Below are 115,170 nucleotides of genomic sequence, written 5' to 3'. Positions count from 1 at the left end.
GTTTTAAACTTAGTCCCCCAACTGGACAAACCACTTGGATTTGAGCTCGTTTGTCCAGCCCCCGAAGTTTAGTTTTCTGTCAACCCCCCATTCCTTACCAGAGTCATCATTTGTACTGGACTTACAAGAATTGGAAGGTGACTCTTTCTTCTTTCCTGATGGAGATTGAAATTCTTTACGTAGAGGATCCCTATTTAACAAGGCGCAGTTAAGGAAAGCTTTTCACCGAGCTACCTGTTCAGTTTTATGTGTTATTGAAGGCGGTAATTCGTTTGTCTGAGCTTTATTAGTCCCCCAACTGGACCAACCACTTGGTTTTGAGCCTGTTTGTCCGGCCCCCGAAGTTTAGTTTTATGTCAACCCCCCATTCCTTACCAGAGTCATCATTTTTATTAGACTTCCAGGAATTAGAATGCGACTCTTTCTTCTTTCCTGATAGATATTGAAATTATTTACGTAGAGTAAAATGCCTTTGACGAGGCCCAGTTACGGGAAGCTTTTCACCAACCTACCTCCTCTGTTTTATGTGTTATTGAAGGCGGTAGTTCGTTTCACCGAGTTTAGTTTTCTGTCAACCCCACATTTCTTACCAGAGTCATCATTTGTACTAGACTTACAAGAATTGGAAGGTGACTCTTTTTTTTTTTCCTGATGGAGATTGAAATTCTTTACGTAGAGGATCCCTATTTAACGAGGCGCAGTTAAGGAAAGTTTTTCACTGAGCTACCTGTTCTGTTTTATGTGTTTTAATTATTCACATAATTGATCCGCACATTAATCCATTCATTAATCCAGAACATTCATTAACTCATTGCAATTCAATAAAGAAAGTCATGAACTAATAACTATAAATTACTATAAATGTAGTTATGTCATAAACTTCAGGTTCATAAACACAAATACTTGAAATAGATCCATACGTAAGATGAACAACAACATTGTCTTACACTCCAGTAACGAACATACGACACAACGTACATACAAACATATATGAAAGATAACAGTGTTTGATTTCTTATTTCTCATCTGACATGTAGTAGTCAGAGAGATATATTTCATTGTTTAAGACATTATTTCGCTCAATCACTGTCAAATCTCTGTTGCTTGCTTCTGCCATTTCGGTGGCTAGCTGAAGCATGAAATGTCGACATCTCCGCATCAACATTCTGTTGTTCTCCTTCTTAATTCTGCTAACTGCTTTTTCATAGTCACTCACATTTCGTCTAGCCATGGTCAATGAACGACGATGAGGTACCGGTGCCCCAAAGTTACGTAGATCATCATACAATCCTTCTTGCTCCGTTACCCTGAACGCCCATTCTGCTCGGATACCAGCATAATAATCCTTCGGACTCGAGTACTTTTCGCTCTTGTAGTCATAAGTAAATGGAGGTAGCAGCCACACTTTCGGATTTCTTTGCCGGCGTGAACTTTCTGCATCTCTTGAAGACATTGTTGATAAAATAAAAAATTTAATAATAATAGTAATTGTAGATATATTACTATTGTTATGACTTCAACAAACATCATACTGCGGTATTTATAGACATCATAGTGGGGGTTAACTAGAGATGATCTAGTGACGATAATGCGTGCTAGGGCACTATGGACAAAGTTATACACGTGATATTATTTTATGTTATTCATTTCATGTAATTTTGAGTACCCGTGACTTTGTGTACCTGTGATGTAGTCACGGACGTGGTTGTCAGATAAAATCATAATTGTAGGACAGAGAATCACAATGCAATCCCTTCATATTCGAGCAGAGTTGTCAAATAAAACAAAATGCAGTGAGTTGTCACATCGCCACATGAAACTATTTTGCCATGCTTACTTTTGTAATACAGTAAGTAGTCACTTGGAATAGACGATTTCAGTACGTATAGGTGTTTTAAAAAAAATTTAATTGAAATCAGAAAATGAAACAACGGCTTTAATTTTCTTTGTTTTAAAGTAATATTGTTCATAAACAACTATGAAACAAAATACAAGTAAGTACATAACCGTCCAACTCACTTCGACGTACAAAACTATCGTTGTTTTTTTTCCAAAATAATAAAATGGTCACCTCATATGTAAACACGATTGGAACTTTGCAACTTATATTTTATCTTATTTTCACTTAATGAACTTCACAGTCATCCCATTTTCATTGTTATTACACAATCGTCCATCATGTTTTTTTCACAAACATAATAGCATTTTCTGCTTCTTTTCACAGTCGTTTTAATGTGACTTAGATGAATTCTGAAATGTGAGGAAAAAACAAAGCATGTAAGTTGCGCTGCAGAAAGTCACATGCATCACGTAATGTGAGGAAGCATGGCAAAGTCAGAAAGTCACATGCATTACTGCATCACTGCATAAAGTGACATACATCACTGCATCACTGCACAAAGTCACATGCATCACCGTATCACTGCACAAAGTCAGATGCACCACTGCATCGCTGCACAAAGTCACATACCTAGCTACTGTGCCCATTGGAATTATGCAATTCATACAAATTTTGAGGGGGTGTCAGAACAAAATAATAATAAATTAATAACCATTACAATACACGTAAAAAGTAAAAAAAATTGTTAAAAAATAACAAATTAAGAAATACATAAAAGTAAAAAATATTGTAGAAAAAGTGGTTTGAACAATGGGTAGAAATATATATTGTAGAAAAATATTGTAATGTGAGGAAAAAATAGACTTATTTTGATCATCCCAAACAACCTCTTAATTTTCAACTTCCATTTGAAAGAAGGTAAAGTTACATTTTTACAGTAGCCAAGCTGACACCATCTGCGGCACAACAGCCGATGCTACAGGCCTTTGATTCGTTCATGTAACAACCCTCATACTGTTTACCGATTAATGGCTGACTGATTACCGATAAACATTGATTACCGTTAAACTGAACTGATTATGACTGATAATTGGACCGGTTAAAGTACTGAGCTGACTGACTGAAAACTGGAACTGAATTGACTGAGTGTGTATATTAAATTGTATTCTATCTGTTTGATTGATTATCTGCTCCGTTTGTGTTTTATGTTTAAACTGCTAATTGAAGGCCTTATCGGCGGCCGAATCCGGAATTGATTGAAGTTTTATGATCATTATAATTTGTGTGATTTTATGGTGTAATTATCTGAAAACTGATTAGGTATGATTAAATTAGATTAAACATTGATCAATTGCAAACCTTGACTTATTTACCAAACTTGCCACTAAGTGGGCCACTATCTCACACATTGAGCCTTACACTTGATCATAACATAATTCCCTCAACCCTTTTCTTGAGCCTTGCCGACCTAGAGAGTAGAGAGGAAGAGAAATTGGTTTTTCACCTTGAATTGCTTGGAAACTTGAAGAATTGCTTGGTAATTGAAGTGTAGATTGCTAAATTGAACCTCTAGACTTGCATTCAAGGAACCTAGGTAAGGATTTCATCTTCTCATTCTTGTGTTTGAGCTAAGTCTTGCATGGTCCATGATATATTGTAGAGCTAAGCCATGTTTTGGTTCATACATGTTGACATAGAGCATAATTCATGCATGCATGTTTGAATTGTTGGATTTTGAGTTGAGTTCATGGCAAATTGTTGCATGCATGTCCATGTTTTGAGTGTAGGCCATGATTTCATCATGTTTTGGAAATAATTGGCTCTTTAGAGCATCAAATTGAAGCTTTAAATTGGTTTGAATTCATGCTTGTTTGCATGTTCATCTTGTTCTTGAAATTGAGTTTGAACTAAACACCCTTGGGCTTTGATTCCTCAAATTGAGCTTTGAACCATGTTATTCTATGTGTTTATAAAGGTTTTCCAGAAAAATGGGCCCAAGAGGATTGGTTTTGATGCATTTGAACTTGGTTTTGAGCTTGGAGGTGCAATCTGGAATTTCCAGATTCTGCACTTCCGCTCGAGCGGGGGAAGTGACGCTCGAGCGTGGAATCCGAGCATCTAGTATCTCTGCGCTGTTTTACAGTCCGCTCGAGCGGAGGATTAGGCGCTCAAGCGGAATCATGTGTCTCAAGCTCGAGCAGGCGTCGAGCGTCCGTCGAGCAGAGATTCCACCCATCCAGCACTTTTGACTGTTTTTGCAGAACGCTCGAGCGGGTACCTTTGTCTGCATGTCCGCTCGAGCGGAGTGACCTACGCTCGAGCGTGACCCCTGTTTTCTGAAAAATTCAAAAATGCTTTTAAAAGTATATCTTTGCATCCTCATCCCATTCTAGGCATTCTTAGGCCTAGTTTAAGGCATATTGTTGAGGAGATAGATGTAGAACACACCGAGGCATTAGGGATTAAATTATGATATTTCCTAACTGTGTAGCTTAGTGTGTGTTCAACCTGTGAACTGTGTAGGGTTGGCGACTGGGGAGACACGCTCTAGCACACTGTAGCCCGAACACTGTGAGTAACAATTGTGTAAAGATATGTTCAACTGAGAATGTTTTCTGACTGTTTAACAAAACTGCTTTCTGAAGTACTTATTGTTAATTGTTGAATGTATGTCCTATATTCTGAAATGTATTGTGGCATCCTTAGCAACTGTTGTATACTGTTACTGCTACTGTTACAGAAATCTCTGTCGGTTCCCTCGCGGAACCATTACTGTTTACTGACTGATGGTCATCATTACTGTTCGGTCTTTAAGACCTACTGTTTACTGCTATGCTAATGGATGTACCACATATGACTGAATAACTGTTCTGACTGAAAGACTGAAGTATTATTTAATGAACTGCTTTCATTACTGTGAGGACATTTTATTCTTAACCTCTTTACGCATTATGTTATTCACTGGGCTTTAGCTCACTGTTTATATATATATGTAGGTGCTCAGCCACCAGATCGGAGCTAGGAGCACGGGTTAGACTCCAGTTTTGTCAAGCCAGCCTTTGTGCCTCACTGCGAGGTTCCGAGTTGCCATGCTATGGCTTTGGGGTGTTTTGTTTTTCCCCCGTCTGTCCCCACACTGTTGGACTACTGCATAGACTGTCAGCTGCTAACTGTACTGTTACCAAGGGATTAGGTCCCTGTACTGTGTGACTGTAGATTTTGTATAGATTGTACTGCTTGTATATGTGAATGCATGAAAAATCTTTTTGGCATACAGACTGTCACAGCTTAATGGACATTATTTATTTACTGTACTGGCTTCCGCCAGGCCCTGTACTCTGTATTACTGTATTACTGTTCTGCAGGCCTTCGGTAATCTCGGATTACTGACCGGTTACGGTGCTAAACCCGTAGGGCCGGGATTGGGTCGTGACAGTTCATGACTTGACAAAAGTCGAGTCCTGCCAGCCGAATGCACTGTATAAGGTCAGTGGCATGCATGTGATCCAACAGGAAATGCCCATAACTTGGTTGAGACAAAATATTATAATAAATTAAAATATTTTAGTACTTAAAATTATAAGTATATTTCAATGCAATATTGTAGTCAAAATTCAGGTTGTGCTCAGTTATATTTGTCAATTACATTTTTACCCAATTTTACGGCCGTGGTGTTTGTTTTGCATTTTTAAATTATAATTTCACATTTATTTTTTCAAAAAAATTTCTCTAATTCAGACGTTTAGTCGGTTGATTAGCTTGCTTGTTTTTATTTTTCAGAAAATATTTTCCAGAAAATTCTACTTTCTTAATTTTCGTGTTTTTCTTTTATTGAATTTTTTTAATATGTTAAGCAATTTTTTTTTACTTTTTAGACACACCTAACATAAATACACTTAAAAGTAAAAAATTTCTAAACAAAATCTTTTAAAAATTCACTAAATACCAAAAATATTAAAAAAAATACAAGCATTCAGTACATTTTTTGTATTTTCATGTATTTATTAATTTCTTCAAATATTTTTTCACAAATTTGTTACTTTTTGTTTTCAAATAACAATAAATTATGCAATTCATAAAAGTCGAAGTGACAACTCCTATCAAGTTGATGCATAGTTATTCATGTCATCAAAGTTGACGTGACAACTCTGATGCATAGTTGTCATAGTTGTTTACAATAATTTCATACATACAGCTACCATGTGTATATATGGTATAAATATCGCATCATACCATAACAAAAGTTTTACAGCTATTTCGAGCGATATCATCATGAGATATACCGTGGTTGATCTATATTCAGCAATGGGTCGCTATTGGGTTACGGATGGAGATGAATTTCAATACCCATTAAATCCAAATTTGCGTTACTCACGTGGCACCGTCAATACCATGAGAGCTGAGTGGGAATTTTGCATAACTCGAGCAAACGTTCTCTTTGAGTTATGTCGTGAAGTTAATATTAAATTTCCTCGCCGGTTAGCCATGCATATGCCAACTGACACTCCACAGTTGTTGCAAAGGGCATTGCATCGTATCCGCGACGAAGTTAATCGCATGACCCAACGTTTGCAAAGGTCCTCACTAATGAAGACCGCAAATGAGCGTGCCGAAGATGGGTTAATGGATGATGCACACCAGTACTACGCGTGGAGCATGGATGTTATGTATGAATCTGATATTGAGATGTCAGATGATGATGATAATGAATGAAATTGTTTGGATGAATGACCAAACCATTTATGTTGTAATGAATTTGTAATGCTTATCCACGACTTATCAATGAAGGGAGATATTTCAATTGTTTTTAGGCTTGAACAAACACATTTTTTAGGCATGAACAAACATATTTTTTATTTTATGTTTTTATGGGTTGTTTAAACATTTTGTCCAAACCAAACGCGTTTGTAATTTATATTTTTCTAAAAATAAACAAAAATCAGTTTTTAATTTTTTTGTAAACATAAACCAAAAACGTAAACGTTACCAAACGCTACCTTATTTATTTTTATTTTAGGGTTTAGGATTTATAATTTAATTCTTCAAATTTATTTAAACTTCAATTTTATAAATGGTTGTCACAATTTGTAAAATTGAGGAAAAATCGTAAATTACTATAAATAATGCACAGACTACAGATAATGAGAGAGAGGTAGAGATGTGAAAGAGATTTGTGTGATTCATCAATATAAGTAAGAATAAAAAATTGTGAAATTATAATTGCGAATAAATAAGTATGACACATTTACATTAGCTGTACAAGTTTGATTTACAAAAACTATAACAATTACCAAAAAAAAAGAAAAACTATACAGTCCATATCACAACCGCTAATGCCCTAACCTGCCCCCAGTACCACAACCCCGACCGTGGACCTCCCTCATCGGTCTCCTGCGGTAGACTCTCTGAATATCTGGCACTCCCTCCCTTGCATGTGGCCCTCCACTGACTGCCTGTGGCGCCTGTGTGTGTGACCCCCCCTCTCATGCATCTGCTGCCCCTGATCCTGTCTGTGCCTGCTGATCGAATACTGCTGTGAGCTGTGAAACTCCCTCATCTGGTGCAACTGTGTCACGATCTGCAGTTGGACCTCGACCTCTGCCTCTGCCCGCACCCCGACCTCGGCCGTGACGTCCCCCATGACCATAACCTCGGCCTCTCCCTCGCGCTATGGGGGAGGGCTCAATATCGCCCTCATCATCAACGTGGGAGATGTCAGTGAGAACTGCATCATGTGTACTCATGGGCGAGGTCGAAATAGTCCCCAGAAAAGCAGGTGGTAACTGGGTGGGTGGGGTAACAACATCATGCATGAATCGGGACGCGGTCGAAGTACTCCCCAAAAAAGCAGGTGGAAACTGGGTGGGTGGGGTAACAACATCATGCATGAACCGGGGCGCGGTCGAAGTACTCCCCAGAAAAGCAGGTGGTAACTGGGTGGGTAGGGTAACAACATCATGCATGAACCGGGGCGGTGTCCAATCAGGGTCAGGGTCAGGGTCAGCATGCTGGGTAAGATGTACGTGTGGGGAATCTGGAGAAATGTATAGGGTATCATGCGGTGGGGTGACTGAAGTCCAATAACCTGTTGTGGCTGGCGCTGAAGTGGAAGGCACTGACGTGGATGGGATTGATGTGTTTGGAGCAGCTGCTGCACTGTGTACACCGTAGTCCCCAAAATGCAGATGATTTACCCGATGGGCATGCTAGATCCCCTCATACAATAACTCTCGGATCTCTGCAAGGGCCTGCAGACCAAGCTGTCCATCACGTCTGAAAAGGGCGTCATCAGCCAAGTGATATGACCTCCTAACTCGAACCACCTAAACAAAAAATCAGATATATTAGGCTATAGTTGACTGAAAATAATCAATTATGATATTAACAATTATCTGACACATACTATGATACTCACCAATGCCTCAAGAGAAGGCCCAACTCCCTGATATCCAGCCTCAGACAGGTGGCTCGGATTACCGACAAGTAGGTGTGTATGTTGTCGATACCACAACATGTAAGGGTCGGGAGAGGGGAGGACCTCATCGCTCCACTCAGCCTGTACAATAGTGTCGCGACGGGCATCCCACAACTATATGTATCGCATATGATGCACACTCCAGTCAGTGCTGGCTCGGCCACGTCTATCAGTCGCATGCAACCGCCACTCGGTGTCACACCGATCCGGCACGCACTGGACCCGACCAAACTGTCGGAGGACACGATCAGGGAGATGCCACTCAACCACGTCAAAACAAATGAGTGGCACTCTCGCCATCCATATCTCCTCACCTAGTCGGCAATAGTCTAGGAGCGTATCGAGGACCTCAGCATAAGGCTGCCAGATAAACTACAATAACAACAAGTCTATTAAAAATCGCTCATGAACATATATACTACATATGACAATTAAAATTTAGGTATTTAAATTTGATACCTCGCCGTCTATCATCCGGTCAAGCTGGTCTCTATACACGACGACTACGTGGGTCGATACGACCTCGTGGCCCATGTCAACCCTCCACTGGCTACCTCGAGGTTTAGCCGGCAACTGCATGTCTCCCTCGCCGATGGGAACCTCACCAGGAGCAACCAGTTGCCGCCTAGACGGCGCAATGCGAATCAATCTCTCCCACGCCCAAATCTGCAATAGTTTGAACGCAATTACAATACTAATATATGACATACAATATGAATTGACATGTAATAAAATTCTTACTAACCTGTAGCAAGACAAGGGGTCCTCCAATCTGATTCGCACCCACTTGAGCTACTCGACATAGCATCCTATACAAGCATGCCAAAGTCGCGGCGCCCCAACTGTACTGGCCGATCACGTCAATGTCTCTCAATAGTGGCAAGTACATCACCTTGAGCAGGTTCTGTGACTTATCAGGGAGAAGTACCCCCCCAATAAGCCACAGAATATATGCTCGGGCATGCTGATGTACTAACTCATCTGGAGCATGATCTGGAAGATGGCCCTGAAACTGCTCGGACAGCCACCTCACCCTCACTCTACCTGCCTGTAAGTCTGCAGGTGTAGGTGCTACTCCCAATAACTCAGCACATAGGGCTATCCACTGCTCCCTCGTCAATGATGGGTCAGGTCCAGTAACTGCTCGCCCATCAATCCGTAGACCGTATAGGACAGATACGTCCTGCAATGTGACGGTGGCATCACCGGTCGGAAATAAAATGTATGAGTCTCTGTGCGCCACCTCTCGACGAGAGCAGTAATGAGTGGGTGGTCTAGTCTGATATGGCCTATACGATATACACCATAGAATCCCGCGCGTAGTAGACACTGCAAGACTCTATGGTCCAATGGATGCTCCCACAGGCCGGAATCTCCCTGCCGGCATGCTACCACGGTGCTTGCCTGGTCCTGCATAACAGAATGAGTAGTTTAAATTATAGCATTATCACGTAATATAAAACAAAATACAGGGTATTTTCATTGTAAACGTAAAGTCCAACAAACGTTATTGCATATCGGGTCCTCCCATATACTGTCAGTCCGATGTGGATGACTCAAAAGTGGGACCTCATCAGGTAGATGTGCCATGAAGCCTGTACAGTTGAAAAACAAATACATTTTTAAAAACTGTATTGGTGAGCATGTAATTTAACTATAACAATTAAACTCAAATTATTCTGTACATGACGACTTGAAAAAGTATCAAATTTGTGTGGTCGATTATTTTAAAAGTATCAATTTGTGTGCCATTAATATGGAAGCAATTCACTAAAATCTAAAGTTTGCATATTATGTGCCATTAAATATGATAAGCAATTCAACAGAACCCATCGGTATGTACGCTATAACTAATATAGAAATCTTTTACAAAATCATTTTACGGTCTCAGTTACATAAGCTTAATAATGACCAGCAACATGTGGATAGTTTTCGTACATAAATAATTGCGAAAAACAAGAATGAGAATTTTTTTTTCCAAACCTTCATTATTGATTTTGGCATATTTGACAAAACTTCATTACATTTATGGCATATTTGACAAAACTTCATTACATTTATGGCATATTTGACAAAACTTCATTATTGCTTTTGTAATGTTTTTTTTTCCAATAAAGTATCAAATTTGTAAATTACGTACATGTAATTCAGAAATTGTAAATGTACAAAATGCTTGCATCAGTCAAACTATTAAAATCTTCAAATGGTAGAAGAACTATGTGATTTTAACTAAAATTCTGTAATAGACATTTTCAATCAAGCAGAGAATAAAAAACATAGGCCTATGTGGTATAGTTAAATGTTTTTGCATTGTCATTTAGTTTAATTTATTTATTTAGTATGTTAGTTGTAAATTTTGTCAAGGAAATCAAACAATTACAATATATAAAGAATTACAAAATAGAAATGATCTATTACAAATAAAAAATGATCTATTTAAATGTACGACCTCGTTTACAAATAATGAATTACAAAAGAAAAGAAAATGATCTATTACAAATAAAGAATTAAAAAATGATCTATTACAATATGTAAGTATTACGTAGTCTTCATCGACCAACTCGCGCTGGACATGTTCGCCTGTCATGACCTGTCTGCTGGCACTCACTGCAACGAGTGGTCAAACGCCTATCTGATATGTCCATCTCATTCGAAATACGAGACATAGATGCACGACCCCGTTTTACTTCTCGCAGATGCAGTACATTAGGCATTAAGGTCCACTGTGGATCAGGCCAATAATCTTGATGCGGTATTGGATTGAATTTAGTTTCCCAAACCCTCATGTATACAGGAAGCCTATATACTAGATCAATGTACTCGAATGGATTGTCACCGCATTCAGACATTACAGCGAGCATATGAGAACATGGATAGTGTCGTATCTCATATTTCCCACAACTGCATGTGGGTTGATTCATCCGCACAATTTGTGTATTGCGACCTCGTCCATGGCGAAAAGATGTTTGCACCTCAAACACGCGGCGTGGCCTATTAGAAAATTGTAATAGAAATTAATCAAGTTCATGTTTTTAGGTGTACTTAACTTGACAACATAATAACAACAATTTAGTTTATATTACAAACTAACCTGTCATATGATATCATCCTGAAAGTATTTGCCCTTGCGATGCCATCCTCAATAGTTTTTTGCATCTCTCTAGGGTATTGAAACTCATTTCGTACATCTATTTCAGCTTGGGCTCCTATCTCGTCAAAATATTTTACGAGCCGCTGAAATGTAAATTCAACCATAGCTGAGATAGGTAAGTTCCTTGCACCTTTCAAGACGCTATTGAAGCACTCTGCATCATTGCTGGTCAATACCCCCCACCGATGTCCATCGTCATACGAAAGGGCCCACTCCTCAAGATTCATCTTGTAAACCCAATTGATGGCTTCTTGGTCAATAGCCTGTATTTGTTGTAAGTAACCATTACACTTCCGCCGTTGATGAGCACTCCCTGCTTTCCATAGAAGTTGTTTGAGCTCCTTTTTTTTGAACTTAGTGTTAAAGTTACTACAAACATGTCGAAGGCAGTGCCGATGATATCCAACAAATTGGAGCGAGAGATTCAGCCAATGCCGCCTCACAGCAGCTAAAATACTCTTAGCTCGATCGGATATCAAAGTCACTCCCTGTCGATCCATGACAATATGTTCCTTGATATTTGTAATGAAGAACGACCAAGACTCCAAACTCTCCCTATCGACAACAGCGAATGCAAGCGGTAATATTTTTCCATTGGCAGTGACAATCGTTGCTACAAGTAACACACTAGTGTATTTCCCGTATAAGAATGTACCATCTATGGTTATAACAGGCCTACAATGTCTGAATCCATCGATGACGGGTTTGAAAGACCAGAAAACAAAGTGGAAGACGGGCATAATGGTTGTATTTTCGGTATATCTATGCTTCCATTGCACAATGGTGCCAGGATTAGATGTTTGTAATGCATACATGAATTTAGGCAACATCCTATATGATTCATCCCAATCCCCGAATACCATTCTAATTGCCTTTGCCCTTGCATGCCACGCCTTCTTGTATGATATACTATAGTTCATGGTCTTTTTTATATCTTCGATGACATTCTTAATGGGCATATCAGGTTCATTCTGCATACGACAATACCTATGCGTTAGATTATTTTTGTGTGAACACTTTAAACAAACAAATACATATATAAATGTAAACATTTATTTTGTATACTCACCGCAACTTGTCCCAAAAGATGAGAAGCAATATAACTGGAGCTAATATTTGTGTGGTCCCTGTTCATTCGTGGGTATAAACAATGGTGAGGACCCCTGTACTGCATTATTTCAAAAAGACTATGTATCCTACTAAGAGATGCACGCAACCACCATCTACAATCGTGCTTGCAAGCACACACCCAAACGTCTCGCTTGGAGGTTTCGACTTTATACTCTCGATTATTTGTTGCATGGTACGATTTCACAGCATGTACGAGTTGCTTCTTATCAACGAAAACCATCCCTTTGTCCAACTTTGGATTTTCAGCATTCCAGATTCGGTTACGGGAAACGGCATCGCGGTTACTAATGTCAAAATCACCACCCATGTGAATGTTGTCATAGAAAGAGATTTCAGGTCTATGTGGAATGGGGGCATTCTGAATATCAACGGGAGCGTCGGCATCATCTTCATCATCATCATCATCTGATCCGCCCAATACATTTTCTTCATCACACATTTCATTCTCATCATTGTCTAGGGCGACATCAGGACCGTACATGTCACTGTCAGCAAACTGCATAGAATTAACCGTTTCAGCCATATTACCAGCAACTTCAACTGGAGTGGTATGATGGCTGTAGGTGGGCACATCTTCAGTGTTATTGTGAAATTCAGTCTCGTATCTACCACGTGAACTTGATTCCCCACCATGGCCATGAAATGTCTGTTGTGTGTAGCCAACTGCATAACATTCATTTGATTCATACATAGGAGACTAAAACGCTGTCGTGTCAATCCCATGTGTCAGCAATGTAGTGAACAGATGAGGATCCATCTGTGTTATATTCGGAAGATTGTGTACAATCTCTTTCTCAATGTACACTTCCAAACAATTAGGTGGTTGGAAACTTCCACCGATACTTATTATGGTGTTCAACGCCTTATCGTCATTTATCGGTAATATTTTGTATTTGCGGGTTGCTTGCCACTGGCGATAAGGATATCTACATTTGAAGATCAATCGGACTGTTTCCCCGTAACTTGCCACCTTGGGCATAAACATCTCCTCCAAATTGCCAAGTGTGGTGCCAAGTTGCACCCCATATATCCCTTTCGGCTCAACATCATATGACACACCTTCATCGGGATCCCGAATTATATTTCCCTCCAGTACAAGATAATTGGAACAGTTGCCATATACTTGCTTCAATGAAACAATAAACATTAAAATATCAACAATATACATATATCGAATTCTACTTCTAAAACAAACATTAAAAGAAGAACAATAAATTTTCAAGAAGTCACATTTATATCATAAGTGACATTTTCCTATCAAAATCAACCCTCTCATTTTTTGTCAATTTATATTTTCCAGGGTTGAAGGAACTGTAGAGGTGAAACATTAATTCAATTTATATTTTGTCAACTGTATATTTGTGTCTCAATTTGATTATTACTGTTTATTTTCTCATTTTTCTCACTTATTTTTATTCGTATAAAACAACAGCTGAGATTTCATCTCTACGTGGAGTTTTCATTTACTTCCTATGTGAAGACTCCTATCTTCTCTACGTGAATGTTCTTTGTTGTCATTGCTCTCTTGTCTTAATTTAAAAAAAACATCACAACAAGTATACTTCTTGTGTTAATTCTTTTGAATTAGTGGCGAAAAATAAATTTTGAATCACATTGCAGCAGTAACTTCATATGATCCCTCCCTTAATATGATCAATTTGTAAAAGGCATTCACTGAAAATAAATAAATAAATAAATAATAATGACTCTACACAACCGTTAATTTAGGCAATGATTTAATCGTACGCATGTAAACGGGACCAATTTTAAAAACACGTATTTTGTTTTCTTTTCATAAATCTTGATCTATTTTTTAGTATTTTTATAAGGTAGACAGATATATCACACATTTAAAAAACACTTCATTGTATAAAGAATTTTTCTTATGCAGTGAGACTGGACAAAATTGGACAAATCATACAAACATCTTAAATCATAGTGTAAGTTTTGTAGATAATTAAATATTTCTTCCATTGAGTTGAAAGAATGCGATTGATTTGGACAATATAAAATACAGGTTGCAAACATTGTTATTAATTTTTTAAAACTGGTGATCCAATTCTTCTGATTCATGGACAATAAAAGTTAATTTGATTTGCTCAAACTTGTGCCTAGGGACCTTAATGACAAAGTTATTTCCTATGCGAACTAGTAACCCTCGTCCACTTTGTAGAGATCATAGAGGCTTTCTTATAAAATTAAAACAAAAAGCTCATTTTGGATCGTTCTGAAAAATAAGAAAAAAAAATTAATTTATTTACTCCTTTTTTTTTTCTGAAACATACAAAAACAAAAAATAATTAGAGAGATAATTTATAATGGCCAAAAATTAGAGAGAATTAAATTGAAGTTGGTGGTTAAATGTATGGACTAAATTTTGGATAGTTAACCATGTGAATCTATCGGGCCATCCGTACCAATTATTTGGTATTACGAAACACAGGCTTACCCATCAAAGTGCTATTTTTTTTTTCTTCTTACCCACGAAATTGCTATGGACTATTAATTAAAATAGTTTAAGACTCTTTTCATGCATATATTATAACTAGTCTAATAATGACTTGTAATTATATAAATAAAAATAAAATTATTAAAACATAATGTTTAGATTTTCCTTTTCAATGGTTGTGGACAGTCACAAATCGGAAGTGGCGATAAGTCACTTCGTTCAATACCCATTAGAGAGAATTAAATTGAAGTTGGTGGTTAAATGTATGGACTAAATTTGGAATAGTTATCCATGTGAATCTATCGGGCCATCCGTACCAATTATTTGGTATTACGAAACACATGCTTACCCATCAAAGTGCCATTTTTTTTTTTTCCTTCTTACCTACTGTAACAAGCCCGCGGGGGACCTCGCTACAGCTCGGACTCGATTTGTAGTCACTGTTCTAAATCTGAACCAAAGAGTCCAAATCCGGCAAATCGTTTTGAGAAAACAGATTTTTGAAAGAAGTGCCAAACATGGACTGCTTTGCCAGATACAGAGTCGCCACCTAAATATTTTATTTTGGAAAATTTAGGAAACCCTGACTCGGTGCCAAAGGCCACGTGTCCGTCATCACCAAAGTTGCCTCGGCTCGGGAACTTGGGTACGATTGGGGAAGGTCACTTTGTGAGCACCCCCGCTCGCCCGATCAAAGATCGGCCTCTACTAACCATGATATCTATTTTTGAAAACATTATGTGTTCTTATTCCGGTTATTAGCCTAGGTTACTATGTGATGCGCACAGCATACAAGTATAGACTGGATCGCCTGAATTGGAACAAAACATTTCATGTTTATTTTTGAAAGGTGGTTTGCTACTCGCAAGTAGGCTAAAAATGCAGATTTTGCCACCCTTGGGTGGGCTTAGAAAAGATGGTTTTGCCACTATCTAGTGGGCTTAAAACAAATAGTTGATGATTTATTCCAATTCAAGTAACCCAACCTTCACCCACAGGCATTCAGGCAGTTATATCATATAAGCACATAGCCTCATGGTAAGCATGCTATTCATGGCAGTCACTCACACGCATGCAAGGATGCTAAAGCATAAAGCTTGCCGAGTACTCCAAGCCAAAACAGAAACTCATTAGAAATCATGCATGAATCCTAAGTATACAGAAATGCCTAATGCAACACATGCAAAATGCAACTATAGCAGGCTCGGCTATTCTAAACATGGCATATGGAATGCTACAATTAACATGTATTCAATTTGGAATTGAAATACAAATGCAGTTAGTATGATGCGCCGAGCCCGGTGCATGCAAAACAGATGAATGATGCAAACATGCTGTCATACTGTATGCTAATTGAAATATGCCCTAATCTAACCATCATAAGCGGATAAATAAAAGGGAGAAAGACGTGGGGTTGGAAGACATACAACACACACACGCACACTTATTACAGTTGTGCCCTCGCGCAGAGGGTCCGAATAAATAATACAGTCCCAAATAAAAGAATATTACAGTCCAAATATTATAGTCCAAATAATATACAAATTCCTAATTAATTAACAAATCAACTAAGAAAATAAATAAAACTGGCATGCAAGCCAGGGACTGCCTTGCTTCTGATGGATGATGCATGTCCGGGTTGTCTTGCGCGGAAATCCACCGGGATGCCCCAATTAGCCTCTGTTTAGCAATTATTCTTGAAACGCGTGCCAAGTCCCGAAAAGTTGCTGATTCTTCATTTTGCTGCAACAGAGAGCAGGAAAGGGACATAGCAATGTATTTTCACAAATATATGCATGCCTCGATCCTCGTGCCACCAATCACGCATACCGAGGCATGATGGCCGAGAAGTCGAATTGCACAACTCAATATAGAATGAATGCACATGAAAACACAACAAGACCTAACTCCATCATGGATGATCCGGAGTGTCGGTGACTGAGGAATTGAGACACATTTCGTCACTCGGAGTACGAAATGCACCTCGTTTCCCGTGCCCGGGCTAACTCCTATTCTGAACACGATGCAATATGCATGACATGCATGAAATGCAACTAAGATACAATCCTAACATACACAATGCTATGGAATGACATGCCTCGAAATGCGTGCACACGGGCACGCAAACTGAGAAAATACATGAATGTGATCTAAGATACAACCTAGTATGCACTATGCTGTGAAAATGAGATGCCTCGAGATGCGTGCACACGGGCACGCAAACCGAGAAAATGACATACGCAATGTAAATGACATGGAAATATGATATGGGCTTACACTAACATGAGAGAGCCTCAGCCACACTCACATAAGAGGCCGATGGATGAAAATGAAGTGCCTCGAAATGCGTGCACACGGGTACGCAAACCGAGGCAATGGCATACGCAATGCAATGGCATGGAAATGGCATATAGAATGCAACATGGACTTATACTAACATGAGAGAGCCGCAGCCACACTCACATAAGAGGCCGATGGATGAAAATGAAGTGCCTCAAAATGCGTGCACACGGGCACGCAAACCGAGGCAATGGCATACGCAATGTAATGGCATGGAAATGGCATATACAATGCAACATGGACTTATACTAACATGAGAGAGCCTCAGCCACACTCACATAAGAGGCTGATGGATGAAAATGAAGTGCCTCGAAATGCGTGCACACGGGCACGCAAACCGAGACAATGGCATACGCAATGCAATGGCATGGAAATGGCATATAGAATGCAACATGGACTTATACTAACATGAGAGAGCCTCAGCCACACTCACATAAGAGGCCGATGGATGAAAATGAAGTGCCTCGAAATGCATGCACACGGGCACGCAAACTGAGGCAATGGCATACGTAATGCAATAGCATGGAAAATGATATGCAAACATGCTAATGGAATTTCAGCACTGAAATGTGGGGGAAAACAGTCCCGAAATGAGGCGAAAACACACCCGATGCATGGAATCTCTCCCGAAATGCAAAATTAGGCACATAGAATGAACTACAGCTATACAAAGCATGCATAATTGGTACATGGAATGAAAAGACAGAAGCAAGGCAGCCCCAAAATAAGCATTTTACCAGTACAAATCATGGCCAAACAGCAAGCAAAGATAGGGCAACAATGGCATGCAAAAATAGGGTCCAAGAGAGGGCAATGAAACAAGTGGTATATACAAAGCCCAAACTGAAAAACTCCCTTCTACAACACTGAAGAGGGACCAAAAATATGCACATTTACAGTTTATGGCAGCCCCAAAATCAGTATACAAACATGCTAGAAATGTAATGCAAAATGAGGCTCAAAAGTGGCTATAACCCAAAGTATGCAAAATATTTAACAAACAGCCAAAGACCCTTGATGAAACATGAATAATGGGCCAAAATAAGACTATTTTTAGTACTGTAAAAAGACTAAAAACCGAAGCACAATAGGCTGCCAAGACATGCAAGAAAAGGGGACCAAGGAGGGATACAACATGAAGTAGCATATGGAGGTCCCAAACCATGAAAGGCCCTTAATAAAACATGAAGAATGGACCAAAATAATACTATTTTTAGTACTGTAAAAAGACTAAAAACCGAAGCACAATAGGCTGCCAAGACATGCAAAAATGGGGACCAAAAGAGAATATAAAGGCAAGTATAGCATGGAGGTCCCAAACAGTGTTGAGCCCTTCTTCAATGTTGAAGAGGGGCTCAAAATAAGCATGTTTTTAGTTCTGTAAAACGCCCAAAAATGGAAGCATAATGGGCTGCCAAAGCATGCAAGAAAATAGCATTTAAGGAAGATATTGAAGCAAGTGCAAGATGGGGGGCTCAAACAGGGTTGAGCCCTTAAGAAAAAGTGAAAAAGAGCTCAAAAGAAGGCCACTTTCAGTTATGGCCGGAGCTCAAAGCAAAAAGCATATATGGCTAAGAAATGTTGCAAAAATAAGCTCAAAAAGGGGGAAATGGTAACTCACCCTTGTAGACCACTCTTTGGTTTCTTCTTGGACCAAGTTGCAGCACCTTTTGCCTCTGAGAAACCCTCCTTGATGCTGGAAATGGAGTGGTGGTGATGGTGTTAGGTGGTAGTGAAGAAAAGGGGATGAAACTTGGGTGTTTTAGGGTAGAAAATGAGAGAAGGAGAGGGGATATAATGCAAGAGGCTCAAAGGATTTTTTTCTAACCCCTAATACAAATGCTTGCAGCTGGTTATAAGGAAAAAAAAGAGGGTGTAAAGGTGGGGAAAAGGTGGGGGAAAAGGAGGTAAGTTTTCCCCCAAAAAATATCCCCCGGATTGAGATATTTTCTGGGGGATACAGCTATACAACTGTAAAGTGTGTGTTGCAAGGAACATGGCCGGCCACCTTTTGGAGCTGCAAGTGACCGGCCGGCCACCCCCCCTAGCCGGCCGGCTAGGGGTCAAAAAGGTTAAATTGAGTTAGTGGCCGGCCACCACAAAAAGATGGCCTCCCAGGTCCCTTCATCACAACCCTGTGGTTCGAATTTGGAAATTCTAAAACAGGAGAGAGAACAAGCCACTTCTAGGGGGGGTCAAAAGGGTTAGGTGACATTAGTGGCCGGCCACCAACTTTTAGGATCCTCCCAAGTGTGTACATCACAAATATGTGGTTCAAAGTTCAAGAAAGTGGCCCAAGGGTGTTCAACATTGGCTCGGAAGGAGGGGTTCAAAAGGGTCAAGCAACAATAGTGGCCGACCACCAACTTTTAGGGTCCTCCCATGTGTGTACATCACAAATATGTGGTTCAAAGTTCAAGAAAAAGGGCCCAGGTTGTTCAACATCAGCTTGGAAGTGAGAAAAACGGGCGTCGGAGGGCGCCAGAAGAGCAAAAACTGGTTGTTGAAACAATTGCTAGCCTCCCACCCTTCTACGGCCTTCCCGGTGATAAAACAGAGGTACCTGCCAAAAATGAACAAAAACCGATGCAAAACGAATGCTCGGGGACCAAAACACGCAGTTCGGGGTCCCGAAAACGGGCTGTTAAGCACCGAAAGTGGCATTCGGCCACGAAGTGGGTTTCTCAGACCCCAGTGTCCCTTGAAAGGGAGTAAAAAGGAAGTATGCCAAAAATCAGAACAAACGGAGATGGTTAGGCGGTCCCGAACCGAGGCACACGGCCAACGGTCCCGAAAACCAAGAACCGGACTCCGAAATGGGCAAAATGGCCTGCGGCCACAAAATGTAGCCCACGGTCACTGAGAGATGGTCTACGGGACCTCTCCCTCCCCTCGGGAAAAGAAACAGAGAAAATCGAGTCTGGTTCGCAAACCGAGGCAAGGCACAGAAGAGGGTTCGGAAGTCCGGAGGCAGGGCTCACGGCCGCGACTCTGAAACTTCTGAACGAGCACATTATGCAACATCACCAAGCGCTCAATCGGTGACGTCTGAGTCTTAAGGTCGGTCAAAAATGGGGTGTCTACACCTACGAAATTGCTATGGACTATTAATTAAAATAGTTTAAGACTCTTTTGATGCATATATTATAACTAGTCTAATAATGACTTCTAATTATATAAATAATAATAAAAATTATTAAAACATAATGTTTAGATTTTCTTTTTCAATGGTGGTGGACAGTCACAAAGCGGAAGTGGCGATAAGTCACTTCATTCAATACCCATTAGAGAGAATTAAAGTGAAGTTGGTGGTTAAATGTATGGACTAAATTTTGAATAGTTATCCATGTGAATCTATCGGGCCATCCGTACCAATTATTTAGTATTACGAAACACAGGCTTACCCATCAAAGTGCCATTTTTTTTTTTCCTTCTTACCTACGAAATTGCTATGGACTATTAATTAAAATAGTTTAAGACTCTATTGATGCATATATTATAACTAGTCTAATAATGACTTCTAATTATATAAATAAAAATAAAAATTATTAAAACATAATGTTTAGATTTTCCTTTTTAATGGTGGTGGACAGTCACAAAGCGGAAGTAGCGATAAGTCACTTCGTTCAATACCCATTTCAAAAACTTTTTCAAATTTTCTTAAGTTTTCAAAGGAAATTTTAATTTGTACTATAATGCTATTATATGTATTACAAATTCAGCTCATTAACTTTTTTAATCATATTCTCGGTGCCTGACCCCAAATATAGTGAAATAAACCAAACGAAATTAAACCAAATTTTTTTTATTTAAATAAAATAGAGTCAAAATTAAATATTTTGAGACAACATGATATTTTCATTTATTATTTTCAAGTCAATAAAAATATTTTTTTTGAATAAATTTTTTGAATAAAATAGAGTCAAAATTAAATATTTCAGAGAACATGATCTTTTATTTGAGAGAACATGATCTTTTCATTTATTATTTTGAAGTAAATACAAATTTTTTTTAATAAAATATATTCAAAATTAAATATTTTTTGTTTAATAATTACATTTAGTAGAAATTAGACATTTTGATTCAAAAAATATAGACATTAACAATTTCTGAAGCATAATTTGATTAAAAAAATATAGACATTTTGATTCACAAGCATAATTTCAAAATTCCAATTTCTGATTTCAAATTTCAAAATATAGACATTTTGTAATTCCAATTCAACAATTCTCAATTACATGAATTTCGTAATATGACATTAACAATTATGAATTATATGAATTTCAAATTTTTAAATTTTATTCTTAATTAAACAAAATTACTTTTAAAACCCTAATTTCCTTTTAATTCCTCTTAACAAGCAAAAAAAAAAAAAAAAACTCACAAGCATAATTTGAAAATTCCAATTTTTGATTTCAAATTTCAAAATATAGACATTTCATAATTTCAATTCAACAATTCTCAATTACATGAATTTCATAATATGACATTAACAAATATCAATTATATGAATTTCGGATTTTTTAATCACGATTCTTAATTAAAAAAAATAACTTTTAAAACCCTAATGTCAAACCCTAATTTCCTTTTAATTCCTCTTAACAAGCAAAAAAAAAAAAAAAACAATTTCCAATTCAACAAATTTAAGTTGGTTTATTCAAAATTCAAAATATAGACATTTTGATTTACAAACATAATTTCAAAATCCTAATTTCTGATTTTAAATTTCAAAATATAAACATTTCATAATTTCAATTCTCCATTCTCAATTCTCAATTATATGAATTTCATAATATGACATTAACATATTTATGATTTATGAATTTATGAATTTCATAATTCCAATTTTCAATTCTCAATTCTCATATTTATGATTTATTTAAAAAATTCAAAAAATTCAAAAAATTCCAAACCTGATTTATGATTCAAAAGCATAAAAATTCACAAGCATTAGAACCCTTAATAATGTGAAGCCTAAAATGTCATCCTAAAAGGACGTGTGAACAATCTGATATCGAGCAACAATTATCATTAGAACCCTAATTTCATAACCACACTGATAAAGCGTAAAAAATCCAAACCCAAATATTCAATTCACAAGCAACATCCAAAAATTCAAAAGCATAAAAAATTTCACAAATTCAAAAGCATTCACATTTCTGATTACTGATTTCCAAACCCTGATTTCTGATTTCAAAAAATTCCAAACCCTAATTTCATAACCACACTGATAAAACTCTAGCACATTTAATAATTCACATATAAAACCCTAACATTCACAGCAAATTAAAACACATTCACATTTTTACAAACACAAAAAATAAATACATAAAATTAGGGTTAACTGTCATACCACGGAGAGAGAGAGAGAGCAGAGAGCAGAGATCAGGGTGAGAGCAGAGAGCTGAGGGAGAGCGATGATGAGACGAAGCAGAGCGAGATCGAGTGAGTCTGAGAGCATAGGGAGATGGAGAGTAAGAGATGAAGAGTGAGAGATGGAGAGTCTGTAGATCGAGTAGAGACGAAAACCTAAGTGTGAAAAACATGAATGCAAATGACGGGGTTCGTCTTTTATAGCAGTGTGAAAAACGCTTTTTCAATTAGCGTTTTCATTTAGCTACAGTGAAGTCGCCATTAGAAATAGCGTTTTATTCACAAAGGTGATGCACAGTGAAGTCGCTATTCTGAATAGCGTTTTCTCAAGAATGAAGCGCTATTTGAAATAGCATTTTATAATTTAAAACCGCTATTCGGAACAGCGTTTTCTTAATTAAAATTGCGATTCACAATAGCACCTTAACTATTCATCAAATTTTGGCCTCCAAACAGTTAAAGCGCGATTTGTAATAGCGCTTTAGCTTAGTTTGGGAATTCCGTCAAAACTAGGCCTAGTTTGGGAAATAGGAGGCAAAAGAGGCTTAGTTTGGGAAAAGTCTCGGAAAAAACTATATAGGACAGGACGGGAGATGCAAAGTAGGATGGAGGAAAATGATCATCCTTACTCAAACTATTACCTTGTTATTGTTAACTTTTTATGTTAGGATTCTGTTAGTGACTTACACAATATCAAAACATGTGTAAAACACATGACATATTTATTGGTTTTTAAGGGCAATAATGCCCTTATTTGGTAATTCTATTTGCACCTTGTCATTAATAACAGATAAAAGTATTTTAAATAAGGAAGACAAGGTGTAAATGAGATCATCAGATAAAAGTATTATTATCCTAAAAAAATTAATAACATGGATTATCGTTCTTAAAAAAGTGTGTCATGTGCTTCACAAATAACCTAATTCCATTTAAATTTGTAACAAAATCTTAACAAAAAGTGTTAAGTGTAATAAGATAATACTTCGAAGTAATTAATGGTTAAATTTTAAAATTTGGAAAGGCAAAGTTCAAATGAATAATAATTTAACGGGATTTATTATTGTTTACCCTTTACTAAGGTAAATTACACTGCTAGTCCCTTTAATTTATTAGAGAAATTATTCAACCTGAGATTATTGGAGAGGGCAACCCATATAATTAAAATATGCAATCCTGCAATATTCCCTAATTAAGGCTTCCAATTCCACTTCCAATAACGTGGGTAAGACCCACGTGAAGCAGCTTTACACTACTCTCTCTCATCTTTAGCCTCCCTAATTCCACGTCATAAGGATGAAATTTGGTGGATTAAATTAAAGGGATGAATCATTTTTCTAAAACATGTAATTGTAAATCTATTTTTTTATGGATGGATAACTGAAATAATTAGGGGCCTCTATCTTTGTATAAGAGATTTTTTTTTTTTTTTCGGTCTCCCACGGTATCTCCAGGTTTTTTGGACCTGGGACTAATCCGCCGAGGAAGCTGCCGGGCGCAAATGTGGGGTCCTCTCCCAAGAGGGTTTGCTGCATCCACAAAGGCTCGAACTCGAGACCTTTGCTTAAGCGACCCAAGTCCCTTTCCACTTGGACCAACCCCCATTGGTTGTATAGAGATATAGTGAACGGATTTTGCACCTTTTGGACAGGGCTCTTGAAGCTAAATAGCCTACTATAAATGTTCTAAGAATTTGGATATGGCCTAAAAGAAAGCCTAGAATATTGTAATATATATAACTAGTACCCCAAATTCCTTGATGTTGGATTGGGTATAAATAAACTGGACTCTTAATGTTAGTGGCTCGTGTTATGCTAGTTTGACTTGGCAACTCATTAGATATATATTGTTGTTCCATGGAAGCTGGCAAGGCAACCAAATACAAGCTATATGAAAGATCCAGGGGCAATTATTAAATGATGAATTTCATCTGTGCTTTGAGTGCAATTTTTTCAACTTGAATTTGGAAGTGAATTTAAGCAACAACCAAATTACTAGACCACCCTTATTTGCCCTAACCTAAAGAGTCATTCCTCTGAAGTTTTCTCATAGGTGTGTGTTGTTAAAATTCCAAGATTGTATATATATTTACTCTAAAATAAGGGTTTACAAACAAACCCAATCATATGATATGGAAAACATTGCAAAATTACTACCATGTTTCAGATTGTTCTAGGATTTCCTAAAGCCTTTCAAAATTCTCTAAAACTGTATAAAGTCTTCTAGATTATCCTAACTTTCTAAAGTCTTCTAGAACTTTCAAATTTTATATTATGGTTCACAGTCTTCTAGGGTGTTCTAAAGCCTTTCAAAATTCTTTAGAACTTTTTAAATTGTTTTAGATTCTTCTAGATTCATCAAATACAAAAAATAAAAATAAAATAAAAATTCAATACATTTTCGTATTTTATTGTATTCAAATTTTTTTAAAAAAATATTTGTACAAATTTTATACTTTTTAAGTATATCGAGACTAAGTGGATCTAAAAAGTAAAAAAATAATAATAATTAAAATATTTAAAAAATTACTAAAAATATAAAATATATGATTTAAAAATTCAAAAAACTACTTTTAAAAACTCCAAACCAAATAGATTAAGGAAATTACACTCATTGAAATTTTAAAGAAAAAACAATTAATCTTAGGGCTAATTGGTGATAAATCCAATATAAGGAGGGTATAAAACATTAAGTCCAAGTGATATTTTTTTGTTGATGATAGGTCCACGCTTTGTGTAATAGTTTGGTGAGAAGTTCTGAAGAATATTTTGTTTCCAATTTTACCCCTTGACTTTTTTTTATCTATTTGACTTTTCGTTGACTATCTGTTGAAATTATTTATATCTGTTAAAATTCCTATCTGTTCAAATTTTTTATTTGTTGAAATTTTTATCTGTTCAAATTTTTTATCTATTGAAAAAATTCTTATTTGTTGAAATTTTTTTATCTGTTCATTTTTTATCTATTCAAACAACCGATCATCGCCGAAGAAACCTTTCACTTTCGGATTCAGATCTGGTTAACTGCTCATCAGAAACCTTCTTTTAAGACTTGGTATTCTCATTTTGAAAAGCTCAGATTAATAAACAATGGATCCAAAACCCTAGAAATTTTAAATAAAAAAGATAGAAGAGAAAAAAGATGCAGACACACATACACACGCACACACACACACACACACACATATATATATATATGTTCAATTTCTGATCTACTGAACAACAAATTGAACAGATGCAAACATGCTAATCTGTTGATCAATGAATAATCTCTCTCTCTCTCTCTCTCTCTCTCTCTCTCTCTCTCTCTCTCTCGCTCGCTCGCTCTCTCTTGATTCTTTCACAAACATGCTTCAACCTTTCCACAACAATTCAAACTCATCAAATCCTCTTCCGAACGATCTATTTCTCAACTTCTAACCACAAGTCTCTCTCTCTCTCTCTACATATATATATACATATGTATGTTTGTATAAAGACGTGAAATTTTGGCTTTAATAATAATCTTGTAGAGTTCTTGAATCATAACTATATGGTTTGATGAATGGTTGTATCTGACATACGCTAATGACATGATTTCCCAGTCTGCTATTTCATATGCTCAATAGAACATAATGACTGCTTGTTCCTTCCACATAAATCTAGAAGAATTGAGAAGATTATAGAACATCCTAAAAGAATTAACATTGAAGAAGCTTCGAGAATTTTAAATCTATAAGGTTCTGAAAGGTTCTAGAGCATTCTAGAAAAGTATAGAAAACTCCACTATGTACTAAAATAATTTAAAGAATTCTAGAACATAGTGAAAATATGAGTGTATTCTAATAATATTTTAGAAAGCTAATGATGTTATTGGATCAAGTTGATCCAAGCCATCTATTGAGGGGTGAAAGACCATATAAAAGGTGAAACGCCTTATTTGAGGTAGAAAAGATATAAATGAGACAAGAGTTCGTATTATTTGTAATGAGAGTCAAATATTGTTAAGGTTTTGTATTCATGTCTGTCCATGTGCTTTTTTATTTATATTTATTTGAGTATGAGTTGGTTGGTAATATAATAAAAGAGTTTCTTGGTGTATGTTTAATTTCTTCTACACCATATACTCAACAATTTCATGTAAATTGAAAATGAATTCATCATACCGACGATATCGAAGGAAACAATAGGACTATAGTTATAAAGAGCAATTTTCTTCATATCTCTCACAATTAAAGTTTGAGGATTATATAGTATTCAAGAATAAATTCCACACATTTGGATATTGGGTTTGTGAAAACCTCTGAGCCACCATTGTACGAAGGTGCAGTACATCATTCGTTATTCGATTCATCACCATCATTCATTATTCGATTCATCACCATCACCACCACTAGATTGGGAGATACATTGATAGTTCATTCAATCTTAAAAGATGATTCATGACTCATAGAATTATATGTTATTTGCATTATAGTCAACAGATTATCGTTGAATTGATTCACCTCATGAATACTCTTTAGAAAATTTATCATAGCAGACAATTCAATGAAAAGTTTTTTTTATCCCTATAATTATATTAATAATAAACAAAAAAAAAATGGTCCTAAAAACCCTACCAGGTTGAAACGTGTTAAAAAAAATATTTGTCTTATTGTAGGATTTTTTTAATAAAAATTGCAATATTATTATTATTATTATTATTATTATTATTATTATTATTATTATTATTATTATTATATCTCGTCTGAGATTAAAGTCACAATCTCTATAGACTACAACTAGTAGTTTGTCTCACAATCTGTATCATTTCCCTCCCAATGTAGCATTGAAGTAAGTTGCTCAAATAATCTTCTCATCATGCAATTTGTGGATATGACTTTGTGCAGATGGTTTTGTATGGAAATATGGTTATGTAGTAGGACAAGATAGCCCCAACATCTTGTTATTGTATACACAATTGTATTCAATAAAATGAGTCTCTCTCTCTCATTCTCTCTCTTTTTCAATGAATTTCAATGTGGGGGAAATCTCTTTCTAGGCACATCGGAAATAAATGTGGTAGGAAATCTCAAAACATGAAAATTTTGTGGCATGATTATATGGTTGAGAGAACTTTGGGATAGAGGATCTTGTGCCGATGTATGTTACTTTGTCCATGTTTCAATGCACTCCCACCAACATAATGTGGGAATTTCAAAACAAGAAAATCTTAAGGTACAATCGTTCAGTTGAAAGCGTATTAGAGGTAGAGGATTCCGTGCTAATTTTTGTTACTAGTGTTTGTGTCTAACCATTTACTCTATGTATAAATAGAAGGAAGTAGAAAGTTCACAAATACAATATGATTTATTTTTTATTTAGAAAGTTATAAAGCAGTTACGTGAAAATAAAAGTAAACAAAATATAGATAAAAATAAAATAAAAACTATGAGACTCTAAAGGGTCAAATAAATAACCTAATAAGAACAACAAACAACAAAATACAAAGCTGCCAAAAAAATAGTTACGATCTAAAGAAAACCACCAATCTCCTCATAAATGCAATTTGAATAAGCAAAATCTGCATCAAACCTGCCGTCACCATCGACGTCGTCCATGTCACTGTTGCCTAGCTTTGCCACCACTACTACCGCCGTACTTTGGTCACCACCATAAGTCAAAGTTGGAAAGGAAGAACAATGGTTAATTGTACAACAGGTTGGATCTAAGAGCATACTATCATCTGTACACAATTTTATTCAATAAAATGAACATGATTTTTGCAATCTAATGCTCTCTCTCTCTTTGGACAATTTTCAGGCAGGTTTCGATTTTCTCTTTATTTAAGTTCCTACATTATGAGCCATATAAAAAATAAATTTACAAATAAATAAAATATATAAACAAATAAATAAAAATATGTATAAATCAAAATGGAGCCCGCAGGGATAATCGTGATATATATATATATATATACTAGGAAGAAAAAATCACGTGCAAGGCATGGGTCGAATGATGAAATGAAAGATTATATGAAAAAATATAATATAATTATATTGTCTAAGTTGATCATTTGTGTACTCTCTTTTACGAGAGGTAGAGGAGACTTAACTTTCTATCAAGGCTAAGCTCAAAAAATTAAATCAAACATTTTATATATTTCTATACATAATAAGTTTTTCAATTTAAAATTTGTTTTTTTATTTTTTTTATGCAATATTAATATTAGTAATAATTAAAATCTTTTGCATTCAAGTATCTTAATATATTACTTCCTGGTGATATTATAGTTAATCCATTACTTTTTAAGTACTACAGCTATTTCATTCTCCTTTTTGGATATAGTTGATCCTATATTTGATTTCATCCATTTTAATTTTAAAAAATTCTTTACATAAATGCTGCAAGTGTTGTCAATTATAAACAATATAAACATTTGTACCTTAATGTAGTCCTTTATATAATTCGATATGTTAATTGGAGTATTTTTCTCTGTTTGTAAAACTTAATTTAAAACTTTTAATTATGAAAACAAATTATTAAAATGAACAATCTATCTGAAAAGTATTATATTTTAGAATACAATCAAGGTTAAGAGAAAAACATAAATGCCTAAAAGTATTTGATCCCTATCTGTAAAAAGTGTTTGAATTTAATATCTAAAAATAACTTTGTTAATAAACGCTGGTAAAATTGATAATAAATGTAAAATTTACTTGAAAAATTAAAATTTCAACTCCAAAAATATGTGATATGTGTCATTTAAGTCGAAACTCAATTTAAAAAAATTACTGTCTCTAAATATGTGACATTTGTCACTTTGATATCCAAAATTACACATTTACTTTAACCTTTGACGGCATCTAGTAATGGAATTTAGTTGGAGACCAAATTGAAATAATTTTTATACATTAGAAATAAAATTAACACAATTTAAACTTTGAGAATTAAATTAATTATATATACATATATATTAGGGACCCATTTTATACAATTTAAATATTAAGGGTCAAAATTATACAAAACTCATATCTAAGAATAACAATATAATTAATTTAATCCATAATTTATTAAACCGACGGAATTAAAGAACCCCACAACCCACTGCAAAGGACAAAACCACAACAATTTGATGCTACAATTCTAGAACAATTACCGATTGAACCGGTTAAAAGGTAAGTGTGAAGTAAATTCCAATAAAGGGCCTCACATTTGTAAGAAAACGAAACAGACAAAGGGGACATTTTGGGTAGGAACATGCCAAAATACAAGCCATTACCTGTAAAGCAATTCTTATATAGATAGATATATATTTTTTGCTAGTGGCCAAAAGCCAAACATAAGGCAAAGAAACAGAAATTACAGAGGAGAACCACCCATATCAGCTAAGACAGCAGAGGAAACACATGAGGGAACTTGTTCCATACAAACTATCTCACCAATCGCATTCAAAGCAAACCGAGCCAACTTGATTGCCTTCTCTACCAATATGAGAGCAACTCCAACTCAAAAAGCAAGACAATTGCTCCCATAGCTAACAAGTCTTCTATACATGACTGAATGACAGTGATGATCCGAAGGGAGTCTACTTCCAGATGAATTCTTGAAAGGCCCAGTTCTGCAGCAAAAACCACCACTATTCTTGCAGCCAAAACTTCCATGTGATCAATATCCAAGTAGTCAAATAGATGTTGGACATAAGAGGCAATGACTTCCCCTTTATAATCCTTCACTGCTACGCCAATACCAGTTGAACCATCCTTAAACGTTGCCCCATCAAAGTCTAATTTGTATACACTGTCAATTGCATGGAGGTGACCGTCTACTCTTCCTTTTACTCCTTGGAGAAACATTAACACAATTGAAAGTCGACATATATTTCGCAAGATACCTGTACGGGGGTGAAATATCCTCCATTCTCCGTACTCCTTGAACTCAAGCTTCACGTAACGTCATTTGACCTGAAAACAGAAAAATGGTGAGTTGCTCGACGGTGTGCTGCAGAATAAACCCTCCAATGGTCAAGTCACCACACTTGGAGAAAAAGAAGAAGAAGAAGAAGAAGAAAAAGAATGGGAATAGAGCACTTTAGAGAGAGAGAGAGAGAGAGAGTTATGAATTCCTTCAGGTTACTTACATCTAATGTTCCCGCATTCCTCTTTTTCTTGGCTGGCCATGCAGCCTCAGAGATTGTGGGTGCATTACCTCTGCTGTCCTTCCCTGGACAGGCGGCTGTGCTTCCCTCTACCTTTCTTACACATGTAGAGACCAAAACCTCCAAACAGTGTTTTTCGAACTGCCAAACGATATTGACGCATACTAGGAGTGGATTTTCCCTTCATCGTATCATTGGTCCAAGTGGCTCACACAATCAGGCTATCAAGACTAACCTATCACTTAGGGAGAAACACTACGATAACTGGGACGGCCGAACTATACTAAATCGGTTCATCTGAACTGACCGGTCGTGAGACGCTACCTTACAAAACATCTCGGTCTCGCCCCACTACCTTACAAAACATTTCGGCCTATATTCAATCTGGACTGTCCGCAGCTCGGCTCAACGTATCACTGCGATTCTGTCACGACCCAAACCTGCCCCTATGGATTTAGCACCGTAACCGGCCAGTAATCCGAGATTACCGAAGGCCTGCTTAACAGTCAAACAGAAATACAGAGTACAGGGGCTGGCGGAAGCCAAAACAGTAATTAAAAGATGTCCAATGAGTTGTGACAATCTGCATGCAAAAGATTTTTCATACATATCCACATAAACAGTACATATACATTCATATACAATCATACAGGTTAGGGACCAAGTCCCTACCATAACAGTACAGTAACAGTGTTACGACCCAAACCCGCCCCTATGGGTTTAGCACTGTAACCGGCCAGTAATCCGTGGATTACCAAAGGCCTCTGAACAGATTAACAAATAATAAGGGGCTTGGGAAGCAATAATACAAAATAGACAAGATCCAATGAGCTGTGATGACGTACATGGGACAGAACATTTTAAAACTTATAAATATATATATAAACATGCCAGTCCAGATACACAGTATTTACAAAATATTTACAGAAGTGAACTTCCCAAGATCTGACTGTACAGTGCTTACACAAAGACTAGCATGAAATACAAAAACAGCCTTGGCGTTAGACTCGATCGGAACCTCCTCGGGAGGCACATCGGTTGGCTGACAAAAACGGTACAGAGGGCCGTAAACTCTGGCCCTGGTCACATGCCGGCTCACCTACATATATAATATAAACTGTGAGCGAAAGCCCAGTGAATAATAACAGAGTAAAGGGGTTATATGAATGATGTCCATCACAAGTTAGAATCCAGTATTTAATTCAGAGCATAATCAAATTTCAAAACAGAAACAGATTCATATACATTTGCATATTCAGATTGTGCATAAGATCATACGTGGTACACCCATTAGCTATCAGAACAGATTAGTCCAGGGACCCACATACATAATTGGTACCAACGACCACAAAGGTCCATAACTTGCGTGCAAGTAGCCATGGTATTGTTACCTCCATGCAAGGGCCACGTGCAGATTGGCCGCGGTATTGTTACCCCTGGGCGAGGGCCACATGCAGATTGGTCGCGGTATTGTTACCCCCGAGCGAGGGCCACGTGAACTAAGGGTACCACAATTACTTTTCAGAAAATAGGACATTCATTCATAATTCTTAAGATAGCATTTCAGAAAAACAGATCATACAATACCAGTCAGAAAATACTTAAGTTGAACATAACTTTACAGAGTTATTACTCACAGTGAGCTTGGAGACAGACAGACAGAGCAGATCGATCAGACAGGGCGTGGCACGTGGCCTACACGACACATAACAGATACACACTTGAAACACACGTTCTAATAGTACAAAACTTATTTCGTTGGCTCTTAGTGTGTTTCTAATCTCTTATCCTCATTACAAAGTCTAAAACATGGCCTATGAATGCCTAGGATGGAATGAGGATGCAAAGATACGCTTTAAAACACTTTTCAAAATTTGGCTGAAACAGGGGTCCCGCTCGAGCGTGGCCTTCTACGCTCGAGCGGAAATGCAGACAAAAGGAATCCGCTCGAGCGTGGATTACTCCGCTCGAGCGGACTTCAAGCTACAATAAAAGTGCTGGATGTATGAAATTCACGCTCGATGGACGCTCAATACCCGCTCGAGCGTGAGACACAAGTCCTCGCTCGAGCGTGCATTACCCCGCTCGAGCGGATTATAAACACATGCAAAGCACTAGATACACAAAATTCCCGCTCGAGCGTACTTCATGAACCTAGTATGTACGCTCGAGCATGGAGTTACCCGCTCAAGCGTGAGTCCAAAATCTGGAATTTTCAGATTCGAACCTCAAGCTCAAAACTCAACTACAATGCATCAAATTCGATCCTTTTGGGCTAATTTTCTGGAAAACACTTGTAAACTCATAATATGACATGTTTCAAAGATTAATTTGAGAAATCAAAGCCCAAAGGTAGTTCAATTAAACACAATTTTCAAATAAACTTCAAGAACATGATGGATATGTAACATGCATGAATCCAATCAACCTCAAGGCTTCGAATTCATGCTCTTAAGAGCCAATTCTTTCAAAAACAAGATGAAATCATGGACTTCAACCAAAATGTAAACATGCATGTAAGAATTTCCATGAAAACAACTTTAAACTTCAAGATATGCACATGCATGCATGATTTAGCTCTAAATTCAACATTTTCAACCAAAACTTGACTCTAAACTCTAGTTCACCATGAACCATGCAGGAAGTAAATCAAAATCACAATGGAGAAGATGAATTCTCTACATCCTTTCTTCAATTCTTCAAATTTCCTAGCCAAATTCTTGATGAACTCAAATTCTCCCTCTCTCTCTCTCTCGAATTGGTCCTGTGGATGGAGAAGAGTGATGAAAACAAACACCTAATTCAAGTCTAAACAATGGTTTAGATAGTGGCCCACCAAGTGATATTTTGGTAATTTACTCAAACAAGTATAAATTAACATGATTTAATCTAATTTAATCGCTCCAAACTGAATTCTAATTAAACCTACCATAAAATTCTATAAATCCTAACTAGCACATAAATCAAGTCGATTTCTGATTCGGACGCCGATAAGGCTTTCAATTCACAATTAAAAGTCAAGGACATGAACAGATCATTTGATCACAAACAGATAGAAACACATAAATAATGCAATACACATGTAAATAAATCCCAAATCCTTTTTAAATTACTATTAAGCATAATTAATCATGAATTAGCATTAATCGGAGGTCGGGGTCATTACAAACAGTCCATACAGTCGATACAAACAGATACAGAAAGGGAAAAACTAAAACATCCCAAAAAGCCCTTGCTTGAAGGACTTGGAACCTCGCAGTGAGGCACGATGGTTGGCTTGACAAAACAAGAGCTAAACCTACGCTCCTAATTCCGGTCCGGTGCCTGAACACCTACATATATATATAAACAGTAAGCTAAAGCCCAGTGAATAACATATGCGTAAAGAGGTTAAGAATGAATGTCCTTTCAGTATTGAAAACAGTCGTTTATCAGTATACCAGTCATTCAATTTGTGGCTCATAATTCATGCCATAACAGTCATTCAGAAACTATAATAGTCATATGTGGTACACCCAATAGCAAAACAGTACAGTAGGTCTTAACAGACCGAACAGTCAATGATGGCCATCATATCAGTAAACAGTAATGGTTCCAAACATGAGAACCGACAGAGATCTCTGTAACAGTAGCAGTAACAGTTCAGTAACAGTAGATTGCTATGGATGCCACGAATACAGTTCACAAATAGGACAAACATTCATTCAGTAAACAGTGTCATTTCATAAAGCAGTAAAGTCATTTGTTTAGAAAATAATCTCAATTGAACATATCTTTACAACATTGTTACTCACAGAGTTCTGGGCTACAGATAAGCTAGTACGCGTCCTCGGATGCCAACCCTACACAGTTACAGAGTGAACACACACTAAGCTACACAGTTGGGAAATAATAACTTAATCCCTATCTTGACTCAGTGTGGTTCTACATCAATATCCTCATTAAGATGCCTTAAACTAGGCCTAAGAATGCCTAGAATGGAATGAGGATACAAAGATGTACTTTAAAAATATTTTCAGAATTTTCAGAAAACAGAGATCTCGCTCGAGCGTGGGTTTCTCCGCTCGAGCGGACATGCAAACAAAAGGCTCCGCTCGAGCTTAAACTTTCCCGCTTGAGCGGACTGCAAAAGTACTGGATGTGTGAAAATCACGCTCGATGGGCGCCCGACACCCGCTCGAGCGTTTGACACAAGTCCTCATTCGAGCGTGCAAAACCCCGCTCGAGCGGACTGTAAACACAACAAAAGTGCTGGATACGCGAATTTTCCGCTCGATCGCCACTTACCCCGCTCGAGCGGGAGTCCAAAATCTGGAATTTCCAGATTTGAACCTCAAGCTCAAAATCAAGTTTCAATATACCAAATTTGATCATTTGGGGCTAATTTTCTGGAAAACACTTTAAAACTCATAGTATAACATGATTCAAAGCTCAATTTGTAAAATCAAGGCCCAAAGGTGAGTCAATTAAACCCAATTTCAAACCAAACTTCAAGAACATACTTCAAATGTAACATGCATGTGTTCAATCAAATTCAAAGCTTCAATTACTTGCTCAAATGAGCTCAATTGCCTAAAAAACAAGATGAATTCATGGACTAAGCTCAAGATATGAACATGCATGTGGAATTTCATGAAGAACAATCTCAAAATGCAAGACCATGCACATACATGCATGGATTAAGCTCCAATTCAACATTATTAGACTAAATCAAGACTCAATTCTTCCATAAATCAAGAACCATGCAAGAACTAACTTGAATACATTAATGAGAGGTTGAATATCCTACCTTGGGTTCTCAATTACAAGTCTAGAAGCTCCATTTGCCAATTATTTTCCAAAATCCCTAAGTCTCCAAGCAAATCAAGATGAAACCAAGTTTTTCTCCTAGCTCTCTCTCTCTCTCTAGTCGGTTTGGTGCAAGCAAATAGCTGAAGAAGTGTTGATTCTAAGTCTCAAAATATGATATGGAGTGGGCCACTAAGTGGCAAGGTTGTAAATAAGGCCAACTCTTGTAATTTATCAATATTTAATCTAATTTAATCATACCAAATCACATTTCAATTAAATATATCATAAAATCATATAAATCTTAATTAGCACAAAACATCAATCAATTTTAGATTCGGTCGCCGATAAGGCCTTCAATTTGCAGTTTAAAGCATAAAACATGAACAGATAATTTAACAGTCAACAGATAGAATTGCATTCAAACTAGCACAATCAATCAATCAGTTTAATAATTCAGTCAGTCAGTCAATTAACATGCTTAATCATAGATTAGCACTAATCAGCAGTGTTATCAGTAAGCAGTGGTGGGGGTTGTCACAGGTTCTAACCGAATATCAGGCTGAATCATAGCTCGATCGAGCACTTGCATGCCTTCACATTCTAGTCGACGATCTTTTCGGCCCAACGTAATGGGTCGGGGAGCCGCGTTGGTTCAACTCGGTCTAACACAAGGCATGGCCCTCGCGAGGCCCAACACGATACCCGTGCTACCATAGCTCGACCCTACTGTTCGGCGCAAGTCCCCCTTCCAATATCCCACAGCAAATTGAGCAACATCTTCCACATTCTTCTTGCGCCCACCAAAAATGTTACTATTGCAATTAGACCAAATGCTCTCCAAGCCACCACAGTGCATAATTGGAAGGCTGCCTCAGACATAGTTAGCCAGATTGTCATCAACTAGTCAAGGACATCTCCTTTATTTTTTAACCCAACCCAGTCTTTAAAACCCGCCCAAAACCATACATTTGCCGCAAACACACAATCTTGATGTAATTTGCATGGTAGCCAACTGAACCACTTCATAAATACTCTTCAGATAATTTATGATAACACCAGACAGTTCAATGAAAACTTTACCCATTCTATTATTTATGTACATGTTTTCACCAATCATACTCGGTTTGTAAAAGATCAGATAACCATTGACTAAAATTCTATAAATAAATATAAAAAAAGAATAATAATAAACAAATAAATCTATCTACTATTACCATAATGTACACCAAATATAAAATATAAAAGTAAATAAATTTAAATATTACCATAATAATCGGTGTGGAAGTCGGCGTAGAACTTCTAGAAATAGGTGGAGAAGTAATGTGATGACACGAATGAAGGTTACAAAGATGGAGACAGATTTGAAGGCGATAAAGATAAATGGTCCCAAGAACCTTACCTGGTTGACTGATTAATTCAAGAGGGTACAGTGTAATTTACCCCTATAGTTGAAAAGGCAATTTTGTCTTAGTGTTGTTGGTGTTTTTTTTTTTTTTAAATGCAATTTTATTTGTATTTTTTTGTTTGCTCCTCATCTTACAATTTTGACTAGGGTTGAGCAAATATTCAACCACTCCACTTGAACTATCACTCAACCAGGTAGGGTTCTTAGGACCATTTATCTTTATCGCCTTAAAATCTGTCTCCATGTTTGTAGTCTCGATTCGTGTCATCACATTCCTTTCCCACCTACTTCTAGAAGTTCTACGCCGACTTCCACACCGATCATTATGGTAATATTTAAATTTATTTACTTTAATATTTTATATTTGGGGTACATTATGGTAATAGTGGATAGATTTATCTGTTTATTATTATTATTATTTTATATTTATTTATAGAATTTCAATCACTAGTTATCTGATCTTTTACGAGCCGAGTATGATTGTTGAAAATTTGTACATAAATAATGGAATGGGTAAAGTTTTCATTGAATTGTATGGTGTTATCATAAATTATCTGAAGAGTATTCATGAAGTGGATCAATTGGCTACCATGGAAATTACACCTATTTTTGTGGGTCGAAAATCATCTTTCAAGATTAATGGACCTGTCAATGTATCCTTGATCCAGTACTGATGATAAATGGAATACGTAAAGATATACTACATCTTCGTAGAATGGTGAGGAGGGTGCGTAGGAGGTTTCCACAAAACCAGTATTTAAATGTGTGAAATTTATTCTTGAATCTAATGTTATAATCCTCAAAGCTTCCATCCTATGACTGTGAGAGATATGAAGAAAATTGCTTTGTGTAATTATATTCATCATGTTTTCTTTGATAACCTCGGCATGGCAAAATTCATTTTCAAATTACATGAGATATAGAAGAAAAACAATACATCACTCGATCATTATGAAATGTCGGATTTCCATCTGATTGATATGAGGGGTTAGGAGACAAAAATTCCCCTTAATGGTCAGTTTCCAGTGTACCATCCATAGCAGTCCCTTTTGTCATGTGATTTATGACCGCCATAATAGAAGAGCACCAGCACCTCCAGTTCAGGGAAGGTTCACAAATCCGTCAGCGAGTACAGTGATCCCTTATTTGCGTATTGTGTTAGCTCATTGTAATGACCATCAACCCCGAGCAATTTGGCTAGCTAGAACTGTGAAGAAAGTGCATGAGTTCTTTCCCGATGTTTTGGAAAAAGTTCACTACTTGTTGGTCTATAATTTTTATAATGATAATTTTTGCAATTGACAATTTGTGGCTAACTTGCCAAAACTTCTCAGACATGGACCCTATGGTTTCAAAGGGCTAAAATGTTAAACTTATAAGATAATATTCACTTTCAATTTCAGAATTACATAGCTATTTTACAATTGTGTATCAAATTTTATATTTGCTTTATTCACATAACCTGAAAGTCTCATGCATTGGATACAACATTTTTATTTTTATATTGAACATGCCATAGTTGGTATGGAATGGCTAAAACAATTTTAACTTCTAGAACTTTTGATAATGTTAGCTTTCAAGACTAACGTTATCAAAACAAAGAAAATAAACCTAAAATGAGCAAGTCTCAAAAACTAACATTATCACAAGCTATACTAAACTATAAATTGAAAATGTTTTAGCTATTCCACACCGACTATCATATGTTCAATATAAAAATAAAAAAGTCGTAGCCAATGCACAAGAGTCTCACTTATAGATGTGAAAAGAACATTAAAGATTATGTGAATAGAATAAATACAAAATTTGGCACACAATTGTAAAATGGCTATGTCATTCTGAAAGCGAATATTACTCTATAATTTTAGCATTGTAGCCCTTTGAAACCATAGGGTCCATGTCTGAGAAGTTTTGGCAAGTTAGCCACAAATCGCCGATTGTAAGAATTATAGACCAACGAGTAGTAAACTTTTGCCAAAATATAGAGAAAGAACTCATGCAATTCCTTCACAGTTTTACCTAGCCAAATTGCTTGGTCATCACAATGAGCTAACACAATACGCAAATAAGGCCACTGTACTCGCTGACGGATTTGTGAACTTTCCTTGAACAAGATGCATTTGTGTTCTTCAATTACTGCACTCATAAATCACACGACTAAAAGGTGACAGTTGTTGATCATCCGCTAGAAATTGAGGATTTGGCAGAATTCTAGTCTCCTAACCACTCATATCATATTAACAGGATATGCATTCAAAATGACAATTGAATACATTGTTTTACTTTCTTATTTCTATGGGGATTCAACACAGACTCTCTAGAGTTTCCACATATATCTAGAACTCTGGAAAGTTCTAAAAATATCCAGAAGATTTTAGAACATCTTAAAAGAATCCAAAACATTAGAGCAGCATGGAGAATTCTAGACAAATTAAGAAAGTTGTGGAAGGTTTGAGCAGTCTAAAAAAGTATTGAAAACTCCACTATTTACTAGAATAATTTAGAGAATTCTAGAATATAGTTTATATACGAGTGTATCCTAGAATATTCTAAAAGAATAATGATGATCATTGGATCAAGCTGATCCTAGCCATCTATTGAAAGGTAATTAAAAAATAGAAATAAAACCCGAAACCCTAAACCCTAAAGGAAATTACTAAATATCTTTGATTTTCAAAACCAATTTAAGAATAAATAAGAAACATAAATAAACAATTAAATAACTCAACCCACAAGACCACCCATGGACGACCCTTACAGCCGGCGCTTGGATTAGGGTATAGGGTTCATGCCTGTCTATTGTGTGTTTTTTTATCTATATTTATTTGAGTATGAGTTTGTTGATAATATAATATATAATTTCTTGGTGTATGTTCAACTTCCACAATGCCGTATAGTCAATAATTTCATGTAATTTGAAAAATGAATTTCAATGTACCAAGACTATCAAAAAAGACAATGGCTATAGTTACAATGAACAATTTTCTCCACATCTCTAATAGTGACAGGCTTGAAGCTTTGAGAATTATACATTACATTCAAAAATAAATTCCACTTACCTAGATATTGGATTTGTGAAAACCTCTACACTATTGTTACCATTGTATGAAGGTCGTTTGTTATTCCATTCATCACATAACTAAATCAGGGATACATTCACAAGTCCTTCAATCTTGAAAGATGATTTACGACCCATAGAAATAGGTGTAATTTGCTTTGTAGTCAACAAATTGTCATTGAATTGATTCACCACATGAACACTCTTCAGATGATTTATCACAACACCAGACAATTCATTGAAAAGTTTTCCTATCCCAATAATTATATTACCATGTTGTTTTCAAAAATCATCCTCTGTTCATAAAGGATCGGATAACCACTGATTGAAATTCTATAAAAAATAATAATAATAATTGTAACAACCCCGTCTCATATCGAAAGTTTGCATGGGTGGTCTTGGGCATCTAAGGCACCATTAGCTTGCAACTAAGTAACTTGAGCTTAAGCTTTTAGGTCATGTTGGTAGACTCACAGGTCACTTGGGCAAGCAAGTGGTGGGGCATTATAAACGGTATCAAAGTCGACCCATGCACACAATCCATGTGGGTTATTATTCTGGATTGGCCATGAGCTTACGAGGATTTATAAGTCAAGGAGTTTGTAACAACCCCGTTCCACATCGAAAGTTTGCATCGGCGATCTTAGACATATAAGACACCACCCAAATGGTGTCTTAGCCTACTACTAAGTAACTTGGGCTTGAGCTCTTGCTACCACAACAAGCTCGTGGCCAACCCAGAACAGTGACCCAAATGGTGCCTTATATAACCCATGCAAACTTCTGATGTGGGAATTTACCTAATTGGTATGGAGGCGTTGATGTAGGAATCTACCTAATTAGCGTGGAGGCACTGATTCCAGAGAAAGATAAAGTGGTCCCTAAGAACCCTATCTATAGTATTTTTTTTTAATGTAACATAATTCACTAGCAAAAGAAGATTAAAATGATAAGGGGAATCAAAGAGTTAAACAATAAGCCAAAAAAATTAGAGCTTAAAACACCCCACGTCTCAATCCCAAAACAAAAGGAAGAGGGAGTGATGTGGATAGTTCCCTTGAAAGGGGCATTTGGTGTTCGAGAGCTTCCCTAAAGTGGCATTCTTTGCTTGGACGGCAGCACATGAAGCTAATTTTAATGACTAACAATCTTAGTAGGGTTAAATTTATTATGGATCGGTACGACATTTGCAACAGTGTGTGGGGAAAAGTGTTTTCCATCTTCTAATTATTCAGTAGTTAGAGAGGTGTGGAGTATGGTGTTCTCAATCTTTGTTGTGGAGTGCATGGGTGATACCTTTCCAGTTCATGAGTTGTTCTGCCTCTTGGGAGTAAAGGTTGTCTGAGAGGAGTTTTTCATGGGGTGTTTGTGAGAGAGGCCACTTCTTTTTGCCTCATGTGGTGTTTTTGGAATGAGAGGAATGAAAGTGTTTTGATGGTTGTGTGAGATCTATTTTATGTTTGAAAGACACATTGTTTCTGTTTCCTTCTATTTTCGGCTTATGGAGACTTTTTATTTCTCTATACTTTTGTTAACTTTTTTTTGGTAGAGTTGTATATACCTTTAGATACTTAGTTAGGAATGCTTTTCAGTCTTTTGATATATATGTATATACATCTAATGTATAGGTTGCACCTATTTTTCGTAATAAGAAAAAGTTGCTATAACAATCTATAACTTCATAAATGATCATTCAATAGTCATTGGATACGTACTTATAAGAAGAAGAAGAAGAAAAAAAAAAACTATTGAATGCAAGCTAGAACAAACTTTTAAGTTGTTGTTTGATAACGTTATCAACTTCCTTTCTACGAAAACCAAGTTTTTATATTTTAGTGTTTTAGCTTGTATTCAATAGGTTTTTTTTTATTTTTTTAATGAGAGAACAAAAACTGTGTTTCATGTATACAAAAGTTTTGAAAACAAAAATAAAAAAGCATTTTTGGTGAGTAGTTATATGTGGTGGCCAACAATGAAGGGTTGATGGATGTGGCGAGTAGCCAAAGGTGGCTAAATTGTCTTTGGAAGTCACAGGTTGGTTGGAGGTAATAGGTGGTGACCGAATGATCATCGGAGAGTTATTGAAAGGTGGCCTAATATCATCAGAGCTCGCTAGAGTGTCACCGGCAGCCGGTGGTGGGGCAGGGAGGGAGAAGAGAGTGAAAACTTGATTTGAAAAAAATGAATACACATTTTGGCTTCCCATATTGTGTTCCTTGGATTTTCAACCCACATGATTTGCATCAAAATCACTTGGTGTTTAAAATAAACTATTTCTAGAAAATTTACCTACTACATTTGCCTGCTTAGATTTCTATTTCCTGCCTAGACATACATACAAACTTCAAATACTTTTTATAGTTTGACTCTTTGTATTTTATGAAAGAGGATACATCACGATGTAGTTAATAATTCATGTAGAAGCCCCATAACAGGCCACAATTTATCAGCAAAAAACCTTGGGATATTAATGAGAGAGAATTAGAACTTGATCATCTAGACTTCAACATACAGAGCTAGCTTTTAAGTATAGTTTTTTTTTTTTTTTTAATCTACTTATTATATATAGCTTTGTCTTCCAAATTAGATGAAAACTTCAGATTCCTGATCATTTTGGCTTTGCAACATGACATGAATTATCTATCTTAAACTTTACTAGATCCACCATATCATATGGGTTAATTTTCCTCTAAGCATGTATATTATTTTCTAAAGGCTTTTCTCTCAATTCTTCGGCTTTTCTAATCTATGATAAAATCACATCCTAGTACTAAATACAAACACTAGTCTTTTTGAATGTGCTGAAATAGTGGGTTAAACTTGGATAACTCAAGTGATTCGTACTAAATAATTTTCCTTTTCTCCCTTTTCCTTGTTTTTCTATTTGTTTTTATGTGGTATGTGTGGGTGAGAAATTCAACATTTGACCTCTTAGAGCAAAATTTATATCTTACTATAGACACCGTGTCTCTGTTTTTATATGCCTCTTGGACTATCAAGAAATTTATTCAAGCTGAGATCCTTGGGGCAGCGAGCTACCTATAATTAAAAATGTGATTGTAAATGGCAAATCTAATGTTCTATGTCTAGACAACTGGCATAATTAGGGGCCTCTGCCTTTTTATATAAGAGATATGGCGAACGAATTTTGCATCTTTTTTGCAGAGCTCTTGAAGCTAAAAATCCCACTACTATTATTCGACAAGATTGGAAACAGCCTCAAAGAAAGAATAGAGTACTATAAGTAAAAAAATAGCCTATACAACGTCATCTGGACTCTTAATGTTAGTGACTCATGGTCTGATAATTCGGCTAGGCAACTTATTATTAGGAGCGTTTGTTGTTATTTGGAATGACGTGACATGATTCAGCCAAGATATAAGCCTTAGTGGTTGTGCATTGAGGGAAAAATCGGCAACCAATACAGGTTATAAAAGGACAGGGACAATTACTAAACAATGAATCCCATGGGCACCTGTGCTTTGAGTGCAATTTTTACACTTGTGTTGGGAAGTGTATTTTAAGCAAGTAGTAGACCTCCCTCCTCTGCCCAGACCTAAATAGTCATTCCTTTCCAAAAGTTTCTCACAAGTGAATGTATGTTGTTAAAATTCCAATATTGTGTATGATATATATCCTCTAAAATAAGGACTTGCAAACAAACCCAACTAATACATACTTTGTTGTTTCAGCTTGGAAAAAGAAGGACAGTGACGTATAAAGACAAGAATACTCATAATTAAAGCAATAAAAAGAACAGTAGTAGAAGAAGAAGAATAAAAATGAACAAGTAGATAAAATTAAAGAAGAGAAGGTATGCTTACACCGCCAAGCCACCACAAAAATAAGTTGCATTATCAAAAACTAAGATTGGCATGAGATGACAGAGATTTTTAAGAAAAATATTCCTCTCTTCGGGAGATGGTTGCCATTGGTAACTCGAATATTCATACAGTGAAGGCGAAAATAGTAACTTAAGGACCAAGTGTTGTAATGGACCATTTCTTCCTTCTCGAAATCCTCCTCAGTTATGGTTGTTGGCTCTGGCCTAGGATGATACTCCACTACTGAAAATCAAAACAAGTAGAACTTGTCACCGCCTAGATAAGCCAAGGTCGAAGGAGGATCAGTATCATAAGCCATGTACGACTTTCAATAGTCATGGAGATTGAACTTACCTGTGAACGACATCTTTGTCACTAAATCATACCCATTAGGTGTTGATTGTACGGAACTGTACAATTAATGTCTAATTAGGTATTGATATTCAGCTCCGTACAATCAACACCTAATTGGGTATGATTTAGTGACAAACATGCGGTTGATGAGCAAGTTCAATCTCCATGACTATGGACAATCTTACATACCTGATGATATTGGTCCTCCTCCTTCTCCGAGCTTGGCTCATCTAGGCGGCAACAAGTTTTGTTTGTTTTGGTTTTCAGTGGTGAACTTGGGCTAGCATTTATAACTGAGAAGGAGTAGGAGTCCTTGTTTGAGGAAAAGGAGATGGTCCTCGGACCGCTTAATTTGGAATCTCTTCGCATTCACTGCATGAAGCTTCGAGTTACCAATGGCAGCCATCCCCAAAAGAGTGGAATAGTTCTCTTGAAAATCTATTTCATCTAGTGTCAATCTTAGTTTATGAGTATGCAGCTTATTTCTATGATAGTTTGGTGATGTAAGCAAGCTTATTGTCCTCCTTAATTTTGCCTACTCGTTCTTTTTCATTGCTTTAATTATTATTTATATTCATACACCACTACCATTTTATTTTATTTTTTGAGCTTAAGTGATGAAGTATGTTACTTAGTTGGATTTGTTTGTAAGCCTTTGCTGTAGATGATGTATATAATACAATCTTGGAATTTTAACAAAACATACATGTGAGAAAACTTCTTTTGTTATGTTGGTTATATCTAATTATTCTTTTGTTAATTTTCCATAACAAAGAATCATTAGGCTTAAACTTGTTTTTTAGAACTGAGGGTAAAAACTAATTGCAATTCTTGCTTCTCATGTTTTAGCCTCTTTTACTAGTTAATATAATGCTATACCTTTCAGCCCTATTTGATTAGTAGGATTAATAGTAAGGAAATCGACAATCCATGAGATTAGTGTAAGATTGGTTATCCAATGATAGTGACTCCAATGGATTAATAATCTCAATCATATGCTATAATTCGCTCAATCAAACAGGCCTTTCATGCATTATTTGATTTGCTGGTAATTCTTCTTGCGTGTGAAAGTGTTGTCTCCACCCTACAAAGCAAACAGGTCAGATTGCAAGGAAAAATTTGTTAGGCATGCTTAAAAATGTGTACTAGAGCTTGTGATATACCTAGAATGAGGAAGTGGTTGCCTTTTTGGTCCCAATTATAAAACACTGTTTTGGTAGCCATGTTAAAAAACTTATGCCAGAGTATGGGGCAAGTGGTTTCCTCAATTAGGTGCTTTGGATCTATCACTACAACTTGTTGTCAACAACCAATGCAGGCCTCGTTAAATCATCTGGATGAAAGAATTGGGTTTTGTGTATTTCAAACTCTTCATTTACCCAATTCTTGGTATTAACATCGTATCTTTGAAGGACACGGTCCTCAGGTTTAGTCTTATTCCTTGTTGAGTTTGGTTATTGGAATGTCTTGGTTGTGTTTGAAACAGGTTAGGAGTTAGTTTTTCAAAACTATTGCTGCCCAGATTATAAATACTAAATATATGCATTGATATACACTTATAAATCTATTACTACCACCATCATCACTATCGCTATTGCTACCGCTACCGGTACTGCCATGCTACCACAACTATTACCACTACTATCACCACCTTTATTACAATTATTATTGTTGTCATAAGTACCACCATCATTTTATTACTACTAATATTGCTACCGCTACCATTACCATTACTACCACCTTCATCAACATTGTCATTGTTGCCATAAGTATCAACATTATTTTACTACCACTAACATCATTATTACTGCCACCACCAACACCACCAACGCTATCATGCCACCACCACTACCACCATCAACGCTATAACCACCACCATGTTACCACCACCACTACTACTATCACAATATAAAAATTAAAATATATAATTTAACAATAATAAATTTTAAATTTGATCTTATACTTATCAAACAACTTATTTTTAGTCCAACACTTAATTTTTTATCAAATAGTTTTTCAGCTTATAGTTTTATCAAACACTGCTTTAATATCATGTCATTTTGAAATTATTTGATACAATTTACGGAACTGTTTATTATTTATATATATTGATTTGAAAATTTATGTGTAAGTGTTTGGTGTACTTTTCTACCTACAACTTATGAAGTAAAAATAACTTAAATAAATTTAAAAAAATCTAATTATTAAAAAGTAAGGAGAGAAATATTTTTATTTTTACTTTTACTTTATCATTGATGAGGCTTCTCTTCATTCCATGCTGTTTGGGCTCGTGTGACTTGCCACATGTTTCATTTTGATGGTATAAATCGTTTAATTTTAAGATTTTTTGTGTATCATTCATCAAAAAATTGTAATTTATTTATTTAATCGTATTTGCCTTAAAAAAATATGAATGACAAATCTGATTTTTAAATATATATATTTGAAATTAACGATAAAATCGAATTGATCTAATTTTTATATGAATAATATATATGGATAGCCTAGAGTTTTTGTTTTTTGAATATGTTTTTTAATATAGCAAACTTTTCAAATTGTTTATCAAACTAATTGACTTTTTAAAATTGTAATTTCAAAATGCGATTTAATGATGAGATTTGATTTTATATTGACATGACTTAAATCTATAAACTAGTAGGTCATATTAATATAAAATCGCATATTCAATGAAATGAAATCACATTTTGAACTTCTAGTTTTAAAAAAATCAATTAATTTGTTAAATAATTTAAAAAATGAGTTATTTGATAAATAGTTCGATTTTTTAGGATATTAAAAAAAAAAAACTTGATAACCTAAAAAAATAAAGGCCTTGTTTAGTTTTTTTTTTTCAGAAAAAATTATCAATTTTCTTAAAAAAACATAAACTAATTTGATAAAAATAAATATTAAAAAAATATTTTAAAATTTTTAAAGATTACTTTTAATGTCATAAAAGATAAAATAATATAAAAATGATAAATATTTATTTAAAATGATATAAATAAATATATATTTTAATTTTTTATAAAATAAATATATAAAAATAATTTAAAAAGTAAACTAATTTTAATTTAAAACAAGTCAAACAAAACATTACTAAAATAATTTGAATATCGAAACGGTAACAAATATGGCGGAAGAGTTGAGTTGCCTACTTATTTCAAGTTGAGAGACGGTTTGGGATGTGTGTTTCTTTTTTAGTTTTTTAATTATTTTAATTTAGAGTTATAAAATTTTATTTAAGATAAATTTTTTAACTTTTATAAGAAAAAATAAAATAATTATAAATTTTTTATTTAATTAAAAATAAAATAATTATCCTATATAATTATTTTAGCCAAAACTTTACTGCCGAAGGAGCCTCAAAACTTACTTCCGAAGTAGTCTAAAAAATAATGTCTCAATTCAGTTTTGTTGTTTCTTATTTTTCCAACTTCCGTTTTGTTAGGGTTAGGGTTTTTATCTCTGCAAGCAAGTTTCAATGGCAGCAACTGAGGACGATAGTATTATCGTTGAATTGGACGAGGAAGTTGAAGGAGACCACCGAGGCTCAGATGACTACTGCTTCATTGGAATCGGAGAACCTGTCCCAGTTTCAGGGTATGATCCTGAATTCGATCCCGAGAGCCCTCCATCGCAGCCTCTCGCTGTCTCTGAACGATTTGGAGGCCTCATATTCGTTGCCCATTCCACCGGTTTGCTCCGTCTTCTTTCTACCCAACAATAACACTCATTTCATCTTTTTCTACTTTGTATTGAAATTTTTGTTGAAAGCCTCCAATCCCCATCTCCAGACCTTTCTCATTTTTTGCTCAAATTTGAGTAAAATATCATTTGATATAAGAGTATTCCAATGGCCAAACTCAAATTTGAGTATAAATGTGAGTGGAAGTTTGATAAGTGGTACAATTGTAAATTTATAAGCTAGTATATCACCCCAAATTGTCTTTAGAGATTTGAGTGATTTGGATCAAAATTTGAGTGAAACTTATTTTGGTATGATTTTTGAGTAAAGGAGTCAGAGATAGGTTTTGAGAATTTTTACTCAAATTCAAATTTGATATGGGTGAAGGGTAAGGATTGGAGACGCCCTTACTCTTTTTATTTATTTATTTTTTGGTTCTTCATATCTTTTTGAAAAATTCCAAACTTATTTTAACCATTTTTTATGAAAGAAAAACATCTAATCCTTACTCTTTTTAAAATTTCATCAAATTCGAGTACATATATGACTATTGAAAATTTGGTTAAGGGTTTTGTTCATCATTGATTTGGTGAGAAAAATTGCCTCTCCCATGCTTTGATACACATTTGACGAAATGGTTGCACCACATTTTTAGCCATTTTATCATCAAATTTGAATTTGATGAAGAAATTGATAAAGGATTGGAGATGCTCTTATCTGTTGACATTTGATTCTTATCATCTCAATTCTTTTTTTTTTCTCCTTCTTCTTCTTCTTCTTATTGCATAACTTTTCTGATGTGGTTTGTTGTGTTCTCTCTCTCTGTCTTTTTTTTTTTTGATCCTTTTGTTAGGGTTTTGTGTTACAAGGACCAAGGATGTTATAGAATCTGCCAAGGAGATTGAGGAGAAAGGGATTGGTTTGTCAATACAAGAGCTGGGTGTTGTGGATGTCCCCATTGGGAAGGTGTACATATTAGCTTTGTCGGCCAACTCTTCCACTCTTGCTGCCTCCATTGGTGGCGACATTCATTTCTTCTCTGTCAGCTCACTCCTCGATAAGGTTGGGTTCGTTTCCAATATTCATTTTCAAAGCCATATCTATCAATGTAAGAATGTTATGTTCTTTATGTGATTTTCAACTCTATTCAGGAAGTATTATCATAAACTACTGAGGATCTTTGCTACAGTCTGCTTTAATTGTAGTCCCCTGAATTTTGAATGAATCATCAATTGTTTTTCTTTCCTCAAAGTGATATTTTGTAGTTTTCGTCATTCCTTCGTTGATACTTGAGCTTTGTCATTAACATTTTGCTTGTTGATGAAAGATTTTGGTGTTCATTGCAATTTGCATGTTTCAATTTGAACATTGTTTGACTACATTTGATAGTGCTCTCAAACAAAATTCAATACGTAGTTGGTTTATTTTTGATGATGGCTGAGAAACTAAGTCTAAGGTTATGTGCTGTATAATTCTTTCAAAAACTTGTTACTCTATTTTAGTGTAAATGATCTACAGAGGATTGGATTGAAAATTTCCGAAATAACAAGAAAGTGATCGTGGGAAACGCACTTTGCATGAACATTTTTTTTTTGTTTTTATTTATTGTTAGAGAGAGTGAGAGGCTATGAAGCATGGGTACTTCGACAAACATGTTATATCCGTATTGGGTACTTTCCGGCGTATGGTATTTTGTGTGGTACTTCTGCATACATACCAGGTATACGAAACACGTACACAAATTTTTTCTTCTTAATTTTTTGGCGTAGCTAGACATACCTATTATATACCTAAGTCGTACCATATCTCAGTCGAAACAATATTTTCTTCTACTAAAAAGATAAAATTCCTTTCACTATATGTCTTTTTTATTTTTAGTTTTATATTTAACATGATTTTAAAATTAAGTTATGGTTTGTAAGTTATTTAATATAATGACATTTAATTTTGGTTTGTACCTTTACTTTTGGCATTAAATATTAATTGTAGGTTGGATCTTAACCAATTAAACCATTTAATCAAATTTTGCATTACTCCAAATTAAAAATAAATATTTTTTACAAACGTACCAAGCCGTACCCGTACTCTATTTTTTTTGGATTTTACCGTATCGTACTAGTACCAGTACTCGTAGCTGTACCTGTGCTTCATAGGTGAGAGGGCATAGAGGTAGAAGGAATGTTTTCTGAATAGAGTTGAAAATCACATAAAAGAACATAACATTTCTAGGTTTAGTAGAGATAGAAGGAATATTTTCAAAGCCATATTTGCTTGAAAGGCCAAATACTCTTTTTCTGGGTCCTTGTTGATTGCCCAGTCATTGCAATCAGGGAGCATTTGACTAAAAACAACTTTCCAGATTTTGGAGCGTTATCATATACTTTCTTGATAGTTGTAGCAACTATGACTTTGCCATCCCTAAACCTCATCGTGTTAACCCTTTTTCTAATCCTCATAACCACTTCCAATTGCAACTAAGGCCAAGTAGAGTTTCACCATTTATGGGTCTCTTACCCTTTCTATGAAGTTTTTTGGTCTTTCAAATTCTCCTCCTTGCGCTCAGGGTGGCTTGAGCATGACCCATGGGTACTATTTTGGAACTTTGATGTGCACTTCTGGTAACAAACATCTGACCCTTGAACTCTTGCCGCATTGAACACATTAAAAGCTTTACCTCAACTCTTATGCCTCTTGTTGATCCTTTCAACTCTTTTAACCCACCTCAAACCCCTCGGACTAGATTCTATGCTTGGTGCATTAGAACAACAATTTACCATTTCAAAATGGGTGTTTGAACGTGTAACCATTAAGTTATTGACATTTTTAGTTAACTTTAATAGATTATGTTTTATTGATGGCGTTCACTTTTGGCACTTGGGCATGTGAGTAGGTAAGAGAACCGATTCGATTTGATGCAGGGTATAGCCTTCAATGAGGAATTTTAGGTTATCCCATAATCAGGTTTGGGTGGGCTATGGCTTTGATTTATAGGGTTTTAGGTTGTGTAAGTAGAACTAGGGTCAAATGAAGGTTTAAGGATATAATTGGTAGAGGTTGGGCTGTTTCTGGTATGAAAAAAAAGGGCATAGCTTGCTGGATTTTTCTAGTTGTGAGGAGATTTGGGAATTTCTAGACAATAGGGTATCTAGTTCATTTTGAGGGCTTTCATTTCTAAGGTAACTTAGGGTAAGGTTTTAGGTTCAAAGTCTTAGGTTCAAAGTCTTAGGCTATGTTTGGTATGTAAGAATAGAATGAAGTAAGGTTTTAGGTTCAAAGTCGTAGGCTATGTTTGGTATGTAGGAATGGAATGAAGTAAGAATAGAATGAGAAGAATTATAGTACAAGGTTGAATGGAATAGAAATGTCTATTCCCATTCCTAAGTTTTGTATACCTATTATGCTAACGAAATGGAATGTAATTTTTAAGTAAAAAAGTAACAATCAAATTAAATATTTGTAGATCAATGATGGTGTTGGTGGTTGTGGTAGTAGTGGTGGTGGTATGGCAACAATAGCATAGCATGGTGTGGCTGTGGAGGTGGGGTGGTAAAGTGGGGCAGTGGTGGTGGTTCTAGGGTGGCGATGGTGGTAGTTGTGGGTTAGTGATGGTAGGGGTTGGGGTTGTCAGGTGGTGGCAGCGTTGGGGATGGTGACAACGGTAATGGTAGTAGGGTGACAGTGACGATTCCAACCCATCCCAACGTACCAAATGTACCATTAGGGTTTTAGGGTTTCATAGAAAAAAGGTTGTAGGAGTTGGGAGTTTGTTGGCAAAAAGATTTTATTAACTAACTAGGATTCAAACATATTTTTATATAAGAATAGAACTCGATGCATTTCCTAAACAAACACATTACTCACATGGACCCCCTAAGAGTAACAAAACAACCACTTTTACCGCTAAATCTAAAATTGCAAAAATACATTTAATCTTTAAAATATCAAAATACCCCGATTGATTAATAGTATAATTTTCCTGGAAAACAGGAGTTAACCCATCCAAAAGTAGTTTTACGTCCAGTGACGGCTATAGGGGGACACATTGGTGGGCTCAAATGGGCTTTCTTCTTCCCATGTAGGTCAAGGGTCTAGTCCACATGACAATTAGTCTTGTTTTAGTCCTATCTATTCTACAGTACTGAGCTCGGTACTTTGTGTAGAAGTTTAGTAACATTTATAGGCAGATTCAGTTTTCTTTATGTTATATCCAGAAATAATTAATAAACGAGACATATTTATTCATAGTTGGCTTACGGTTTCGATGGATCCTGATGTTTTGACATTTGTTGTTTTTTTGGAGGCCTTGATTAGTTAGTTTTGTTTTGGGCCCTTAACGGGTTTTGTTCTTTTTGTATTCTTTGCAATAAAGTTTGTTTATTTATCAAGAATAAATAAATAAACGAGATAAACAAGACATATTTATACATAATAATTATCTTTGTAATCCATGAAAGCAAAATCTCTAGCATCTTTGTATTTGAAACTACATGTTCTTCAAAAATATTTTGGTATGACACATGCAGACTTAAAACCCTAAGGCCACATATGATTGGTTCTCTACATGGGGGGTAAGAGGCGAGGGACAACTGGGTCCCACATGTTTTTGGGTTTGTTGTTTGTTTATCGTGATATTAAAACTTTAAATAACTTAAGTACAGGTGTGGGTGATTAAATGGTGAATTAAGTAATGCGATAGGAATTGTGGTATTACGGAGATTAGGTTTCTCTGGATTATTTCCCTCCATTTGACGGTAAAAAAAATCATATCCTTTTATGCCATCCTAACCAAAGATATTACCTCACTCCCCTTTATTGAATTCTTTATCCCATCTATTTATCGAATGGTATAACTTATCCCCATAATAGTATCCATAATCCTATCATATATCCAATCTTTCATCCCATCTAATCCCAAGGGATAACTTATCCCCTACAATCCTATCAATAATCCCGTCATATCCCATGAAAAATAATACGGCATTCAAATGTGCCCTAAGAGCTTTGCACAACCTGTGTGAAGTCCATGTTAAGGCCATAATACAGCTCATTTTGTAGAAACGACACATAACAGAGTGTAAGTGGTGTTTTTGCCATTCAGGTAGTGTAATAATTAGTTATGTTGTTTTGGTTTGTATTTCAAGTTATGATCCATAAGAATCATTATATGTGGCCATCATTTTGCTTTCAGTGAATTTAAATAGTTATATGTTTTTGCTTGTAACAGGAGCAAAATCCATCTTTCTCTTGCTCACTCAACGACTCAAGTTGTGTCAAGGACATGCGATGGACTAAAAAGTTGGAAAATTTCTATGTTGTTCTTTCAAATCATGGGAAGTTATACTATGGAGCTTCACAAGACCCTCTTAAATATGTAATGGACAATGTTGATGCAGGTAAGTTTGTTTATTATATCAAGCCCACATGTCATATATAGAACATGTGGATTATGTCTACTTTATCAATGATTATCTCATTGAGCCTCTTGACTATATTCCATAGACATCCTCTAATTTCAACAACATTGGGTGGGTTGGAAGAAAAGAAGAGAATGAATTGAATGGCTTAGTCTAGAATGAAGACTAGCCTGTGTATATATACTGAGGCCCTGTTTGTTTTCCTCTTTCATAGTTCGGAGTGGACTGTGAATGATGAACAGTGAACATACCTCCGGTTTGTTTGCAGATTTGGGGAATGGATTCATAAGTCAGAGGGCTTCAGATGGGCCTTGCATATTGGGATTGTTAGTCTGCCCTAACACTTGGTATTGAAAATTAGTCCGTTAGTATTAGGGGAGTGATTTACTTGTTTACCCTCTTCTCTTCTCTTCTCTTCTCTCTCTCTCTCTCTCTCTCTGTGTGTGTTCTCTTATCATATATATATATATATGCATATTTCATTCAGTCTTCTCAGCAACCAAACAGAAGTGTAGACAAATTGCAAATTAGATCAGTAAAATTGAAGAGCGATGCTCCGATCTTTGACTAAATCAAACAAAAGAGATACAAATGAAAAGACATACACGATATACAAAATTGAAATTTGCAAGAAAAACAAAATTGCGTTGACGGTGATGATCTGCATCGTTGCAGTGAATGACGGTGATGATTGGCGTTGTCGTTGACAGTGAAGATCAACGTCATCGTCGTCGTTACGGTGCTGATGGATGAAGGCAAAGCTTTGGTTTTGTTTTTTGACAGAGAAGGCAAAGATGATGAATGAACCAATATTTAAGTGAATAATATCTTTCAATACAATGTTTAAAACCATGGACTGGTTTTGGAAAACCATGGGATGGGCTGATTTTTTTTCTTTTGGTTCTCTAATTATTAAATAATTATGTTTTATAAAAATAATTTAATACAATAATATTTTTATAAGACATAATTTTTAATATTAAAATATATCACAAACAAACACAATTTTTCATAATCTACTCTCTAACAATTTCCAAATTTGATAATAATGTAACAAGGGTATTTATGGAATTTTACTAGTTAATCCCACTCCTATCTCTCAAAACAAACATGAATTATTGTTAGTCCATTGGTTATCAAACAAACACAAATTTTCTTAGCCCCTTCACTAGTAATCCCCTCGCTAACAATCTCGCCCAATCTACCTCTGAAAACAAACGGACCTTGAAAGATATGTACTAGATAGGAAAAAAATATAAAAGGAAACAAAATCGAAGGCCTAAACAATGGCTATAAAATAAGACCTAATGAATCTAATTGATTCTAATTACAACACTGCCCCGCAATCAAGTTCAAAGATGTTCACCAAACCCAGCTTGGCAATAGAAGACTGTAATAAGGTTGGACCAACTGATATGGTAAACATATCAGCAAGTTGCTCAGACGAAGAGACAAAGGACGGACTCACAACATTTGTCCTAATCTTTTCTCCGATAAAATGAATATCCACTTCTATATGTTTAGTCCTCTCATGAAGAGCTGAATCAGATGCCAACAGGATTGCAAACTTATTGTCACAAAATAACAGTGATGAGGTATTTTCCTGAAAACCCAATTTTGCAAGTATTGACCTAAGCCATAGTATCTCACAAGTGCCTTGTGCCATAGCACGGTACTCAGCTTTAGTCGAAGATCTCGAGACAACTGCCTGTTTCTTACTCTTTCATGATATGAGATGATTCCCATAGGAGGTATAGAAATCAGAAGTAGAATGCTTATCAATTTTGGAGCCAGCATAATCTGCATCAGTGAAACATGACAACCTAGACTGAAGGCCTGCATAGAAGAATAGTCCTAAACCAGGAGTAGTCTTCAAATATTGTAAGATATGATAAACTGCATCAAGATGAGCTGCATGAGGTGCATGCATAAACTGACTCACAACACTTACAGCAAATGTCAAATCTGGTCTAGTGTTGGTTAGATAAATCAACCGACCCACTAACCGCTGATGCATGCTTGGATCACTCAATACCTCACTAGATTTAACTGTAAGCTTCAAGTTAGGATCCATAGGTGTAGGGGTCGGTTGACAACCCATTATACCAGTATCTTGAAGAAGATCCAAGGTATGCTTTTTTGAGACAAGGAATCCCCTCAACAAGAACGAGCCACCTCAATACCAAGAAAGTACTTGAGAGGACCTAAATCTTTAATGCCAAACTCATGGCTAAGATCCTTTTTTACTTGGGCAATTCCTATCATATCATTGCCTGTAAGAATAATATCATCAGCATAGACCAACAAAACTATGCACTGGCAATTCACTTGTCGTCTAATGAAGCACGTATGATTAGAGTGGCACTGAACAAAGCCCATAGACAAGGTAACTTTGCTGAAACGGCTGAACCAAGACCGAGGAGACTGTTTTAGACCATATAAAGACTTGCGAAGTCTATACACTTTCCCTGCATACTCCCCCTTAGCCCGAAACCTGAGTGGAGGAGCCATATACATAGTCTCAAGTAAGTCCCCATAGAGAGAAGCATTCTTGACATCAAGTTGGTAAAGAGGCCAAGAATGAGCTGCAACCAAAGAAATAAGAAGGCGAATAGAAGTCAATTTTGCCACTGCCGCAAAAGTCACCAAAATCTTTACTAGGAACCTGGGTGAAGCCCTTGACAACCAAACGAGCTTTTATAGCGATCCACCCATCAGCATGGTATTTAATAGTGAATACCCATTTACATCCAACCTTCTTCTCGCAAGTAGGCTATAGAACAAGCTCCCATGTTTGATTTTGTTCTAAAGCATCCATCTCAGCCTACATAGTTACGACCCACTTGGGACTCTGGAGGGCCTCAGAGACTGAACGAGGAATAGAAACCGACTCAAGTTTGCCTAAAAAAGAGCAGTAAGAATCGGTAAGACCATCATAAGAGAGATATGGGGAAATAGTATGATTAGTACTACTAAGCCAACCATAACGATTAGGAGGATGATGCTCGCTATCAAGATACTGAGAAAAATGTGTAGGAGCAAGAGGAGAAGGAGAATTACTTGACTTAAGAGGAGAAGAGGATTTTAGTGGAGGCTGAGGGCGACGAGTGTATGGTGCAGAAAGTAGAGATGGTGGAGGGCTAGGTTCTTCAGAATTATTCAAGGCATCTGATGTGTTGGGATAAAAAATGGGAATAGAATGAGCAGGAGAAGGCAAATAAGAGGAAGGAACCACAACAGGAGCTTGCAAGGGAATATTAGAACCAAAAACCGGCAAATCCTCATAGAAAGTGACATCCAAAGAATGATAAAAATGCTGAGACACAGGATCATAACATCTATACCCTTTAGATAAAGACAAGCACCCCAGAAAAATACGACGGACAACCCTATCATCTAGTTTAGTGTAGGAAGGACTCTGATTTTGCACAAAGCAAGTACAACCAAGCAATGAGGAAGGATAGGAAACATGGTGCTATCTGGCCTAAGGACTTGAAAAGGAGCAAGACCTTGCAAGACACCACTCGGAGTGCGGTTAATTAAATAAACAACCGTAAGAATAGCCATATGCCAGTACAGCTTGGGAACATTCATACCATGAAGAAGACATCGAACCACAGACATAATATGATGATTCTTATGTTCAACCACCCCATTTTGTTCAAGAGTACGAGGGCAAGTAAGTTGCTGGAGAATACTCGCCTGATTAAGAAGAGAGTGAAAAGCATCTGATATGTACTCCCGCTCATTATTAGAGCCGATATTTCGGGCAACAAACTTATATTGCTAAACAAAAATGGGAAAGACCTCAGATTTACGTCTTAGAAGATACACCCATGTACACCTAGTGTGATCATCAATAAAAGTCACATAATGTCTATGACTAGATAAAGCATGTAGAGGAGAAGGGTCCCCAAACATAAGAATGAATAAGGTCAAAGGCACACGGTGCACGAGTCATATGAGGAATATAATTATTATGAGTATGCTTAGCCAACTCACAAACTTCACAATGAAAATAAGAATCCTTATAGGCTTTATTTAAAGAGGGAAAAAGTAAACATAAATATTGAAAATTTACATGACCTAAACGAGAGTGCCACAAGGCTACAGTTTTACTAGAAAAAACACAAGATACTGAAGTAGGCAAAATAGGTGCCTGTAAACTAGATGAAGGAGGTGGTGGCGGTGATGATGGTGGAAGATCCCCAAAGTAATACAACTCATCGCGCTTAAATCCACTGCCAAAAATCCTTTTCGAACTTAGGTCCTGTAAAATACAAGAAGTGGGTAAGAAAATGACTACACAATTAAGGGTTTTGGCAAGACGACTAATAGACAATAGATTATAGGCAAACTTAGAAACATAAAGAATAGATAAAAGAGATATATCAGGAGATAAAGGTACAACACCCTTATGACTTACAGAGGAGAGAAAGCCATCCGCAAGACAAATAGTTTGACTCATAGTAAGAGGAACCGGAGAAGAGAGAGAAGATAACTCACCAGTCATATAATCATTAGCCCCTGAGTCCAAAACCCATGTGGGATGAGCAGACCGAACATGGAAAACAATAGAAGTACTTATAGCAAGGGTAGCAGTGGGTGCGGATGGGCCCGACTGATGAGTAGTAAGAGCACCAAACTGAGCTTGAAGCTGGCCAATTTGAGATTGAAGCTGATGCAAGTCAAGAACATGAGATGACCTAGTAGCAAGAACTAATTCCACAATAGCAGCAGTGTGAGTGGCGCTAGTTCTGCGGTTCTGAGCAAACTATTGCTTCAATTCAAGATGGAGCTTGAAGCAGCGAGCTTTGATATGACCAGTTTCCCCACAGTGGTGACATGTAATCTTTCCAGAGGAGCCACGAGAGCCAGAGTTCGCAGCAAGTGCCATTTGATCGCGAACAGGAGAAGGCTCTAGAGTAGCAGGAGATGCAGGCCAAACCAAACGGCGACGACGCTCGTCACTATCAATAATATCAAAGGCCTCATATAAAGACGGCATCGGAAAGGTGTTCAAAATTTGAATTTGAAGAGACTCAAATTCAGGTTTTAAACTCATTAGAAATTGGTAAGTATGCTGGTGATCCAATCGTTTAGAGACAAGAGAGGCTGCCTCCACCGAAAAGTCACTCAAGGGCTCATATTGAGCCAATTCCTCCCATCGAGCCTGTAAATACCCAAAGAATTTAGCAACCGAGAGACCCAAAGCTGTCTGAGAAGCATCAGAGATGTCCTGATAAAGCTCAAAGATGCGAGCATCATTATGAGCATGAGCATACATCTGAGTAAGAGCCTTCCATAGACGCAGAACCGTGTCACAATACATGAACATGTGGTATATCCAGTCTTCCATAAAATTAAATATCCAGTCCAAAATAACACAGTTATCAATATCCCATTGTCCACGATTAGGATCATCATCAAGAGGTTGAGTCTCTGCCATAAGGAGCCAATGAGACTTGCCTTTGCCCCCAAAATACAATTTGAGAGAGCGACTCCATGCAGCGAAGTTCTTCCCATTCAACAAGAGACTCGTATTATAATGAGCAGGAGCTTGTTGAGAGGGGGAAAAATTGGAGCCAATTGGTTTAGCAAGGGGACCAGTTGAATTAGTCATGATAATAGTCATAGTGAACCAAACAACCAACAATAGTACATGCAAAAAGCCGGAAAAACGGCGTACTCTGAACGCTACGAGCACACCGGCAGCCCAAAACAACAGAAGAAATTAAAAACTGGTGCTTGCCACATCAGCACACAACCTCGAACAGGGCACCAATCTGCCAAACTGCCCTAGGTAGGGCTGTCGGCTTCAACCGAGGCCTTGTCGGAAAGAGAGAAGGCTCTCCGGGGAGAAGGGAAGGTTGGGCAATGTAGGAGGGTTGGGCTAGGGCCGAGAAAGGGAAAGAGGCTAGTGGGAGAGAGAAAGAGGGGCTGTCGGAGGTGAAGAAGAAGAAAGAGGCTGCTGAGTGAGAAGAAAGGTGGGTTAGGGTTAGGGTTAATAGCTTTGATACCAAAAAGAAGAGAATGAATTGAATGGCTTAGTCTAGAATGAAGACTAGCCTGCGTATATATACTGAAAGACATGTACAAGATAGGAAAAACTATAAAAGGAAACAAAATCAAAGGCCTAAACAATAGCCATTAAAAAAGACCTAATGAATCTAATTGATTCTAATTCCAACAGGAAGTACACTAGTCCTGGATTTCATAGTGACAGTGCTATAAGAAAATCTAATGTAGTTACTGTTCCACACTGCAACTTCTATTGGCTTTATTTAAAAGCTAGCTTGTACAAATTTGTGCTGTTAATCGTCTATATCTTATGTGCTGTAATAGCGTAAAGTAATATATTTTGTTACTAATGTGGAGTTGGCAGTAACTTTCTGTTAAATTGGTTGTGTTTTTACTTTTTGAATTCATTCTGTTAATAGTTGAATGGAGTGTGAAGGGAGATTTTGTTGCTGTGACAAGAAAGAATATTCTCAGCATCCTGTCGTCAAAATTCAAGCAAAAGTTCAGTATGGCATTATCATTCAAGTCATGGATTGGTGATTCTGATTTGAATTGCACCATAAAAGGTATTTTACTTGTTATGTGTCCTAATATTTCATAATTGTGGATCGTGATTTGTTTGATATGATCTCACCTTTCTGATCTCTGCTTGTTACTAAAAAATAATTGGGGTTGTCACAAGTAAACATGCTTCTGTCCTGTGTTTAAATTACACAATTTCGCACTGATCTATTTTTGAATTTCTGGTGTTCTCCATTCTAACCCATTATCAGATCTCCCCAAGGGAAGTTACATCAATTCAAAAGCATATGAATGGCCCTTACTTGCAAATATATACGATACTATTGGGCATTATGGTATTGCATTTTGATGTGCATGGTTTGCTTGAGTTTTAGTTATATTATATTTCGCTGTCGATAACCTTCAATTGATTCCAATCACTACGTATGCTGCATAGTTCAGATTACATGGCTCCTTATGTTTTTGTGTCTTTATCATTCAAAATCTTGTGGTCAGATGATACTTGCACTATTGTGGATGTACAACTTGCATTAGAAATTCTCTCTTGAGGATGTGAGAAGGGTGTTTTAAGCTAGTAAGGCCTATGAAGCATTGACATGGATGTGACATGAAACTGCCATGCTAACGCAGAGGTTTTCTAAAATCAGGACAGGGTAAGGCTATGGGAAAAATATATGTTTTCTATGAAGTAAATAAAAATTATATATTTTTATATGAAGTATGTACATTTGAAATTTAGATAGTGTATATGTCGAAAGATATATGTTTCTTGACATTGACAATAAGCCTTAACTTCTAACATAAATTCCAACAATCCCCAAGGGAATTTTCAATAAAGAAATGAAAAGCAGTGATAAGCAAATTAGAAGAGAGATTGAAGAAAACTTGCCATAGTTGATCCTATTTGTTATAGAAAAACTTCATTATTGTAGTGAAGAAATATCTAAACTAGAAGAAAACTTGAAAGCAATTTAAGATTACAAGCATTAATGATTTCTGGAGTAGTTATTTTTGGCATTTTAATTTTGAATTCATGCATGTTAGAGAGAGCTTCTTGTGGTTGCTAATGCCATGAGGTTTCGCACCTTTAGCTCTTCTGCTTGTTAGAGTTCTGTTGTTTAACAAGAATATCAGTAACTTAGAGGATATTGATTGCAATCAGTCTATTGCTCAAAAATTGTAAGAAAAATATTTTTATCATCTTCTCTTATCTCTTGACCTTGAAAGTAGAATAACGTGTTGAAGAGGTAGTAGGAAATGGAATTCCTTCGAAAAATCTGATTTCACCAACCTTAAAACAACATTTGCTTAAGCTTTTGCAAAGTCTTTGAAATTAAGTTTGAGTTGCACCTTGCACTCAAGGGAAGGCTTTTTGAGAGAGTGATACCTCCTTTTTGAAATGGGTGAGATGTATGAGCAATACAATAAAACTACTTCTTCCAACATTTATGGTGGAGAATTTCTGGAACTGTAATATTTCTTAATGGATCTTTAGAGATGGTAGACCTCACCACATCTTTAAGTCATTGAATTGAAGGCTTTATTGGGACTCAGCAACAAGACGACATGGAATTGATTATGCTTGTCAGTAGAGTCTTGTTAAAGAGTGTCTGTTTAGAAGAATATTTCTTTTGTTTTCTCCCTAGAAGTTATACTGGTTTTAGGAAGAACATTTGGTGGCTTACTTAATGTTATGTTGGCTAGCACATAATTTGACTGTTTCTACATATTTAGAGAATTTTATGAAACTTATATTGATTGACATTGGCCCCCAAATTATGAACTAAGCTATGAATAAATTGAAAAACTTTTGCTCTTTCTCTTTCTCTTTCTCCCGCCCATTTTTTTCTTATTTCCTTTAGCATTGGCAACAATAAGCAAACATAGAAGTCGGAAAAGTGATGGCATCATAGCACTGAACAACCAAAGGGCCTTGGTAAATCTCAACGAGGTAAATGACCTCGAAAAGGATCAGAATGTTACCTCTGCATCGTGAATCTATATTCCCAACCCGAGTATTATCCACTTGAAGTCAAACAAATAAATCCAAGATTTCCCTCAAGAGATTGTCTTGAGAGCAAGGATCATGAGTTTTTTTTTTTTTTTTTTTTTTTTTCCACCACCTCACGAGTTAGTGCTGGAACAAGCTGATCTGGTAAGATGGTAGGCACTTGAATGGCTCGGGATCACTTGAGCTGGATGAGGAGAGAGCTAAGGCACTCATAGAATAGAGAGGGCAGCAATAGAGTCTTTTGTACCATAGATAGAGTTGTGCTCTTATATATTGATAGCTGGATCCGTTGCTTGGGGGAGACCACCTCATATAAAGAAGGATCTCCCAATAGTATCCATTTCATGATTTGTCAATGATCTTCTGTCGCGACCATATCAAAGTGGTTAGCGAATCTTGATAGTGTCATGCGCACCATCCATGCACCATGGCACAAGTGTTGGGTGTGTCACACGTTGCAGTTGTAGGTGCCGACACATGACATGGCGAAACCTCTCTCGTCTAAGATTGGTCTAGTGTTCTCGAGCAGGAGATTTGATGATCTCTCAACTCTAGCCTTCAAGCCACAAATCCTCCAATGATCCTGAGTGGAGTTTCTTGGTTGTGCTCTTGGCCTAGGTTATTCTAGAGCTAAGTATAAGTTGGAGATGGATCGTGAGTGATGGATCTCATGTGATCAATTTCGTTTGGTAGTGGAGTTAGTTGTTAGAGGCGGTTAGATCCTTCATGTAAATCTGGATCCGGGTGAGATCTTATATGTGGATCAGGGAAGTGGGATCTTACATGTGGATTGGGGAAGTGGGATCTTCCATCTGGATCAATGAACCCAATCTTACATGTGGATCTTGGAAACAGTGAGATCCATGGAGATCTCAAGTCAAATTCAAAAAGATTGAAGAAATCCAATTGAGGGCTAACATAGCTTGATCTTAAACAACGAGCAAGCGATTTTTTGAACTCATTGAATTACTGTGAACTGAAGAAGAAGTCTCTACACATTTTGTTTGTAGAGGATTAATCTTTAGAAGTACAATTTTTCTGAGGAGCAATGGAAACTAGTTGAGCTTGTTGTTTCTCTTTAATGGAGGACGGAAGTTTTTTAGAGACTTGGTGTGAATAGGAGCTTGAGAGAGCTTTCTGGTTGAGTTTTGGCTTTGACTTGTAGAGACACCATGTCCTTTCTTTCACAAATGTGTCTATATTTATAGGCTTGGTGGGGGCTACATATTTTTAAAATTCTCCCAATTTAAAAATCAAGGGAATTTGTTTACTTTTGGGATTTTAGAAACAAATTCGAATTTGAATGAATCCATGTTTATGATGTTGACATGTGTCATTGAGGGACTGCATCCATGGGTTTATTCAATTAGTTGACCCATATTGTCAGAATGGGTCGACCCTTTTCTCTCGACATGACCCACATCTTAAAATGGGTTAAGTCCTGTTATTTTGGTGGGACACACATTTTGGTAGAATTTGATCTTTTTGACTTTTGATCAATCAAAATAATTTAATTTGTGTTGACCAATTAGACGGTGATTAAACCATGTCAAAATTTTAGTGTCTACAAATTCCCCCATTTCAAGGCTCAGGCTGTATGCTTGTTTACTAAATTGCTAGCATTGAAGGTGAGGGTTGAAGTACTAACTTGGTCGTTCCTAACCACCTAGGCTTGTTTGATGTCACTCATGCAGGACATTGCAAGCGATCTGTTATCATTCAATTTTTTTTAGTGGTATTCTAAATTCTGCATTTGTGGGTAAAATTTTCCCTTGACCAATATTTACATTTTAGGTAATGTTGTAATTGTACTTGTTGTGAAGCTCTTCATTGGATCAACTTGTTTGGAAGTTGGGTTAATTAACGTCAGAATTTATTGCATCAACTTGTTTGGAGCATGGCTTAATTTATGTTAGAACGTCTGCTATGTTTGTATTTCTGTACGTGGATTGTCTATGCATAACCTCAGTATACTGATTTATATGAAATGCTGGATTTTTTGCCCTCTATCATTGAAGAAGGTCGTCATCTAGTCCATTTAAATGACTTCGTACCATTATATTTTGAAACTAACTCATTTCTATGATCAGTGGATTCTATCAGGTGGGTTCGTCCAGATTGTATAATTCTGGGATGCTTTCTACTAACTGCAGATGGTAAGGAGGAAAATTACTTGGTTCAAGTCATCACGAGCAAAGATGGAAAAGTCATTGATGTTAGTACATGATCCCTGCATGTTGAGTTTAATGAAGGTTTAATTAAAAATTAGTGTTTGTAGGCACTTTTGCAGTCACCATATTCTTACAATTTTTGGCCACAATGATATTTCAGTTTTGATTATATATTTTCTTTAGTCTTGATTTTGGTTAGTTATTCTGGAGGAACTCTTTCTACTTCATAGTGTACAAATTTTGACAGGCTGGTCATAGCTTGTCCTTGCTTAAATCTGTGTATTACCCCATAGCTTCATAATGTGAATTAGAGTTCTATTGTGGGTATTAATTTTCCGATGCATAGGTTAAATATGTTGGCCAATTTGTTAGGGTATCTCATTGAGTCATTTCCTTTCAAGTATGTAGGGTTAATTGGAAAGTGGTATCCTTCCCAAACAGCAAAGGTGGTCTTGTCATTGGAAATATGATTATCACTAAAACCAAGAGTGTGTTTTCCAATTATGAATAAAAGAGTGGTTTCCTTACCTCAAATCCAAGCTTTGTCTCTTTAGTTTGGTGGAGCAAAGGGGAGAAAATGTGCAGATTTTGGTCTTATACACTGTTACCTACTAGGTCCAAAGTGCAATGATAAAGTGTCCCAAAAGGAGACACTTGTCTTGGTCTTGCATGCAATATGAGGTGTCAAGCGACAAGACTTAGGATTACATGTGTGTGTGATGTGTCAATGCAATATAAGGGCTTGCTAGCTAGCCCATCAACATGGTTGGGACCTATTTGGCCCACATGGGATTTAAGACAAGATGATGCACTACAAAAGGATGTCATCCAAACAAGGTCCTCAACTTTGAGGATTCCACATCTATATTATCGGTGCTTCACAAATCTTTTTGATCATATGGCAATTTGAATATCAATAAAATACCAATATTTTAGTCAAATCCTACTAACAAGTATGCTCTATTATCATAATCGTATGATTCACGATTCGATTGGTAATTTTTGCAAAATCGATATGAATCTATGAGTGAAACTATTTTGGAAGTGAGTCTCTAGTGAATTGCACGATATCATGTCCGACATATTTCAATTCTTTTTTTAGTTAAAATGACATAATACAATTTCTAATAGTGTTTAGTACAAAAATAACTAATATATATACATTATTTGTTGTTGTTTGGAGATCAGGGAGTTTTTAAAAGGATCTAATAAGATTCAATCAAACCCAATATGTTTTTAACCTTTTCTTCTCATTTAAAAAAAAATAAAAAAATCATAATGTATCTTCTAAAGATGTTGAAGGTTAAAGTAACTTGCAATATGAATCATCTATTAATATTTTATTAAAATAAGTATACTTCAATATTACAAGGGTGAGGTCAGGTAAACCTAATGGTTCTGCAATTTTTTTTGAACAATAAGCATATATACCTTTTAAAATGCTTGAGGTTTTAAAATAAAAGATTCCAATTAATTCTTTTTTGTTATTGGATCATTGTTACTTTTAAAGGTATATATGCTTATCAAATATCAACATCGGTGTTAAGTTATTGTTACTTTGAAATTGAGAGTTTACCTTGGTTTCATAGGAGCAAGTCACCCGCTGATTCTTCAACATCAGTTGGTTTGGACCTCCACTTAGTTTCATCCAAGCTTTATCCTGGTCATGGATATATCACCCAAGTTCGGGTCCATAAGCTGGGTGGAGATGATGGGATTGGTCCATGGATTTTCCTTCCTTTTGCCGCATTTCGCCGTCTCTATTTACATTCTTAATTAAGAATGGTTGATAAACAATATAAAAAAGGAGAAAATGTAAGATGGTGATCTTACATGAGAACTTGTGTTAGCTTCTTACCTATTAGACGATGTGATCATTATTCAAAACAACATTTTCATTGATTTAAGTCTAAATATTTTATATTTATTAGATTAGATATATTTAACATTCAAGTGTGTAGATATATTTTTCTAAGTAATGTAGAAAAAGTGATTGAATCTTTAGATCCATGATTCGATTCGATTCGATTCAATTCGCGATTCGGTATAAGGCCATTTCGATTCATGATTTGACAACTATGCAAGTATGTAATTCATACACATTAAACTCAAATAATTATAATTAGAGCATGTATATTTGAAGTAAGCAGCCACAAAACAAGTACTAGACATGGTAATACCCAGGGTATTACACGTACAAGGTGCTAACTTGATCAAACCATAAAGTTTTGTAAGAACAAGATAGCTAAGTGAAACTCATTAATATTCAAAAGACCCTTTCAGAGATGATAGCCTGATACAAATTTTATTATTGTTATTACTGTTAGAAGGCTAGTAACACTCGTAATTTTCAATCCAAGTATTTGAAAAGGTTACTCTATTCGCAACCATATATAATTTCCTTCTAAAAAGATATAGAAAGATACAATTAAGCCCTAGTGATATCGATTACCATACTTGTGACTTCCTACTGTCATTGTGTCCAACAGTGCCTGCCTGCTAACAGTAAGTTTTATAATTTTCTCATTTTAATGACAATTATGCATGCACCATATGCATTGGGTTTTGGGTTTGGGACAAGGTTTTAAAAAACGGCCGCAACCGTTACGTAACGTTGTTACATAACGGTTTTGGTGGTTACCGCCACCCGTTACGGCCGCTTTTGCAGTGTGATTGAGACTCACAGGTGTGTCGGCCGTAGCGGCTGTCGTAGCAGTCGTAATGGTGCCGTAACAGCCGTAACGGCCTGCTACGCACCGTTACGTAATGGTTCCAAACTGTTTCTTTCGAAAAAAACACAAAAAAAAGCTGAAAATGAGGGAAGAGGGATAGAGAGAAGAAGGAAGATAAAGAGAAAAAACGGAGGAGCAAGAGATAGAGAAAGAGAAGAGGGAAGATGAAGAATATGTTATTGATTTGTTGAAGCTGTAAGACCTATGCTATTCTATTCGGCTGCTATCACTCAACCATTTTGTTTGTGTGTGTCTATTTATATATTGTTTGAAAATAATAATAATAATAAGTGTGATCATTATCTATTTGGCTTGGTAAAAATATGTATATATATATATATATATATTTAGGCTCTTATTTATTCTCTTACTTTTGTCATTGTTTATCTTATATATAATAGTTAGTGATTGATTTTTTGTATAATATAAAGTCATTAATCATTAAAATAAAATGTAAAAAACTCAGTTTATAGTGATTTAAAAATATGAAATATATTGGATCATGCTTAAAAATTTACAAAAATTGATCAATATTTATTTTTAACCCAATAAATATGATCGTGGAAAAAAAATATGTGTATCGGTAAGTTTTTTTCAAATTGTGCGAAAAATAAAAAAATTCACAGTTCCGGTTACCACAACCGTTACACTACGGCCTTTACGCCCCGCAACCGCGCCACCGCCACCGTTACAGCGACCGCAACCGCTTTTTAGAACCTTGGTTTGGGATTTAGGATCGTCACACTGCGGTGAAATTCTGTCAAATATTCTTGAAGTTAACATGTTAAGATGTGCGTTTGAGATTCCCAACTCTCAAGAGGTTTGTGAAGTAGTGATATAAGTATGAAGTAGTTAAAACTATAATAGCACCCATAATACCTAGTACTTTTCCATTGGTGGTATATAATATTTTACTATTACCTCTGTGTTGCTGATCTTGTGAAATCTTTCTTGTAGGCTTCTTCCAAACCAATTGTGCTATCCTTTGGTGATGTGTTCGAAGGTATAATTGATGACATTGTGCGCTTTGGAACTGGACCATATATGTCCTTGAGCTATTTGGATAGCTGGTATGCAAACCATTTCTTTCATATTTGACAAGTCTTTATGTTTTTAAAATTCTTATTGTTCGATTTCTTTTTGGCATTCATACTTGGCTTGTTTTCTATTTTTTGTGTCTGGGTACAAATTATTTCTTTGTTTAGTTGATGCTTCTAGTTATAGGTTTTGTTGAACCATTAATGTGGTTGAGGTATGCTTTTTTGAGTAATCGGTATTTGATGCAGGACGATTAGGGACATCCACAACAGTAGGCTTTGGGGCTGATACACTGTTTTAGGGTGCTGTGAATAGGCTGCAGGAATTGAAGAAAGAAAGAACAAGAAAAGAAAAAGATAGAAAGAAAGGAGGAGGAGAAGATAGGTTTAGGAATCACTCCTAGAATTCCTTAGGCAACACAGGGTTTGATTGCATCATACAGCCCACAAAGAAGCTTCAAAGCTCTCAATTTTTTATAAAAATATCAACTCCATCAATTATAAGCATTACAAGGCTTTATATAAGACTAGGAGACTTCCTAAACCAACTAGAACAAAAAAAGGAAACTACTATAATATCTTAGACTTCCAAAACTAATTTAAGACCAAATAAGAAACATAAATAAAACTCAATTAAATAATTTGACCCACAAGACGGCTCATGGGCGACCCATACAACCCATGTCAGCGAATGTAAATTACCAAAATACGCCTCGCCTAAAAATTCTAGAAAGCATAGAAATAATCATAAAATGGAACTATAATAATATTAGAAACATGATTATGTATGGTTCTTATTGATTTCTCTTTGAAACCATTCCAATTTCCAAATATCGCCGTTTCTTTGAATTTATTTTCTAGAGCTTCTTATATTCTGCATCATTCTCCCTTGGTTGGAAAAAACTCGACCTCAAGTTTTGAAGTGTTGAAGCATAAGCATCCACAAGCTTTGAAATTGCATTCACGACTTCATGTTAAAATCTTTAAGATGTCGCCGTCTTTTTTTTGTTGGAGACATGAACAAAAATTTTGAGAAATTGATCTTTTCCTTCATGATACTAATATGTCGGGAATGACAAAATCAATAGAAAGAATTGAAACATTCTTAAACTGATCCAAATGTTGGGCTGCAAAATTCATTTCATGCATTCTGTTCTTGTTTGGCTCTGTTGAAGAGAATTTAGGCAACAAATTGGTGACTTGTAAAGCCTTATTAAGGTCAGTATTAGCAACTTCTTGTTGTAATTCTTCAATCTCTACATCTTGTGTGGCCTCCGAATCTTCTATTTGGACAATATCCAGAATTGTAGGCTCCAGAGACAACTTTCTTGGCTCTAAATTAGACTCAGCCAATAACTTATTAACATCTAAAGACAAATCTGGTTCTAGACCAGCAACTTGTTCTTGAGACTCTTGAACAACAATTTTTATAGGGGATTGTAGGAATTCTTCTGAATCAACAATAACTGCTTTTTCATTCTTCAAAATTTGGTCATCTTTCCCCATTGAAAAAGTTTGCTTGTCATCCACAAAATCTATCTTGGAACACACAGAATTTGGGTTGACGAATTTCTTCAAAGTTGGTGCCCCTTGGGGTGTTTTTGATTCATCAATCAGATTATTTTTTTCCCTTATAATATGACTGTTTACTACATTTTGTTGGGCTGCTTGTCTTTCCAAAGAATTAAGCCAAACTTGAAATCCACAATTTTAAAAAGAATTTGATCTCTATGGTTTGCAGAAAATATTCCCCTTCCGAGAGATCTTCTAGGATGCATAGACATGTTTCGGAACTTCCACAAAACTACGGGATCTTTTGCTCTGATACCAAACTGATGTAGGACGATTAGGGATAGCCACAACAGTAGGCTTTGGGGCTGATTTTACACTGTTTTAAGGTGCTGTGAACAGGCTGCGGGAATTGAAGAAAGAAAGAAAGAAAAAGAAAAGAAGAAGATAGAAGAAAGGAGGAGAAGAAGATAGGTCTAGGAATCACTTTTAGAATCCCCTAAGCATCACACCTAGTGTTTGATTGCATCACACAACCCATAAAGAAGTTTCAAAGCTCTCAATTTTTTATAAAAATATCAACTCTATCAATTATAAGCATTACAAGACTTTATATAGGACTAGGAGACTTCCTAAACTAACTAGAATCAAAAAATGAAACTACTATAATATCTTAGACTTTCAAAACTAAGTTAAGACCAAATTAGAAACATAAATAAAACTCAATTAAATAATTTGACCCACAAGACGACCCATGGGAGACTTATACGACCCATATCAACAAATATAAAATTACCAAAATACCCCTCGCCTAAAAATCCTATAAAACATAAAAATAATCATAAAATGGAACTATAATAATATTAGAAACGTGATTATGTATGGTTCCTATCGATTTCTCTTTGAAACCATTCCAATTTCCAAATATCGCTGTTTCTTTGAATTTACTTTTTCTCGAGCTTCTTATATTTTGCATCAATATCCTTTATCGGTTTTGTTTTGGGTGGTTCAGAGTGCTAAAGTGGTGCTTATTCAGTTGTAGGAAGTGTTTTAATTGGTTAAATAGCACTTTATTTAGTTCAGAAGGCCTGGATGCTGTGGACTATGGTCATGTGCATGGAACAAGTATTGATACTATAAGGACTATGACTCTTGAAAACACTGGACGAACTTTGGTGGGGGCACAACTTAAAAAAGTAAGAAAAGAAAGAAAATTTTTATTAACTTAAAAATTGTTTGAAAATAGTGTGTAGCAACCTATGAAGATTCCTAATTTTATATGTAGTTTTGATTGTAGAAGGGATAAAAAAATGTACTGACCATCTTTTTTTTTTTTCTTTGTTCTGTGGCTTTGTCTTTGTGGCGTAACTGGTTTTATGTGGTGGGTGTGGAGTGAGTGGTTACTCACTCTTGTGTATGGGAGCTTTTGATTGACTATAGGGGAGATTTGGCATCAAAGAGAAAAGCTCGAGTTGCTTGGAACTGTGTTACCTTTGCTATATTTTTGGGAGATTTTGTTGAAAATGAATGCAAGGATTTTTTAAGACAAATTCATGGATATTGAGGGGGCATGGAATAAGATTTGTCATTTATCTTCCTTTTGGGAATCAGTTTATTCTCCTTTTAAGGAATTCCTTTCTTTTTGATTAATAGGGATTGGATAGAAGGCTATGTAGGATTTGTGACTTTTTGCTCTTCTTGTATGGTTGGTGGACTTCTTGTTCTCCACCTCCACCCTCAGTTCTCTTTTTAATTATTAGCAAAATTATTTTATTGCCGATCAAGCAAAATAAGTATTTGCATTACTTCTTACCACGTCTGGTTCATGTGACATACTATTTACGTTGTTCAATCTCGCACAGATGGATTATAACTAATTCACTAATTTTTTGCATGACAGTGGGCTTGCAATTACTGCTAATCGAAAGAGTACGGATCAGCACATTGTATTGTTTGGTTGGTCACTAGATGATGATAAGAAGGAAGCCGCAGTTATTGATATTCTGAGAGACACCCTGTGTCCAAAGATTGCCCTTCAAGGTGCTCAAACTAGTATACTAGGCCAACTTCTAATGGATCAAATAGTCGTTTTCTTCTTCTTACTTTTCTAAATTTTATTGATCATATAGTATTCTTTATTATGTTTATTTTCTATGATGCTTTAACAAAATATAGTTTATCAATGTCAGATTGTGTAGAGCATCCACTCTAAAAGTCATTTAAAATTTCATCACTTGCTAAGATGTCCTGATCATTTTGTTGTTCACAAGACGGTGCTGTCATTTATTATCATTCAATTTTACTTGTTATAATCAATGCCAATATTTTCCAACTGCTAACTTGAGTGGTAACTCCTGCCACTTGTGTACAAGGAGGTGTATGCTTGAAATCTTGTTTGCTTACTTATCAAAGAGGGGGAAAAAATAAAAAAATAAAAAATAAGAAAAGAATACGAGATGATGTCTTTGGGTTGCTCAACATAGATAGGGCTTTTCCTGTCCCGTTTTAATACTGAAGTGCTGTATGATACTCGTCTCTTTTTAACAATTCTCTTTAGCTTTAGCACTAGATTGACCAGTTGATTTGTGTGGCAGCTGTGATTGCTTTTCTGAGACTTGGATCAAGCTTGACTAGTCAGAAAATGACTTTAAGTTACGAACCCTGTAATTAGTACATTCAATATTAATCTGGTTAGTGAGGCTAGGATTTTGGATTGGATAATTCTTAAAAATATAGTTGTAGCTCTACTGTGATGCAACTCAGGATTGGGTGAAGTTTGGGGTTTCGGTTTAATAATAAAATGGAATGGGTATATCCATTGGGGATATTTGATTATGTAGACAATTCTAATGATAACAGTGTAATTAGACATTGATGACATCATCCATGCAAGGAAAATTTATGTTACCAGAAAACGCTAATACTCTAGCGAATTACGTATTGGTACGCACGTTCCGAAATATGGTACACTTCTGTTCCAAAACAATAAATTTGGGGATCTGAAGTGATCCCAAAAGTTTTTCCAATATATTTTCTTAAATGTTATCTTAGGAGAAAAAAAATCAAATATATGAACCAAAATCTAAGGTGAGTTAAGTTTTGACAAGACAAAAAATTGATCATAATTTTCATAGAAATGATTTGCTACATTAAAAAAATAAAATAAAATAAAATTTATTGGATACCTAATAGTTAAAAGAAAATTACTTTACAAGTATCTCAAATTTTTAAGTGAAATATTGCTGGAAATTTGTGTTAATGTACATAATAAGATAGTGGCATGTATATAATATGATAGTGGTGTTGGTGGTAAATAGTGGCATGTATATAATATGATAGTGGTGTTGGTGGTAGATAGTGGCATGTATAGAATATGATAGTGGTGTTGGTGGCAATGTATATAATATGATAGTGGTAGATAGTGGTAATATATAATATGTAAGTGGCATATAATGGGTTATAATGATGTTTGTAATATCTCATATATAAGGAGTGTCATTTGGTCTTGTAAGATAAGAAGTTTTGAATATAACAGAAATATATTCCTTCTTCCTCATATTTTCGGAGTTCTTCTTCCTCATATTTTCTAAGTTGGTATCAGAGCAACAAAAAACACAGCAGCCCTAAAACCGTCATAGCCATGTCGGAAGTCACGTCCGAAACCACTTCAACCCCTGCCGCTGCCATTCCGGTGAAAACGTCCAACTCTCACTCTGTCCAAATCACCACCATCCGCCTAAATGGTGATAATTTTCTCCGCTGGTCACAATCTGTCCGGATGTATATCCGTGGGCAAGGAAAGATCGGTTACATCACTGGTGACAAGAAGGCTCCTGTTGTTAATGATCCGCTGTTCGACAGTTGGGACGCTGAAAACTCCATGGTTATGACATGGTTGGTCAATTCCATGGAGGAGGATATAAGCTCTAATTACATGTGCTATACTGCTGCACAAGAATTGTGGGATAATGTTAGTCAGATGTATTCTGACCTAGGAAATCAATCTCAAGTTTTCGAATTAACTTTGAAGTTGGGAGAGATTCGTCAAGGAGATGATTCCGTCACCAAATATTTCAATTCGTTGAAAAGGTTGTGGCAGGATCTTGACATCTTCAACACATACGAATGGAAATCGGTTGACGACTGCAACCACCACAAGAAAACTGTGGAAGACAACCGTATTTACAAGTTTCTTGCCGGCCTCAACATTGAGTTCGATGAAGTGCGAGGAAGAATTATTGGCAGACCTCCTCTCCCATCCATTGGCGAAGTATTTGCCGAAGTCAGAAGGGAAGAGAGCCGAAGGAGCGTCATGCTTAAGAAAAAAGGTACTGGTGAATCAATTGAAATTTCTGTTTTAATTAGCGATGCTGCGGCCAACAAGGCTGCAAATTACCAGCGCAGGTTTGATGATAAGCCACGGGTCTAGTGTGATTTTTGCAACAAGCCTCGCCATACACGCGAAACGTGTTGGAAGATCCATGGTAAACCTGTCAACTGGAAAAGCAGCAAACAAGGAGAGAAGAATCGTGGCTTTCCTACCCGCTAATGAAGCCGATTCAGGTCCCTTCAACAAAGAGCAGATTGATAAACTCTTAAAGCTGATAAAATCCAACTCCACATCCGGTACTCCTGGTGTTTTGTTGGCACAAACAGGTAGAAATCCTAAAGCCTTCTCTTGCCTAAACTTCTCTCCGTGGATCATAGATTCCGGTGCCTCCGATCACATGACTAGTTTTTCCCATTTATTTAGTACCTATTTCCCTTGTTCTGGTCATGACAAAATCAGAATAGCCGATGGTAGTTTTTCACCTATTGCAGGAAAAGGATTTATTAAACTAACTGAGAAAATTAATCTCAATGCTGTTCTTCACGTCCCCAACTTAGCCTGTAACCTTTTGTCTGTCAGTAAACTATCTAAGGATTCTAATTGTCGTGTTACATTTTTTGAATCCCATTGTGAATTTCAGGACCAGAACTCGGGGATGATGATTGGGCGTGCTAGGATGCTTGAAGGTCTTTACTACTTTGATGAAGTACCTGTTAGTAATAAAAAAGCTCAGAGCTTTAATAGTACTAGTTCAATCTCTGTTCGAGAAAAAATAATGCTATGGCACTATAGGCTAGGACATCCTAGTTTTCTTTATCTGAAACATTTATTTCCAGAATTATTTGAAGGGATTGATTGTTCTTCTTTTCATTGTGAAAGTTGCATTTTTGCAAAATTTCATCGCTCTACTTATTTGCCAAAACCTTACCAGGCTTCCAAACCTTTTTATTTGATTCATAGTGATGTTTGGGGCCCTTCTAAAATCACTACTCTTTCTGGTAAAAAATGGTTTGTTCCATTTATTGATAACCATACCCGCTTATGTTGGATTTATTTGATGAATAAAAAATCTGACGTGAAAAATTTATTCACAAATTTTTACAATATGATTTCAAACCAATTTCAAACCAAAATTGGTATTTTACATTCTGATAATGGAACAAAATATTTCAATGAGCAGTTGGGCGAGTTTTTGGAAAAAAAGGGGATTTTTCATCAATCTACATGTCGGGATACCCCCTCAACAAAATGGCATTGCAGAACGAAAAAATAAACATCTACTTGAAGTAGCACGTGCTATAATGTTTTACATGCATGTTCCTAAATATTTATGGGGTGAAGCAATTTTAACAGCCTCTTATTTGATAAACAGGATGCCTACAAAGGTGTTAACATATAAAACACCTTTTGATTGTCTCAAAACTTTTTTTCCTGACACGAGGTTGTTTTCTGATTTACCCGCCAAGGTTTTTGGATGTACTGCCTATGTTCATGTTCCCAGTCAATTTCGTTCAAAACTTGACCCCCGTGCTATAAAATGTGTTTTTTTGGGTTATTCCTCAAACAAAAAGGGGTATAAGTGTTTCGATCCTCAAACCAAGAAATTTCATGTGAGTATGGATGTGTCATTTGTGGAAACAAAATCCTATTTCCCCAACACTTCTCTTCAGGGGGAGACAAGTGGAGTAGAAGATCGTTTTTGGGATATTTCTATCCCGCTCCCCAATGTCATTTATCCTACACAAAAACCACATCTGTCTGATAATGATCACTTAGGAGAACCAAGTTCTATGGTGCCTAGTCAAGAAGATTCTTGTTTAGGGGGAGAAGTACTACAAAATGATCTAAATCCTGAGCTTCAGGTTTATACTAGGAAGCGATTTCATCTGAGGAATAATGACCCGAATGTCCATCCTAATGACCCAAATGTCCACCCGAGTTCTGGCATCGAAATTTTAGGTAATCCTATTCCTTCTATTTCCGACCTTGATGTTCCTATAGCAATTAGGAAAGGTGTCCGAAATTGCATTAAACATCCTATTGCAAATTACCTCTCCTATCAAAGATTGTCTAAAAACCATAGAGCTTTCACATCTAGGATTTCACACTTGTTTGTTCCAAGGAATATACAGGAAGCATTGGATGATCCGAATTGGAAATTAGCTGTCATGGAGGAGATGAATGCTTTAAGGAGAAGTGGTACTTGGGAGATAGTTGATCTACCCAAAGACAAGAAAACAGTTGGGTGTAAATGGGTGTTTACGATAAAATGTAACGCAGATGGAAGCGTTGAGAGATACAAGGCGAGACTGGTGGCTAAAGGCTTCACTCAAACTTATGGGATCGACTATCAGGAGACGTTTGCTCCTGTTGCTAAAATAAATTCCATCAGAGTACTGTTATCTCTTGCAGTAAATTCAGATTGGCCTCTACATCAACTTGACATTAAAAATGCATTTCTCAATGGTGATCTTGAAGAGGAGGTGTTCATGAGCCTACCGCCGGGATTTGAGCATAGACTTGGAAGCGACAGAGTATGCAGATTGAACAAGTCATTATACGGACTCAAACAATCACCAAGAGCGTGGTTTGAACGCTTTGGGAAGGCAGTTATCAGTTGTGGCTTCTCGCAGAGTCAAGCAGATCACACAATATTTTATAAACATTCAAAAGACAGTAAAATTGCAATTTTGATTGTTTATGTTGATGACATCATTTTAACTGGTAATGATGAAGCAGAGTTAGCAGCCCTCAAAGAGAAATTCGCAAAAGAATTTCACATTAAGGATCTGGGAGCCCTCAAGTATTTCCTCGGAATGGAATTTGCAAGATCCAAGGAAGGTATATTCGTTAATCAGAGAAAATATGTTCTTGATCTCCTTGGAGAAACAGGTATGCTTGGTTGTAAGATGGTGGAGACTCCGATCGAGCCTAACTTGAAGTTACAAGCTGCTAAGGCTGAAGAAGTCAAAGAGAGGGAACAATATCAGCGACTTGTAGGGAAATTGATTTACTTGTCTCATACGCGGCCTGATATTGCCTTTGCAGTCAGCATGGTAAGTCAGTTCATGCACTCACCAGGGGCAGAGCACTTTGAGGCCGTTTATAAGATCTTAAGATATTTGAAAGGAACTCCAGGGAGAGGCTTACTGTTCAAGAAACATGGACATCTTCAAGTTGAAGTATACACAGATGCAGACTGGGCAGGAAGTGTTACAGACAGGAGATCAACATCCGGATACTGCTCCTTTGTAGGTGGGAACCTAGTTACATGGCGGAGTAAAAAACAGAATGTGGTAGCTAGAAGTAGTGCAGAAGCAGAGTTCAGAGCTGTTGCCCATGGAATCTGTGAAGTAATGTGGATTAAAAGAATTCTTGAAGAATTAAAGCTTTCTCACCCGACACCTATGAAGGTCTATTGTGACAACAAAGCAGCTATATCTATAGCTCATAATCCAGTTCTACATGATCGCACAAAACATATAGAAGTGGATAAACATTTCATCAAGGAGAAAATCAATGCTGGCATAATCTGTATGACCTATCTTCCAACAGGTGAACAATTAGCTGATGTGCTAACGAAGGGACTACACAAGAAGCAATTTGATAAGCTGACTAGCAAGCTGGCTATGGAAGATATCTTCAAACCAGCTTGAGGGGGAGTGCTGGAAATTTGTGTTAATGTACATAATAAGATAGTGGCATGTATATAATATGATAGTGGTGTTGGTGGTAAATAGTGGCATGTATATAATATGATAGTGGTGTTGGTGACAATGTATAGGCGTACCATGTTTATGTTCCCGTTCCCATTCCCATTCTCGTTCTATGTACTGGAACAATCCATGTTCTAGGTAACATAGAGGAAAACTGAGTCCGAAAAGAGAAAGAAGTGATATGATTGCAAATTATAAAAAATGACAAATTGGTTGCAAGTGAATGTTGTCTTTGACAATGTGGAATCCATTGATAATCGCAATTATGTTGCGCTGCTTACATGGTGTCCACTAGTTTATTGGTTTGGTATGTCTTTGGCTTTCTGGGAGTTTTGATTGTTTGCACTATTAGGGAGTTGTTTGGGAAGTGCTAAATTAGTATGCTCTTTGATTTTTTATGAAAAAATGTGAAATATGAATTGAGTTTGAAGTGATGTGATAGAGAAATGATGTGACTCAAATAAAAAGTGATGTGACCCAAATAAGATGATTGTTACTCAAATAAGATGATGTGCTAAAATAGTATGTGCTATTTTAGCATATGCCAAACAACTACTAGGATTGTGCATGAACAGGAAAGCTTTTCATAAACTCCATTAGTAATTCTTTTCCATTGATTTTCTTGTCTTCAAAACTTGGAGACACATACATTTGTGTATAATTCAAATGAAACTGGATAGATATGGATAGTCTGACCCCATGTTACTAGAAAATGCTAAACCCTAGTGAATTACGTATTAGTACGCACGTTTCGAAATATGGTATAGTTCCGTTCCAAAACAGTAAATTTAGTGATCTAAAGCAATCCGACAAGCTTTTTCCAGTATATTTATTTAAATGTTACCTTAGGAGGGAAAAAAATTAATATAATGAAGTAAAATCTAAGGTGAGTTCAGTTTTGACAAGACAAAAACATAAAACACGGAGAAAAAAATTAAAAATTAAAAATTAAAAAAAATTCGTTTACTGGGTACCTAATAGTTAAAAGAAAATGACATTAGAAGTACCTTAAATTCTTAAATGTAATATATACAAGCCTACCTTTATCGTATCACATTTTAGAACATGTACTACGTTCCAGTTCTCGTTCCACGTACTGGAACGATCAACGTTATCATATATGGAATAGCCCATCCTCAACTGTGTGAGGCCTTTTGTCGGAGACTATAAAAACAAAGCCATGAGGGTCTATGTACCTAAAGTGGACAATATCACATAGTTGGTCGGGATGTGTCATTACACATTGTTACAAATGTCCACTACTTAGTTTTTAACTCAATAATGTTGATTATTTGAATAGAAAGCTCCTATTTCTAATCTGTATCCTGATCGTTAATTACACATGTTATTTAAACAAAACCCCCGATTAATGAAAGAACAAAAAATTAACAAAAGACAATTTAAGGAAAAGAATTGTTTGATTGAAATTGTAGGGACTTAGAACCCTTAGATACAAGATATAACTGTTGGGTTTGGAACCTTTTACTTATCGCATGCCATCGTATCAGATGTTTGCCGTGTAGGCTCGTGAGTTCTCTCGGTTTCTCTTCTTCTTCCTTGTGAAGACTTCTTTGACTTCTGATTTCTCTCTCTCTCTCTCTCTCTCTCTCTCTCTCTCTAATCTCAGATTTTTGATCTTTTTCTTTGATCCCCCCTTCTTGATGTGATGATCCTCATATTTATAGAGGGCTATCTACGTGATGAGCATCTAATCTTCAATTTGAATTTCAAATTGAATGATAATGCCATTTGAATTTAAGCGTAATCATATATGATTAATCGTATATCTGATTAATTGTATTAATCCTTTGGATTTCATCTTTTGTGGCGTCTTTGCTATAGGCTCCATAGGTGTCGTCCTTTGGTTGAGCATACTGTGCTTCAGGTCTTGTAGGCTCCACGTGTCATTTGAGTATCTTGAATAACATCGTTGAGATACGACGTTGTTTTATTTGTGCATTTCTTTTTAGAAAGTGATTACCTACAACATTCCTATCATAGGCTCTACACGTGTCATTGACTAATTGAGCGTATTTGAAATTTTAACATAAATTTGGTTGAAATTTATGTGCCAACACACATGCTTCAACGTCTTTGAACATTTTAAATATTTTCTTGGGCTAGTTATGGTTGGTGAGAGTAGTCAATGAGCCCTAGTTCAAACACATTTATTAATGGTCATATGTCTACTAGATGTTATAGAGTTTTAGAAAGTTTAATGTGTAATTCAGTTGGATTTTATTTAGGACTTTTCTTAGGATGTTTCCATTTTCTATATTTCTTGGACATTGAGCAAATTCTTTAACTTGGTGGTTTAGCCTGTCTAGGTTCAATGGATCTCTTCTCTTGTACTAATAAAAATTCTAGATGAATGAATGAAGGGGAGGTTCTTGACTTTTGGTTATTTGTTGTGTCGGCGTGTCTATATTGTGTCATTTCTACCTCTCATGTCTCTGTCCGCACTTCTTAGGTTGGAGGAAGGAATACCCAACATGGGTTTCATAGGGTCAACCCACTACACAGTTTTGCAGTACTAACATTCTCAGTTTTGTAGGAGTTGGAATGCTTTTATAGGTCTCTTTTGGCTTAGTGTTTTGTTTGTCGTTGTTTGTATTTTTTTGTCTTATGTGGAACCTTTCTCAGAATATTTCGTCTTTTACCCCCAACCCCATCCAAAAAGAAAAAAGAATTAAGTTAATGAATAGGTTATCACGTTTTTTGTTGTAAAGAAACATTTTACTCAGCCCTGATCTGTCTTGTAGGGTAGAAGTGTTTAGCTTGTAAGAATTATTGAAACATGATGTGGTGGCCCATTTCATTAATAATTGCCATTAAGTGATTTTGTTTGGAAAGTTCGTAGCTAAAATTTTTCTTGAGCATTTCTAAGATTCTTTCAGTTCAAGTTTTTTTTTTTTATAACTCCCGCCTTTTTTCAGAAAATGGGGATGATAATATAGTCCTGGGGCTCTGCTTGGACAAGATTTCTTACAATGAGAAAGTTGAAGTCAAGCTTGGAGCTGAATATAAGGAACTTTCACCTTTTTGTGTTCTTTTGTGTCTCTCTTTTGACGGAAGGCTTTCAATGTTCCAAGTTGCTAGGTATTTCATCAAATTGTTTATGTTCTTTCTCTTCCATTAATGCGTTTCTTTCTTCATTACCTGATCTGGCCTTTCATGTAATGCTAAGTATCTTCTCCATTGGTAAAAGTTATGTATTAGACAATAAATCAATTTCTTTTGTAGTGCCTCAGGAGCTTCAGTTCCATCTGATGTTGTGTCTCTGCCTTCTAATGAGGATGATGATACTCCTACACTGGCATCCACGGAAGATGGTTTGTCCAAAGCTTCTTCTGGTCTCACAGTAAAAAGTTTACAGCAAGTTGGTCTGGATTTCCAATCTCAGGAAATAAACAAGAAGGAACTTCCTGCGAAAAATGAGCCAGTGCTTCCTGCAGTGAAAAACTTTCCAATGACCACCCCCTTTGCAGATGAAACATCCCCTCAGGAAACTATTACAGGAAAAATTGTTAGTTCGCAGACACTTAAAACCAATGAGCAGCAGAAGATTCCTGTCACTAAGCTGAACAAAGATACAGATGGCCAACAATCACTGATTTCCGGGCAGCAAGGCACAGGTTTAGGACAGTCATCTCTGAACACTTCTTACTTAGAGCAGCATGGACCTGCAGTTAGAGATTTCAGCAAGACAGAAACTCAAAAACTTCATGAAGGTGGATACAGTCCTGATTCTTTTTCAGGCAAATGTTTAACAAATGTGTCCAGCCAGGCAATTCCTGTAACTTTATCAGAAAGTGTTGCTTTAGGTAAATTACCAGGAAAGCTTGGATCTGCTAGCTCAAAGGGTGCTTCATCAGAATCCTCATCAAATGAAAAACTCATTTTTCCAATGACTTCTGGAGGTTCCTCACTTTTATCTTCTAGTAAATCTGGTATGAGTTTGAGTGGTGCACATTTGCCTGAAGGATCATTCGGAAACTTTTCCGGTGCAAAAGAAGTTTTTGGCTTATCAATTCCATTCTATTCTTCTGGAAAATCAGGGGCAGGGATTACTGAACCATTGCCTTCTATCCGTAGCTCATCATTGCCATCTCAACAAAGTCTTATGTCGGGGAAGTCTTCCAAAGATAAGTTACATCCTAACAAAGAGAATTACAGAACTGCGTCCACAACAAGGCTGATGAATTCTGAGCCTCAACTATCAAAACAATTTGGGAATGTAATAAATATTGTCTTCTCTTTTGCATTTTGTTTCAGCACATACTTTTCCTAGTGTTACCATGTGTTTTTCCTGTTCGTTGCTCTATTCCATTTTTAATTTAGAGTAGTTTCTGGAACTTTGTTCTTTTATGGCTTGGTGTCTCTGCTCTGTTGGACCTGGAGAAGTTAATAACTTTCTAGGTTTGACTCTTTTAATGCTGGGGACCCTAACAGAGCAGATGAGTTCTGTTCCATAAGAAAATGAAGGTTGAGTCTGAAGGCAGTGATAAAAGCCCATGCTGCAAGCATGGGAACATGGCTTTGAGACCATGGGTCCACTTAACACAGCTAACATCAAAGGTTTGGTCCCTCCCCAATCCACCTATCCCAGCACTCTTTGCTTGTAGGGAGGTGACTGGAAATAGCCTTGAGCATTAAAACCTGAATGTTTCTGGTTTAGATGCTTTAGTTTGAAGTTGTCATATTTCAAGGTGAGTACCAGAAATTGTGGGGCTGAATAACTGAGCTTATGTATTTGGAAGTGGTATTATACGTATGGGGTCTTGAGATACTAAAATTTTCAACTCCAAGTTCGTTCTTCAACTTATGGTAATATATTGCGATTTGATATTTGTTTTGTTGTCCTCTAATTTTTTATCACCCTACTTGAGTATTGTCAATTGATATAACTTAATTAGTAGTCCTGTTAGGAGCATTTTGGAATGATATATATTTTTAAATTTTAAATTTTTTTTGAGTCTCATATTTTATGGAGTATTTCGGAATGATATTGTTATTTATTTATTTTTATGTTATTAGGAGTCATGTTTTAGGGGTAAATTTTATTGCTTTATTTGTTTATACTACGGGGTAGATTCAGTTTTCGCATACTTTTTATTGGAATTGAATCCTATAAACAGGCAGTGTTGGTGTAAAATGAGTTCTGCCCTAGAAGATGAAAAAAATTGAGAAAAAATAGATTGAAGAACTATCTCTCTCTCCTTTTCTCATATTTTTCTTTTCTTTGTTTTACTTCTTTTCTCTTTCTCATCTCTTATTCCTGTCTCTTCTGTCTCCATCTTTCTCTGTATTGCTTTTCTTCTCTCGTCTTTAATCTCCCTCTTCTTCTCTTATGAATGAGAGACTTGGATAATGCCGCTCGACCTCCCGCATTTCTCCTATATTCTTTATTTCTGATGACAAAACATATTTATTTGCCATTACATGCTCAAAGTATATTTCATGAAAGCCAGGTTACATTAATTTTTTTATGTCTTACGTCATTGTCCATATTGGCGTCTTCGTAATGCATGCATGCTATAAAGCACCGGTACTTCAAAACAAGTGCCGTATCCGTGTTGGACACATGGACACTTCGGGAACATGCGGACACTTGGGGACACGTATGGGACACGCCACATGATGTGCCCTCTTATTTAATTAATTTATTTTCAAGGGACACACGGGGGACATTTCGGGAACACACTAGGGATATGCCAAGTTGTCTTTTCCCTCATTTTATTTAGTGCTTTTGATGAATATTGAATGTTTATTATTTTTTTTCTTAGATTTAAATACTTTATAGATCATCCATAAAAAAAAATATAAACTGTAAGTGTTAATTTAAAAGTGTTTTTAAAAATAATAAAAAAAAAGAATTAGAATTAGTTTTTGTTAATATTGATTGTTTGTGGATGTAATATTAATCTAGATAGTAAATAAAAATATGTGAAAATATATTTTATTGCCGTGTTCCCGTTGTGTCCATATCCCCATTTTTTTTGAAATCGCTGTGTCCCATGTCTGCATCCGTGTCCATATCCGCATCCGTATCTATGTCCGTGCTTCTTAGTATGCATGCATCAATGTGTGCGCTCTGTTGTGTGTATTTATTTGAGGATATTTCCCATTTTCTGTTTTGTCTTATTATCTAATATTTTCCAGGTTGAAGAAATGATAAAGGAACTTGAAACCCTTTTGGAATGTATAAAAGGAGCAGGTGGTTTCAGGGATGCCTGTATTGTCCAGAATAGCTCAGTTCTAGCGCTAGAGGAAGGCACAAGGACCCTGTTTGACAGATGCAGACTGTGGAAGGTTAGTTCCTTGGATCATGTTTTTTGTATCTTTTTAGATATTTCTATAGACTATGTCACTGTAGCTCTTGATAGTTAGACATACCTCATTTTAGGTAAATTACTTTATACCCCCTTGAATTGTCACTCAATATCACTTTACCCCCCTCAACTAAAAAATGCTTGATTTGTCCACCATAACTATCAATTTATGTCAATGTGAACCTTCCATTAATGACCCGTTACATAAATGGATTAAATTTGACATGTGACTTGTGCAGAACATCTCAAATATTGTGGAATGCTTAAAATGACCTTTTTCTTTCTTCTTGTCTTCTGTCCATGATAGTAGCCATAGTGTAGGCAGCCATGGCTCCTGACATGGATAGGAGAAAGGTGGGTTTCTTCAATCCACGACAACAACCATCGTGTATGCATTCCACAATATTTGAGATGTCCTGTGCAAGTCACATGCCAATTTTATATCAATTTAGGTAACGGATTCTTACCGGAAGGTTCATATTGATATAAATTGATAGTTCAAGGAGGCAAAGTGTAATTTTTTTTTAGTTGAGGGGGGTAAAATGATGCTGAGTGATAGTTCAAGGGGATAAAGTGTAATTTGCCCTACTATTTTTTTTTGTTGTTCAATCAACTGCTGATCTTTCCTTGGAATACTGCCTTTGTAGCTAAATAATGGACCTGATGTACCACCTCTCTAGACATATAATTAAAGTATTGGGAGAGGAAACAAATTGACTGACTATGTACTACATAGGCAATATCAGGTTATCTAACAGTAAGATGAGACTGTTGAAAAGAACATGATACAAAGTAGGATCTGACAAATGAACACCATCTATAGGGGAATAATGTACATTGAGCTTGAGAGGAGCGTCATCTGTTTGAGAATCTGTCAACATGGCTTGTTGAAGGGCATTAGAGGCATATTTGTACTGAGAGAGAAGACACCCTTTAGAAGAAAAAGACACTTTAATCCTCAAGAAATAACGAAAGGAACCAAGATCCTTCATCTTAAAATGATGTTGCAATTGATTTTTGAGAACAGAAATGCCATCAACATCATCACCATTAATAATCATGTCATCAACATAGCAAGAGGATAACCCGGCCCGCACACTGGTGCGAAACCCGAAATCACAAACCCCAGTGGAGAACTTCTCAAACCAAGCTTGAGGAGTTTGTTTCAGACTAGACAAAGTTTTGTGAAGTTTGCAACTTAACCAGAATTATGAGGAAGCTTAGGAGGAGGAGGAGGAGGAGGAACCATAAAGATCTCCTCATCCAGATCATCATTCAAAAAGGCATTGTTAACATCCACATGTGAGAGATGCTATTGATGAACAATTGCTACTACAATCAAAGTACGAACAATAGTCATCTTGGCAACAAGAGCAAAATCTCATAATCAATGTTATACTCTTGAGAAAAAGCAACTAAACGAGCTTTATATTGTTCAACATAACCATCGACTTTGGTTTTAATCTTATAAACCCATCAACAACCAACAACATGCTAAGCAGAAGGTAAATGAACAAGATCCCAAGTGTCAGTCTTATGCAAACAAAAAGTTTCCCATTCATAGCCTATTGCCAAAGAGGATCAAAGTGCAACCTCCTTTTAGGAGGTGGGTTCAGAAAGAGAATGAATGGAAGACAACAATGAACTAAATTCAGAAGAATAATAAGAGTTAGAGAAACCAAAATGATCAGGATACTTATAGAAGCACAGAGGATAGCAAGAAGTAGAGGAATTTCATCTGCAATAGGCAACAAAGGCACAACAATAGTAGGTAAGGGAGTTGTACCTGCAGATAAGTCACTCATTTTCTGATGAGTATAAATATGAATAATGGGAAGAGCATCAGTGGGAAGCTTAGAAACAGAAGAAGAGAGGGACGGAATATCTAATGAAGACAAATTATGAACATATGAATCATAAGGAATATCATCACGAAAGGTGTCAAGATAAACAAGGTCAGCCTTAGAAAAAGAAACAGAAGCAGACGGAATAAAAAAGAAAGGAATATGCTCTAGATATACAACATGACGAGAGACAGAGGTGTTTAGAGACCCGATCATAACACCTATTAACCAAGAAACACATACATAGCAGAACAAGCAGATAACTTGAGATGGAACCATTTAGGAAAGAGATTTCATTAGAGAGATATTTTCCAATTAGGATACAAGAATTCTCAAGCGCACAAATACAATGTCAACATATCATTAAAAATGATTATTAGGAGACTAAACCACCCATTTATAGGCTTAAGACCAACTAAGCCTCCTAAACATAACAAGTACTACACTTATTACATCACTTGGTGCGTTCTGCGCAAGGGTGAAGAACAAAGGTATAGCCAAACACACTTAAGTGAAAAATAATCAAGAGATTTGCCCCTTGGGAGAAATACCTGAAGTCACTTTAGAATGAATGCGGTTAATGAGATAAAAAACTGTAAGAATAGCCTCACTCCAAAAGGAACTGGGAACAGATGAATGGAGCAACAGAGAACGAGCAATCTTCATAATGTAACGGCGTTTGTGCTTAGCTGCACCATTTTGTTGAGGAATAATTGCACAGGAAGATTGTTGAATAGTACCATCGGGATTCAAATCGTGAATTGTAAGATTTTGATAATAGTGTTACTCTTCCTCTTCTTTTTTTTTTTTTTGGTATATTGTTCAAAGTTTTTCAATGTCAACCAATTTCTAGCAAGCATATGCTTTATGCTGTTAAATATATCGCAGTATTACAAATGTTTGATTCTTGATTACCTCTGACTTTGTAGAGCATAATGGATGAGCAGCAGGGGGAAATCCAACTTCTTCTTGACAACACTGTGCAAGGTATTCCAATGGTGCATATAATTAAATAATATGAATGCAGTGTTGATTTGCTTTTCATTGCTTTGAGAATATTAAGACATATTTAGAGGTTGGAATAACTTGAATTATATGTAGAAGGAATCTTTATATAGTCCGGTAAAATCTTTAATAATCTCAATTCCTAAACATTTCTTACAACCATAGTTAAGATTCCAATGATAGACACATGAATGGGATAGGAATTATAATTGCTAAGGGTCTTGTAGAAAATGTAGTTGCGGTCATTAGGAAATGTGATAGGATTATGTTAGTTAAATTAGTTATTGGAGAGAATATAATGAACGTTATGAGTGCATACGCCTCCCAAGTAGGATTAGATGATCAGACTAAGAGAGATTTTTTTGGACCAAATAGATGAGGTATTACAGGAGATACTCATAGGAGAGAACCTTGTTATAGGTGGAGATTTCAATGGCCGTGTAGGAATAGATAAACTAGGTTATGAGAAGGTGCATGGTGGGTATGGTTTTGGTGATAGAAATGAGGCTGAAGAGAGTATTTTAGATTTTGTGTTCGCTTCTGACCTGATGGTGGCTAATACTATGCGTAAGAAGAGAGAGGAGCATTTGTTAATCTTTAAGAGTGGGTCAATTAGAAGCCAAATAGATTACTTTCTAGCAAGAAAAGTGGACTGTCTAAAATGCAGTGACTGTAAGGTGATTCTTGGAGAGAACATGATGCCTCAACATGGGATTTTAGTACTAGATTTATGCTTTCAAAGGCAACATCAAGCTAGGAAGGATAGTGGGTGCCGTAGGACGAGGTGGTGGGACCTAAAAGGGGATAAATTAGAAATATTTAAGAACGGATGAAGAAGGTACTTGGGACTTAAAAGATGATGCTAACACCATATGAAACTTGATGGCTAATTGTATGAGGACAATCTCAAGGGAAGTCCTTGGGGAGTCAAAATGAAAGGGATCCAATTCTAATGAAACTTGGTGGTGGAGGGATGAGATTCAAGTGGTAGTAAAGACGACAAGAGTGTTTTAAAAAGTGGCGGAAGGATAGAACTGAGGAAAAGCTTAAGAGTTATAGATTGGTTAATAAGGAGGTCAAAAAAGTAGTGAAATATGCTAAGTTGAAAGCCTATGATGACCTATACACTAGATTAAATAGTAAGGAGGGAGAGGAGAATATACAAACTTGCCAAGATAAGAGAGGAAAACAGGAGATTTTAATCAGGTTGAGTACATCAAGAGTGAGGACTCTAAGGTGTTGGTGAAGGATAAAGAGTTTAAGGAGATGTGGAAGAACCATTTTGAGAAGTTAAATGAGGGACATGGAGGAAGGTCAAAAGGGGAGGAAGTAGCCAATAACAAGGAAAACCAAGACTACAAGTTCTATTGTAGGATTAGGAACTTTGAAGTGGAGATTGCACTTAAGAAGATGAAATCGAATAAGGTTTTAGGATCCGATGATATCCCTATTGAAGTTTGAAAATGTTTATATAAGAAAGGGGTTGCTCGGTTGATTAGGTTGTTTAGTAAGATTTTATTGACTAGGAAAATGACAGAGGAGTGGAGGAGTATTTTAGTGACAATCTATAAGAATAAAGGAGATGTCTAGAATTGAAACAACTATAAAGGAATCAAGCTGATGTGTCATATCATGAAAGTGTGGGAGAGAGTGAAGGAACGTCGATTGCGAGATATAGCAGAGGTGTCAGAGAATCAATTTGGATTTATGTCTTGTAACTCAACAATGGAAGCGATATATCTTTGAGGAGAGTAATAGAAAAGTATAGGGAGAAGAAAATAGACATTCATATGATTTTTATCGATCATGAGAAAGCGTATCATAGAGTGCCTCGAGATATAATCTGGTGGGTGTTAGAGAAGAAAGGGGTGACGAAAGACTACATTGATGGACATGAATGAAAGTATGGTGACCACTATTAGATTGCCGGAAGCAGTAGTAAAGAGATGTGATACAGTGACAGTAGAGAGAAGTATTAGGGGAAGGGGCAGACCTAAATTGACGTGGGGTAGTGTAGTAAATAGAGATATGAACTCCCTTAATTTGACTAACCAAATGGCCTTTGATAGAGTAGAGTGGAGAAGAAGGATTCATGTGGCCGACCACGTTTGATGGGACTTAAGGCAAGGCTTGGTTTGGTTAGAATTGTTGTTACCAAACTCGAAGAAGAAAAAATTGAAAACTATTTTTGTAAATTGAAGAAAGTTTTTACCCTGTCTTTTACTATAGTTTTTATTGTTTTTAATTTTATAAAAGGAAACTTGAAAATTAAAAATCTAATTATGCCAAATACATATACTCTTTGTAATTGGAGTCTCATTGCTTTGGTTATAATGTGCCGGAAGTGAGAGGTGGTATATTAATTGCCTAAGCTACCATGTGTCCTCGCCACAATTGTTGGTGTTACTTGGTTGTTTTATTTCTCTACTCAATATCTTTTTACTTGTGTATACTTGCTGATAACTACCTTCAATTGGGAAATAGGTGTGGGAGTTAGCGTAGGAGCTAGAATAATGAAACATGGTTAACATTCATATGTGAGAGAGAATTTGAGATTGAAGTCCATTTGGAAAAGACTAAAATCTCCAATGTGAGAAAAGATAAGGATGGTAAAACAAAATGAAAGTTGGATCCCACGAGTCAATCCCACAAGTCAATTGAAAGTTGGATCTGCATTGGATCTCATTTGAATGGCACCTCTATATCCTGAGGAGTTTGGTCTCAAACCCTGGTTCAAACAAGAGGAGTACACCATGCTAATGTGCCTGGGATGATCCGCATCTTAGGGTCAGACGTTGATGAGCACCTTGAACTATCTATGTGGTTGAGAGCACTCACAGTTCAGGCACAATGGCGCAATTATTAGGGCTGCGCTGTACCAGTAAGCTAAATTGTCCATTTTACACTTCACCCCCAAATACGTGGAGGTTATGTTTACATTCTAAACCATGGAGGTGTTGTGCGTTTTTTGCTAAATTACAAGGGGTAAAATATAATTAACCCAAATTAATAATATTGACTTTTTGGCATGCCCATGTCTTAAGAAGTGGCAATTAGACAAACCCCGAAGTCACACACATGCACCCATCACTGATAACTAAGCTTATGTGTCACAGCTAAGAGTTTTTGTCAGATGCTATGAAGCACTGACACTTCAAAACAAGTGCCGTATCAGTGTCAGACACACGGACACTTTGAGGACATGTATGGGACACCACATGGTGTGCCCCTTTATTTAATTAATTTATTTTTAGGGGACATGCGGGGGACACTTCGGAGACATATTAAGGACTTGTCAAATTGTCTTTTCTCCCATTTTATTTAGTGCTTTTGATGAATGTTGAATGTTTATTATTTTTATCTTAGATTTAAATACTTAATAGATCACTCATAAAAAAAGATATAATCTGTAAGTGTTAATTTAAAAGTATTTTTTTTTTATAAAAATATATTTATAGAGTTAGAGTTAGTTTTTGTTAATATTAATTATCTGTAGATATAATATTAATCTAGATAGCAAATAAAAATATATGAAAACATATTTTATTGTCGTGTCCATGCCATGTCTGTGTCCCTATTTTTTTGAAATCGCAGTGTTCCGTGTCTGCATCCGTGTCCGTGCTTCTTAGGTTAGATGACTATAAAATGAATAGATGTGATAAGCTTTAGTGAAGTTTATTTGCTTCTATCCTCTAATGCTCACATGCTTTTATGTGTAGTTGCAGTTCGGTATCACTGGGCATGACATTGTTAGTTGCCAAAATTCATCAGTCACCACACAATCACTTTTCACGTAGTGTCACGTGTTGTGAGTTTGGTTTTTGCAATTGTATAAGTTGGTTAATATCCTTCTTTTGTGCACCATATAATCATTTGATACTTCTCCAGTTTTGGCGAGGAAAATCTATATGGAAGGCATTGTTAAACAAGCTACTGATGGGCAATATTGGGATCTTTGGAATCACCAGAAGTTGAGTTCTGAACTAGAGCTGAAGCGGCGATGCATATTAAAAGTTAATCAGGTTGATCATCAGTTACATTTTACTAGCAATGTATTTGCTTGAATTTGGCTTCAATGCATCACTCTATCCCTCTCCCTCTTCCAGGAACTGACCAATCAACTGATTGAATTGGAAAGGCATTTGAATACTCTCGAGCTTAATAAATTTGGAGAAAATGATGGAGTTTTAATGAGTCAAAGAACTTTTCCTAGTAGATATGCATCTTCAAGGTATGGGAAAACATTATTAGTGGCTATTATTTCTAAAATGCATCACTAGCTCATTTTAGTTTGACATGCTAACTGACAACTGGTGTCATTTTCTTTCCAACTGAAATAGTTATTAGTTTTGTTATAACATGTTTCCGCAGTAGCATGTATGTGGGAGCCAATTATGTACTGGATGCACAATTAGGTCAGATTTGTGAGCTGAGGCTGGTCAAATTATGATTTCATCTAATCAAAGGTATTCACTTGCAGAAATGTCCAGTCCTTGCATAGTTTACATAACGCAATGAGTTCACAATTAGCAGCTGCAGAGCAACTTTCTGAATGTCTCTCAAAACAGATGGCTGTGTTGAGTATAGAGGCACCTTCTGTCAAAAAATCGAATGTGAGAAGAGAGTTGTTCGACGCAATTGGGATCCCTTATAACAGTGCCTCTTTCAGCTCTCCAGATGAAAATAAAACTAGTGACACCCCATCAGGAAATAAGCTCTTAATATCTTCGGGCTCGAATGCTGTTGAAAGTCAGTCCAGGAGAAACCAGTCAAGTGCTATGAGGAGTTTTGAATCAGAGCATGCAAGGAGGAGGCGCGATTCACTGGACCGGGTAACATTTCTTGATCTTGATGTTTTATTACTTTTTACGTTCACCTTCCTTTGTGCTTGTTGAGAAATGGAAGGTTGGGTGTGTTGCCTAGTAATTTGTGGGTGCCTTTGCTTACTCTGATTGTGCCTGGTTTACTGGTGACAAACCTCTAGTGTGTGTATTTGTGGGTTGGCTAGGACTAGTGGTGGATCGAAGATTTAATACAGAGGCAACTATTTATCACAATCTCAAAAATTGTTTTGTAATTAAAAACAATAAGATGATAAAACCTTTATTGAGTTAATAATAAACATAAACTTAAATATTTATTAATGAAGTTTCTATTGTATAAATAAATGAAGTGTTTATGTATTTTGAGTCATGCAAAAAAGAGAGATACTAGAAAAAGTGATATTCAACAATTCAATTAGCATTATATCACACTTCATTCAACTATAATATTATCGCACTTTTTAAATTTTAATAATATTTAACATTTTCTTCAACCAACATATTCCATCATCCCCACATACAACCAAGCCTTAAATTTTTGTCAAAAGAAACTCTGTTCCTAACTATCCTAATTAGGAAGAAAAACATGTCTTCCTAAACTTGCAAGATTATTAAAATCTTCTAATGTAAGCTCCCACCAATAACTTCCACACTCATCTAAAACTATTAAATCAAGAAAACAATACATACTAGTAAATTAAAACATTGCAATCAGATGACTCATCTAAAATTTCTTTTAAAATTAAAATTTTGAATTCATTACATTCAAACACACTGTTTCGAACTCAAAACCCAAGTTATGAGTCCAATGTTGGGTCATTTAAACTACCATGAACACAATGAAATGAATAAAACAATAGAATATTCTTCAAGTTCAAAACAAATGACAAAGATCGCAAGCACACACGGACACGGAGAGAGAGAGAGAGAGAGAGAGAGAGAGAGGCTAAAAAAGTTTTTTTGAGTCAGACGGGTTACTGTGACTATAGGTACAGAAAGAAATAGTGTATTGCATTAAACTGTCTAAACCTTCTTACAAACTGTCTTAACCTTATTACAACGTTTATTGCATCTGAATACATAAGCGAGAACCCCTAAAGGATACTCTATTAAATTACCAAAATCAACCAAGGAAACTACCAAAATAAAACAAGCACTCTGCTTCCCCTCTGTTTCCTCCCAACTTTGGAATTGAAGAGAAGTGCTCAAATTTTGTATCATCTCGTCTGTCGCAAAACCTACATGCACTTCCCCTTCTCTCCATAAAACAATTCGAACAAGGTGAATATTTACACTTACCCTTCCCTTAAAACAATTCAAACAGCGTCAAAAGAGTATGGAATATTATGACCACTGCTCTGATCCCTCTTTAATGTAAAGCTTTTGGATCAGATAATATGAAAGGTTTTACTTCCTTAATATTACTTACGGTTATGACAAAATATTTCTTGGAAATGCTTTGGTGGTGGTGACCACAAAGGTAATACTTAGAAAATATGAGGAAGAAGAATTCCGAAAATATGAGGAAGAAGGAATATATTTCTGTTTATATTCAAAACTTCTTATCTTACAAGACCAAATGACACTCCTTATATAGGAGATATTACAAACATCATTATAACCCATTATATGCCACTTACATATTATGGCCAAGTTTGGGATGTTCCAAAAAAGTCAAAAAGCCAAAAAGTTACTCAAAAAGTTAAAAAGTTAACACTATTCACCAAAAGTCAACAATTACGGCTGCACAACTCCCAATTCAAATTTTTCCCTACAAATCAATTTTTACAATTTTTTATTACACATTTTTCAATAAAAAGTCAAAAAGTTAACCCAAACATCCATATTTTCAACCTCAATTTTTTAGTCCAAAAAGACAAAAAGTGCACTTATTTAGTCTTCCCAAACTTGGCCTATATATTACCACTATCTACCACTATCATATTATATACATGCCACTATCTACCACCAACACCACTATCATATTCTATACATGCCACTATCCTTCACCAACACCACTATCATATTATATACATGCCACTATCTACCACCAACACCACTATCATATTCTATACATGCCACTATCCTTCACCAACACCACTATCATATTATATACATTAACACAAATTTCCAGCACTCCCCCTCAAGCTGGTTTGAAGATATCTTCCATAGCCAGCTTGCTAGTCAGCTTATCAAATTGCTTCTTGTGTAGTCCCTTCGTTAGCACATCAGCTAATTGTTCACCTGTTGGAAGGTAGGTCATACAGATTATGCCAGCATTGATTTTCTCCTTGATGAAATGTTTATCCACTTCTATATGTTTTGTGCGATCATGTAGAACTGGATTATGAGCTATAGATATAGCTGCTTTGTTGTCACAATAGACCTTCATAGGTGTCGGGTGAGAAAGCTTTAATTCTTCAAGAATTCTTTTAATCCACATTACTTCACAGATTCCATGGGCAACAGCTCTGAACTCTGCTTCTGCACTACTTCTAGCTACCACATTCTGTTTTTTACTCCGCCATGTAACTAGGTTCCCACCTACAAAGGAGCAGTATCCGGATGTTGATCTCCTGTCTGTAACACTTCCTGCCCAGTCTGCATCTGTGTATACTTCAACTTGAAGATGCCCATGTTTCTTGAACAGTAAGCCTCTCCCTGGAGTTCCTTTCAAATATCTTAAGATCTTATAAACGGCCTCAAAGTGCTCTGCCCCTGGTGAGTGCATGAACTGACTTACCATGCTGACTGCAAAGGCAATATCAGGCCGCGTATGAGACAAGTAAATCAATTTCCCTACAAGTCGTTGATATTGTTCCCTCTCTTTGACTTCTTCAGCCTTAGCAGCTTGTAACTTCAAGTTAGGCTCGATCGGAGTCTCCACCATCTTACAACCAAGCATACCTGTTTCTCCAAGGAAATCAAGAACATATTTTCTCTGATTAACGAATATACCTTCCTTGGATCTTGCAAATTCCATTCCGAGGAAATACTTGAGGGCTCCCAGATCCTTAATGTGAAATTCTTTTGCGAGTTTCTCTTTGAGGGCTGCTAACTCTGCTTCATCATTACCAGTTAAAATGATGTCATCAACATAAACAATCAAAATTGCAATTTTACTATTTTTTGAATGTTTATAAAATATTGTGTGATCTGCTTGACTCTGCGAGAAGCCACAACTGATAACTGCCTTCCCAAAGCGTTCAAACCACGCTCTTGGTGATTGTTTGAGTCCGTATAATGACTTGTTCAATCTGCATACTCTGTCGCTTCCAAGTCTCTGCTCAAATCCCGGCGGTAGGCTCATGAACACCTCCTCTTCAAGATCACCATTGAGAAATGCATTTTTAATGTCAAGTTGATGTAGAGGCCAATCTGAATTTACTGCAAGAGATAACAGTACTCTGATGGAATTTATTTTCGCAACAGGAGCAAACGTCTCATGATAGTCGATCCCATAAGTTTGAGTGAAGCCTTTAGCCACCAGTCTCGCCTTGTATCTCTCAACGCTTCCATCTGCGTTACATTTTATCGTAAACACCCATTTACACCCAACTGTTTTCTTGTCTTTGGGTAGATCAACTATCTCCCAAGTACCACTTCTCCTTAAAGCATTCATCTCCTCCATGACTGCTAATTTCCAATTCGGATCATCCAATGCTTCCTGTATATTCCTTGGAACAAACAAGTGTGAAATCCTAGATGTGAAAGCTCTATGGTTTTTAGACAGTCTTTGATAGGAGAGGTAATTTGCAATAGGATGTTTAATGCAATTTCGGACACCTTTCCTAATTGCTATAGGAACATCAAGGTCGGAAATAGAAGGAATAGGATTACCTAAAATTTCGATGCCAGAACTCGGGTGGACATTCGGGTCATTAGGATGGACATTCGGGTCATTATTCCTCAGATGAAATCGCTTCCTAGTATAAACCTGAAGCTCAGGATTTAGATCATTTTGTAGTACTTCTCCCCCTAAACAAGAATCTTCTTGACTAGGCACCATAGAACTTGGTTCTCCTAAGTGATCATTATCAGACAGATGTGATTTTTGTGTAGGATAAATGACATTGGGCAGCGGGATAGAAATATCCCAAAAACGGTCTTCTACTCCACTTGTCTCCCCCTGAAGAGAAGTGTTGGGGAAATAGGATTTTGTTTCCACAAATGACACATCCATACTCACATGAAATTTCTTGGTTTGAGGATCGAAACACTTATACCCCTTTTTGTTTGAGGAATAACCCAAAAAAACACATTTTATAGCACGGGGGTCAAGTTTTGAACGAAATTGACTGGGAACATGAACATAAGCAGTACATCCAAAAACTTTGGCGGGTAAATCAGAAAACAACCTCGTGTCAGGAAAAAAAGTTTTGAGACAATTAAAAGGTGTTTTGTATGTTAACACCTTTGTAGGCATCCTGTTTATCAAATAAGAGGCTGTTAAAATTGCTTCACCCCATAAATATTTAGGAACATGCATGTAAAACATTATAGCACGTGCTACTTCAAGTAGATGCTTATTTTTTCGTTCTGCAATGCCATTTTGTTGAGGGGTATCCCGACATGTAGATCGGTGAAAAATTCCATTTTTTTCCAAAAACTCACCCAACTGCTCATTGAAATATTCTGTTCCATTATCAGAATGTAAAATACCAATTTTGGTTTGAAATTGGTTTTCAATCATATTGTAAAAATTTGTGAATAAATTTTTCACGTCAGATTTTTTATTCATCAAATAAATCCAACATAAGCGGGTATGGTCATCAATAAATGTAACAAACCATTTTTTACCAGAAAGAGTAGTGATTTTAGAAGGGCCCCAAACATCACTATGAATCAAATAAAAAGGTTTGGAAGCCTGGTAAGGTTTTGGCAAATAAGTAGAGCGATGAAATTTTGCAAAAATGCAACTTTCACAATGAAAAGAAGAACAATCAATCCCTTTAAATAATTCTGGAAATAAATGTTTCAGATAAAGAAAACTAGGATGCCCTAGCCTATAGTGCCATAGCATTATTTTTTCTTGAACAGAGATTGAACTAGTACTATTAAAGCTCTGAGCTTTTTTATTACTAACAGGTACTTCATCAAAGTAGTAAAGACCTTCAAGCATCCTAGCACGCCCAATCATCATCCCCGAGTTCTGGTCCTGAAATTCACAATGAGATTCAAAAAATGTAACACGACAATTAGAATCCTTAGATAGTTTACTGACAGACAAAAGGTTACAGGCTAAGTTGGGGACATGAAGAACAGCATTGAGATTAATTTTCTCAGTTAGTTTAATAAATCCTTTTCCTGCAATAGGTGAAAAACTACCATCGGCTATTCTGATTTTGTCATGACCAGAACAAGGGAAATAGGTACTAAATAAATGGGAAAAACTAGTCATGTGATCGGAGGCACCGGAATCTATGATCCACGGAGAGAAGTTTAGGCAAGAGAAGGCTTTAGGATTTCTACCTGTTTGTGCCAACAAAACACTAGGAGTACCGGATGAGGAGTTGGATTTTATCAGCTTTAAGAGTTGATCAATCTGCTCTTTGTTGAAGGGACCTGAATCGGCTTCATTAGCGGTAGGAAAGCCACGATTCTTCTCTCCTTGTTTGCTGCTTTTCCAGTTGACAGGTTTGCCATGGATCTTCCAACACGTTTCGCGTGTATGGCGAGGCTTGTTGCAAAAATCACACCAGACCCGTGGCTTATCATCAAACCTGCGCTGGTAATTTGCAGCCTTGTTGGCCGCAGCATCGCTAATTAAAGCAGAAATTTCAATTGATTCACCAGTACCTTTTTTCTTAAGCATGACGCTCCTTCGGCTCTCTTCCCTTCTGACTTCGGCAAATACTTCGCCAATGGATGGGAGAGGAGGTCTGCCAATAATTCTTCCTCGCACTTCATCGAACTCAATGTTGAGGCCGGCAAGAAACTTGTAAATACGGCTGTCTTCCACAGTTTTCTTGTGGTGGTTGCAGTCGTCAACCGATTTCCATTCGTATGTGTTGAAGATGTCAAGATCCTGCCACAACCTTTTCAACGAATTGAAATATTTGGTGACGGAATCATCTCCTTGACGAATCTCTCCCAACTTCAAAGTTAATTCGAAAACTTGAGATTGATTTCCTAGGTCAGAATACATCTGACTAACATTATCCCACAATTCTTGTGCAGTAGTATAGCACATGTAATTAGAGCTTATATCCTCCTCCATGGAATTGACCAACCATGTCATAACCATGGAGTTTTCAGCGTCCCAACTGTCGAACAGCGGATCATTAACAGCAGGAGCCTTCTTGTCACCAGTGATGTAACCGATCTTTCCTTGCCCACGGATATACATCCGGACAGATTGTGACCAGCGGAGAAAATTATCACCATTTAGGCGGATGGTGGTGATTTGGACAGAGTGAGAGTTGGACGTTTTCACCGGAATGGCAGTGGCAGGGGTTGAAGTGGTTTCGGATGTGACTTCCGACATGGCTATGACGGTTTTAGGGCTGCTGTGTTTTTTGTTGCTCTGATACCAACTTAGAAAATATGAGGAAGAAGAATTCCGAAAATATGAGGAAGAAGGAATATATTTCTGTTTATATTCAAAACTTCTTATCTTACAAGACCAAATGACACTCCTTATATAGGAGATATTACAAACATCATTATAACCCATTATATGCCACTTACATATTATATATTACCACTATCTACCACTATCATATTATATACATGCCACTATCTACCACCAACACCACTATCATATTCTATACATGCCACTATCCTTCACCAACTCCACTATCATATTATATACATGCCACTATCTACCACCAACACCACTATCATATTCTATACATGCCACTATCCTTCACCAACACCACTATCATATTATATACATTAACACAAATTTCCAGCAGTAATATTTTATAACTTTTACATGTGATAGAGGATTGGATTCTGCCCTTACAAATGGAAAGGTACTAATTCCCCATCATTGTTCTACAGTATTTTGAGACCGTCTTAAATGGCTATGACGACGACAGAAGTTCTTGACAAGACAATTTAAAAATAAAAAAATAAGTGGCTTAGTGCTAGCTCAAACATATCTGACCCGCTCAAACAAAATTATTTGGGAGCCATTTTGTGAGGTTCACATTGGACAAGGTTTTCTGTTGAGGGGGCAATTATACAACCAGCATTCATGTGCAAGCTGCACATTGGTTTTTTCATCCTGAAATGAAAATTTTAACGAAATGTGTTTAAGATCAATATTGCATGGTTTTATTGTTATTATGGAAATCTATTTATGCAAATGATGCTGAAGGTAAATTCGATACCTAGTCCACTGCCTCCAGTACCCTAGATTATGTATGCCTCAGGAAAAATTTCCTAACAGATGTATATGTGGGATTTTTGCTTCATTCCATTGCTCTGGATGTCTTGTTTCAGGGCTAAGAGATGTGTATGTGATATTTTTTACAAACCTCAATGCAGAGTTGGGCTAGTTTTGAACCTCCAAAAACAACTGTCAAAAGAACGCTTTTGCATGAAGATCGGCAGAAGGCAAGCGCAGACAGATCATCTTTGTTGATGGATAAGAAACATGCCAAGTCCCACATGCTGGAGGGATTGTCAGTTGCTCACCCCGAGCGTCGTACCACCACTTCAACCCTCTTATTTCCATCTGAGGAGAAAGGTTAGCAACCTTGGAGTGGAAGAAGTAATGTGCTAAATGCATTAAGTTGTTAGGATAAACAGCTAAGGAACTGTTGTTGACTATTGTTCATTTGTTTTCTGTGTAGGCATTCGGGACAGAATATCTGCATTCTCATCCCAGTCTGCATCCATATCTTCAACTGTTGGCTTTCAAAATTATGCAAAGGAAAGTTTCAATCTGGCTGGCAACAGATCAAGCAGTGGGGTAACTATTATTGAGAAGTCTGATTCCCTTTCAGTTAATGAGTCCAAGTTGTCCAAAATTGATCTACAAACACCATCAATGTCCAAGAGGATACCTGGGCGGACATTTACTTTTCCAAAGAAACCCAATGAAATGTCAAATTCAAATGATAAAGAAACTAATTTTGTGGAATCTACAATTGGAAGTGTGAAGCATAGGCCTAGCAACATTGAAAGCTCATTTTTTGAATCTGGGAAAGGGTTTGAATCTCCATTTTCTCCTGCATCAGTTGTCAATCCAGCTCCCAGCTCGCATGCAGAAGTAATCCAATCTGACACTGCAGAAAGCAAAAGCCATTCTGGTAGAATAGCATCATCTTCTTCTACATCCTTGTTCTCAACTTTGAATCCATCATCATCTCCCCTGATCCATTCGTCATTCTCATCTTCTTTGTCTAATCCAATTGCACCAAGTTCATCATCGGCAATCTCAATAGGCAGATCATCCCAAACTAGTTTTAAAGTCAGTAATGCTAGTCAGACAGCCTCGCTTTCCCAATCATCAGTCTCTTCCTATCCAACTGTTTCTTCTGGTTCCTCTTTTCAGGTTCCTGAAAACCCATTGTCCTCACCTATTCCCATTCCTTCCATGAACTTAAAAACCGAGTCTACCAAGAAAGAGCCACAGCCCACTATACCTAAGCTTAGTTCTAAAACAGATGAGAATTCTACAATTCAAGCTTCCATTTCAACGCCTGAGCCTGCATTAACTTTGAAGCTTGAGTCTTCAGTACCATCCGTGCCTACAAGTGAACCTTCGGCCAATTTGCAATTTGGGAGTAAGCTGAGTTTCAATGGCATGGAAGCTCCTGCATCAAATGCAGCATTCAACTCTAAACCTGAACAGCCATTTGGTGGAAAAGGTGAGAGTTTAGATGTTGTGATCACACAGGAGGATGAGATGGAGGAGGCACCTCCCGAGACAAGTGAAACAACTGAACTCACTTTAGGAAGCCTAGGTGGTTTTGGGATTGGATCAGCCCCAAATCAAACAACTGTCAAGCCAAATCCCTTTGGCTTGACATTTGTTAGTCCAGCCCCAACTCAAGCTAGCTCTCCATTTGCTGCGACAGTTCCTACAGGAGAGCTGTTTCGACCAGCATCTTTCAGCTTTCAATCTCCACAGCTTTCCCAACCCTCTCAGCTAACAAATTTTGGTGCATTCTCTGGTGGGTTTAGCACAGGAACCACCCCTCAAATTCCTGCAGGAAGTGGATTTGGCTGGCCATCACAGATTGGCTCGGGGCAACAAGCTTTAGGATCAGTTCTTGGTGCTTTTGGACAGTCAAGACAGCTTGGTGTTGTTCCAACTGGTATAACTGCCACTACTGCTAGTGGTTTCGGTGGTGGTTTGGTCAGCTCTCATTCCACTGGTGGGTTTGCTGGTGTTGCTTCTGGTGGTGGTGGGTTTGCTGGTGTTGCTTCAGCTGGTGGTGGGTTTGGTGCTGCTGCCTCTGCTGGTGGTGGGTTTGGTGGTGTTGCCTCAGCTGGTGGTGGGTTTGCAGGAGCTGCTTCTGGCGGTGGATTCCCCAGTTCAGGTAAGCACATTTTATCTCATCACATCAAATAAGGCTATGTTTGAATGAAAAAAATTTGAGGAATGAAGAATCTCATTACAAGTAATGAGAGTACTAGTAATAAAATTCCTGTGTCAATGTTCTCAGCTGGTGGTGGGTTCGCAGGAGCTGCTTCTGGTGGTGGGTTTGCAGGAGCTGCTTCTGGCGGTGGATTCCCCAGTTCAGGTAAGCACATTTTATCTCATCACATCAAATAAGGCTATGTTTGAATGAAAAGAATTCGAGGAATGAAGAATCTCATTACTAGTAATGAGAGTACTAGTAATAAAATTCCTGTGTCTATGTTCTATTCAAGCATTTGGTTTTGTTAGGAATCCTCAATGAGAAAATAATAAAAATTTAAATGTTGTGTGCCCAATTTTTTTTCCCCTTCTCTTAAATAGCTTCTTATAGGGAAGTGGGGGAATCAGATTCCTATTTAGTTTGGAAATGTGATTCATGCTGAAATAAATAATCAAGAATCACTTTCCCATTTCAATCCGTTCCAAACGTCAGGAATTAATGAGACCCAAAATCTCATTCTCATTTCCCCTAAAAAATTATTGTCATTTCAACATAGCCTAAAAGCTTTTTATGTTTTATAATTTTCCAGTTTTGGCTTACATCGACTTTTTAAGTTTTTCATTGATATGTCTGTTGTTAAATTTTTTGAAGGCGGTGGATTTGGAGCCTTCAACGGTCAACAAGGAGGTGGTGGCTTCTCTGCATTTAGTAACACTGAAGCTGGAACTGGAAGACCCCCATCTGCACTTTTCACACAGATGAGAAAATAGAAAATAGTCTTTAAAAAAGTTTTTTCAGTTCGAGGTAAAATCAATAACTTTGAATGCATTATTTTAGGTTATTCCTTGGAATGAAAGACAATTCCAAAACTGCTTTTTGTATGAAAAAGGAAGCTTTTTGAGTATAATGCAACTATGAATGGAGTTAATTGATAATTTGGTTTTTAGAGAAATATTTTTGTGAAATGTGAGAACCCAATAGTTGTTTTACTATTTGAACTTAGACAATCAGGCTCTCCAGTTGTATATGATTTCATTGTTAGTATATAATTGTATGGTTAGGAGTAGTAGATTTCAAAACTAGACATGAAATTTACATTTTTGAAGATCATACATGCTGACTTATTCATGATCTACTTTTGTTTGGAACTGTTTTGTTTGAGTTTGTGTGTTTCTTTGTGATATCTATGCTGAAGTCTATTTTGGGTCTTCTGTGTCTTATTTTCTGTGGTTCGGTTGGCATTTTGTTGTTTTATGGTTTAGAATTAATTCTAGAACTTCGTCTTCCTTTTTTTTTAATTAAGAATATTGTAAGCTTTGTAAAGCCAGATTTACAGATAAATTACAAATACATTTTCCCTCCATGTCTTAGAAATTACAAATATCTCATTGGCATAATTTTTTCTGCAAGTGATTTAACAAAAAAAATAAATAAAATTATCTAAATACTCTCTAGCACTAAAATGAAATTATCGTACGTACATATCTGAAATTTTATCCATGTTCTCACCAAAAATATATAAGGGTTTCTCAAAAGAAGGAAACAAAAAAAAGAAAAAAGAAAAAAGAAAAAAACTAATTTATGGGCAACGATGGTAAATAAAATAAATATAAGTAATCTTATACTTAATTGTCTTTGTTATTTAAAATTTAATTTTGGATAGATTATATCGTTAGTTTCTCTAATTTGAGTGAAATTTTATTTTAGTTTTCATAGTTTTAATTTGAATATTTTGATCATTAGATTTTTAATTTTGTTACAATGTGGTTTATCCATCACTTACTATTATAATTTTTAGGATTTATTTCACTTTCTACCCTTAAACTAACATCAAATTGTCTATTTAATTCCTAAACTATTGTTTAAGTCTATTAAGTCCTTAAAATATATAAATCAAAATTTATTTAATCCATAAAATATCAATTGAATCTATTAAGTCGCTATATATGTAATTCAAACATATTTAGTCCCTAAAATGATTATAAAAATAAAATATATACCTATAAGTATTATAAATTAGTAAAAGACTCACCTAATTAAGATTTTATTCTTAAAAAAATCTAAAATTTTTATTTTATTTTCTTTAAAAAGGTGTTTTATTTCGTTAAGTATTTAAATTAATATCAAAGTCTGATTTTTCGGTCTTGCCAATAAAATTATATAAGTATTAGACATATTGAAAAACTAAAATTAGATCATTTAAATAATAACACTTAGCTACAAATAATAATTGAACAAAATAATACATTAATTAACTTATAAAATGAATTCAGCGAAAAAACTTAAAAGATAATCAATTAGATATTATAAATGAAGTCCGATATACATTATTAGATAAAGGCAAGCAAGTAGCCATTGTAGAAGATAAGTAAGAAAATATTATAGATAATCATCATTACCCTTATAAAGAAAATTGACTAGAAGAATTGACGTCTACTTTTCATAGACAAAATAAAAATTTAAGATTTTTTTGAAATAAAATTGTAATCCGATAGGGTGTTTTACTAATTTATAGTATTTATAGACTTATATTTTATTTTTGAAATTATTTTAGAGACTAAATATGTTTGAATTAAATATTTTGGACACTTAATAGATTTAATTGATAGTTTAAGGGCTAAATAGACTTTAATTATATACTTTAGGGATTAACTAGACTCAATACATAGTTTAGGGACTAAGTAAATAATTTGATGATAGTTTAGAGGTAAAAAGTATAATAAACTCTAATTTTTAAATGGAAAAAAATTATGTGCAAAATTAGAAGGACCAAAATTAATTTTTGCTTATGTTGCTTTTCATCCAAAATGTAAACAGTTTAGGATGGAAGGACAACATTGAAATAAAACTGAAAATATATTGTTTAAATTGTTCAAATTAAAATTACAAGAACTAAAACGACAATTTCGCTTAAACTACTAAAACTAAAAATATAATTTATTCTTTAATTTATTTATTGTGCCGACATATATATATATATATATACAATCGATTGATATTAACGAAATTTAGAACGACTACTAATAATTATGAATTACAAATACAGTCTAAATGTCTGATTTTGAATTATGAATAAACCACAATATGCCATTTATCAAAATAAATAAATAAATAAATAAAAATAAACCACATCATTTCTGTAGTAATTTTGTAAATGTTTTCTATGTATATATCACCGCTCAAATATTATTTTGTAAAGAAAAAAAAAATGGTTCAAGTTTATCACAATGTGAAAGGAAAGAGAGAGAGTCTCTCACAAGACCAAGTCTATTAATAGGTCAAAATGTTTTAAAGAGTTCACATTATTAGTTGGAATTGTTTGGTATTTGTCCTTAAAAATTTCGCCTTTGATGTTGCTTGCTTGGACTTGGTTCTATGTTTCAATCATTTTTGTTGTTTTGTGTGTGGCTCTATATCCATGTACTTTTCAAATTTCTTCAATTTTTTGGATTTTGAAAACTCGAATATGAAATGACAATTTAATGTCTGAGACCAAACCTCACGTCAAGAGAATCTGGTTTTGTTTATACATTGTTCAAAGGTATGAACAAAATTATAAGTTTTGATTGATTTAAAATAGTGAGGGATGCATTTTTTTGTACAGTTAATATACTTTTTGAATGCAAAGTTATTTTTTTAAACTAATCAAAAATTGTATTTTATTTGAAAAATCATAAATACTTTTGGTTACGATTTTTGTGTTAATAGTTATGATTTACTGTATTATTAGTTATGACATATTATGATGTTGGTTATAACGTTATTCAATTATGATTTAAGAGTTATTTAATTATACTTGTGATGTTTGATTATAATTCAATTTTTTTTTTTTAAGTTACGACTCTCATAATATTGAATTATGTCATTTTGTAATAATCAAATGGGTAATTTACACTTTACCTCCCTAAAGGTTCACTTATTTCTTACTTTGGCCCTGTAAGTTAGATTTTTCCTACTTTGCCCTTTTATATTTGCAATCCTTTCCACTCTGACGCTTTATGTTTGCAATCATTCTCACTTTGGCTTTTCATGTTTACAATTTTTTCCACTTTACTCTTAGGCTAACTTCCATCCAAAAAATTAACAGAATCTGTCACATCACCAACATATCAGCTTCATGCGTGATATAAAAAATTCACTAAAGATGCAAAAAATAAAAATAAAAAATAAAAAACAAAATACAAAAAAATTAGAATTGAAAATAAAAATATAGATGCATCAACCTTAGATGCACCTAAAAAAATTAAAACAAATTTAACGAAAAAAAGAAAAATGTTCACTAAAGACGGAAAAAAAAAATAGTAAACTTTTCATTTTAGAACTGAAAATACAGGTGTTTGAGTTAGTATATTTTTATTTTTTTCGTCTTTAATAATTTTTTTTCTTTTTTAGTTAAATTTGTTTTTATTTTTTTAGGAGCATCTAATCTAGACGCATCTATAATGTAATAATATTTATGAATAAATTTGAAAAAAAAAGAAGAAAAAAGTTCACTAAAGACTGAAGGAAAATTTCAATTTTTTTGTTATCTATTTTTCATTTTTTTTTGCATCTTTAATGAATTTTTTTATATTACGCATGGAACTGATATGTTGGTCAGATTCTATTAGTTTTTTTTTTTTTTTTTTTTTTTTTTTTATGGAAGTTAGTGTAAGAGTAAAGTGTAAAGGATTAAAAACATGAAGGCTCAAATTAAGAAGGATTGCAAATATGAAAGACCATAATAGAAAAAATCAAACTTAAAGGATCAAAGTGGGAATGATTACAAATATGAAGGGCCAAAATAAAAAAATTTAGACTTAAAGAGTCAAAATAAAAAATCGATCATGCTACGTAGCTCGAATGCCGCGGCTCGAATCGCGGCTCGACACCAAAACGACGTCGTTTTGGTGTCGATTTTGTATTTTTTTTTTTTTTTTTTTTTTTTTCCTGGTTTTGCAGAAGAAGAAGAAGAAGAAGAAGAAGAGAGGAGGAAGGGGAGGAGGAGGAGGAGGGAGGGGAGGGGAGGGGAGGGGAGGGGGCCATAAAAACCCGGTTTGAGGAGGAGGGGAGGCTGGGCTGCGACGGAGGCGGGGCTGCGACGGAGGAGGAAGCAGCAGCAGCGGCCGGAGCTGCGACGACGACGGGGCGGGGCTGCGACGACGGCGGGCCGGGGCTGCGACGACGCCGCCGACCTTCCTCTCCCTCCCTTCTCTTTCTCCTCTCCCTCTCCCTCTCCCTCTCCCTCTCCCTCTCCCTCTCGAGCCATTTCGAGCCTGGTAGCTTCGAGCTACCAGGCATTTTTCATAAAAAATAGGTGAAACTTTAAGGAGCAAAGTGTAATTTACCCTAATCAAATTTACCAATGATTCTAAGGCCGACATAACTAAAAATTGACCCCTGCTGTCACAGGGTCCAACAAGGTCTAGCCGCACGCAGATTTTAGATCTCCGGTGTATGTTTAAACTTCTTATAAAAAATAAAAAATTAGAATTTGAGTCATATAATAAAATAAAATAAAATTTTCAATTTTTAATTTTATTAATTTAATTTTTTATTTTTTTTATTTATTTTTAATCTAAATTATCTGTTTATTTTCGTTAAGTAGAGCGGTAGAAAAAAATATTTTAGTTATTAAAAACTTAATGAAAAATATTATTTTAGACATTTTTCATATACCTACATTGAGTATAATAATTAATATATTTTATTTTTTGTCAATTTACTTAACAAAAATAGGTAAATAGTTTGGATTGAAAACAAATAAAAAAATTAGACTTTAAATTGATACAATTAAAAATATAGAATTTATTTTGATATAAGGTTCAAACTTTAAGGTTTTTTTTTTTTTGTTTTTTGTAATTTCCCCTAATAAATTAGACAAATTTTAAAAATTTAAAACTGACTTTTTTTTTTTTTAGCATAGAGGAAATAAGGCGGGACCCATGAAAAGACTGACAATTGTTGACTAGGGAGGTCCTCACAGCCCTTAGACCATCTCCAACGCTGCACCAAATCTATCTCCAAATTCAAATTTGGTGAAAAAGTTCGGCTCTGTTTGGTAGAGCTTTGGAACGTTAGTTCCAGGCTTTGATTTGCACACCGTGTTTGTTTACGGTTTTCCAAAATTAATTCTATGCTCACTTTTGAAAACTTTGTCCAAGGCGAGAAAATTTGGGTTAACCGATCGTCCGGCCGGTTGATCGAAAAAGTGCATAATTTTTTTTTTTTTTTTTGTGTGGCAATTGACACATGTTAATTTTTATATATTCAATAAAAAATATTTTTTAATTTTTTTATGAGTTTTGAATATAATTTTGAATTGAGTGTTTGGTTATGAGTTGTAAGTTTTTGTATCAAATATCACATGTCACATCAAAAATTTTTACTCAATTCAAAACTCTTTTCAAAACTCATTCACCAAATAAATTTTCTATACTCAAATTATTATTCCAAAACTCACAAACTCAAAATACAATTCTATTCTCAAATCATATTTAGAAAACTCTACCAAACGCAACTTTCATTTTTTTCTGCTTCAATGGTTTCATTAAACCTATATCAAATTGAAAATATATAAAATATTTCACCAAATTGAGGATGTTTGTGCCTTCCATCAAATCATTATTCATTACCGTTGTATTTTCACCACCGGATGTCCTTCCAGATGACCACCTCAAGGCAAAATTTTGTAAAAATTTTACACTGGAAGGTCGACCGCTCAGATGACCCCTCAATTGGAGTCATAGCAACAGGTGTAGTGGTTAGGCAAATGAGTCTTGATGCCCAAACTTGTAGGTTATTTGCAAATGTCTAATTAGAAGCACTTTACTACTGGAGCAGGGTTCATCAATGGCATTAGACAATCAATAAATTGGAGATAATGCGAAATATACCGAATCAAAATGGTTTTATAGGAATTAATAACCTTTTGTCTAAAAGGGTTTGTGAAATAAATAACAATCAAACATAGACAACAACAAATATTTAAGTTCCAAAGGTTGAGATTGGTTTTGGCGATAAGGACTTTTGATCTTTTTGAGAGGCCTAGATGACATAGAAGCTTGATCAAAAAGTGACTTCCATTGATGGCTCTTGAGGTCATTCAGTTGATCTCTTTCCCATTCCATCTGGGTCAATTTTTGTGATTCTTCAATAGCTTTTTTGGATTTTCCACTGTTCCTTCGTGCTGCCATTTGATACATAGCGACCATATTCAACAAACAAAGCCGCTAGCTCTCTGGAAATTTAAATGAAAAAAACCACCTTGATGGTTATGAAAAATAGGGGATTGAGAGATTGTTTGAGATGGGTCACCAAATCAAAAGAAGAAACAAGATTAAAATCAAATTTTGTTGAAAACCCAATTGAGAAAGAGTAGTAAAATTGAATACCCATATCGTAATTTGGTCAGAGATTTAAAAAAACAATACCCAATTTTTGAATCTGGGTTGGTTTTCAATTGCCAATACTTTCAAACCAAAACAGAACAAAACACAAGAAAAACATCTCAGAGAAAGAGAGAAAGAGAGAGAGGCTTTGAGGAAGAGCAAAAGGTGTTGCTTGTTTCGCTATTTTTTTGGTGATCAATGAACAGTGAAGAGGTGGAACAAAATCAAAAGTTGAAAAAGGAGAGGATTGTTTTGTGTGAGATTTGAGAGGGGAGCGGAGGTGGGTTTATAAGAGTTTTCTCTAGAAGATCAAAAGTCCTTATCATTTTGGTCACTGATGTTGTTCCTTGTCCCATTGTGAAAATTTTACATTGGTCGATTGCCCACCCAGTTATCTGCCCGGTCGACCAGTGGTTTGATGAAAAGTCAAATCTTTCCGTTAGAGCAAGTGATATCAAAGAGAGTTTTTACTCAAATTTAATGAAAAAAGTAATGCACCGTTGGAGATGCCTTTATACACTACAAGAATTTACATTTTTGGTAACTAAATTTTTAGTTGCCAAAAGTCATATTTTAGTTGTCGAAACTTTTTAGCGACTAAATTTTTTGGTCGCGAAAGTAGTCGCTAAAGGATTGTCGGGAAAGGTAATTGGCGACTAATTTTTTAGTCGCCAAAAGTATTGAAAAAAAATTATCACCTTTTCAGCGACGAAAAATATTTTATCGCAAAAAACCTTACTTATATCTAGCTATTAAAGATTTAGTCGCCAAATTTTTATTTTGTTCATCCTATTAATTTTTTAGCTACTAAATATATTAGTCACGTAAAGTGTGATTGTGTTTTAGCTACTAAAAGTTTAGTCGCCTGAGAGAGTAATTTATATATAAATTAGGCCGAGCTGGGTAATGGGCCATTCTGTGGGCCACGGTAAGAAGGGCTGAGTAAAAGGGCCTTGTAATTAGTCCGGTCCAGAAGAGCCTTGCAGATAGTCCGGTCCGAAGGAGCTTGGTGGTTAGCTCGGTCACCACGGTCGGCGTGGTGACAGTTAGCACGGTCATACCATATTGGGCCGATGTATGTTAAGCTTTCCTCAGAACCTTGTTAGTGGTTAGCTCGGTCTAAGCTCGATGTGATTAGTCCGATCTCAGACAACACAGTTGGAATATGTCAAACCGAGATACACGCAGTGAAAGGAAGAACCGAGCTAGTAGGAGCTCGGTCTAGTCTACGGCTTTAGCATGGCCATGCTATCTCGGTGGTATTGATATCCAACCGTGGTAGAACCATCTCACTTGGTTTAAGCAGTGAGGGGGGTGTTGAAGGATAAGCATTGTCTTTCAGGAATGTGATTCCTAAGAGGACTTTGCATGGAGGAATAAGAGTCCTACTAGGATTGTGCCACGCGAAACCTATAAAAGCTCACAACATCATCTATGGAGAGGTAACACAACTTTGATTCTTGAATACACAGAGCTTTTGTTTATTTGTCTATTTTGCTGACTTAGGCATCGGAGAGGTATCCGGAACACACCTGCCGGCTAGCTCACGTTTGTGTTTTCAGGGAGTAAAGTAACGTCGTACGGAGGAGCGCAGACTTGATCAACAGGATTATAAGAGAAGGTTTATTTCTTTCCCGTACAATTGGTGCCGTCTGTGGGAATATCAGACAAAGAACAAAACCTCTTTATCAAGTTTCCCTCGCTAGTTGAATGGCGCATAACGAAGATTTGCCGCAGTCCGCCATCGACGGACAAACCCCTGAGGGGGGTAGGAGGCGCGAAGGATTACCCTCTTTCCCTCCTATGGCGGACTTAGAGCCCCAGCGACAGAATCCCCAGAGGGATGCAAGGGGGAGGCAGAACAACAGCCCTCGTCGTTTTTGCTCACAAAGTCCTGAAAAGCAAAGGCAAAGAATCGACCCTCAAGCTCTGGAGGATCGCGTAAAAGAGCAAGATGAACTAATAAGAAAGATGGCGGCGGACATGGAGGCCATGAAGCGCCAGATCAAGGGAAAATGAGTGGCAACAGGAGAGGGGCGCAAAGGCAATACGCCTCCTCGCCACTCAGAAGATTGTGGTAGACATACCACACCATCACAAGCAGAGAGTAGGAGCCTCAGGACAGGCGACATTCAATCAAGAACTTCCAGAACTCGTTACTCCAGGTCTGAGAGAACGAAATCATTGAGGTCTAAAACTGAGGGAAGTACCTATCGGCCCTCACATACGCACCAGACATCGTCCAGAAAAATGGAGTTGCCTAGATCATCCGACTTACGGACTGTGCTTGAAGAAAGGGTACGACGAAAGGAGGATGCCAGGGCACGTGACCCACATAGAGTTTCAACCCTTCAGCGGTTGGTTCCTCGGACGCATGGAAGCTTCGAGGTTGGAATGCCAATACCGCACCTTGCCTACGAACCAACAGATAAAGCATTGGCAAGACTACATAGCTCGCCGTTCGTTCCGGCGATTGAGAATGCATCATTACCTTCAGGCTTCATCCAGCCTAAATTTACCACGTACGAAGGGAAGACAGACCCTTACATGCACTTAAGCCATTTTCGCCAGGTCATGGTAGTATACCGGCGGAACGAAGCTTTGATGTGCATTCTATTTCCATCCAGCCTTGGCGACCTAGGTTTAACCTGGTTCGAAAGGCTACCAGAAGGCAGCATAGCCTCCTGGGCACAATTAGTGGAGGCGTTTGTAACAAGGTTCAGAACGAATACCAAGACGCCAGTGGAGATTGATCAGCTACTCTCCATTGACATGGGCTACAAAGAAACATTGAGATTCTACAACAGTCGCTACTGGGAGACATTCAACCAGATAGGGGACTGCCCCACCAATCTCGCCATCGTACAATACAAAAGAGGACTTCCAGTCGGAAACAGATTGAGGGATTCAATTACAATGACTCCACCCCTCATGATGGAAGCCTTGATAGAGAGAGTGCACCAACATATTCGGGTGGAGGAGGATGGCGCCCGTGCCAAGGCAAAATCTGGTGCAACAGCAACACCAGATAAGAAGACTACGGCAAAAATCAACACGGTAGAACGCTCAAGCAAGAATGGATGAGGCAGATGAGACAACGAAGAGGACCGAGATAAAAGATGGTTGAGAGTCTGCACTGACATTACCACGGTATTCAAGAAACCAATCTACCGAATTCTCAGCGAGATACGCGATGAACCTTTCGTTAAATGGCCAGCTAAATTGGGAGAGGCACAAAAGGACTACGACGAAAGATCTCGGTGCACCTTCCATAAAGAAAAGGGGCACCGCATTGAAAACTGCATGCTGTTGAGACATCATCTGGAGGAGTTAATGACAGCTGGTCACCTGGACCGGTACATAGAGGGAGGGACGCAGCTAGCCCCCCAAAACCACGATCACCCAGACGGAACACCGATTGACGCCCCACCTCAAGGCATGATAAACGTAATACATGGGGTATTCGAGCCTGAGCGAGTATGTGAGCTCAGAGGCATGATAAAAAAGGCTGAGCACTTAAGGGAGGTATTGCACAGCCCACCATTAAAAAGGGGAAAACAGAAGCCACAAACGTCATGTCTTTTTCAGACGGAGACATGGCAAGGATATATTGCCCTTACAATGATGCACTAGTCGTCACTATCTGCGTTAAGGATTACGACGTCAAGCGAATTTTGATCGATCAAGGGAGCTCATGTGAGATAATATACTATGAAACTTTCAAACAGTTGAAACTACAAGACAAAGACTTGGCACTTTCCGTATCTCTCTTGATTGGATACAACTCAATGCCAGAGTGGCCAGTCGGCAAGATAATCCTCCCAGTCAGAGCAGGAAGCATGACTAAACAAGTGAAATTCTGGATATTGAAAGTCCCTTCCACTTACAACATAATTTTGGGGAGAACATGGCTGCACGTCATGCAATCGGTAGCGTCAACCTACCATCAAGTAATGCGGTTCCCCAACGAAGCTGGAATAATTGAAGAGGTCTACGGAGACCAAATTATGTCCAAGCAATGCTTTGTCACGGTAAATGGCAGCCGAGCTGCCAAGGGGTTTGTTCAGATGGTGGAAGAGCCCGAGAGTAATGAATTGTTTGCGGATGTTGGCAAAGCCGTTGAACAGAAGGCAGTGGAAGACTTGGTACAAGTAAGCATAGATGAAAAGAACCCGGATAAGTTCTTTTTGCTTGGCTCATCTATGTCCAGCACTGAGAGAATTGAGGTCATGGAATTCTTGACCTCCAACATCGAAGTGTTTGCCTGGACGCCGTGTGACATGCCTGGCATTGACCCAAGCTTCATCTGTCACCAACTGAATGTCCACCTAACTGTCTGACCAATTATACAGCACACTCGCAGATCAACACTCCACCATGCCAAATAGTGGCGGAAGAAGTAGAAAACCTGCTAGAAGCAGGAGCTATCAGAGAGGTGCACTACCCTAGATGGATCTCCAATATAGTAGTGGTACCTAAAAAGAATGGAAAATGACATGTCTGTGTGGACTACAAAATAGTCAACAAGGCATGCCCAAAGGACAGCTTTCCTCTACCACGGATAGACCAACTGATAGATCTGACGGCAGGACACAACCGTCTTAGCTTTTTTGATGCGTACAGAGGGTACTATCAGATCGCCATGTATAAGCCAGACTAGGAGGTTACATCTTTTACGACGCCAAGAGGACTATATTGTTACAAGGTCATGCCTTTTGGCCTTAAGAACGCAGAGGCAACATTCCAACGGATGGTCACCAAGATGTTCGAACCATTGTTAGGCAGAACATTGGAGGCCTACATCGACGACATGGTGGTCAAGAGCAAGAATAAGAATGACCACCTTAGGGACCTAGGTGAGATGTTTCAGATCCTGAAGAAGAACAAACTACGCCTTAATGCATCCAAGTGTGCGTTCGGCGTAGGATCTGGCAAGTTCCTAGGCTTCCTGGTGACCAACCGAGGTCTAGAAGCAGACCCTTCTCAAATCAAAGCAATTCAGGAACTAGAGAGACCCAACTCTGTAAAAGAAGTATGACATCTCATCGGAATGGCAGCCGCGCTAAACCGGTTCATAAGTCGGTCGTCAGACAGATGTCGACCATTTTTTCAAGCATTAAAGGCCAAGTTTGAGTGGGATGAAGAATGCGACCGCGCCCTTGAAAGTTTGAAAGAATACATGTCTTCTCCACCACTGCTAGTGACCCCAATACCTGGAGAAGAACTATTTTTGTACCTGGCAGCTTCTCAGCATGCAATCAGCACAGTGTTTGTCCGAGCGGAAGGAATCCAGCATCTGCCTATCTTCTATGTTAGCAAGACATTGCTGGGCGTAGAAACCAGGTACTTACCATTGGAAAAATTGGCCTTAGCCTTGATGATGGCGTCAAAGAAATTGTCGTATTACTTCCACCCCCACACAATAATCGTCCTCATAGTTTTTCCATTAAAAGCTCTGTTTGAGAGGGCAAACTTTTCTGGACGAGTCTTGAAGTGGGCAGTCGAGTTGGGACAGTTCGACATCAAGTTCCAACCCAGAACCGCCATAAAAGCCCAAGCCTTGGCAGACTTTGTCGCAGAATTCATCCCAGGAAGTCATCATATCTGCCTAGTCGACCTGACTGATACCACCGAACTAGGGTTGGAAGTTGACGCCGAAATAGCGCAACCCCTGGTGCAGGATACCCAGTCAGACCCTAAGGCAGACCAGAGTAAAGTAAGGGAGGAAGAAGCAAACCATGCTACACCAAACCAAGACTCACCAACAAATAACGACTTGGTTCAATCAGATAGCGAGGGGCAAACAACAAGCATGGACCTCGAAGAAAACACCAGCAACACTCTTGATCCCAAGGCATCATCCAATCCCTCCACTTGTTGGAAACTGTTCGTTGGAGAGATGTGGAAGCTCTTCGTCGATGGAGCGTCCAACAGGCACGGTGTAGGACTAGGCATAGTCCTCATCTCACCAGATGGCCTAGTGGTGGAGCAAGCAGTCAACCTTGGCTTCCCAGCATCCAACAACGAAGCAGAATATGAAGCACTTCTGGCAGGCTTAAAATCAGCATCCTACATAAAGGCCACCGAGCTAATGGTTTACAGTGACTACGAGGCAAAAGGACGACAGGATGGCTAAGTACCAAGAGTTAGTCAGAAAAGAGATCAAGAAATTTGAAGTAGTGTGGATAGAGCAGATCAGCAGGGAATAAAACAGTAGAATGGACGAACTAGCAGGCTTTGCTTCAATGACAGATACATCCGTCCCACATCCGTTACTGATTGACTACTTACCAAGACCAAGCATTGAAGAACCTGAAGTAGAAGAAGTATGTTTCGCCGAACTAGGCCCTTCATGGATGGATCCCATCATAGCATTCTTAAAAGACGGCGTCCTACCGGAAGAGAAGAAAGATGCCAACAAAATAAGAGCAAAGTCGCAGCGATTTTGGCTCTCCCTATCAATGGCCTTGTACAAGAAATCCCTCACAGGATCTTACCTAAAGTGTGTCCATCCCAGCAAAGTTGAAGCGTTTTTGTTCGAGATACACGAAGGCGTATGTGGAAGCCACCTAGGGGGAAGATCATTAGCTTACAGAGCCATTTCGCAAAGATATTGGTGACCATACATGCAAGTAGATTCTGAAAAGTATGTCAAGAAGTGTGAGAAATGCCAGAAGTTCGCACACCAAATACATCAACCAGCTAGAGAGCTTCTACCTTTAACTTGTCCATGGCCCTTTGTAATGTGGGGCTTGGACATAGTAGGACCACTTCCAATGGCACCCGGCAACAGAAAGTTCTTT

At 36.5% G+C, this 115,170-nt stretch overlaps 1 protein-coding gene across 8 annotated transcripts; it reads left to right on the top strand.

The window, feature by feature from the left end:
* The first annotated feature begins 47,656 nt into the window (after positions 1 to 47,656).
* LNO1 (Nuclear pore complex protein) lies at positions 47,657 to 102,145 on the top strand. Of its 8 annotated transcripts, XM_082882511.1 has the most exons (19): positions 47,659 to 48,001; positions 48,845 to 49,053; positions 53,216 to 53,384; positions 59,846 to 59,992; positions 64,050 to 64,174; positions 67,820 to 67,932; positions 71,309 to 71,448; positions 80,391 to 80,553; positions 80,698 to 81,404; positions 81,513 to 81,691; positions 83,617 to 83,766; positions 86,560 to 86,617; positions 90,524 to 90,657; positions 90,742 to 90,866; positions 91,116 to 91,467; positions 98,953 to 99,154; positions 99,261 to 100,955; positions 101,082 to 101,159; positions 101,649 to 102,145. In XM_082882511.1, the coding sequence occupies exons 1-19, from the start codon at positions 47,788 to 47,790 to the stop codon at positions 101,765 to 101,767; spliced, it is 5,079 nt and encodes a 1,692-aa protein (XP_082738637.1). In that variant the 5' UTR covers positions 47,659 to 47,787; the 3' UTR covers positions 101,768 to 102,145. The 8 variants fall into 8 exon arrangements, with proteins under 8 accessions (XP_082738633.1, XP_082738637.1, XP_082738638.1 ...); XM_082882507.1 differs by having other exon boundaries at positions 47,657 to 48,001; positions 80,698 to 81,691; XM_082882512.1 differs by lacking the exon at positions 101,082 to 101,159.
* The last annotated feature ends 13,025 nt before the right edge of the window (positions 102,146 to 115,170 follow it).

Source organism: Camellia sinensis, chromosome 8 (assembly GCF_055761805.1).
Source record: "Camellia sinensis isolate YWXY chromosome 8, ASM5576180v1, whole genome shotgun sequence".
Taxonomy (NCBI): Eukaryota; Viridiplantae; Streptophyta; class Magnoliopsida; order Ericales; family Theaceae; genus Camellia; species Camellia sinensis.
Note: the sequence above shows the minus strand (reverse complement) of the source record. Positions and strands in the feature narration are given on the sequence as shown.

Excerpts from the sequence above, each read along its gene's own strand:
- LNO1 (XM_082882507.1), top strand. The coding sequence starts at position 47,788 with ATGGCAGCAACTGAGGACGATAGTATTATCGTTGAATTGGACGAGGAA. Across the intron at positions 53,385-59,845 it reads AATGGACAATGTTGATGCAG|TTGAATGGAGTGTGAAGGGA; the intron begins GTAAGTTTGTTT and ends TTCTGTTAATAG. Across the intron at positions 59,993-64,049 it reads TTTGAATTGCACCATAAAAG|TGGATTCTATCAGGTGGGTT; the intron begins GTATTTTACTTG and ends TTCTATGATCAG.